The following is a 144,179-nucleotide window of genomic DNA, read 5'->3' on the forward strand; positions in this document are numbered from 1 at the left end:
TCGATAAGTTGGTATTCGTGTAAAATTTTTCGGACCTTACGGTGTAGTTTATCAGGGCTTCGTTCATTAGGACGGGAGGAGTCTAACCTAGGATCCATTGTCCAGTTGAAATCCCCCCCACATATCACTGTGCCGACCAAGTAGGGTTGAGCTAGGTTTAGTACTTTGTCAATAAAGGCTGGTTGGTGTTTGTTGGGGGCATAGATATTTAGTAGGGAGAAATCACAGTTAGATATCTTGCAATTTATCAATAACGCTCTCCCTGGGACTAATGGGCGACATACAGCCTCTGATATAGTCGTCTGGCGAGAGATCAAAATTGCCACTCCCAATGTTTTCCCTAGCGGGTTGTTAGAAAAGAAACTAGTCGGAAAATTTTTATTCCCAAAAGGAGGAGCTTTCCCCTCTTGAAAGTGCGTCTCCTGTATAAACGCAACATCTGCTTTTTCTAGGTATAATTCTTTAAGTGCGCGGGACCTCCTCTCTGGAATGTTTAGGCCTTTGACGTTTACGGAGACAACTTTAAGATTAGCCATCAGGGAGCAGAAAGAGCAGCTCGCTCAGGGAGACCAGGGGGGCACAGCAAAGTAAAGAGGAAGAGAATAAAGGATAGAAACAGAAGAAGAGAAAGTCTTGACATAGCTGGGATAAAGCAATGTAAGGCAATGAAAGAGATTGGGATGGCAAAAACATAATCACTGCTCCTAATCCACTGGGTGGGACTAAAACCAAGACCACCACTGGGCCTAGGAACATGTTGTGCAGTGCACAGGGGGCAACAGGGGGGAGAACGGGGCCTAGCCCCGAAACGACGGTCCGGATGGATGCATCACATATTGTTATAACAATACAAAAATACTAGAAATAAACTGCTAGAGACCAGTATAAAGGGGAAATCAAAAGCGTAATCTAGGAGGTATCAAGGTAACGGGAAGTATGTTTGTGGGTCATATTCCCAATATCTAGTATCAATAGACCATATAAAGAACATATAGCAGTTTTGTCAGTCTAAGCGAGGGTCAAAATAGTGATAAAAATCGTTCCGATAAGATGTATAACTAAGCCAGCTAGTGTAAACTGGGACATACTAACCCAAAAACGCTCTCAGAAAGGCCGTAAGGGACCTTAAAAATGTAATACAAAAAACAACAAAAAACCTTGAAAAACCACAGAGTTAGTGGAATGTAGTTAGCCAACAGCTGTCTCCAGATGATTTTCAAACCGGTATATGTCTAGGAATTTCTATCCATCTTCTCCATGTAAGGGAAACCTGTATTTGAGCAGAAAGTCTATTTTCACGTCTTTGCTTGTGAAGATGCGGCAGAGGGTGATGGAGCAGAAGCACGATTCCGAGAGTTGAGTCTAGGGGACTTTTCCACACGTTGAAATGGGAGGTTAGATGAAGGGGCTTGCGGAGGAAGCAACTGAGATCTGAGAGAATGCCAGTCTGGCGTCTCCACAACTGGAATTCCCAAGGAGGAACAAAAGGAAGGTACGTCTTCTGGGTGACGTAAAGAGGCCGTTTTCCCTCCATGTGTTGCTGTGATGCTAAATGGATAGCCCCATCTATATCTAATATTCTGTTTGCGCAAAACATCTGTTAGGGGTTTAATATGGCGACGAGATTGGAGCGTGAGCCAGGAAAGATCCTGAAATATCTGGATAGAGTGGCCATTAAATTCAAGGCCATCCGAATTTCGTATTTTCCTCAGGATTTCGTCCTTTTGGGTAAAATAGTGGAGTCTGCATATTATGTCTCTCGGGCGCTCTGATTGTAAGCCTCTCGGTCGCAGGGCCCTATGGGCTCTGTCAAGAGTGATTGATTCATTGGGGTCATTTCCTAGAATTTCGTTGAAGATTTTGGCTAGGACATCATGTAGATTTTGTTGGGGGATATCTTCCGGAATCCCTCTGATCCTGAGGTTATTCCTCCGCCCCCTGTTGTCGATATCATCAAGGTGATCCCGAAGGGATTGGATCTCCTCCGCTTGTAATCTAATGGTGTCTGCCAGAGCTTTGTGAAAGGTATTGACCGCCTCACCTGAGCTTTCAAGGTTTTCCACTCGTGCGCCCAGCTGTGTCAAGTCTTCTTTTATCCCGGCAATTTCTGTGTGGACTACATCTCGTAGTTTATTTTCCAAAGAAGCGAAGTCTTCCTTGGTGGGGATATCCGACTTAGTGGGGAGAGTCTGTAGTAGTTTGTATATCTGTTGGATGTCAATCGTATTTGGCTGTATGGACACAGACGTGGGTTCCCTCAATTCCGACGAGTTCTCTGATAAAGAGGAGTGGATCGGGGAGGCAGGAGGTGGCTCTGTTGCCATGTCTGAATTGGTTTGGGAACGCAGATATTTACGAAGATCAGTGTCCACACGGGTGTTCGTAGTGCTTGCTACACCCTTTCTGCTCCTACTTTTCCTATGACTCATGTATATCTAAAGGACAGTAGGTGGACTGTAATGTAATAGGTGGGTCTCAGCGGGCGGAACCCTCTCTGCCGTTGACAGTAGTATCTGGTCTCCCCTTTGTTACAAAGTTAACGCTGCTAAAGAAATCCACATTCTAGACTAACAGAAGAAGTTGCATCTCCATTGGTGCATACATCTAATAAAGGAACCGCCGTGACGGAGGGCAGCCGCCAAACCCCCCCAGGGTGGCCTTAGGAAGGCATTAGTAAGCAGATTGATTCTTCATTTTAGAACCTGGATCACTTGTTTAGAGGGGATAGGAATACACATCGGCACTACCGGACTGCAGGAGGACCGCTCCGTGGGGTACCGAGTTAGGAGTTAAGTCACCGTGAACCTCTAGCAGTTTGTTGAGTAGTTTTCTGGCAGTAGAGAGAAATTCTGGAGTTGCAATTATTTGTTAGGCCCACAAGGTGGCGCCCCAGGCTTACTTATCTCCAGGGCTTATATGCTATTGAAGATATTGTTCTCACTTTCTAATTAGTGCAGGGCAACGTCCTTTAGGTCCTTTATATATTTGTGTAAATGGGAGTTGGTATCTGACCAACCAAATAGATCAGGGTATATCAGTATATTAGGTGAGGGTATATCCACAGATATTTATACAGGCACTGCTCAGGAGAGCCAATCCCAGGGACCCGATATGATGGTATGGAGAGCAGTTTAGGACTATGTCTATAAATACAATATGTCCCAGTGATTTAAGGGGAGCGCTGGGTAGCAGGTCAATGGGCTGTTATAGTAAGGCACACAGTGCCACTTACTGCGCTCCTAGGGTCAGCAGCTCAGAAAAGAGGATCAGAGCCCTGTAGTGACAGTGCTCCGTTTTCAAGATGGCCGCCGCGTCTGTGTGAAAGGAGGCTTTTAAGCCAGAGGAGCTTCAGCCGGCGGTCCCCGCAGCCCCAGAGGCGGTCTTCAGGCAGCAGCCTGCCTTGGGGTATCCAGCAGGATGCCTCACTTATCTGGAAGAGGCGCTGCAGGTTCCGGCGGCCGCCGATCGCCAAATCGGCTCCCTGGAGCGGCACCTCGGGAGGCTGTAAAAATCGAGGCCCCGGCTTCACCTTGGGGAGTAGGCCGCAACCTGCAGGGACTCCTGGAGTGTCCCCCGGCTCCGCAGCTCAACTCCACCGATGTCGGAGGGAGTATACAGGTACCCTGTGATCTCTGGGGTGTATTATAGCTCTCCTGGGGACTTATAGAGGCTATGGATATGGAGAGCTTCAGTGACCCACGTCCATTCGGATCAGCGTCTAGGCCACGCCCCCGCTACTTGCCCTTATGGGCTTTTTATCATAGTGTTGTGGGTGTGACACTGATAGTGATGCCGAATCATACCGAGCTGGCTGCCCTCTACTGGAAAGGTCAGCCGGAATGTCGACAACCCTAAAGTCTGTCCCTGTTTGTATCTGTATGGCTTACAAGGTTGCCTGAGTTTGCATGTGATATACAAATCCAGAAGCAGCACTGAAAACGAAAAAAAAAAAAAAATTAAATAAATAAAAAGAATAAAAAAGACCTGACAGCAACAGTGGCGGCTCTTACAATGTGGGCCCCCACCTCTGCTGCATTCCCCGCCCACCGCCGCACTCCCCGGCCGCTGCGCGGAACCCATTTGGGGGCTGCCGCGCATTTGTGCAGAGAGAGGCATCCCGGAGGGAGGGAACACCTCCCAATGCGACTGGCAGGTCAGACTTCCAATAGGAGATGCGGGGAACGTGAGATGACGTCCGGGGGGGGGGGGGGCAGTGTCGCGGCGGCTTTCACTTGTAGCAAGATACGCTATTTGCCTGGCAGCAGGCGCTGATTGGCTGAGAGAATTCCTTTCAAAATCTGCTTCCCGCCGGGCAAATAGCGGAGCTTGCTTCCAGCTGCCTCTACGCCCGTCCTCGGACCCCGCTGCCCGTCCTTGGACCCCCGCTGCCCGTCCCCGGACCCCCGCTGCCCAGGCCCGACAGTGCCCCCCACATGCAGCGCCCAGTCCGTGTGACCCCCCCAGCCCCCCTAGTTACGGCCCTGATGTTGGCAGTCCTCCTGAGACTAATTAGCAATGTCACAAGGCTGTCGCATTATGATCATGACCAGATGCCACTGATCATAATGCGTCAGTAGTCAGCCACTGAGCTTCCCACAGTGGGTGGCAATGATTTCAATGAGGTATTCCCTTTAAACACTTAACTACAGTAGCGTTCCTTCATCAGATGCTTCTGATGAAGGAACGCTAGTTCCGAAATGCCTTAAGCATACGTGTCCCCAGCAGGAGGAGACACCGCATGACGCACAACGCACTTTATTCATGAGCAAGTATCCCAAACTTAACTGGCTTTTATCCCCTAACTAAGGCAGGTATTCAATGGGCAGAATCGTGTCTGGCAGCGAATCCTGTGTAGGATTCGCTGCACTTTCACCGCAATTCTCCCTTCGGGGAGATTCGCCAGGCAGCCACCCCTCCGCCCTATTCAACGCCTCAGGGGCTCTCTGCCCCTGGCGGCGAATTTTAACCCCCCCGGCGAATGCAGCCGGGGAGCTGGGGGACGGCTGCAGGCAGGGAGATGGAAACCTCCCTGCCTGCGCCGGACACTGTGGGGGTGAAGGAGGGCTGTCGGGGACACAGGGAGAGCCCCCCAAAACTGGCAGGGGGCTGTGTTAGGGAGCCGCTACACTCACTGGTCCCAATCGTGCATATGTAATGATCGGGACCAGTGTGCAGTGAATAAATGAAGCAGATCCCGGCTCCCACCCCCTGCTGGCAAATGTGTAAAAAAATAAAATAATTGTTTGAAAAAATAACATAATAATTAAAAATAATTAAAAATATAATAATAATTTAAAATATATTCATGTGCTGCAAGCACATGAATAAAAATAGCATGCCCCTTCACAGAAAAAAACAAAAACAAATTTGTTTGACACCGAAACCCTTCCCCCCCCCCCCCAAAAAAAACGCTTTATTTTAAAAGATCACATTTCAATTCACCTAAAAAAGATGACAAATGTAAAATGGAGAATCATGGCGAAAATCAATGGAGAAAGCAGTTCTCCATTTGAGCATTGAATACACTCTCGGCGAATCCCAGTGAAAACCCCATTGAAATACACCAGCGAATTGCAGCGAGCATGAAACGGAGAACTGGCCGGCATTCACTGTTCGCTTTCGGCGAACAGTGAACATTGAATACGGTGAATCATATTTTCAGTGAAAAAATTCACCGCAAGGAGTGAAAACAGCCCGATTCGCCAAAAAAAAGGTGAATCGGGAGCATTGAATACTGGCCTAAGTGATGATATGCTTGTTTTTAACCGTGTTATATGAGTGCAATGTATGAATACATTTTTGCCCTTTATTGAAAGGTGTTGCACTACTGGTTATCTTTTTGGGTACTTATGTAATATCTGGGCTCCCGTTTTTCTTATGAGACCGTGTCCCCTCGCGGGGCTCGCTGCGCTCGCCACGCTTCGGGCACGGTGGCTCGCTCCGCTCGCCACACTATATAAAATCAACTCCATGCGTATTTGGATAGTAGGGGTATGAAAAAATGGGGTGCATTTAACATGGGAGTCCAGATAATACATAAGTACCTCTTTTTGTTTTAGACTGACAGTTTCACGACGATCTTGTGGTGGCACCTTTATAAGGATAAAAAGGACACTTGCACTTATAAAAAATCAGTGTAAGTTTTTTGCACTACTTTAAAGTAATTCTGAGCACCAGTGACACTTCACAATCTTTTTTGGTGTGCAATGTATTTGAGAAGCACAGTCTCTGCGAAGTGTGGGCTGCATAGAATCATCCAGCGCATTTAGTGTAAAATTGTATATTTTCTATAATGTGTAAGGGGCATTATGGGGTGTGGCATAATGTGGCCATCCCTCTATTGTCAAGTAGCCACTTCCCCAGTTGCATGTGATCACACCCTCTAATGACACATGGCCACGCCTATTAGGGCTGCTTCCAGACATTTCCCAGGCTGGTTTTCTAACCCAATCCGCCCCTGTATGTCACAGGCTGTGTTTGAAAAATTACAGGTTGGAGCTGATTGGTTGGAGGTTGATCACTCTCCATTTTATCACTTTTCAAGGTTTAGTACATCTCGCCCTTAGACTTCTCCTTCCAGAGGAATGCAGCCCTATTATTATGTCCCTTGTTCCTCTTTTCTCTCCATTCCAATATCGTTTTTTCTTCCTTCACCATGTACCCAGTATCAAGTACCTTCAATGTACCTTCATTGCCCCAGATGCCCACCATGTTATCTCTTGCCCCTACTTCATAATGGCCACTCACCCTCATAGTTTTTATTGAAAAGTGTTTGTATTTTACAGTAAACATATAAGTCCATATTGCATGTCAATTCACTAATAAAGATTAAAGTTGTCCATACACGGAGCATTTTGCCAGTGCGATGTGCGCTAGTGATACCCCATAGAAGCCTTTGGGCTTCTTACCGCACCCCCCCCACCCCCTGCCACATTGCTCCCCCCTCACCTGTGTCCGGTAAGCCTCCTGCTGTGCTGCCTGAACCAGTGACCTCCTCCTCCCCAGCTCCGTACTTCCCCTTACGGGTGCAGGGCGGAGGACGAGGAGGTGAGCCCTGCAGAAGCAGCCCGGCACAGTGGTAGGGTGGACCCACTCACCCCCCGCTGGCTGCCTCGCAAAGGGCAGCTCTTATCAAAAGAGCTGCCCTTTGAGATACTAATTGCATATGTTAGTGCATATGCAATTAGAATCAATGCGGTAGCTGGCGGAGGGGGCGTTAAGAGGCGGCGGGTCTTAGAGCATTCCGCCCTCTGTGAGGTAATTTTCTTGGATGGAGAGCTCTATGCCTTGTGGCCACTGAATTTTTTCTCACCACGGGGCACACTTCTAGAAGCCTAGATGCCAAGAGCAAGCTGACTATTATTACACAACATTAACCTTTGACATTGCCAATAACGGAGTAGATCTATCACAAAAACAAGAAAAAGAAGTATATTATAGGTGCACTGAAAGTCAATAAATGGTATATAAAATTTAACCTTTAATTGTTTCGTCAATAAAATCGGTGAAATATTAAAATATATTTAGAAGAAAATAAAGAGCAGAAATAAGATTTAAAACAAAAATGACCACTGCTCAACTCTGTCCTGTGTTTGCAGGGTTGGATTTTTCCCTGTATGTTCTCTTAGGTGTCCTATATGGATATTTTGTCTCTGGGTATTTCCTCAGGGACAATAGTTACTTTCTGTAATTGTAACAAAAATAGAAAGTTTCTTTAATTTGTGACTCATGTCTTTATAGGCTTAGTAGCCTTCCATTAGGTTTGTATTACACTTTCATGTGTTAAAACTCTATATATTTGTCGTTTTCTGTGTTATATTATATCAATTTATTATGCATGGGTGGTTTTTCGTAGAGTAGTAAAGCCACGTACTTTATAACGTATAAATATCGTATTCATCCACTTATCTGGCCGTGTGTAGGGATACTATCAGTCTTCCAATCCCTGCTGTTTTTGGTACAGCTTTTATTCACAGTCCTCAGTCAAGTGATGCTTACACAGTACTTGGTTTTCACAGAACTGTGTTGGCTAAGGGACATATAGTTTATTAACCGTTTTATATTTCATGGCTTATTGTCCCTATTCCAACAGTGTCTCTGTGTGTATAACAACTTATATCACCACCTATAAGTATTATTTCGTCCAATAATTGGACTGTGTGTAGGGATATTATCAATCATCCAATCACTGCTATTTTTTCGTACAGCTTGGAGTCACTGTCATTAGTTGGATAATGAGAGCATAGTGATTAACTTTGGCATAACTGTGTTGGCTGAGGAAATAATAAATATTAACCGCTTTTAATTTGACGGCTTTTATCCCTGCTCCAACAGTCTGTGTGCATCGCTCACTTCAAGTTTGCACTGATATCTTTATATGATTAATGATTATTATGCCATCCAATTGGTTGGACAGTGTGTGTGGATAGTGCGAATCATCCAATCTCCACTGTATTAAAGATTTAACTTTTTACACATAGTCCCGTTTTTGTTAATAACACTCCCCAATCAGGTTTCATTAATGACTGTGCACATGAGCTACGAGATATAGGGTATTATAGCCGCTTGCGATTTGCCGACTATTAACCCCGCTCAGATGCTTTCTCTTTGTGTCAGCCGGTATTAGCTTTAGCAGCTCTCTGTCCGTTAGTACGGAACTTTGGCAGCTACTGCTAACCGCTCTGACAGTTGTACTCAGCGGCTGTGCTGTGAGCCTTCAGTGCGCTCGGGGACTGCAGCGTGTCTGCACCCCGTGCGTCTGCCGGCTCTGGATAGGATGAATGCGGGGTGCTTCTATCCTCTACCTACATGCATAATTTATATCTGCAGACATACAGTTTTAACATAAGACATTACGACAATATTTTACACCTTAGAGAAACATGAACAGAGGAGCTGTGGTCATTACTCGCCAACGACCGTTTCACCTAAGCTTCCTCTGGGACTCTGAAATATGATGGCACCCAGCATTGCACCGCATCTGAAATTTAACAATAAAAGATAGTTATCAACATCTTGGATAGAGGACGGTTCGGACCAAATCTTTTAGCAGATATATGGAGGGAAATGTAATAAGATGAGAGATTCAGAAAGTGAGAGATTTGGTAAGAAATCTCCAGTTTGATTTTGCAGTGTAAATGATTGCCGCTTTAAAAAACATGGAGATTTCTTACCAAATCTCTCACTTTCTGAATCTCTCATCCTATTAAATTTCACCCATGGTATATATTATTAGCGTCCAACATGTAATCCATATGAATTAGGGCCTTATTCTAGTTCACTCTTTCTGACAAAATCCTTCTTTGATGGACAAAACCATGTGCACTGCAGGTGGGGCAGATGTAACTTGTGCAGAGAGAATTAGATTAGAGATTGCCTTCTCACTCAGTGCTCAGGCAATGCTGCACACAGTATGCCACAGCTATCTTCAGGGAGAGAGCCCTAATATGGTGGTCCCACTCACCTGCTGTTACTCAGCTTGATGTAGACATCACATCAACGGCGGGTTTCAGTGAAGTAGTCCTCCGACATGTAGTGAGGAGTATGACACCTCTGCCGCTCAGAGTAACGGGGGCTGCAGCAGCTGGGTGTGCCAGTGCAGCCGCAGGCTCAACGATGGTGTCCCTCTCTCCTCAGAAGCTACAGGCTAAGGCTATGTGATGCTGGAGCATTCCGCTGCAGGTATGTTAGTTTATGGGTCCATGGGCAGTGTCAGGATAGTGTAGGATAGGCTTCTGGGTGGAGAGCCCAAGCTGAGAGCAGCTACTCCATTTCCGCTGTGGCTGCACCCCCTTATCCCGTTCTTCTTAAACTGTTCTCACATTTGTGTATTGAGTGTAGGATGTCTCCTGGTGCTGTCTAGTGGTCCAAAAGAGGTTTCTGTATCATTTGGAATATTCTCCTCCCAAGCCAAGCCAGTCGGGCTACATTGTGGTTGCTGGGCATAACAGTACTGGTGAGTTGGAGCCTTTTAACTGGAGATTTGGGATCATAGACCTTTGAGGAAGGTTTGAGGAAGGTTTGTATGTTTTACATTCACCATTGTGTGACCATGTGTTGTGTAGTATTTTTATGTCTTGAACAATTTTGTTCTTCCTTACAATGTTACGCAGATATGGGCCCTGTTGGAATGCTGTTTATTTGGACAATTTCTTTATAATGGGTTCAGATGACAGCCCAGTAAGCAGGGAAGAGTTTTTACCAGTTAAAGCATTGATGATAAGACTGATGTCTGTCTGTGTATTTGGAATTAAAATAAACAATGGGGCAGATGTATTAAGCCTTAACATGAGATAAATGCAAGGGTGATAACAAAGGATAAACGTTCAGCCAATCAGCTCCTTACTGACTTTTTTCAAACACAGCCTGTAACATGGCAGTTAGCAGGTGATTGGCTGGACATTTATCTCTCTTTATCACCCTTGCTTTTATCTCTTGTTAAAGCTTAATACATCTGCCCCAATGTGCCTGGTGTTTTTGGTGACCACAGCCAAGATAGTACTCCAGATTTTGGTTTGCTTTGCTTCTGAGAAAGATAAATGATATTGTGATTGTCCTTTCTGTTGTACAGTAATAACTAAGAAAATCTGGCCTTGGTTGCAATTGTTTATAGATGGACTGGAGCGTGTCTGGGCAAGGCTTGGCTCTCTACGATTCTGCTGCCACTGGAGTAGTTCCCAGGTGCAATTGCAGTTAGGCCCTGGGCCTCACGGCTGCGCAACTAAAAAAAACAAAAAAAAAAGCTACTTTGGTGCAGCAACTTTGAGATGACACAGGTCAGAAGTAGACTTCAGTCAATTTTCCTCATTTGCGGTTGGAATACCATCGGGTGCTCTATTTTGTTTTTTTTAGTATGCAGGAAGTAGACAATGGCATAGTAAACATGATGTCTTGTGGTCACTGGGGCTGTTTATTATGCTATTGGGCCTGGAGCACCTCCCTTTAGCTTCCCATGTGCTTCTTACATCAGATGTTAAGGTTAACACCTGAGGCTACAGCTTTGGCAAATCTGCAGTCTTTTTTAGTTGCTTAGTGAGATTTCAAGTTCATTTTGGCATGGCATGGAGGGATGTACAAGGTCAAGGCAGACTATTTAGGTAAGGACATACTTGCCGACTTCTATGCTGCACTCTCCGGGAGAGGGCAGCCAGCTCACTGAAGTAGGGGGCGTGGCCATCGCCGGGAGGGGAAAGGGGCGGTCCAGGGGCGGAGCAATGGACAGGCTGCTCTATTGGGAGTGTGGCTATAGCAAACTCGTAATTTTAGCCCCGCCCCCGGCAGTGCAATGTCTGTATTTCAGTCATTGCCCTGCGGGGGGCGGGGCTAAAATGAGGCGATCGCGGGGGGGCCGGGAGGGGGACCCGATTTCTGGGACCCTCCCGGCCTTTCCGGGAGGGTTGGCAACCCTGGGTAAGGAGCATGGGCTTCTGATCTCTGGTATGCTACATTTGGGACACCTGACGTTTCTGGAAGTCCCACAGACTCTCAGTAGAGTAGATGACTTGCACATCTTGATCCCTTCTTGAAAGTGCTCTGATACCAGTAGAGACTCCTCACAAATAACATCCAGATTACAATATAAGCAGTCAGATTTGGGAGCTTATTTATTATCCGCGTAGAACATACTGGTATGTTTCTAAAACAATTCCTTTTATTATATTAATAGTAATACAATGGTGCATTTTGTGTTATTTGGTCTGAGTTTTCTCTTCCTTGATATCACTATGCATAGAGCAACATTACTTGGACTGTCACTTATTAATTTATGGTAGCACTGAAATTGCACAAGCCTGAGTCATTTATTATCATTTGTTATTGGAGTGTATAAAAATTCAGAACATATTTATCAAGACCACAAATAAGAGTCAAGGTCGTGTTTATTTGCCTGGCAGCATCTCCACAAACACGTGTTACTGGCTGAAACCCACATTCAGCATGAAGCATGGACACCTTCAGTTACCTCAAAAGCTTCACTGCTGGACTAAAATATCTTTTAGAAAAAGTACACAACAATCACACAATACAATAGTAAATAGTAATAGTATACAATTATTACACAATGAAATAATATACCATGATGTTTCACTATATCCACATAATTATCTCGGCATTGAAATTGGACTACAAAGGTTGCATAAATCCATTTTTCAAATCCACCCTTACCAACACAATTCAAATATTCATTATACAGTACAGGTTGAGTATCCCGTATCCAAAATGCTCGGGACCAGGAGAATTTTGGATAACGGATTATTCCGTATTTCGGAATATTTTAATATTTCAATGATGTATTTTGAAGTATCTTGCATTTATGCTGTATAAACACATAATATACACACAAATATATTTTATTACCACATAAAATGCACACAAATATATTTTAATTGTTCAAAAAACAAGGTTTCAAAACGTGAAACAAAATGTGTGTACTATCTCAGCACTGAATTTGAATGCCAAGCAATCATTGTCTTGCACATATATAGTGCCAGTTACATATCATGTCCCCAGTGAGGCTGTTACAAATGTCCCCAGTGAGTTTTTAGCAAAAAAAAAAAAAAATTTCACTTTCTGGAAAGTCCGTATTTCGGAATAATTTGGATAACGGATATTCGGATGCGGGATACTCGACCTGTATTACCTTTTTCACATCGCACCAATAACCTGGATCCTACCCGGGTTATTTTGCGGGTCGACCCGGGTCACTGTGCGGTGTGAAAGGGCCTTTAGAAAAATCCCAGGTCTAGTAAACCAGCAATTCCACCAGGGTTAAAATAAGGCTTTTACTGGGGTCAGACCAATGTGGCTGGATAGTGTGAACGGGTAACCCGGGACGAGCCGGAGGAGGCAGCGTTAGTTCCATGCACTGCCTCCTCCACCGCCCCCGATGATGCGCCTCCGCCACAGATGACTTCAGCAACCCAACTTACTGCCGGGTCACTCCTATGGCAGACCCATTTCCATATCCTGGGTGTGACCTTGCATTTACAGTGTGAAAGGGGTATTCGTCACCCTGTTATAAGCAGAGCTTTCCAGGAGCTCAATAAGCTAGCAGCAAGAATCTGAAGGCCAATCACTTCAAAAAAGATCATGCACTGTAGCATCCTGTAGGAGTGGTATAGGCGGCAGTCTACAGATGCATAGCAACCAAGATTGGAAATAACTGCTGTGTATTTCCGGGTCACTAGACCCTGGTTAACACTTTTACACCGAGCCATGACCGGCAAAATCCAGGTTTTTGCGTTGGTGTGAAAGGGTTAAACGTTCACAATCTCGGTTTATTAAGGTCTCTAATTAGGGGTGGTGAACTGTAATATACTCTCATTTTAGATTCACCATGCTTCAAAAAGTGATAAAGTGGAGAGTGATAAACAACCAGCCAATCAGCTTTTACCTGTCATTTTTGCAAAATATAAAGATAGATTAGATTTGAGGGTGATGTGTCTAATTTTAAACCTAAATTGCACTGTAGTAAAGTTTTCCAGCATTTGTGGACTACATTTGTGGACTTTATACAAAAGCAGACATTATTTACCCTGCATGCAAAAGGGATAAATATACTGTATGTAAACCTCTTACATTAAAACTTGGCTTATCCAGGTGCAAGGTTACTTATACCCCTTTCAGAAATATTACCCAGGATTTTACCTCCGGGTTCGATCCCGGATTTTAGTGATCCGGGTCAATTGTAGGTAATTAGGATCCAGGAGTGAAATCCTGGAAGACCCTTTCAGGAATATGCTAGTCCCGGGTTGATGCGCATTCATGTGAAAAAAAACTGTGATTTTCGCATATGTCTGAAAGGGGTAATACTTGTTTTTGCTTTGGTGTCAACTCAAAATCATCCCCTGTATGTATTATTGTATGCTTAGTATAGGGAATATTGCACCACACTAAGCTGCCCAGCAATGGAGTCTGTGTCCTATGGAACAGAAATGGAGGTTTTGAAGTCTATGTGGCTAATAACCACAAACACTACTCAGAGGCGCAGCTGTGCTCAATCACACAATACCAATTGGGATATATGAATATAGAAAAATGTATTAAAACATAATAATTAACAGAAAATTCATAGTAATCAAAGTGCACTTTGTATTGAAACACAGACAGAAAAGACTAACAACATGTAACAATTAAAAGTCACTGTCTTCAATGGCTATGGCTATGAGGCTAGGAATGGCTCGTATTCTTTTAGGCATATATGTGCAGATTTGCTGAGGTAAGAACACCTTATAGTTACCAGTCCCGCTCTTGATGGATACTCCTAGGCAATATTTGTAATCCTTAGGTGGAAATGGTATTTGCCAAATTAGCAGTTTCCCTGCCTTTACCAAAGTTGCGCTCCAGCAAGCCACACTTGGGTAGATGTACTAGCGGAAAATCTGGGCACAGAATACAGTTCAAAACGCGTTTCTCCTCCTATGTAACACACATCAGCGGCTTCCTATGGAACAGTAGTGAAAGAGAGAAAGGGGAAAAAGTCTAAAGCCCCATACACACTATGGGTCAGATTTTCTGAGCTTCAAAAGTGATAAAATGGAAAGTGATAAACAGCCAGCCAATCAGATCCTACCTGCTATGTTACACGATGGGTTTGAAAAATGTCAAACAGGAGCTGATTGGCTGGCTGTTTATCACTCTCCATTTTATCACTTTTGAAGCTTAGAGAATCTGGCCCTATGAGATAAAGGTAGACTATATGCACAATAACTATAGGGAGTAGCAATCTCCCTGTCTCCCTGAAGAGTCCAGCAATCTCCCTAATTACACCTAAACCACATTATGCAGCTGGTTTTTGTAGGGAAAAAAGAAATCAGAGATATATACATTCAAAATGAATCATCAACTCAATGTTCATGTATTGGTTATACAGCACAATGACCCAGGGGCTACATGCATTTTAAATAAGGTGTCTCATGGCCACATATAGGGAACCACTTGTGAAACACAATAAATGAGCAAGCCCTAACACTTACCAGTCTATTTTCTTGAACAAGTACAGTAGATCTCACTCCTTTGGGGCTCATTTACATTTGGATGTAAATCGTTAAGACATGCCCCACAGATGTATCAGTGCATGTCCATGCTTCTAGTTCTCACCTTCACATTCTCTCAGACATGCTTTTTCAAAAGTAGGCAAGCATGGTTAAATTACACTTGGATTTTATTGCATCAGTGTCACATTTATTATCATATATATTATACCGAGTTAGAAGAAAATAAATCACAACAAATAGTTGCAAACAAATAAATCCAATATTGCAAGAAACAATGTAAGTATCAATACTTGCTAAATTTCCCAAAATATATAGTTAATAATGTTATCTAAAAGTATTTTGCAACAAAAATTTAAGCACATATACACCCATATATGGAGCTAGACATGCCCTTTGGGTGGAGAATGACATGTCCCCTCAACTGGACATCATGCATAATTCTACTACCAACAATAATCTCCCTGAAACTAGTTTTCAAGAGAATGTGATTATGCCCTCCATAGCTTAAGTGCCCATACACAGGTCCAATGTGGCCTGTATTCATTCGATTCGGATGGATTGGCCCAATATATAAGATCAAAACTGGCCAAATTGGACCTGTTTAATATCCAATCTGGCCCGATGCATGTTCCCGTGCACATCGGATCCTGTAAATCATATTTGCAACACATATGATCTATCAGATTGGACCCATCAGTGGCACATCGCGGGTGCTTTTTAGCACAAGTGATGTATCGCATCTGATCAGGGTGGTAGGTGTGTGTGCCAGCGGGGCCATACCACTGGCACACAAGTCCCAAAAATTGCGCATCAAGGGCGGGATGTTATAACATCCGCGGCCCCCCTTCGCCGGACATCGCATTATTAGTAACGGCATATGCTATAACATATGCCGTTATTCATGCAAGGGACAGCTCTTGCGGTAAGAGCTGTCCCTTGCGATGCGGTGCCGGCACTGGACTTCCGGGTCTGTGACCCGGGAGTCCATCTGCGCATGCGCAGACCCCGGCGCCGGCCGCAGGGCACGCTGGGAGGGATCCGTGACGGATCCCTCAAACAGCGCTGCGGTAAGAAGCCCATAGGCTTCTGCAGGGATTCGCCAGCTTTAGCTGGCGATTCCCTCCGCAGCGCTGACACTGCGGAGGCGCCATATAGCATATAGAAATGCGGTAGAAACCCCGAAAACGGGGTTTTTACCGCATTTCTGCTATATAGCATCCCGCCCCAAGTGCCAAATCATATACAACCCTCCCGGGGAGCTGCAGGGAGGGTTGAAGGGAAATCAGGTCCGTCTTGTCCCTCGGACAAGTCGGACCTTTGTATGGGGACCGGTCTTCCCCTTTGTTTCTTCTCCCTCTTTCTCTCTTTCTTTATTGTTCCTTAGGTCGAATACATTTTTGTTGCAGCTGGAGCATAATGATGCCTAACATTGGTCATTTGACCTGTCTTTTTTCTGGTTAACCTACATTGTGTACTTTTCCCCTCAACTTTGCTACTTCTTACTCAATTATGTGTCTTTGTTCCCTTACATTGTGCCAGATACTGTACTTTGGATTAGCGTTTTGCACTGGCTAAGTAGCAGTCAGTTACCTGCTAAACTGATATTTTGGGTAATTTGAGGACAGGTGTACTGTATATGGACACACCTGGAGGAGAGGCACACTAGTAATGTCCCTTTGCTGAATAACTTACCTCTTTTGTTATGACTTATTTGTAATTATATTTGGTACTTATTTCCTAGCAGGACGCCCAGATTTCCTATGTACGCTAACATAGTGAAATCGCATCGCACATTGCATCGCATGGCCCTTTTTTGCGGTGTGAGATGTGAGATGCGATCTCAGTAGTTAATATGGAAAAACACCTAAAACACCACCACTCTCCACATCACCCCGAAGCGTGGCGAGGATCTAAAATAATTTTATTAGCCTTAACTTTTCCCCTCTTTAAAAAAAGGTCTGCCATCCCCGGCAAGGGTTGGCCAATGATTTTTTCTGCGGCCTTAACTATCCTGTCTAGGGATCTCCGATCAGAGCACTTAGAATTCCCATACCATACCGCAATGGCATAAGTCAGCAGACTCTTGATTACACAACAATAGAAAGTATTGGCTTAGATAATCCTGCTGCTCACAATCTACACTGAGCCTTTACAACTGCTATAGTGGTACTGTATGTGCGGACCAAGACAGATCTTCAGTAAACGTAATCCCCAAAAATGTAGTATTGGTAACCCTCTCCACCTCCTCACCATTTAAAACCAGCGGTCTGGTGGTTGATCTTCTGGATCTTCTAAAATCTATGACCAACTCCTTTGTCTTTTTACCATTTAGGAGTAAGTTATTAACATCTCCACATTTAATCAATTGCTGCACCTCCATTCTATAACTCTCTTTGCCCCCCCCCCCCTTCACTGATCAAACCCACTACAAGAAAATTTAACAATGAGGTTGGACTCTGAATTTGAAAAAACCTAGGTAGATGCACTGATGGACAATTGCAGAGTTATAGCATCCAGCTGAAGTTTAGCTGAAATCTGAGCACTGTTTGACTGCTGATTGAACTTTGCACTGGATTTAGCAGACAACAGTGGTTGTTTGCAGGAACATACTAGTGGAGACTGTGCACTGGGAACCAGTAAGTCTGTGGGTTGGTAAGTTCAGGAGATCCCAGGACATATTGGTACAGGTGTTGATACACTTGAAAGGCAACAAGGCTTGCAGTGGGTCTTTGAATAATGCAGGAAGGAACACACTGGTGTATGGCAAGGCTAAGCATCAGAGGAGGGCAATAACCAGGGCCGGATTTGTCACTAGGCCCGTGAGGCACAGGCCTAGGGGCGGCACCTGTCATGGGCGGCAGCCGCCAGGAACTTGCTGCCAATCAGCCTAGCTAGATCAGCTGGCATGTGCAGTAGTGAGGGTAACGGCTAAACCCTCACAACCTGCTCACGTACCTCTGCGGCGTTGCCCATACCTCCCAACTTCCGTCTGGAGGAAATAGGGACACTCGCGCGGCAAAGCCGCGCGAGCGTCCGAAAAGGGGGCGGGGCGTATGCAAATGAGGGCGCGGCTTATGCTAATTAGCCGCAGCCTCATTTTCATACGAGAATAGACGCTGTGCGCACAGCGTCTATTCTACTAGATTGGGGGGTCTCCCAACTGCCGCCCCCCGCAGCGGGAAAATGCCTGCCGCAGGTGGGACGTCGGGACAGGACCCGAAAATCGGGACTGTCCCGACGGAATGGTGACAGTTGGGAGGTATGGTTGCTTCCTGGATGCTCCCTCACATCAGTCTCTTCCGGCGTGGGGCAGCGTCACTTCTTATTTTTGATTAGCAGCTGGCCAGCCACCTCAGTCTGGCACCAAGAGGGAGATGCGGTACTCAGCGTGGCTTCCTAGCTAGCTCTGTGAGCTGGCACATTTACATTTTGGGCAGCCTGAAGCTACAGTCTCATCCCTCCGTCCCTCCCTCCGAGCAGTGCATACAGGCAGTATTTATTGCCTGCTCACACACTTGCACCGGAAACTCTGGAGTCCGTCCGCACAGGCTGTACAAAGCTACTGTGCTACGTATTAGTGTTTTATGTTCCCTACAAGAGGCAAGGAACTTTTCTCCCTGCAGTGCACACAGGTTACTGAGCCCTCCCTCCTCTCATCACACTGCTGTGCGGAAGGGAATGTGTCGGGAGCACAGTTAACTGTTTGAATCCCTTTTATTCAACAAACAGTAAGTGCTAGTCTCCTAGTAAGTGCTAGTGTTCCAGATCTATTTATTGTGCATAATTCCAAACATTTGCCCAGAGCTAGGAGGGACAGTTTGCGCCCCTTTTTTGGGGTGGGGTGTGCACATATGTAAATGGGGGGGAGGGGCGGCCAAATATTTTGTGCCTAGGGGCGGCCTGACCCCTAAATTCACCCCTGGCAATAACACAGTGCTCAGAAATTTGTTCAGGTATGCTGGATACACTCAGAGAGGGACAGGTGGAGAAGCAGATGAAGCTACTGACCAGGAACTAGTGAGAGACAAGTTGTAATGGAAATGTGCTACTGCATCTGTAGAGTTGAAATCATACTTGGAAATTACTTTCCTGGAAAAGCCCAGAGAGGAGACTGTCAGCAGTACTTTGGGGGGGCGGGGCCTGATGTACACATCCCGTACTGCAAATCCTGCATTTAGCGGGTCTCCGAGGAGAGGGCGGGCTAAAATGACGCAATTTGCATCTTTAGCTCCCTCTGAAAAGCCGTGGATCGCAGCAATTTAACACTGCCGTCGGGGAGATGCAGGGGGGTTCAGCGGTATCTGGGAGGGTTGCCCACCTTTTCAGGGGGCCGTGAGGGTGACCTGATTTTCGGGAGCCTCCCGGCCATTCCGGGATGGTAGGCAACCCTGGTTGAAATAGGTTGCCTGACCACTGGATAGGCTAGTGATGACACTTGACACTGCAGCTGTTGTGGAACTACGCATCGCAGCATGCCCTGCATCAGTGTTAGCATGGCCACATAGTAAAACTATAGCAGGGCATGCTGGGATGTGTAGTTTAGCAACAGCTGCAGTGTCAAGGTTACCCATAACTGGGATAGGCTAAAGCAGGGCTGGGCAACACCGGCCCTCCAGATGTTAATGAACTACACATCCCAGGATGCTTTGCATTAGTTTTGCTATGTGGCCATGCTGAAACTGATGCAAGGCATGCTGGGATGTGTAGTTCATCAACATCTGGAGGGCCGGTGTTGCCCAGCCCTGGGCTAAAGTAATGTAGATCAATGATATACAGGATTGCATCAGTAAGGTGTGACACCCACAAGGAGAGTATGCTGAAATTGGGCCTAAATTTAGAGTTGATTGTAAAAGCTAAACCTTTCTCAAATGGACAAAACCATGCTGCACTGCAGGTGGGGCAGATGTATCATGTGCAGAGAGTTGTAACATTTGAGGGAGGTGTGTTCAAACTAAAATATAAGTAGCTCTGTAAAAACAAAGCAGCTAATATTTACCCTGCACAGAAACAAAATAGATCACCCAAGTAAATTGCATAAAATGATAAAATGTTCTGTGATGACCTGCATAGAAAATACCCTTGTCTCATGTCTATGAAGAAAGAATCAGGGAGATGTAAGTGTTGGATAAGAGTGCCCTCCAGTGCTGTCTCATTCTCCTCAGTGTACTTTATCCGAGGCCGGATTGGAGGAGTTCGCCGGGTCCCGCCATCTTCCTGAGTCCGAGTCCAAAACTAGGTTAAGACGTCATCACCCCACGTCGGATTCGATTGCTATATAGGTTCCGGCTCTGGCGCCATCTTCATTTGGATGTGTCCGACACACACATGGGGGCTGCAAGTGGGGGGTGACACACTAAAGGGGGAACTAAACAGGCTATATGGGACCGTATAATTCTATGGGTGCCCCATGTGTCCCGTATCAGTCCAGGGGTGCCCGCACGTGTGCCGTATAATTCCATGTGTGCTGTGTCAGTCCAGGGGTTCCACCATCTGTGCTGTATAATACCATGTGTGCCGTCATGTGTGCTGTATCAGGTCAGGGGTGCCACCATCTGTGCCATATAATTCCTGGGGTAAGCCAAGTCTGCCGTACAATTCATGGGGTGCTGCCAAGTGTGCTGTATTAGTCCAGGGGTGATGCTAAGTGTGCTGTATCAGTCCAGAGGTGATGATAAGTGTGTTGTATCAGTCCAGGGGTGAGCCAAGTCTGCCAAATAATTCCTGGGGTGGGCCAAGTCTGCTGTATAATTGATGGGATGCTGCCAAGTGTGCCATATCAGTCCAGTCCACCTCCCGTGACCAAGCGCAAGTGAAACGTACGTCGGGACCTCCCCGGGACACGTGGTGCACCACGTGACCGGGCATCTCAGGCAAGGAACAGACGCCTAGCGGGGACGCCTAGCACGCCAGCACGCATCCACAGGAACCTGACTCATACAAGCCGGCTGTGAGGTAACCGCTGGACTCGTTCAGCGGATACATTTGTTTCCACCTTACCAACACTTGTATCATTATTCATTGTCTCCTGTTCTGCGAGCAACTCCTTGCTTATTCGTAGCAGCAATTATACATAGGAGAACATACTGTGTAAGGGCGCCCCTGCTCCCTGGCTATTACAAGCACTTGTCATAACAACTATTTTACATAAAACTGTGACCCATGATTATACTCCCACTACCTTCTTTACCTCAATATTGGTAGGAAGGGGGATATATGAGGATCACACTGTGACAAACTGCCGTTCCTTGCCGTTTATAGAAGGCAATACCAGCCTCTCAAATACTCTTTATATTTTCAATGCGCATCATTTTTAATATTTAAAAAAAGGTACACAACCATTTTAGAGCATACCTATTAAAGTTATATAATTTTTAAAACACAGTAACTTGTACATATAGATCTATGATTTAAGGGTGCCCCCACCCAGAGTTTCTTTCTCTCTCTTCCTCTCTTGGAAACCCACTAAATACTACGTGATGCTAAGTGTGCCATATCAGTCCAGGATGATGCTAAGTGTGCCGTATCAGTCCAGTGTTTGTGCCGCCCACTTTGTTTATCATAGTCATCCAGCTACCTCGGTGCAACCTTTTGGCCTAAAAACAATATTGTGAGGTGTTCAGAATAGACTGGAAATGAATGTTCTTGAGGTTAATAATAGCTTAGGAGAAAAAAAAACTCCAAAATGATGCGATTTTAGCAGTTTTTATACTTTAAAAAAAAAATCAGAACCCAAAACCATAAACGTTTAGGGGGTGTTTTGGCAAAACCCATTAGAACCCAAAACCTGAAAGTAATCAGAACCCAAAACCCAAAACGCAAAAAAGTGGCCGGTGCACATCCCTAATGCACATTAGAGCTTAGGTGCTAATACGCATGTGAAGACCCCTGCAGCGAGTGCCTTTGGCGATATTTTCATTCACTGGGGGCACTTGCTGTCTGATTGAAGGCAGGGGCATTTTGGGGTGGACTACCTTTGTTTTATTTGCTACACAGAAGATCACAATGCCTGTATGAGGCAGACTACAATATTCTGAAGAGGCACTATATAACCCCTTACAGACGCAGCATGTTTTTGCCTTCCTGACAGAGGCCTTTTTTTCAAATCTGACAGGTATCACTTAAGTGGGGATAACTTTTTTTTGCTTTTACTTATCCCAGTGATTTTGAGATTGTTTTCCCGTGACACATTGTACTTTAAGTTAGTGATAAATTTTGGTCGATACAGTTTTTTTTTTTTTGTGAAAAATACCAAAATGTCGTAAAAAAATTGAACATTTTGCAATTTGCAAAATGTTACATTTTCTGCTTGTGAGACAAATAATCATACCACTCAAAATAGTTAATAACTAACAAAGACCATATCTATACTTTATTATTACATCATTATTTCAACCTGCTTTTAATTTTGGACACTAGGGGGCAGCAGAGTCAAAATTATTCACATCACACAGTAAACGCTGCTTTTGGCTGTTCACGTTTGAACAGCCAATCGCAGCGATCGCCCATGGCGGGGGGCATCGCTGCCCCCCATGGGCAATGAGGGAAGATGTCTGCTGTCAGGGACAGCAGACATCGTCCCTCTGTCACCGCGTCTCTAGACGCGGTGACACTTTGAAGTCATGACGTACATTTACGTCATGTGTCGGGAAGTACATCCCGACCATGACGTAAATGTACGTCAAATGTCGGGAAGGGGATAAATAACTGGTAGTAATAATAATAATTGTAATTTCTGTGTGAAGAGAAAACTTGTTCCTGGTTGGAAATTGGGCAAAAACAAAGCTCGCATTTCCTAATGTATTAATATCCGACCGCCGTATGACCGCATAGCAGGGTATCGCCACTATAGAAGCCTATGGGCTTCTTTTTGACCGCCTGCCGCCTCTGCCGCAAACCCGCCACCTACGCCGACCCCCCTCTCTCCCTCCCCCTGGTTTACCTTGCTGCAGGTCCTCCTGGACCTGGAAGGTAAACCCCTCCTCCCGCTAGCAAGGCAGCCGGACATCCTTCCGGCTGCAGGGGGGAGGAGGAGGCGCCGGGAATAGCCACGCTGAGCTGTCCCGGCATGAGGGGAGCAGAAGGTGTCAGGGAGGTGATGGAGAACCCCGCACACCACATTGCAGGTATCGCGGGAGGCCTCAGTCACCGCACCGTGATGCCAGCCGCATATGTTAATACATATGCAGTGGCATCGCGGTGGCCGGCTATGTATATTAATACATCCTGCCCATATTCTGTCTGGCAACTCTAGTCTAGTAGCTCTGTGTTTGACTCTAATGAAGTTTTTATCACTTAGCCTGCTGTGTACTTTGTGATCAAGGGGTTCTGGAATTTTGAAGAATCATGGCAGGAACAATATTTGTATCCTTTCTGTTTGGATCATTTTATTTATTATTCAAACTTTAATCTGCGAGTAATAACTGCCGTTATGGCTGTGCCTGTGGGTTGGTTTATGACATTTCAACAGTCATCATGTCGACACTAGAATTTTGGCATTTATCATGTATACACCAATGGAATATTGACATTGTTAGAATGTGAACATATCTGCACCTGTTACATCTGCCCCCCTACAGTGCACATTGTTTTGTCCATTTGAGAAGGAATTTTCCTCTAAGAGTGAATAGAATAAGGCTCATAATTTCACTCTCTGCCCGCAGATGGCCGTGTTTCGGAAACTCACTGACACTAGAAATATATATAGATGATATATTTACATTGATTTATTAAAACTGTAATCTGCTTAATTATATTGTATCACTTATTAATATCTTCTTAGAGCTGCTATTTTATAAATTAATTTCTTGTTGTTTAGGGGACTCACTATCCCATCTATTAGCAGCAGCTCGGAAACACTCACATACTGTATTAGCGCTTGTTGGAAACCTGTTAGTGTTCTTTTTTGTATTTTCAACTGGCCCCATTATCTGTACCACAGTCCATGAGGGTTACGAAGCATGTCGCTTGCAGTGATATATTAACTGAATTGGAGTATAATTTATTTATTTATCACCAGCATATGTCACTGTGCTATGTATGTATGTATGCAAATACATTTCTAAAAACTAGACACTAAAGGGCAGTATTCAATTGTTTTTCACCAGCAATTGAATATCGCCCTATGGTCTCCTGTCATTTTAGATGGGAGATTGGGCGCAAAATAAGAATTGAATAAAACCCTGAGGGGAAATATACTAAGATGGCAGTTCTATTGCTACAGTATTATGTTCTAGAAGGTGCTAATGAATAAGAAGTTGATAAGAATTGGTTGGCCATAGCAACATCCCATGTGAAATAGAACTCCCATCATAGTAATGTTCCCCTAAGGGGAATTAAATTCTTATGCATGCCCCGATAAAATGTTGTCAGATTATACCACCAGTTCATATTATGCCACATCATTTTTCTCCTTACTATTATTATAACATCCACAACACACCTCTCGGTGATAATGTAATATCACACAATTCAGGCTGGGCAATGGATCAGACCCAGTTGCTTAGCAGGTAAATCTTGGAAATTGTTATGCAACTTTATAACCTGGGTCAAGAGCCCCCTAAGCCTCTGGGCCCCATAGCAATGGCACCAATAGTATGTTACACAAACAGACTTGCATTCAAATGTGCATCCAAAGAACTGTGCATCCAAACGGTGGTTTACAGGTATATATTTTATGAAGCAATTGAACATGATTAATAAAATATATACAGGTTTATGGTAATAGTAAAACACTAACATAACCGATCCATCTCTCCACCCATCCAGCTTCTCCTCCACCCAGATCCATCTCTTCACCCAAGGAATTATTAAATGAATCTAATATTTATTATTAAGTGCACCGCACACATATGCTGCAGAGCTTTGCAGAGAATATTTGAACACTCACATCAGTCCCTACCCCAGTGGAGCTTACAATCTATATTCCCTACCACATGTACACGCACACACATTCATGCTAGGGTTAATTTTGTTGGGAGCCAATTAACCTACCAGTATATTTTTGGAGTGTGGGAAACTGGAGTACCCGGAGCAAACTCATGCAAGCAGGGGGAGAATATACAAACTCTGCACAGTTAGGGCCATGGTGGGTATCAAACCCACTGTCAGGCAGTAATACTAACCATTACACTGTCCGTGCTTCCCTAAATATAAAGCATTCAGATATTGCTAAATCATCTTTGTTTTCACTCTGCCTTTCTTGCAGCGTCTGTCATACTTCTCCTCTCTCGCTTGTCTGTAACCTTTCTATTTTCTCATCTTGCTTTGAAAATTCTTCTACTTCCATGCTCTCCTTCTCTCATTCCCTGTCCTCACACTCTCCCCCTTTCTCCTGGCAGTGGGACTAGAGATAGGAGTGGCTTAGAGCCAGTATAAAGTCCACATCTATCTGCCCAGTGCAGTCAATCCTCAGTCCCCCTCATTCTTGCTATGGAGAGCAGTACAGCTAAGACTGCATCATTTCATGTTCCTGTGTGCTAACTCTTTACCAGTGTGCCAGCTCTGCCCCAACTGCAATCTCTCATCCACTTTTATCCTAACAGTATAGCCACACACAATGTCTGGCATCTGCCACCTTGCTTTGCTTGTGATCTCATTGACATCACTTGGAGTAGCAGATGAAGCTATACAATGCCCACCTTGCTCACAGGAGAAACTTGTTCGCTGTCTGGACCCTACTGGGTGCCTGGAGCTGGTGAGAGAACCTGGGTGTGGTTGCTGTGCCACCTGTGCCCTCCAAAAAGGAGAGACATGTGGGGTCTATACTGCCAGATGTGGCTCTGGGCTTCGCTGTTATCCCACCAAGAATTCCGAAAAACCTCTGCACACCCTAATGCATGGACAGGGGATCTGCACTGATATCGGAGAAATAGAAGCCATACAGGCAACTTTCCAGACAGCAGGTGAGAATTGAAAAGACTATCCACAGGGGAATTGTTCCTTCTAATTAAACCTGCTTAATGCAATTACCTTCTTATTTTGTTTTGAGGAACTTGCAATTCTTTTTCTCCCACTTCAAAGACAGGATATGCCTCCAGGATATCACTATACCATTGAATCAAATCTTTAACTGTTTTAGCACCAGATTTGATTGCTCTTAATGTATAATAAGATGAGTGTAAATGGGTCAGTGGTACACTATATACCTTCTTCCTAAAGGGTTAATAATGGAAAGATTGAGTGCACTATGCCAGATAATTATCCCTGCTCCACATCTGCGTATTTAGTTATATGGTAAAGCGTGCCTGGAGGTAGGAAGGAAAATGTGTTAAGGAATGAAGTTAATTGCCTACTTTTTAATGTTCCGTTTTCTCTGCACAATTCAGCATGACATTAAGTAATGTATGCATGAACTTCTTTTGACTGATTTAAAACACTTAAAATGTGCTTACACAAGTGTGTAAGGCTTATGAATTTCTTTTTTTATCTCTAGAAACTTCATTTAATACTGGATCTATATCATCCACAACATTTTAATTCCTTTTTTTTAAACCAGTTTCCCATTTACTACTATCATTTACCAGATAATCATTTTATTAAAATCTATAACGACAGAACTATGAATTGCTGTGCTGCACCATATTCATCAGTTACATAGCATCTCATATCTAAGAAAAGTACTCATCTGTCATTTGTTTTGGTGGATGTTCCCTTTTTTGATCACATATCCCCATATTCCTCTTGATTCTAAATTGTCTGTGTTGTCCATCTGATGTATATCTCTTTGTGAATAAATTCCTTCAATGTCCCCTTATATGGTCAGTATAACAGCATGTATATTATGGAACTGTTAGTGATTAATGGTGTTTATATTTGGATATTGGTTGGTTTGTCATGTGATTTTTCATCTGCACGTCTGCCAAGGTGAGTGTGCTTGCCTAAAAAAATGCATGCAAATATCTGTCTGTTTAGTCTGTATGGTAAAGGCCCATATTTGGCTGTTGTAAGGCCTGCTGACTGTGCTCAGGTCTGAACTTATTCTACTTTTATTGTGAATATGGTCTGTTAAAATGATCTGATTCTGCTCTTAATTACATATTAGCTGCCAGAATGCTCTCCAGACACGGGCCCTTATTCTGGTTCACCCGCAAAGGCAAATTCCTTCTCTCTGCTCAAGTTACATCTGCTCCACCTGCAGTGCACATGGTTTTGTCCATTTGAGAAGGAATTTTCCTTTGCGAGTGAACTTGAATAAGGGCCATGGTACCATCATCCATTTGATAAGGGAAACATTAATCCAGGGAGTTAATGTGGTCTCAGTTAATCACTTTATGTAAATAAAGCGGTTTATGCCTATTAATTAATTGAATGTAAATGAACTTAATTAAAAAGTCAAGTGGCAAATACTGAATCATACACAAGTTGTCATATTGGCTTATTATTCTATATTATGTAGGGCATGCAAGAGAATGTGCTGCACCAATAACATGGCTGTCATAATAACATTTGTTATTGCTTAGTACTTTCTGACATAACATAGCATATCAGCTGATGGAGAAAACATGACCAAGGGATGCCAGAGATGAGTAGAGGACAATATGGCATCTGTTTTCAGTTTTATCCAGTAGCATATCATTATTAATAGCCTTTATTTTTCAAATACCACAAGGGTTCTGTACAGACACAGTACAAACATATCAATATATAAAGTATAAACATGGCAGTTAACAACTATACATTTTTAAAAATACAGACACCATAACCAGAAAATACATTTTGGCTGGATATATACCCTACTGTAGTTGATGGCTGCAGCAGACCGTTTAAGAGCCACAGGGCCTGATTTAAAGGTGTCCACAGTGGCTGTTGCCACAGTGTCTTTCCAGCTGCAGATCTGACAAGATATGCTAATTCTGCAGCTGCTGGGATTAGTACCATCAGCAGACATGGCTACTACTCTTTGCTTATATTTATCAACCTCTCTGCTGCTTTTGAAACTGTGTACCACCCTCTCCTTCTGCAAATCCGTCACCCCCTTGGTCTGTGTGATACTGCCTTCTCCTGGCTGTCCTCCTACCTCTCTGACCATTCAATTTTTGTCTCCTCTCATGACTCCACCTCCCACCCACTTCCACTAAGTGTAGGTGTCCTGTTCATGGTTCTCTCCTTTTCTCTCTCTATATGCCCCCCGTAGGTGAGCTCATTAGCACTTTTGACTTCCAGTATCATCTATATGCTGATGATACTCAAATTTACCTTTCCTCCCCTGACCTCTCCCCTGCTCTCCTCTGATGTCCCAGCACTTTCCTAAATGTAACATGTCTAAGACAGCCGATCATCTTCCCACTTTACTGCACAATCTCTACTCCCATAATCTTATTACCTATTGATGGCACTACTATTTCCTCTAGCTCTCAAGTGCTCTGTATTGAGTAATCCTTGACTCCTCCCTTTCCTTCAAATTACACATTCAGCACCTCTCACAAACCTGCCTTTTTCATCTCAGAAATATTTCCAGGATCAGACCCTTTCTCACCCAGGATTCTACTAAGACCATTATCCACTCTCTGGTCCTCTCCAGACAGGAGTACTGTAATCTCCCCCTATGTGGAATCCCTGTCAAATGTCTTTCTCCTCTCCAATCTATCCTCATTGCTGCAGCGCAGCTCATCTACCTCTCCTAGCGCACTACCTCCACCTTTCCTCTTAAAAAAGCCCTTCTGGCTTCCCTTTGCCTTTCAGAATCAAATTCAAGCATGTCACCCTCACTTACCAAGCTTTCACTCTCTCCTCTCCCAACTGAGAAAAGATATAATGAATATTTACACATGTACAATAAAAATGCAACTTGAGAAAAGTCGCATTTCAGTCTGACTCTGAAACCCTTGTCCTCTGAGATACTGCATTAATGGTGCAGTAACAGAATCAAACATTAGGTGTCACTGTGTATGCTGAATTTAGCCATTCCAGTAATATCATAATAACAACTACCTTCTTTCAGCCAGTAATGAGTGTGCCTGTGCTGTGGCTTTAGCATTCTGCTTCCCATATTTATGAGAGGCAGAATAATATGTTATGTTTTGGTTTGGTCATTGGTTCGCATTATGTGCTTGGACTTGATTATGCTACCTGCCTGTCTTTCATTATGTCATCATTATTTTTGGATCTGTTTTCACTAGCAGTTGCCTGCTTATGACTATTGCTATCAGTCAGTATATTCTTGGTTAATGGACACAGCTGAAATACTTGTATCTCGCTTATAGTGTGTCAAATTTTCTGTTGTGTAACAGGGTTGAATCGTAGATTGGACTCAGTATCAGTGACAATAACTTGATAAAGGGTCAGATGTATCAAGCTTCAATAAAGTGGAGCATACTAAACAAGCCCCCAACACAGCTCCTACCTGCTATGTTACAGACTTGGGGCTAGATTCTCTAAGCTTCAAAAGTGATAAAATGGAGAGTGATAAACAGCCAGCCAATCAGCTCCTACCTGCCATGTCACAGACTGTGTTTGAAAAATGTCAGAAAGGGGCTTATTGGATGGCTGTTTATCGCTCTCCATTTTATCACTTTTGAAGCTTAGAGAATCTGGCCCTTGGTTTAAAAAAATGACAGGTAGGAGCTGCGTGGCTGGCTGTTTATCACTCTCCACTTTATCACTTTTGAAGCTTGATATATCTGGCCCAAAGTGAGCATAACTTGACAGCTAGGAGATGATAAGCTTAACACATCTGCCCCCTGATCCACTAGGTGAACATCACAATAAGCCTTCTATCTGTTGAGGATTGCCCTGTACGAGCTTTAGAGAATCTCTAACATACACCATCAATAAGAATAATGACACAGAGAAACTGTTATATATATTTTTTAAATGAGCTATAAAATTTAAACCTGTAAGAATGAAAGATTAAAGTATAAAGGTTAGAGCATGGTGATGGTGGCAAAGAAAGAATGGTTGAAATCCACAACAACCCCAAAAATAACATCACTATCAATAACAATAAACCAACCATAACTAAAATCACAAAGGTATCTGCACAAACACCTAGGGACCTTTGTACCTTGACTACCCACCCGGAAGGGTGATGATGCTGCCCCCTTCGTAAGGAGGTCAAATTAAGGTGATTGCATCTAAAGCATCAAATCAGTCTAGCTACAGCTGCTAATTGATTCAGAAACAGGTAACCAGCCTTTCTTTCCCACCTACAAACAGCCAACTAAGTAACCCTGGAAATATAACCGCATGTGGACAAGGGGTGGCAGCAGGTACAGATTGGTATTTCATTTTAAAGCCGCGCAGGAGATTTCTAATGTGCTGACGCACCAGAGAAGGCATTTGTGGCAGGGAGAGGGTGACAAACTGATGGTATGGGTGTGTTAAGCGGTAGAGGGTGGCATGTTGGTGTATCTGTGTGTCCGGGCCTAGAAACCCCCAGCCTCCGAGGTTTACCTCACTCCATTCGCGTCCTGTAATTATGTTCTCCTTATCCTAGTTCTAATATACTATTTCAACATAAACCATCCCTGTTGTGCAATGTGAGAGAGTATAATTTCATGCTTATGTCATGTTACACTTTACATGTACTAGTGGAAGTTAATGTATCCCACAATCTATTCCTGTGTGTGGATGCTTCAACAAAGAAGCATATTATACAAAAGGTTACAGGCACACCAGAAGTATATAAGTAATAGTCAAGTGAATTTGCCAAGAATATGTAAGGCAAAATACTTTTTTCAAATGGAGTAATGCGGGTAAACAATAAAGTAGTAAATAAAACTATTTCCATCAATAGACAGTTGTGTGTATGTGTGTATTCACTTTGTGGAGTACTCAACTGTGAGGATTTCCACTTCTTGGTGTTATTTCAACATTTTTTTTAACCTGTACTCCATCCAAAGTGTTGAGTCATTGTACCTGTATACTCATCTTTTTTATGATTAAGCGGACCCCTATGGCCATTTACTTCTAAAGCGTGGCGAGCGTAGTGAGAAAACAGAAAACAAAGGCGGGGAGGCGGAAAACTAAGCAAATAGCTTAGTGGGCGCCCAACTAATATATAAGTACCCAAAACTTTAATTACACGTGGTAATTATTACCAGCTAGTGCTTGATACACTATAGCAGGATGGTGTGGGGTACTTAGACCATAATTCCATCTAGCCCTATGCCGGTAAACATAAACCAATACCTAGCCAATACCTAGGTGAGTTCGGAGTTATTGATTATCAGTGGTTTTGCTTTGTTTCTAATAGATCCTTTAAGATATTATTTGACAAAGAAGCATAATCAGTGTACTTTATCCAATGTCCCAATATCTCCTTGTCATTGTGTTTTAACGCTGCACAAACACCTAGGTTAGGGTTACTTGTCCACCTTCTGGGGAGCCATGAGTGTCACACGATTTTCAGTAGCCTCCCAGCCATTCCGGTTGGGTAGCAGAGGCGTAACTGTAGGTGGCAACAGAGTCATCTGCCAACGTGTTTACTCCCCTGCAAGCAAGCTACCCGCTCAGCATAGCCTGCAAAGCAGGTAGGCGCCGGCCCTTAGAGGCGCTTCTTCCCCTCCTTTAACAATGTAGCTGCCAGCTACAGCCGGTGCCTGTCAAAGTATATGACAGGCAGCCGGGAAGAAGCTGTCCCAGTCCCGCGTTGCTGAGTACCGCTGCTCGTCTCCTGTCCAGCGGACTGTACCTTGTTGAGTCATAGTGCTGGAGGGACATCGAGATTTGTTTCCCCCAGTAAAGCCGGGCAGGTGACATCATGACGCTGTCACCACGCACGCATCCCTGCAGGGGGGAAGAGCCATCGGGCGGTTTTGTTTGGAGCAGCTCAGCAGCATAATTTGGAGAGGCGCAGGAGTCAGGACACACAGCGGGAGCCGGTACACAGTAAAGGAGGAAACGCTGGTAGTTTGTGTGACAGTGTGTAACAAAGGTGTGTGACACTGTAAATAAAAGGGGCAATTACCCAGATCTAGTATGGTGCGCCACTATGAAAGACACACACAGGGCATTCCCCCGACATGAAGTCAGAGGCACATCTGTATTAACACAGGCTTGGCAGTGGCACTCTCAAAATTAAGCGCATGAAGAGACACTTGCATATTATAGGGATGGCATTGTATGGGCACAACTCTGAGCATTATATGCAAACAACACTACAGTATGGTTGAGATTATGGCTAAGTAATGCTACTCTGGGCAGTATGCGTAACTCACTACTCTGGGCATTATGCGTAACTCACTACTCTGGGTAGTATGCGTAACTCATTGCTCTGGCCATTATGCGTAACTCACTACTCCGGGCAGTACGCGTAACTCACTACTCTGGGCAGTATGCGTAACTCACTACTCTGGGCAGTATGCGTAACCCACTACTCTGGGCAGTATGTGTAACTCACTACTCTGGGCAGTATGCGTAACGCACTACTCTGGACAGTATGCGTAACTCACTACTCTGGGCATTATGCGTAACTCACTACGCTGGGCAGTATGTGTAACTCACTAATCTGGGCAGTATGCGTAACTCACTACTCTGGGCATTATGCATAACTCACTACTCTGGGCAGTATGCGTAGCTCACTACTCTGGGCATTATGCATAACTCACTACTCTGGGCATTATTGAAAGCTGTGTTACTGTGGACATTATGCATAAGCACTGCTATTGTTGGCATGATGTGTAGCGGCGCTACTCTTGACATTATGGGTATTATGTGTAAGCAGCACTAGCCTGGGCATTGTATGAAAGTAAAATTCCTGTGCATTATGTGTAGGCGGCACTACTGTGGGCATTAGGTGTAACCTGCATTACTCTGGAAATTATTTATAAGGGGCACTATTGTGTGTAAAGGGTACAAATGCACTACATGTGGTGTAATGTGAATACGATTGTGCTACTGTGTGGTATAATTTGAGAACACATCTCTTTTTTTTATTTTTGTATGGCACATACCTCTAGCATGCGCTCATTTATAAGGTATGGGAGGGCGCAAATTTAGAGTTCGCAGGTAGGCGCCGAACACCCTAGCACCGGCCCTGCCTGCAAGTATGAATAAGTTAATTGAAAGCCGTTGATATCACTTCTGTGGCCGATTCCCCCTCCTAGCAGGACAATAGACATCACACTCTGTTTTTTTTCTAAACATAATATTTGCATATGAAGCACCCTGTATTAGAACCCATGACTTGTTCTACTAGAAGCCAATATCATTACTGATTGAGCTATTTGCAATTGCAAGTGAATTCTACCTGTTTAAAGCTACTACACTACAAAGCTCTGCTTAATAGTAATGGTTTTAACTAACAATTATACGTAGTCAGAATCTGCATACTTACTGTGCAAGAGCAAATACTGTAGCTATCAGTAAGGTGTCTGCCTCCAGTGATACAGTTTACAGGTTCTAATCCTAGGTATGACTGCTAAACAGTGTATTTGTTTAACCCCTTCCTGACACAGCCAGTTTTTGCGTTCCTGACAGAGCCATTTTTTTCAAATCTGACATGTTTCACTTAAGTGGGGATAACTTTTTTTTGCTTTTACTTATCCCAGTGATTTTGAGATTGTTTTCTCGTGACACATTGTACTTCAAATTAGTGGTAAATTTGGGTCGATACAGTCTGTGTTTTTTTGTGAAAAATACCAAAATGTCGTGAAAAAATGGAAAATTTTGCAATTTGCAAAATGTCACATTTTCTGCTTGTGAGACAAATAAACATACCACTCAAAATAGTTAATAACTAACAAAGACCATATGTCTACTTTATGTTGCAATCATTATTTCAACCTCCTTTTCATTTTTTGGACACTAGGAGGCTTCAAATATGAATAGCAAATTCTCAAATTTTCAAGAAAATTTCAAACACTGATTTTTTTAGGGACCAGTTCAGTTCTGATGTGACTTTGAGGGACTTGTATGTGAGACACCCCCATAAATGATGCCATTTCAAAAACTGCACCCCTCACAGTATTCAAAACAGCATTTTGGAAGTTTGTTAACCCTTTATGTGTTTCACAGGAATTAAAACAAAGTGTCGGTGAAATTTCAAAATTTCTTTTTTTTTTGCAGAGTTTCAATTTTAATACATTTTTCTAACGAATACAGTAGATTTTACTAGAGAAATGTGACTAAAAATTGATTCCCCCAATTCTTTTGTTTTCATAAATATCCTATATGTGGCCCTAGTGTGCACGTTGACCAAACCACAGGCTTCATAATAGAAGGAGCACCTACTTGATTTTGGAGCCTCCTTTTTATGAGATTTTTTTTTAGGCACCATGTAGGTTTCTAGGCACCATAAGTGCTAAAAGTTAGGAACCTCCCCCACAAGTCACCCCATTTTGCAAACTACACCCTTCAGGGAATTCATTTAGGGGTATAGTGTACATTTCAAACCCCCAGGGGTTTCACCAATTTTGATACAACTGGGCTGTGAAAATGAAAAAATTTAATTTTTCATTTTCACAGCTCAGTTGTATCAAAATTGGTGAAACCCCTGGGGGTTTGAAATGTACACTATACCCCCTGATGAATTCCCTGAAGGGTGTAGTTTGCAAAATGGGGTCACTTGTGGGGGGGTTCCACTGTATGGGTGCTTCAGGGGTCATTCAACCAGAATCTGTGCTGCAAAATCCAAAAATCACTCCTTCCCTTCTGAGTCCTGCCATGCACCCAACTGGTATTTTTTGGTCACATGTGAGGCATTGCCATACTCGGGAGAAATTGGGGCACAGATTTTGGGGTGCTTTGTCTCCTTCATTCCTTGTGAAAATGAAAAATTTTGAGCCAGATCTGCATTTTTGTGTAAAAAAATGTAATTTTTTACACAAAAATGCAGATCTGGCTCAAAATTTTTCATTTTCACAAGGAATGAAGGAGACAAAGCACCCCAAAATCTGTGCCCCAATTTCTCCCGAGTATGGCAATGCCTCACATGTGACCAAAAAATACCAGTTGGGTGCATGGCAGGACTCAGAAGGGAAGGAGTGATATTTGGTGGTGGAATGAATGGTGGGTGCTATGTCGCATTAGCAAGACCCCCGAAGCACCAATACAGTGGAACCCCCCCACATGTGACCCCATTTTGGTCACCAGCTTTGGGAGGGGGGCTGGCGCTGCGGCTGGTGGGGGGGTGGAAGGGGTGCTGGCGCTGCGGCAGCCGGGTGGGTGGGAGGGAGGGGGGGCTGCCGGGTGGGAGGGGGGGGGGGCTGGCGATCGGTGGTGATCGGTGCTGTACTTAACAGCACCGATCACCACCGATCACTGTGTTACCGAGCGGCTTAGCCGCCGGTAACACAGAAAACGCTGCAATTGGCTGTTCACATTTGAACAGCCAATCGCAGCGATCGCCGCGAGGGGGGGATGTCTGCTGTCAGGGACAGCAGACATCTCCAAACTGTCACCGCGTCTATAGACGCGGTGACAGTTTAAAACCATGACGTATATATACGTCTTCGGTCGGGAAGTACCTCCCGACCATGACGTATATATACGTCATATGTCGGGAATATCTTTCTATATATATATATATATATATATATATATATATATATATATATATATATGTGTGTGTGTATATATATATATATATATATATATCTACACATATATATACACATATATATGTGTATATATATATATACATATATATGTGTATATATATATATATATATACATATATACACATACATATATGTGTGTATATACACATACACACACACATATATATATATATCTTTATATATATATATATATTTCAGTAATTTTTTTTTTTTTAACACATCTCTAACATGCTGCTGCGGCTTGCGGGGTGGGGGGGGGGGGTGGGAGGGGGGAAGCGCTGCGTGCGCTGAGGCTGCCTACTGCTGCTGCTGCCGGGGGAGCTGGGGGAGCTGCCGGGTGAGTGCCGGGTGGGTGGCAGGGGGGTGCTGCTCATCGGTGGTGATCGGTGCTGTACTTAACAGCACCGATCACCACCGATCCCTGTGTTACCGAGCGGCTTAGCCGCCGGTAACACAGGAAACGCTGTGAATGGCTGTTCAGATTTGAACAGCCAATCACAGCGATCGCCGACCGGGGGGGCATCCCTGCCCCCCCTGGGCGGCGAGGGGGGATGTCTGCTGTCAGGGACAGCAGACATCTCCAAACTGTCACCGCGTCTATAGACGCGGTGACAGTTTAAATCCATGACGTACATTTATGCCATGTGTCGGGAAGTACTTCCCGACCATGACGTAAATGTACGTCAAATATTCGGGAAGGGGTTAAAATAAGTGATAATGTAAACAAATGTGATGCCATGTAAATATATATATATATATATATATATATATATATATATACACACACACATGCATACATATATTTATATATGGTGATGTGTGTGTGTGTGGGGGGGGCAACAAAATTAATCTTGCCTCCGGGCAAGTGGGAGGTACTTACGCCACTGGCACTGGGTAGGTACAGATGAAGCGGGTCTGCCGCCATCCCCCGCCACCTGCCATCTGTATCTGCGAAAGGGGATTTCGCACGGTTCCCCCGGGTCCCCGCTGGCTTGTCAGCGGTCACCCGGGGTCCCCACCTCCTCCCCGCACCCCCCCTAAACCTGTCCGTCTCCCTGAAGCGGAGACGGACAGGCCTCCCGTCGCCCTGCCGCCCGGAAACTGAGACGCGCGTGCTGGCGGATCACCAGCGGTGATGTTCTGGCGATTCGCCAGCAAGAGGGAGCACGGCTCCATCTGTATGTATTTCTCTGAGGATGAAGATTGGAAAGTGTTATTATTACTATATTTTACAATTCAGATACAGTTGCAGATGTAATGTACTAAGCCATGGATAGTGATAAAGTAGAGAGAGATAAGGCAGATGTATTAAACCTGGTACAGTCCTAAATGTCATTAAAAAACTGTAACATGCCAGTTATGAGTGGATTGGCAGGTATTTTATCCCTCGCCAGTTACCTAACTCCAAGGATTAGTACATCTGGCCCCAGTTTGTTATTTGCCATGGAAATTGTATTTGCTTTTCTCAATGTGTTCTGCTGTATTTTAGGTTAGGGGTGCCCTTCAAGTGAAAAAATGAGAGAGAGATAATGACAGAAAGAGAGACAACAAATAAATGCTGGAAAAACAGGAAAATCCAACATGTTATGTTTGGACTTCTAGAACTAACAGATTACCTGAAAAGTCCTTGATATTTCAGCCTCTAATATTTCAGGTATAATTGACAGAACAAGGGAAAAAGCGAACATACACTATTACAGAGATAAAAATGAAACACACAATGATAAAGACGTGTGCACATTGACTGGCAGGTGGAGACCTATGCAGAGATAACTGCTATTCTCAGCTAGAGATAGAGACAGACAGTGTAAGGAAAACTTTATAAAACATTTCTATTTAATGCAAAAATCTAATCATATTCTGAATATTATATATAATTCTCACTATAGGGCATATTTGACAATAATGCTAATTTTCTCCCACTAAATAGAGTTTATTTATTATGCCTGGAAATTTAGATACTAAGAAATGATTCTCTTGACAATTCTCTCTTGCTAGGACAGGGGTCCTAATTCAGGCCTGACCGCAGACTGTGCATACTTCTGGGCGGCAAATATGTGTGCATTTTGCTTACGCGCGTCATCTATTCATAGAAGAGAGGGACTAGGGGCCTTTCCCTCACAATGTTGGCACATGGGAGGCGTGGCTTACAATAGTGTTATTCCCTGAAACACACATCCAAATGGTCATGAGGGGAAGCAGTGATCGAAGGGCATAACTAGAACTTTGTGGGCCCCATAGCAAAATCTTAAAAGAGAGAGGAAGAAAGAGAGAGGGTGTGGGAGAGAGAACAGGAGGGAGATTAGGGAGAGGAGAGAAAGAGGAAAGCGAAATGGAGTGAGTGAGAATGTGGTGGTAGAAGGGGGGAGATGGAGTGAGGGTTTGGGTAGAGAGGAGGGAAAGAGTGAGAGAGGAAGGGAGCAAGGGTAGAAGAAAAAAAAGGGGAGAGAGATGGAAAGAGTGAGGGTGGCAGGATAGAGAGGGGAGAGAAAGAGAGAGAGAGAGAGAGAGAAAGAAAGGGAGAACTAGAGGGAGACAGAGGGGAGAGAGAGAGAGGAGCCAGAGAGAAAGAGAGAGCGAGGGGAGTTAGATGGCTACAGAGAAAGAGAGATAGAGCAAGAGAGGGGAGAGTCAGAAAGATGCAGAGAGATAGAAAGAGAGAGACAGACAGAGGAAAGCAAGAGGGAGAGAGAGAGGGGGGGGGGGGCGGCAGAGAGGAAGAGCATGCGAGAGAGATACAATGAGGGGGCACAGAGGGAAGAGAGAGGACGAGGGGCAGAGAGAGCAGTGGGGAGTGGAAGGGAGACAGAGGCAGACAGAGAAAAACAGGGAGGGGTAGAGAGTGCTATCTCATTACAGGAGACAGCCACAGGTCTAATAATACCCCTTTCACACCAGCCTAAATTCCTGGGTTGGGTCCGGGAACAACCTGGGACTAGCTCTGGTGTGAAAGGTTCCAGGGACACATTCCCGGGTTAATTTGCCAGCAATTCAACCCTGCTAGATAGCAGGGTTGCTCCCGGGTCCTTCCAGGGTTACTGGCTGGTGTAAAAGGTGCAGGGACACGTCCCTGCTTCCCGTGTTGCCTCTGCTAGTGCTGATTTGCTAGCAGGGCAACTTCCTGTTGTGGTGGACACTCACAGACATGCCCAGAGACATCATAAAGCATGCAGGGAGACAGTGTGCATGTCCTGTGGCACCACAGACCCCAGAAATGCATTTTAACCCCTGAAAGCCTGCAATGTGTGCATGTCTTGGACAAATGAGGAGGTGAGAGAGCTATTAATCATTAAAGGGGAAGATGCTTTCATATGCCTTTTAATTTGTTTTATACAAGTAAATAGAGGCTGAAACACTACAAATGTTTTGTGTCTCAATTATTAATAATCAATAATTTAATATGAGCCTAAAAAAGGCCATTTTCAATGCTATTCTCATAGAAATTCAGGGTCATCCCGGGTTCAGTGTGAAAGGTGCCGACCCGGGTTGTCCCTGCTTCAAAAGCATGTGTGAATGGGTCCCGACCCGGGAATGTCCCTTCTTGTCCCTGGAATTTAATTCCCGGTTTGTCTCTGCATTTCTGGTGTGAAAGGGTAAAGGGGCAGCAGTTTGTGGCATTAGTCCTCAGCTAAATATCCTCGGATCATGGTAGTGATGGATGGAAACTGGGGAGAACTTTGCCTTAGTGGGGCGGAGGGTGGGTCACCACTGCCTCCTCGGCAGCTTTCAGGGGCCAGGTGGACCTGCTGTGGCATCGGCTGCTCTCACCTCAAGGGCTGAGGTAAGATTTGGGGGTAGATGTTCACTTGGTGCAGGGGGAGCTGTGGGCCCTGGACACAGTTCAGGCCCCATAGCAGCTGCACCCTCTGCTCTGGTCTGGCATGTAATTAGATTTAAACGATGTCTTGTTAACACCATCCTCATATTTTTTCACCCCTTAAAATACTACTGCGGCTGCCTCAATTGCATCCTTGCATAAACAGTGCATGTAGATAAAGCTTTAGAGAAGAGTTTAATTTAATGCATCAATTAGAAAAATAATTATAATAATTATACTAAAACCCCAGAAATGTTTGATTTTTGTCATAAAACTTATTTGTTTTAAGGTGTAGTTTGCAGTCAGTTATAGATTTCAAAATCCTCTTGAGATGTTGGCTAATGTTTCCCAATAGGAACTTTCCAGGTAATTTGTATGTTTTTATTTTGTGACAAGGTAAAGTTCTCTAAAATTCAGGGAATGTGGATGATGTAAAATATTTGCTAGAGAACAGACAGCGTTGCCCTTAACTCCACTCACCTTTGCTATGGATGTCTCTAAAGTTTGTGCATGAGAGCTGCAATCATGTTATGTTAATAGTACTGTTGGGTACAAACACATTGATACTCTCAGCTGGCCTAGGGCATATTCACCACAATTCACATTTAATTGTCGAAATTAATAATTTGTGCCTAAATTTGCAACCTGAATATGTACATTTTTACACACATCTAGTAATAAGCCGGTGCTGGAAGACAGACACTGACAAGAACTTGAAGCAGTGATAGCCTCTGCTTTCTGGTCTGGGTCCTCTCTGTGCACAGTGCGGCCTTTGGCTGGCACATGCATCAGTCTGGACTCTGGAGCGCTGGAGAAGGATCTTACATTGGTGTTTGTTGCCATCTCCAAACTCATTGTGGTGCTTAGTAAATCTGAACTTTTAAAATATAAAGAAAGCTATACTTAAGATCTATTTACAATGAAGAAGATGTTGGCATATTTTCACTTTAGCACAGTCCACCTATACACCCATAACATGCTCTCAGAACATTAAGCCTACCCCATTACTTCTGATTCTGCCACATACATATGTGACTGAGATGGTTATGACCAACTCCAGTGCAGATCAATTTTCTGTCCTGTGCCCACCTGACCTCTGAATATGTTAAATCATGATATCAGGCTGATGGGGCTGGGCAGCCCGCATCCAGGGTCGTCTTAACAGCATTGTGGGCCCTAAGCAAAGTAATGCACTGGGGCCCCTACTTAAGTAAAAAAAAAAAAACATAACTTCCTGCGGTGTGTGTCACCTATCAGTCATCCAGCAATTAGCAACTTAAAGCCATTAACTGTTTGGCGGCAGCCGGTAGAGAATTTTTCCCAGCAGCTCTGATTTTGTGTAATTCACAACCAAAGCAGCCCATCGGCAATCTCTACTAGCCTTGCAAGAAACTCCAGAGGCACCAGCAAACCCCTCTCGAAGACCCTAGAATTGTGGAGCCCTAGGGCAGCTGCCCTGTATGCACATGCATTAAGATGGCCCTGCCCACACCAGGAAGAGCACTAGGTGAAGCATCCTTAGGACACTACAGGCGACTCTACCAGATATACTGTAGAGTGCGTACTGCAGCTCTTTACCTGCTCTGCTCTACCCTTTGCAGTCATTAATCCATTTACCTGGGTGGTGGCACCATTTTTGACCTGTGAGGTACGATGAGATCAATGGCTGGGTCGGCACTGGCTAGTATCAGAGCCAGATTTCAACACACACACATATGAACCCAAGGCTTCAGTTTGGCATTATACAAAGATCAAGGGTGCAGCCATAATTAAATTATAAATATCTGTCTACCCTGACTCCATATGCATGATTTGCACATCCCTAGTTATAGGTCTGCATGTGACTTGCCAGTAGTTGCGCTCTGCCACATAGCTTGCATATTGATGGAAGTCCCAAGATCTATCCAGAAGACATGTCAGCTGTTTTTACCACAATCTTAAAGTATACATTTAAATCATGTGAATTTGTGAAGCTCTGTAGCAGGGATTGGGAACCATTGGCCCTCCAGCTGTTGTTGAACTACACATCCCAGCATGCCCTGCTACAGTTTTGATATTTGGCCATGTTAAATCTGTTGCAGGGCATGCTAGCATATCTAGTTCAACAACAGCTGGAGGGACAAAGTTTACCAATCCCTGCTCTAGGTTAAAGTAGTCAATTTAATTAGCACAAGTCAAATAATTTTTATAGTCTGGTGGAGAGTTTTTATTTTAAAAGGACTGTTAAGCATGGAAGACATCAGACATAGGTTCCCAACCATTATTCAACTTTTTTTTTTTACTTTGTACTTATTTTACTTGTTTTATGTACTTTTCTAAAATTACACTGGATTCAGGGAACATAGTTTAACTGTCTTTTATTACTTTCCCCTGTAGACACAAACTTAAAGATCACTGTGTATAATAAATATGGCTGTAGCGAGCTCTTTTAATGCATGCATGGAAAGGTGAGAGGGACTGGACATTGTCATTTGGACTTGCACGGGAAATTAAATGTTTGAGAAACAGTGCTGGGCTTAGGGAATAACAACATTTTCATCTCTGCTGGCTGATCCTTTTAGTACTTATCAGATTACAAGCAAGAAGCCAGTTCTAATAGCCTCAGGCATATCTACAGGAGCAGGGCTAATGTGAGTATGGTGACATTGAGGGTGTCAGAAATAGGGTGGTTGCTCAACATGTTTCATTCCAACCTTCCAACAATATTGTTGTAGTGTATGGCTAGCAAAACCTACTTGTCTGTCCATCTAAAATAATTCTTTGTTTGCTAAAATGACATCCTTCCCAACTTGTAATGTGGCCAGGGAGGCACCGAAATTAGGGGTCGTGACCTCGTGGCAAAGGGCCGACACTGTGGGGGCATGGCTAACAGCTCTGTAAGCTGCTGGCCAGACCTTAGCCCCTCTGCTTGCAGGAATAGACACTGTGCGCATGCGCACAGCGTCTATTCACCGGGTGAAAGGGGGGGGGGGACTACCAACTGCCCCCCACTCCCGCCACGGGACACTGCCGGGAACGTCCCCAAAAACCGGGATGTTTCCGCGGTATGCGGCATAGTTGGGAGGTATGAAATTATAGTTACTTATTACTTTTAAACTGAGGGTACTGTTAACCATTTAACTGGCTAATATTTTTCAAACAATGCTCCCACATTATGTAAAAACTGCTATTTTAACCTGATTTACTATTTTATATTATACTGCATAATGCCTATATAGCTATCATCTCTCTCTCTCTCTCTCTCTCTCTCTCTCTATATATATATATATATATGCATTGGTACTTGTTTCCTAGCACGGCCACAATCGCGGCCATCGGGGGTAATTTTTAGTGGCCTGCGATGCGGCCGACGCGATGCCCCCAATTTTTCCATTGAAATGCATTGAAAACAGTGAAAATCGTGTCGGTCGGGTCGTATGCGGCCAAAAATGCTTAAATGGTCCACCCGCGATGGCCGCGATTTCCCCATAGGGGAATGGGTCAATTTACCCAAATCATCATAGGGAAGAATGGTAAATGGGCCAGAAACCCCCCAAAACCCCCCTGAACATTGACATGTCCCCCCAAAAGTAGTTCACGCCACCCCGCGATCAACGTGAACCCGAAGCGTGGCGAGCGCAGCGTGCCCGCGAGGGGCGGCGGTACGCGTCCTCCGACCTTTTCATACCCCCACTATCCACGTCGGCGTGGAGTTGAGAATAGAATAGTGTGGCGAGCGCAGCGAGCCACCGAGCCCGAAGCGTGGCGAGCGCAGCGTGCCCCGCGAGGGGACGCGGATACCTTCACAGATAAACGTGTCCCTTCGCGGGCTTCACAGGTGTCCGCGTCGCCATGGACACCTGGGAAGCCCGCGAGGGGACGCGTATAACTGTGAAGGTATCCGCGTACCCTCGCAGGGCTCGCTGCGCTCGCCACGCTTCGGGCTCGGCGGCTCGCTGCGCTCGCCACACTATTCTATTCTCAACTCCACGCCGATGTGGATAGTGGGGGTATGAAAAGGTCGGAGGATGCTCGCCACGCTTCGGGTTCACGTTGATCGCGGGGTGGCGTATAGTACTTTTGGGGGGCCATGTCAATGTTCAGGGGGGTTTTTGGGGGTTTCTGGCCCATTTACCATTCTTCCATATGATGATTTGGGTAAATTGACCCATTTAACATTGTTTCCTATGGGAAATCGCGGTCATCGCGGGTAAATTGAGGCATTTAACATTGTTCTCTATGGGGAAATCGCGGGCATCGCGTCTAGGCCATCGCACCCGATTTTTTAGTGCATGCGATGGCCCCGATTTTACCCCCGATGACCGCGATCATGATCGTTGTGGCCGTGCTAGGAAACAAGTACCATATATATATATATATGTCTAGTGTCCATGAGTCTCTGAAACACTGCCATCTGCTGGCAGAGAGAGAAACTACATCTCTTTCTCACGCATGCACAAACACAGAAGGTAGCAGACTAGCTTTTGGAGCTTTTGCCTCGAGCGGGCTTACTAGTAAATTATAAATAAATGTAAAAAATTGATAATTTAAAAAAAAAAGTCAACAATTTTAGGGGCATTTAAAGGAAAACTTGTTGTATACAGTTAAAAAAAATGTATGGTGATATATGCATTGCTGCCATACAACACTGAGGAATTGAAATTGATTCCAACCATGGCTCTAACTGTGTAGAGTTTGTATGTTCTCACAGTGCTTGCTTGAGTTTCATCCGGATATTCAGAAATCATCCCACACTCCAAAAAAAAAAAAAGCTGTCTCCCAACAAAATGAATCCTAGTGTAAATGTGCGAAATAAAGACTGTAAGCTCCAGGGGCTATTCAGGGACTGATGTGAATGTCTGTAAAGTGCTGCAGAATATCAGTGCTATATGAATAACTGGTAATAAACAATAATAATAACAATAATAAACAATAATAACACACACACGCACATATATAAAATATAGCAGACAGAGGCGGCAGCACTTCAACGTATAACAAATATACTGGCCTGGTGCCTTCAGCAAAACCCCCAAGACAAGGTATAGTACAGCCGAGAAAGCCGCGGCACTCAGTAGGAAGAAGAATCAATAGACGAAAATTCTGTAACGTTTCCATGTTTATTACATCATCATCAGACAATACATTACAACAAACGCTCACCTTATATCCACGCCCATTAGGATGCAGGGAGCAGGGCTCAGGTGCACGGGGAGGTCGCAGTCAGATGACGTACAACCACCCATCCTGTAGCCATGGAAACCGGATGTCTAGTTAAAAACAATCCATGCTAAAATAGAACGGCAGCAGTGAAAAAGCAAAAAATATCAAAAGTAAGTATAATAAAGCAATCAAGCCTATTCTGAGAGGAAGCTTTTTTTCAGCTCCTCAGCTCAACACTTCAAAATAGCCCCAGTCATGCCGATTGTTCACACAGCAACCCCCCTACCTGCAACCTACCCCTTTCCCCCCTGAGTCTAATGCTAACTCCTGTACATACCTTCAGGATCCCATTTAATAAAATAACTGGGATTGGCAACATGTAGGATTTAGGCTCCAAATTGGTGGAATTTCCTTCCCAGAATTAGAATTCCAGGATCCAGGATGTGTGGCGTGATGTTAGAGGTCAAGTTGTGCAGCAATGCCCCTGCTGGCCCCTTCAGCTACATACATTTGCCCAATGATGGACTCCTAAACAGCAGTTCCCAGAGTGGCATGGCAGCGGGGGGTATCCCGGGTATACCTGGAATACAGGATTAAGGGCGGGATGTATTAAAATACATCGCCGCCCTTCGCCGCCCCCCCCGCCGCGATGCTGCCGCATATGTACTAACATATGCGGCTGGCATCGCGGTGCGGTGACGAAGGCCCCCCGCGATACCTGTACACTGGTGTGCAGGGGGTCTCCGTCACCTCCCTGCTGCCACGCTCTCCCCTCACACCGGGGACAGCTATGCATGCTGTCCCCGGCGCTTCCTCCTCCCCCCTGCAGCCGGAAGGATGTCCGGCTGCTTCACTAGGGGGAGGCAGGGCTTACCTTCCGGGGTCCAGGAGGACCCTTCAGGAAGGTAAGCCAGAGGGGGGGTCGGCGAGGCGGCGGGTTTGCGTCGGCGGGCGGCGAAAAGAAGCCCATAGGCTTCTATAGGGTATCGCCACCCAAAGGTGGCGTTACCCTTTTGTGCGGTATCATTTTTGATACATTTGAAAATGCAGTAAAACCGGGGTTTTACCGCATTTTCCATTTGATACATCTTGCCCCAAGAGTATTTCAATCCCAAATCCTATGATTGAAAAAGTAGCCTGGAATTGGCTTTCCTGTTTGTGACTATTTCATGTTTCTATGCAATGAAACTTAGGCGTATCTGCCATCAGCTGTGAGTTTCTACTTACAAAAAATGGTTCTTGTGTCACTATTGCTGTGTTGGAGACATAAAAACATAGCATTTGACAGTAGATAACAACCATTCGGCCCATCTAGTCTGCCCTTTTTTTAACCATATTGCTATACGTAAACCCTATTTGATCCTTATTTCTTTGTAATGATGTCCTTATGTTTATCCCATACTTATTTAATTAGCTCTACTGTCTTTGGGCCAGATGTGATAAACCACCAGCCAATCAGCTGATACCTGCAATGTCACAGGCTGTGTTTGAAAAATGAAAGGTAGGAGCTAATTGGTAAGTGGTTATCACTCTCCATTTTATCACTTTTCAAGGCTTTGTACATCTCGCCCTTAGCCTCTACCACCTCTTATGGGAGGTGCCCTGCACATCGGGTTGGGGTGGGGAGGTCGGATGGGCTGCACATAAGATTTGTTAAATCTTATGTGCAGCCCAAGGCGGGCAGGGGACGCAGCATGTAGGTACCTGCAGTGGAGGGAGCCGGGAGTCGAGCGGAGAGGAGGCTGCAAGCAGGGAGCCGGGCTGGAGAGGCAGTGGGTGCACTGTCCTGGGTGGTAAATGCCGCAAGCAGAGAGCCGGGCAGGGGAGGCAGTGGGTGCACTGGTCCGGGTGGTGAACACCACAAGGGGATCAGACAGAGACCGGGTAGCGTAGGGGAAGCCGGGCACATAGAAAAGAATGGACAGCCAGTGATTGGCTGAGAGCTCTCTGACTAAGAGCGCTCTCAGCCAATCACTGACTGTTCATTCATTTCTATGTATGCCCGGCTTCCCCTAAGCTACCCGGTCTCTGGTCCCCTTGCGGCTTTCACCGCCCAGACCAGTCCGCCCACTGCATCCCCTGCCCGGCTCTCTGCGGCATATACCGCCCAGGACAGTGCGCTCACTGCCTCTCCAGCCCGGCTGCCTGCTTGCAGCCCCCCTGCCCCACTCGGCTCCCGGCTCCCTCTGCCTGCAGCTCCCCAGGGATCAAATCGTGTGTGACCCCCCTAGGGAGTTGTCAGTATCATTAGGTCCTGATGTATGGGGGCCTTAACTCTCTCTGTCCCTTAGATCTTATTCTGGCAAAGAAGGTAATTGCAACTACAGGTACTGCTTAGATATTTCTGAAAAACAAAACTATAATGAATGTAATGAATGCAAAAAATAAAAGCTATTTGAATGTAAAATATTTGTCCAAAATTTTTTAATATTTGTTTAAAGTGGTGGAAGAGAACCCATAAAGTTTCTAGGCATTTTCAAATCCATTGATTTTCATAAATATAAACCTGCCCTAAAGAAAATAGACATTATTAGTAAAGTACAAATGACTGAAGGTAATTATAAAATTTTACAGTACATGTTCCAGTACATGTTATCTGATTATGGGCCTAATTCAGCATGGATCGCTAAACAGAGAATGAAAAGACATCCCATTATTTTAAATGAATACATTTAGTAGTTTTTTTTAAGTTTTTGGAATATTTTATTGGATTGGAAAAACTTCTATTCAAAGAAACCGTGATATGAGTATACACAGCAACGAGTGAGCATCCCCTTGGGTTATCTGTGTGGTGTTTGTTTGGAAAAAGATACCTTTACGGGTTTGGTAATTCTCGAATGAATGTAAGCTTCGTGTAAGCGAATATCTCTCTTCTACACTGTGGTGATCCCATAGAAAGAAGAATTGTCACCACCCATAGTGGAGGGACTGTTAACTACAGCATTGGAAATTATTTGTTATATTTTACTGGACATATTACACTATGGTATCTTACACTATCGTATACAGACCACTAGTAAGATCAAGTGGTAAGAGCGCAATTAGGAGACTATCCTATTTTGTTGTTGTATCTATGATTTAAGAGGTTTGGCGACCTCCTAGTTCAGTGGTTCCCAAACTGTGTGCCGTGGCTCCCTGGGGTGCCTCGGGACACTTGCAGGGGTGCCTCGGGTTGGTGGTACAAGACCATCTAAAATTATTTATGGCCAATTATTTATGGACAAAACCAGTTCTGGTGACTGCCAATCATAAAATATGTGTACAAACAGAACCCTTTACAATATAACTGAACCTAAGGATCACATATAAACACAATTCACTTAATTTTATTTTTCTTTTCTACATTTTTTGGCCTAGGGGTGCCATGAAAAAACTTTTGTATTCAAGGGTGCCGTGATTCAAAAAAGATTGGGAACCCCTGTCCTAGTTGGTAGTCTCTCCATATAGCTGCTCTAGGCGCAGTCATTTTTTGGGTGACTGTGCACAATGCTGCCATTATAGAAAGCCTATGCTTCAGATAAGCTTCATAAAGTCATTAAACAGCGCTTATCTATATGTTATACACTCTAAATATTAGCAAAATACACTACATTATACGGTATTATATATCTATATATGGAGAAGCTTGCTGTTTGCTTCTGAAAAGAATTCAGCTCTTGTTGCGGTTAGCTTGCTGTGAAGTAGAGCTGCAGCCAGACATGCCAGACAAAGCACCTGGACTAATCAACTTTATATGAGGTAGCAGGGAACTGTTATTCTTATGGAAACTAAGGAAATACATGGTTTAATACCAGCCAATTAGAATAGAGCTTGGATGAAGCCTTTAAAAAGCTTCTGGTTATTGGGTGTAGGTAGATTGATGCTGGACCAGCTTACAGAACTGATACATTTTTATAGTGTGTTAGCCTAGTATTAGGGATCAGCAAAAAGAAATAAAGTTTTTGCGTAGATTGTTTGCCATCCTGATTCCTAACAAAACAGAACATTAACACAAATCGATATTATGTTGAAGGTACTCATGTACCAAGAGTTGGCACCTTGGGATACTGAGGTAAGACAGATTCCACTTCTCACCATCTGCATTCTGCATCATTTATTTATTAAGAGTTTCTTATATAGGGCACACATATTCTGCAGTGCTTTACAGAGTATAGTTGAACATTCACATCAGTCCCTGCCCCAGTGGAGCTTACAATCAATATTCCCTACCACATGTACACGCACACACAGGCATTCTAGGCATAGGTGTGCGCAGCACATTTTATTAGGGGGTGCACCATCAAAGGGTTGTGCCTAGTGCCATCTATTGGGCATGTCTAACATTGGCCATTGGGTGTGTCTACCATCATCTATTTGGTCAGCGGTCAGCGACCATCAAATGATTTCTCCTCCGTTCGGGCACATGTGCGGGGTGTGTTTGGGAACACATCCCCTTGCATGCTAGTGACAAGCTTGGCACCGAGGGGAGGGGACCTTCTGCTGCACGGTGTTTACCTGTTCGCTAAGCTGCGAACATATGCAGCCTAGTGAACAGGTCTGAATCAGTCCCAGAGAGAGAAAGAGCGCAGATGGAGAGAGGTGAGTGTAGAGAAGGAGAAGAAGTGGAGATAGCGAGAGAGACAGAGAAGGAGAGCGGGGGGGGGGGGGGGGGGGGGAGAGAGAGAGAGAGATAGTGAGAGAGAGAGGGGCTGCAACAGGCATCACTGTGTATCTCTCCCCACCCCCAGGAGAGGTATTAATGTACTGAACCAAACCTCTCTACCTCCCCTCACAATGCACACAGTGTACCCCTGTCACTAATGCCTTCCGCAGCAGGGGTACCTGTAATTAGCATCAACGGCAGTGGCTCCCATCAGTGCAGCATTAGCGCGGCGGTAGCGGGGGTTCCTTAATAAGCAGTGGCAGGGGTGTAACTAGAACTGTGTGTGCCCCATAGCAAAATTGTGAAAGCAATTGTCACTAGGGAGAGGCAGAGAGTGAGAGAGCCCATACACACCGTGCGTTTTGAACTAGATGCAATGCAATCCAGTTAAAAAAGTACGGGCAGCACATACTTTTTGTATCGCGCTCACGCACATCACCTTGCACAGTACAAAACGTACTTTGTATGGGCGGCATAAGGGAGAGACATGGAGTGAGAGACGGCATGAGCAAGAGACAGGGAGTAAAAGAGGGTGTGAAAGAGAGGTAGGGAGTGAGAGGGTTCAAGGAAGCGACATGGAGTGAAAGAGAGTTTGAGGGAGAGACAGAGAGAGAGAGGGTGTGTGTGTGTGTGTGTGTGGGGGGGGGTTGAAAGAGACACAGGGCAAGAGAAAAAGGTGAAAGAGACAGGAGAAGAGAAAAAGGTGAAAGCGATGGGGTGAGAGAAAAGAGACAGGGGGAAGAAAAAGATAAAATAAATGAGGGGGGGGGGGATGAGAAATGTGGTGGGAAGAAAAGGGGAGAGGTTTGAGACAGGGGAGAAAGAGGCAGTCTGAGAGAGAGGGAGGCAAGGAAGAGGTTATTTAGGGGAGATGGATAGATAACAGGTGTTTAAAAGGGATCACTTTTGCCTCATAATCCACCCCCCCCCCCAGTAAAAGCGGCCTGTGTACATCTGGCTCACCAGCAGTCACTGCCGGGTCACCAATTTCAGGGCAGTGGCGGTCCCGGGGTCTCCTGGGTAGAGGCTGCGCAGTGGTATGCAGGGCAGCGGCGATGCTGGGGTCTTTTGAGCAGCAGCTGCGCCGGCTTCTTCAGGCAATGTCCCCGCTAGTCTTTCATCTTCCGCCGGGTCTTTCATCTTGCGCCGGGTCACCAGTGCACGGTGCAGGCATTTATGCGTCTCGCACCGCATCTGGTCTCCCTGCTTCAAACACGAAACAGGCGCAGCCACTGCCAGTAGCTTGTGGGGGTACCTGTCATTATTAACGGCAGCAGAGGTCTCTGCCATTAGAGCTGGCTGCAGTAGGGCCCTTCCATCAGCGCCAGCAGAACTTTAGTGCCCGAAACTACAATGGAGGCACGTGCCCAGGTGCCCCCCCCCCCCCCCCCCCTAAATCCGCCACTGGCCATGTCTGCCTGATCCATCTGAAGATATATCTGTAGATCAGTTGATCTGCAAATTCATCTTTAAGCGTGTACCTAGTTTATGGTGTTCAAACAATGTACCGGACCTATTTAACCTATAACAGGGTGTTACGGATATTGCTGCTACCTTAACAAATGCAAATGCAAGAGCAACCTTCAGGAGACCATTCCATTATTAATGGCCACAGCTTCTCAATGACATAATTTGTCCCCTCTATGTGAGTTTTGTTAAGCAGAACAGAACAGAAAGTGAACACTGGTGAAAGTGATATAGCAGTGCAAATTACTAGTGCCACTGATTCTAGTGCTACTGAAATAGTTCCAGCACTACCTACAAGTAACAGGAACCGGAGCAGCTTAGAGGATGTATATTCCTTCATTATATTTAATCTGCAGATGCAACTTTGTGCAATACCTTGATCACCTGAGGAGCCAATCACCTACATGTACAGCGAACTGTAGTTATGTGTGATATAATACTGTTACACCAGTTCTAAGATCAGCAGAACTCACAAAATATATACCTACATCTTAGTGGAGACCAGATGGGCTGTTTCTTAGTTTAAGGGGCTTCCTTAAGCAAACAACAACTGCCCTAGGTAGTATGGGATTGGTACGAAATCCTGGCGGTCAAAATCCCGACCGCCGAAATCCCGACAAGGGGGGACATGGATGGCCCCCTCCCCCCCTTGCGGGCTCGCTACACTCGCCATGCAGCTATTTTATTCTCCCTCTATGGGTGTCGTGGACACCCATAGAGGGTGAAAGTGTTGGGATTTCGGCGGTCGGGATTCCGGCGTCGGGATTTTGACCGCCGGGAATCCGACCGCCGGGATTCTAACTGCATCCCCGTAGTACAGCCTGGAATATTAAGCACTTTATTACTACGTAACAGCAGAGATGGTACATCTTTGAAAGCATTGCTGAGAAAATAGGATAGGGAAATAGGACTGCTAAACTCTACAGTATCATCAAGTGCACCAAAGTTTATGGCCAAATGCATGGACTAAAAAGGGTAATTTGGGATATGTGTGAGTCACTGTGCTAAACCTTTAAAGCTTTAAAGTGATTACTTTTCCTATAAAAGGTTGGTGTGGTAAACGTATTTATTTTCAGTGGCGTGCGGTGGGGTGAGGCACAGCCTTTCCTGTCATACTCACGTATATGCCAAAGTTTTGAATTTATAAAGTATGTCAAAAATACAAATAATATATATAAAAAATCTTATTTTTTTTTTATTATTCTAATAATTTTTATAGTCAAAACTGTGGAGTAAAAAGTCTAAGGCAGGTGAGGCAGTGCCTCACCTGGCTACCTTTTCTGCACCTCTCTTATGAAAACTCAGCGAATCTCCAGCAGTGTATACTGCTGTACATGTGTATAATGCTGACATGTACCCCATGGCTCATATATTGTGTGCAAATCTGGATCTGGTACTTACCAGGGACTCCTCAGCCACTTACCTCACTATATATATAAGCATTATCTTGATTTTGTTACTGTGAATTACATCACTTGTAAATGGCTTTACTGGTTAGGTGATATGACAATATCTTTTTAGCCAAAGTGAAGCAGAACAATAAAACAAAGCTTTAACAGGTACTTGTGTATTATCACGGCTCCCACGATTTCCATCTTATGGGATCTTATACAATTTAAAATTGTATACCATTGTATATGGCATACAATGGCATACGATGAGATGAGATGAGATTTTAAATTGTATAAGCACACTAATGGGTGCTTTCAAGGTCAATTGCCCCCCCTATAAGATTTTTAATTGTATAAGCACCCTAATGGGTGCTTACAATGTTAAATGCACCCCCACGTCACCCCCACTATCAACGCCAACCCGAAGCGTGGCGAGCGGCGGCGGTACGCGTCCTCCGACCTTTTCATACCCCCACTATCCATGTCGGCGTGGAGTTGATTTTATATAGTGTGGCGAGCGCAGCGAGCCACCGAGCCCGAAGCGTGGCGAGCGCATGTATTACGTGTCCCCTCGCGGGGCTCGCTGCGCTCGCCACATCTATCTCCTGCGATAACCAGCACCAGTGCTGTGATACACTGACCTTTGCTGATAAGAAGAATGGAATGACTAAATAGGAGAGGAGTGGGTTAAACATCCAAAGTTAAGGCCCATACACACTGGAAGATTTTCAGTTCAAAAGACTTTGCCAAAATCTCTGATAGATATATCTGTCACCAAAGTAGTGCGCACACACTGAGTTATTTTCCCAAAAGAGCAAGAGATTTTCAGGAGGCGAAAGACTTTGCTGAAAATCTTTCATTAGAAAGGCTATTTACATAATGAGCTGGGTAAACATAATGGTTAGTGACCTATAAATACAGGATGTATTAAATATTTCAACAGCCGGGGTACTGCAGCTGGGGCTTGGCTGCAGTGAAGAATGTCCCCCGCGGATCCACCCATTTTGGAAAATTAAGGGCTAGAACCTGAGTATTGAGTAAAAAAACTTGCTATGGCATTTTTTTACGATCACTGTTTATTGCTGTCCACCAATCTCCACCTTATCTCTATGTAAATGCCCTGCCAATTATTGAGTGAGAGCGCATGTGCGGGTCCCCTTGCGAATGCAGTCAGCCATCATTGACTGTTTACAAGTTGATTGTGGGCAGCACGCCTGTATTTTCTGGGACTGCCACGGAAAATGCAGGCAGCGCCCGGCCGTTGGTAGAAAAGGCCACATACTATAACAGTGGCCTCCGTCTCCCCACTGCATTTTCAGTGCCGAGTAAAGTCTAGACTTACTCGGTGGCTGAACACGGGCTAAAACCCTTAGGTGGTGAGTGATTGAGAGTGGGATGTACTAAGACGAAAATGCGGTAAAAGCCCCGTTTAACGCATTTTCAAATGTACTAGTACCCGTCCGCCGCATCATCGCAGGGCAGGGTATCGCCACCTTTGGGGCCCTTTTGAGCGATTTTCAGTTGAAAATCGACTAGTGTGTATGGGCCTTTAGGGATGGCCTTGTGAAGAGCATGTGACTCAGCATCCAATAAGGATGCAGGGTTGGCAGGATAGAGCTGGATTATATGATCTGGTTAGAGGTGGAGTCAGCCTCTTGCTCTGGATATTCCGCCCTCCTTCCCCTTTTTTTTAGCAGTGGTGGGTTGTTTTTGTTTTAGCTGTTTGGCTGGAAAGATCATCAGGCTAACTGGGTTTGAGTCATATTTAAGGGTCTTATTGATTGTTCATGGTTGTTTTTGGTGTTTTGATCACCTGGTTGTGGACAGCAACACCACCTGGACTGGTGTGTAGTCAACTTATAAGGTCGAGTGGATACCTCTTGTTGTCAGGCTGTTGGTTACGTAGCATAGGTTTTATGGGTGGGGTTAGAAGATAGATGCTCTTTCTTGGCTAACATTATTTAATTCCTTTCAATTAAGCATTGAAGTTAGAGTTGTTATATTCAGCTAACATTTTCTGCCAACCCGTCTCCAAGTCTATGTTTTAGGTTAAGTGTTAAGTATTATGCAAGCACAAGGTCATACATCAGTTGCTAGGATGTTTATGGCTAACTAGCAACTATTGCAGCAGTACCTTTTTGATTATTGCCACCATAAGATTTTTTTAAAGCAACTAATATCTGTGAATATATCACAGAGTTTGTTAATACTTACTTGTTCTACTCATAGCACTCAGGAAAGACCATATTTAGGTATTTTCTACAGTGAGCTGCTATTGAGACATTTTTGCAACCTCAGATGAACTATAACAAGGCGTGTTTTAAATCTCATGTGAGACTAGCAAGCCATGTTTACCAACTTTCAGGCGGCCAGGACGGCCTTCCGCATCCTGCAGTGGGGCATTCTAGTGAGTGAATTGAGGTAGAGGGGTCGAGCAGGAGTGTATCCATAAAATCACATCATTGTGTTTCTGCCCCCTGCTACACGGTTGTGGTGTAGGAGATAGACAATGTCTACAGATGGGGCCATTCTTGTTGTACTTGCCAGCATGCCAGCGATGCATTCTTGGCGGCTGGTGTGCTGGCAAATGTGGACGTGCAAGTGTCTCACATGCTCATGCGTCCATTGCCAAGAATGGGGCACACAAGCATGTTTGACATATGCGTGCCACATTCCCTAGTGGAGGCTGGCGATTGGCAGCCGGGAGCCGCTCAGACGAGAGTGGCTCCATCTGTAGGTCGACAATTACTGGGTTGACCACTAATGGTCGACAGTGACTAGGTCCACACCTTGAAATGGTCCACATACCATAGGTCAATTTTGACAGAAGTTTGATGCAAGCTTAATGTCCACATGGGCATGGTCGACAGCCACAAGGTCAACATGCATTTTTCACGTTTGTTTTGGTGTCTGTCAACATATGTCAATATGGACACAATATAAGTGTACCGCGTCCCCTCGCATGGCTCGCTGCGTTTCCAAGCTTTTTGCACGGTGCCTCGCTGTGCTTGGCACACTATTAGATAAGTATGAACCAAGTCGGTCTACATAAAAAAACTGTGAAACACGCATGTCGCCCTTGTGGATGTTGACCATGCTCATGTTGACCTTAAGCTTGTGTTGACATTGCCAATGCCAACTATGGTAGACACGGTCAACCTTTAGGGTCGACCTAGTGACCATCGACCAAAACATGGTCTCTGCAATGCAGAGATTTTCATTGTGGGGTAGGGGGTGAAGCCGCAATGACACGCATCCCATCATCAGCTAGGGCCATCATCATCATCAACAGCATTGTGAGGCCCTGGGCAAACCAAAGCACTGAGGCCCCTAACCGTCCATTCACATGAAATGGGTGCCTTCACCAACATCAGGGGGGCAATGGATGCATGTGGATCATCTCTCCACATGCTTCCATCTAGTGAATGGCTGTAAGCACATTGATTGGTGAATTACCCAGCCATCCACCAATCAGCATTCTGACAGTCATTCAGTCTATTGCAGATTGGGAGGCAGATAGAAAATACTCTGTGTCATTCTCTACCTCCCTCGCAATGTCATCAGCCCCTTCTGACAGGAAGGTTATGTCCAGGTGCATCAGGCATAGTGCCAACCGTCTGGGAGACTTGCCCATTATTCCATGAGTGCCAGGAGGACACACAATTTTCAGTTAGTATGTACAAACAGTGGGTCAGACACACAACCCATAAACAGATAAACAGATAGAAAACAATTGTTTCTTAGTGGGCTGGAGTCCCGAAAAGTTAAGATTTAACACGGCTACTAAGAGTTGTCAGTATATCTAATATGGAAGTCACCTTTACATTAAAAATATATTTATAATGAATTTTGCACATTCTTTTATGGCAATATAACTATATCTTAACTTTATTATGAATTACATTTAACCATTTCCTTTCTATTAATTAACATATTCACAAAAACAATATCTGATGTAAATTATTCTGTCCCAAATTTCACTCAAAGTGGAATGTCAGTGGGGCATTGCTCTTTGATTGACCTTAAATATGAACCTATGCTAGGACAGTTAATTATTAGCCAGACACAAACATTGAGTGGTGTCAGTGCCCACAAATACCAAGAACTGCAATATGTAGGGTGAGGTCAGCCATGTCTTCACAATGGAATTATGACCTCTCCTCCTGACATCCTGTACCCTTCTTCTGTAAATGTCCTTTCTGGGTTTTTTTTTTTGCGTTATTCTGTACCTGTCCTTTCTGCTGATATCAGAAACATTATGGGGTAAATGTACTAAAGTGTGAGTTTTTAGAAGTGATTGATGTTGCCTATGTGCAGCAACCACTCCTAGACAGTGCTAGATAAAAGATATGTAGTTTTTTTTAATAAGATTGGAGTTCTATTGACAATGGAATGTTGCTATTGGCAACCAGTCAGATTCTAGCTATTATCTTCTAGAAGGTGTTATATAAACAAGTAGTAGATTCTGATTGGTTGCCCATAGCAACATCACATCTTCAATAGAACGTAATAAATCTTACTTCATAAACCCTGTATAATCTGATTGGTTGCTATGGCCATATCTCTTACTTCTGAAACCTCCCACTATAGTACATTTTTACATTTCCCACCAGCAACTGGATCTGCCTGATAGTTTTTACTATTAATGAATATATACCTAAAAGCCAGAGATTGGACACTACTGTTAAGGAATGTTGTAGACAGTGGTCGAAGTGGACATTTTGAAGTGGGGGTATGGAAAAGCTAAGAATGTCGTTCAGCGCGCGCCGAAGGCGCACATGCTCCAGAAAAGGATGTGTGGCCATGTACAAGGGGGCTTGGTCACACAAAGCTAGACGAGTGACTTCATCACAATATGGGTGTGGCCATGAATGCCACATACCATAATACCCAATGCACATGATGCCACACACTGTAATGCTCATTACACCTGACGCAACACCATAATAGAATTCCTTTATTCGTCTCACAATGGAGAAATTTTCAATCGCTACAGCAAGGTTCAAGTACAGATAAGAGTAATAGCATAATAATAAGAACACACATAATAAGATAAACTCCAAACAATATAACTCAAGAATCTAGGAACATGCAGGTCTTCTTCAGAACATGACAGTTGTACATTCTAATTGCAGCCGGAAGGAACGATCTGCGATATCTCTCCGTTGAGCATCGAGGGTGAAGCAACCTATCACTAAAAGTGCTACACAGATCCGTCAAACGTTTTTGAGCGGGTGTGATGCATTATCCAATAATGATGTCATCTTGCTGATCATTCTCCTCTCACCCACAATCTCTACAGAAGACTAGAAGTTTATTTCACAATGCCAGGGACTTCATGCTTGATGTCAGGGGCTTCATGCCCGATGCCAAGAGGGTTCCATTCTTGTTACCACGGGGGATTACATGCTGGTTGCCAAGAGGGTTTCATGCTTGTTACTATGAGGTATTACATGCTCATTGCCAAGGGGGTTTATTCTCACGGTGACAGCCGCCACAATGGAAGCGCCGCGGCCGTCTGTCCACCCGGCAGACTGTAGCTGCTGGCACCCGGCGATAGGGATAGGGTAGGGAGATAACAGGCTGGGCCGGGGGTCAGGGTGCATAATATGCCTTGAGTAGCGTGGCTTGGATCCCCATATGATTTTTTTTCTCCCCTCCCTGCAGCAGAGATGGAGGAGATTCCGCAGCCATTCACTGCAGCACACAGGAGACCGGCACCCGGAGATAGCGAAAGGTGGGGAGATGACATGCTGGGCCAGGGGTCAGGGTGCATTGTGCCCCCCGCTGTCATTTATTTATTTAAGCTCTGTCGCGGCCGTACACCCACCAACTGAGAGAATGGCAGCAAGGTGACAGTCAGGTGACAGCCAGCAGAGAGTGCAGAGCGGTGATCTGCCCGTGCCCGGCAGTCTTCAGAGCCAGTTGCGGGTATTTGAAATCTAGCGCAGGAAGAATGTCAGAAAATCAGTGGTCTCGCAACCCGGCGCGAGAGTTCAAATAGCCACAATCTGCTGAAGACTGCCGGGCATAGGTAGTTCACCGCTCTGCACTCTCTGCTCTGAAGACAGCCGGGCAGCACGAGCAGTTCGCCGCTCTCTGCCGGCTGTCACCTCTCTGCCATTCTCTTGGTGAGTGGACGGGTGGGCGGGCGACCACGACGGAATAAAAAAATAAATGACAGTGGGGGTTACAATGCACCCTGACCCCCGGCCCATCCTGTCATCTCCCCACCTTTCCCTATCGCCGGGTGACAGCAGCTACACTTCTCCTGTGTGCTGCAGTGAATGGCCGCGGAATCTCCATCTCTGCAGCAGAGAGGGGAGAATAAAAAAAAAAAGTTCAGTGCTTGAAGTGCCGGTATGTCATACCGTTGCATACCGGCCCACTTCGAGCACTGGTTATAGATATTACCAACATTTACTTTTTTTCCTCCTCTTGCCTGTCATGCTTTGTTTTACTGTCTATCTCTTTCTAAGTCACTTTTGTAGATTCTTTGACTTTTCCATCTAGCTTTTTATTCTTCATTATTTATAGTAGTTTGTTCTCATTTACATTTTTTTTTAAATAAAATAACATTTTCAATTATCATTGTCAGTGCCAGAACAGCAGACGCGGGCAGCTGAGAGTCAGTTCACTCAATTCACTTCACTATGCAGTGAAACTAACTGAGGAGCTCCTTGGCGGCCACTGTTAATGAACTGCTGGGCTGCCAAATGGGGGACTTTGGTGGAAACATCAGTGCGCGGGGGCACCTAATGTGTGGGGGCCCCAAAACAACGGCCTACTTACTGGACCCTGTCGACATTCCCTCTATCATGATGCTGGCAGAATACCGCCGCCATCCCTACCGCCTGTAATCTGTATGTATTCCGTGCTACAGAATTCAGGGGTTTCTATTGTACATTTTGTTCTGGACACTGACAAAGATATGGATAAGCAAATGAAGGTCAGACTTCTTATCTCTTATCCTTTTTCCTTTGACATTTACTCCTGACAGTATGTTCTCCTGGGGTTTGCACTGTCTGACTAGTTTGGAGACTTCACAAATTCTCTAACATCAGTGACTTAACACACCAGTGACCGGGGAGGTTGATGACAATCCAAATTTGACAATTGTGCTATGCAACAGATTAACGAAGAATTCATTTTATTTCACATATCGGGATAATGTATTTTTGGGAACATTTTTAGGAAAGGGGAGCAGGCAGGAAAATGTTCACTTAACATTCTTTGTTATATTTATGCAGTCACAGTACAGTTACAATAGGTCAAAGATTCAAATAGTTTTAGTATAACTTTAAATAGTGTTGATACTGCATAGTCATATAAAATTGTTACAAATCTCAGGTGAATTTGTCAATAATGGACCGGTTGGCTTCTGCATTGGTGCAAACCATGTATAGAAAGGAATTAAATATAAAATTGAGCAAAAATGACAATGAAAAAATCATAAAAATACAGATAAAGAATCAAATAGAGGTTTTTTTTTTTGCAATACTCAGTTGCTGTATTGATTTGTGTGACAACCTCAAAAAAGTTGACTTTTGCAATGACAACAATAAACCTCACAGGTTTGCCAAGAACAATACAGTGCACTTTCATTTAAGGATGTTAATATTGGCAGGTATATCCGTGGCCCTAAGAGGCGGGGGTGGGGGGGATACTAATTACCCAGGCCCAGCTCTGATGGAGGGGCCCAGTACGGGACATGGTCCTCCATCCATTACCTTGAAGCACGAGCTGCAGCAGCTCTTCTCCTCACCCCAGCACATGCTGCTGTGTGCTGGGGTGCAGTGTGGCCAGGGAGGCGCTAAAGTACAATTTTTTCTGTCTTCTACTTTAAGAGTGCATGGCCAAGCCTTCCATGATTAGGACACTCGCCCAGAGAAATACTAGGGCCTGGCCAGGCTCTCTACCACTGTGCGTGGCTCTCCTTCTGTAAATACATACATGCACATAGGGCCTGATTCAGACCTGCTTGCTAGGCTGCGTGTATTCGCTGCCTAGCGAGCAGGTAAACGCCACCCCATTGAAAGGCCTCCTCCACCGCCGAGCGAATCCCTGCACTAGTATGCGAGTGGATGTGTACGCTAACACATACTTGCATGCGGCTGCACAAAGGAGAAATCATCAGATGGTAACTCACCATTAGATTATTTCCCCTCCGCTCTGAAATGTAAGTCTATACTTACTTTTCAGATGCCAGCTATTCGGTGAAGCTGTTATGTGACATCAGCCACCCACCCCGAGGATGCATGAGCACGCCTGCATTTGCATGAATTTCCATGGGCACTTTCATAGTTTTTGAGGTAAAGCCTATAAAACGTTGGGAGGTCCCCTGCATCTGCCCCATGTCCACCCCCTTAGAGCCCACCATGGAGTGAATTCCCTGGCGTTTGGTCCCGGGGTTTGCACATGCGCAGATTTGTGCATGCGCAAAACCCCACCATCGGGACCGGAGGCAAATTTGGACCTGAATCTGAATCGCCCCCATAGTGTCTTTAGGTTAAATTTGCAAAAGTGTGTTGGTTGGAACAATTCGGTTGAATTTAGCTGCTACTTATGAACCCCACACTCTAGAACCCCAGACAGCTGATACAGTATTTGCTACATACTGAGTTACAAATGTTATGGACTTTAATGCAGTCCAGGTTTCAATAATTCATATTTGTGCACAAATGGTATAATCAAACCAACTGATGTGCTAATTAAGTGACCTGTGCTTAGGCATGAATAACATTAAAACCTGGCTGTTAGGCATAATGAGGCATAATTGTGCTCTATGACAAACAAAAATTACCCCTAATTCAAATTACTGCACACAGTAAGGCAACCTTATTAACACTACATTTTCACTTTATGTCACACAATAATGCCCCTTATACACTTTGTGCCACACAGTATTACCCCTTATACATCTTACACCATATAGTTATATCCCTCATTTTCATCACATCTCACGGTAGTGCTTTTTGTACATGTTACTGTTATGCAATATGGTAATACCCATAATTACATTATGTCACATAGCTGTTCCCCTTATAGATGATACACCATAAAGTTATATCCCATATACATGTTAAAACACACAGTAGTACCCTTTATAATTATTAACCTTTATTTATATGTTACCACATAGGATCTGTAGCACCTATTTACAGAGTACATAAAGATATATGCAAAACAGGAAATAGTTACATACAGTTGAAGACAATAAAGGTCAAGTACAGTGTGCATAAACATAACTGCATCAGCAAAGAACATGTTACACCACAAATTAGTACCTTTATACACATTATGCAACATGGAAGTACACCTTAAACACTGTATCCCCACAGTAGTAGCCCTTAAGCTGCCCATACACGGTCCATTTAATGGATCCGTTTGGGACTTAAACAGCACACATCGGATCGGATCGCATCCCTAGTGCATGCAGTGTGCATGCACTGCGTTCCGATACGATTTGTACCTAGTACAAAAAGTATGTGCAGCACATACTTTTTGTACCATACTATGTGATGCGCGGGAGCGTGCACCGCATAGTACAGAACGGATGCTGGCGAACGGCTCCGTGTATGGGCAGCTTTATACTTATTTTGCCTCTTATTGGAAATTGAAAAAAAACTAATAATTGTTGAAACCCCCCCCCCCAAAAAAAAAGACAACAACAAACCACTCCTGAGCTGGCAGGAACCAGGATGACTCCTGAAGAAGATTCAGGTGGTAGGACAAAAGTTGTGGGTGCTCAAAGGCAATGGTGCCCAGCCCCCCTCCCTCCCTGCTGTGAACGACCCGATCGCTCAAAGTCAGCGGTTTGCATATGCACACAAACCCCGACCATTGGGGCAGGGTCCGAATTCAGTTCACTACGAGTGAACTAGAATTAGCCCCTTAATGTGTTTAGAAAATAAGGTGCGCAAATAAACCACTTCTGGAATGTTATGTAACCAAGGGGCCACCTACAGGATAGGTTGCAATAAAGCAGTTGGTGTCTACTGTACAACAATACTTTGTTTAAGAATTTTGGTGGAATTTATTAACATTGACAGCAATACACTATTTTGGATTTTACTTTTTATGCAATCCGGAATGTTGAGACATTTGTTTAAAAAAAAACAGGAGAAAAGTAATTACTGGTTATTTGTATTCATCCATTCATCTTTACATTGCTTGCCAATTACATGTCTCTGATCACTTTATTTCCCCAAAGAAATCTCCTCCCTGACAGATAATCTGCCTTCCGATGTTCTGTCTTTTTACATACACAGTGATTGAAGTGTAAATTTAGAAGTGGCAGCAGAGGCGTAACTAGAACTTTGTGGGCCCCATAGCAAAATTTATAATGGGGCCCCCCTGCAAATGCCCATTGCACATTATGTGACATTGTAATGCCCATCACACATTATTCCGCCATCGCGATGCCCTTAACATACTGTATTATGCTGCATACCATAATGATTATTACACATTATACCAGACACCATAATGCCTATTACACATTATACCACACACCGTTATGTCCATTACATATTATACCACAAACTGTAATGCCTATTACATATTATGCCACATAAATTCTGCTTACCTACATGCTTGTTGCCAGGAGTATACATGCTCGTTGCCAGGGGTTAATTGCTCGATGACAGGGAATATTGATCCTTGCCAAGAGTCACATGCTCCTTTCCAAGGTCATGATCTCTCCGGAAAAGGGGGTTCATGACCCTGGAAAGGGGGGATATATATATACAGTGCCAATAACAGTGCCACTCGGGTCCGCCAATAGAAGAATCAAGCAGAGACCGAATTCTTTAGCAACGTTTCATTTTCTAAACAAAAATTTCATCAGGATACAAATATTACATGAAAATGAGCTCACCTTATACCCCATAAGTGTTGAAGTGATGGCGTCATCCCCGTGCATCGCTGGGCCGTCTGTCCGGCAGCGTCGCCTGTCCGGCGCATCACTGCACATGCGTGGTGGCGTACTGATGTCATCACGCTCGGCCGTCATCGTATGATGTGTCCCGGGATCGCCGCAGGGGGCGGCATCAACTATCACTATGTAAACAAACATAAACAATAAAACATTACATAAAAAGGAAACATTAAATATAGTTACGGCAGGTTTATAACTATATCATTGATTTTAGAGCAAGCCACAGATAATATAATGACTGATCCGCTGTAAACATATACAAAATATGACAATATATATATATATATATATATATATATATATATATATATGCACTGTAGATATATATATATATATATATATCTATAGATATATAGATATATAGATATATACACATACATATATATCTATAGATATATATATATATATATATATATATACATACACTATATATATATATATATATATATATATATATGTGTACAGTAGATGGACAAATACAGCACTAGCTGCTGTAAAGAATAGGAGCTGTAAAAGGACTAGTATACAGTGGCAGTTGCTACTGGCAACAGGAACTGGTCCCTCTTAAAAACAGTCACCGGCCGAAGCAGGGGAGCGGGGTGAGGGGGACCCTGGATGCTGGGGAGGTGAGTACCTGATACAGGGGAGCGGGTGGAGGAGATACGGGCCTGACATAAAATAGGGGTGCGCCAGTGCAGGGAGGACGGGAAGGAGAGAGTGACCTGACATAGAGGAGCCGCGCTTCACTAACCCTGTTCCGGTGCCGCTGACTGCCTTACAGCTTGTCAGGCACAGCGTCACCTGGCAGCAGCTACAGGTTAGAAAATGCAGGGAGAGCGCGTTGGTAGCGCCGTCCCGCGCACTGTGACTGCGCATCACTTGTTCTCTCCCTGTTCGGCTCCTACACGGTGACGTCACCCCCCCCTTCTGGCCCGGCTCCCTCTGCAGGCTGCGCTCCTACTGCACGGCCTGTAACTACCCCCGCCAGGCTCTATAATAAAATAATGAAACTACCGAGGGTGCAGGGGACTGATTGCTCTCCACCGGGCCCCCCCAGCTGCCGGGCCCCATAGCAGCTGCACCCCCTGCACCCACGGTAGTTACGCCACTGAGTGGCAGTATGGAAGACGTAATTATTTTAATTTCAAACCATTATAACTGAGCATTAGAAGAATTACAGTATGTATGACATACTGCATAAAATGAGGGCTGGTAAGATGAAGGGATCAATACTTACAGCAGTCTGTAGTAAGTTCTAAAGTTTGTATTGAAGAATGATGTGAATAACAAATTGTACTGAGGTTATCATTTTTTTGAGAGAAAAAAATATTTGTTGCAAATGATGTCATCAGGTGGCAATGTGACGATACAAGCACTTTAAATGGGGCATACACACGTAGAGATGTGTGCTAAGCAATTTTGCTAAGCTATTTAGGGTAGGCAATACATCCTCTAATCACAAGGGGTGTCTGAGAACTATGCACTATGCACAGGACTGACAAAGTAAACAGAGCACCTGACAGATCCCTATATTGACCCCTGATATATTTTCTCCAGTAAATATACTCTATGTCCTCTAAGTTCTACAATATCCTTTTCATGGTGTGGTGCCTAGAATTGCACACTGAAGGCCAGATGTGGTCTTACAAATTATGGGGCAGATTTATTAAGCTTGGAGAAGAGATAAACTGGAGATAAAGCGGAGAAAAGGTAAAAGGAGATAAAGCACCAGCCAATCAACTCCCAACTGTCTTTTTCAAACACAGCTGATTGGCTGTGCTTTATCTCCTTTTACCTTTTCTCCGCTTTATCTCCGGTTTATCTCTTCTCCAAGCTTAACAAATCTGACCCTCTGTATATAGTTGTAACATCACTGTGTCATCCCTTGACTCCAGCGTCATTTCCTACCAAGATGCCACCCCTTCCATCCTCCGCTACCCCTGCTGCTGGTCCATGCTGGTCCAAGCCAGTCCCTGCCGTGGTTGAGGGATCGGTACATGTGCAGTATCATCCTTGGTGCTGCGCTTGCGCTGGTCCTCAGCTTCTATGGGCTGAATCGGCAGCAGCCCATAGAAGCTAAATCACAGTCCTGGTGCCTGTATACTGCAGATGACAGGCACCAGGACCAGCACATGCCCTGTATCACCCTCGGTACTGCAAATTCTATGGGCTACAGCTCCCAATGGGACTGCCTTGGGTGAATGCCAGTCATAGTGAAGCCATAGTGAAGTCAATCTACCAGACTGCATCTGGCTTCACTTACTCAGAGCACAGTGGAGGATTTTACCTGGGGGGAGCCTAAAATGTGGTGGGATAAAAACCGCCACTGCTTCCCTCTATACCTCTTTTTATGCATGTGAGTATCTTATTTGCCTTTGTTGCTGCCACTTGACAGTGAGCACTACAGCCAAGTTTGTTTCCATTTGTAGTTACTCCTAGTTCTTTCTCCATTAGTGATTCACTGGCTCTACCCCATTTAGTTTATAAGTTACACACTGAATGTTCCCGAGGTGCATGAATTGTCTACATTGGACCTCATTTTCCATTTAACTGTCCAGGCCTCAAACTTGTGTAAGACCCTCTATAAAACCGAGACATCCCAATCTGATTTAAAAACCCTGCACAATTTAGAGTCGTCTACAAAAATGGACACTTTACTTAGTAGTCCTTCCTCAATATCAGCACCAAACGCTGAGGTACACCACTTATTACTGGGACCCAACCGTTCACCAATACTCTCTGTTCCCTTTACCACAGCTATTTACTGACCCAGGTATATATGTTTATGTCAAGTCTCAACTAAGTTTGTGAATATAAAAACTCGATTTAGTTCCCATTGTGAGAGGAGTCTGACTGATCATCTTTTCAAGATGCGTAGACTGGTTCTGAAATGTTCATATTTTCCTTCTTGACTGATGGTGTGTACACACAGTGAGATTCCTTTGCTATTCGACTTAAGATACGTTTTGCTAACTCATGTGCTATTTCCATACAATTCATGCAATCTACATTCAATCTGCACTATATAGTCATTGCTGCCCTGTCTATTTGGCTTTTCGATTTCAGCTGAACGGGAGCGCGCATGGGCATCGATCGGGATCTAAAGCTTAAAAACATGTTCGATCTCCGTTCGATGTCTATGTGATCCCGATTCCATTTTGACTATATAGTCAAAATCAAATGTCAAATTGTACCGTTTGTACACAGTATAACCCCTTAATTTCTTATAGGTTGCTAAATTACAACTAAAAGTTAAAAATGTTTGTTTAACATGGAGAAATCTGTATTGAGAGGGAATTGTTGAAGCCTGGAGAGTAATATTGTGCCGCCTCCATGATGCTCCTATGGGGAGACATCAAGTTCTTTACCAAGATGGCCACCATTAGGTCTTCTGAATATGAGCAGCGCCTTATTGTCATTGTGCTGGAGCACCACAGCAGGACATGGACGTGTTCTACTTAGCTCAGTGAGGCTCTGTGGTATACTGCATTTCACATGCTATTCACCACTTGCATCCTTCATCGCTACCAACATACAGTGGTTAGTGGTGGGCTGTATGCGCCATTCAAGCTTAGTTCCATACGTGTTATATGCATAACTGTGATTACAGCTGTACTGTACATCCACATTGCTGCTAAATAAACTACTGTGTGAGTTGCAGTGTGACATATTGGTCATTATATAAGCGCTGTGTGAGTTGCAGTGTGACATATTGGTCATTATATAAGCGCTGTGTGAGTTGCAGTGTGCGAAAGTGGTCATTTGTTATAAAATGTATTTAAAAACAACAAAATTAAATAAAAAAAACTGTGTGTGTTCAGGGCCATTCTGTGCCACTATGTTATTAATATAAGTAGTGTGTGAAGTTGTAATTAGTAAAAAACAACAACGTAATTTCCTTTTTTTTTATTAAACTTGGGTGTGTTCAGGTCCAGGCAGTGGCACTTAGTTACAAGAACTCAGTAGGTGCTGTGGCAGTGGCACAGTGTATATAATATAAGCATTGCAAGTTTATGTGGATCATGATCAGTCAATAGAAGAACAGCAACATCAACCAACAACCAGTGAAACTAACCATTTTCCGGAGACCAGTTGGTGAGGAGGATAAGTCCACTGAGCACACCTGAGCAACACAACATTTTAACATGTGGTCAGGTCTCAAAGAATTGATCAACATTAGTGACACCTACCATGACTCAATCAGATACGGTAGCCATCTATAGAATAGTGGAGTTTTCAGCTCAGCCCGGACTGAGCGCATAGAAGGCTAGTTCCTTAAAATGTAGAAAAGAAAACATGTGGCCAGCTGGTGATCATCATGCAGTCATGGTGGGACTGTTTTTATGTGGAGGCTCCATCCGCCCCATCGTTAATCTGACCCAGGGAGGGTGGCTCAATAAGGACTACTGAATGCAACAAAGCACATAGGATAGATACGGGAGCTTTCATTTATTGCTGTTGAGAAGCATGCATTAAAAAACACTGTTTTATGATATAACATTGCTGTTAGACAATGGCACCCAAAGGTCATTCAAAAGTTTTAAAAATGTGTTTTATGTTCTCATTAAATAGTGATACAAAATGTCCAGTATTATGGAAAAACATCTAAGTGGTTCCTGGCTCCCTGAGGAGCTTTTTCTTACAGCCAGCTGCTGGTTAGTCCTGTTTCATGCCTGGTCTGACCTAGCAGACCAGTGTTTAAGTCAGATTTCTCCCGTGAGGCCACACTACACTATGCTGCTGTTTCACTGCTGCTCCCAGCTAGCAGCTGGCACCAGGAAGTGTCCACTAACCTAAGCTGCTGACAACTTCCAGTTTGCATTCCGCATCGGAACGCAAATCACAGAAGCTCTGCTAGAGGACTGTGAGCAGAACCAGCCAAGCGCAATCTTTTCCCTTGTCCTGGTGTCCTGCTCTCGCAGAAGTGGCAGATCCGGTGGGATCTTGAGGTTTGCATGCTGTGAAGTCCCAGTCTGCATGTGCATCCTGGTAGTCGCACTGCCTGTTTGCAAGCTGTGTTTTTCAAAGCATCGGTTATGGCAGGGAGAAACTTTGTCACAGTGCTTGACGCAGTCCTGGACACAGCTTCTACAATGACTATTCAGTTTGTAAATGCCATAGGCTACCAGCTCTATCACTCTCTCCAATGCACATTGGTGACACACGGGCCCTCTTGCCTGCTGGGCCCGGGACTCCACTCCCTGCAGTCCCCCCTGATGGTGACCCTGGCTGTGAGATGGTCAAAATTGACTGGAAATTAACCCTTTGAGTGCCAACATTGCTGTGAGAGATGTGTAAAATATCCGCCAGGGACGTAGTAGAGGAATATGAATCTCTTTAGTTATTGTCGGCAAATGATGTGAAGTCAATTCATTGAAGTTTAGTTACCTGATGTTGAAGTTTAGTTACCTGATGTTAGCAGTTTTTAGCAATTTAAAAATAAAATCCATGAGGGTGGGTTGGCAAAATCAAAACCAAAAACCTAGTGATGAATTGGAACAAAAAATAAGAAATAAAATAATGTGGTCCACACACATCTGTTTTTCACCTTATAATCATATTTATATTTTCCCTTCTCTATGTATTAATGATAAATAATAAGTTATGTTGTATTAAAAAATATTTGTGGTAATAGTATAATAGAATAGTTGTCTTCTGTTTTTTTTCTAACAGGGTATAATTACAAAGACAGGGGAAGCTCAGGTTTGGTCCAAAGTCTGGTAACAGGGGGAGATTATATTATAGCAGCACATATCGGTAATGAGGCAAAGCAGAAAGCCACACCAAATATATGTAGTGACATCTCGTCTGCCAGAGCAGGAGAGGGAAAACTCCCCCCTCTGGCAATTCCATTCAGAGCAACCAGCACATCAGCTTAGCGCTGATGCGCTGTGTATACCTGCCCAGCTGACTCCAGTGCACACATGCGAAAAATCACTACTCATGCAAGATCTCACATGCAGTCAAGAGCTGGGGAGAAGCAGTTTCAGTGTGAAGAACATCCGCTGATACCTTGTCACCATAGGCGAATCTAGGGGGTGGTCCGGGGGTGCACAGGATGGGGCTTTCCAACGAGCCTAGCCCCCTGGGAACCAGAGATACTGCCAGGCAAAGCTGGAACATATTCCCTATAGGATAACATGGGACCCGCTAATTCCGACCCCCACCCAGTTCAAAGGCTGCCAGTTCCCCCTTCTGCATCGCTGAAGCTCGAGGTTGATCTCAGTCGAACCCAAATCGCTGGGCCTTCTATCTGATACCAGGCTGGATCCATATGGATTAATTGGATCCAGGGATATTGAGATTAAACCGTTTTTTTCATTTCTTAAATGTAATTTCATGACTGTTTATGCTCTTTGAGGGCAGATTTCTCTGGAACCAAACAGCTCAGTTTCACGGAAATCATTCGAAGCCAACTCAAAAGTTCTTCAATATGATACTGGTCTCATGTAAATGGGTCAGTTGGTTCCGAAGATATAGCTGGTTGGTTAAAGGGGGGTAGGGAGAGCGGAGTGGTTGTCTCTCCCCCTCACACCAGAAAATGCTGGGACCATATTCTCGGGTAAATCCCTGCATTTTCTGTTGTGAAAGGGGTATTATTTCAAACAGCCGTGACCTACAGTGCTCTGAATACAGCCGGGCAGCCCCCTGCTCTCTGCCCGGCTGTCAATGACTGTCACCCCTGCAGCTTCCGCTCCAATTCTTCTCCCCGCTTTCACCTCAGCCCGCCCCTCCTTTAATCATGTGGTGCCGGAGCCTGGCGTGCTCCCCCGACGTCACGCACAACAACAGCGCGCACAATATTTCAAATGTCCACTCGGCTAGAGGGGACACCAGGAGAGGAGTGGTAGCGTGCTCTGCACTGCACTCTGCTCCTCTCCCCATAGAAGCAGCTGGTGCTCTCCATCTCTCCCTGCAGCAGCAGCGAAGGCTCATATAAAAATTTACAGTAAGTGGCACTTTTGGGGGCATTGCTTAAGGGACGCTACAAGTTGCGATATGTGGGGGCATTACGCATAATGTGTGGCTTAATGTATAAGGGGCATTACGGTGTGCAGCATCATGTGTAAGCGGCATTATGTGTGCAGCATCATGTGTAAGGGACATTACAGGGGCGGATTGGGAATGGAATTCAGCCTGGGAAAAAAAATCTAGAAGCAGCCTGGGAGAGGGGCCTGAGCGCTGGGGGGGAGGGGCCTGAGCGCTGTGGGGGGGGGGGGGCTGAGCGCTGGGGGGGGGGGGGGGTAGGGTCGGGGTCGCACTCAGAGCTTGCTATACCTAGCTACACAGCTCACTTATACCCAGCTACACATAATGTATCTCACTATACCCAATTACACTGCTCACTCTACCCAACTACACTTACACACAACTCACTACACCTAGTTGCACCTACGACAGCTCACTATACCCAGCTACACCTACATGCAGCACACTATACCCAGCTACACTGCCGCATATATCTCACTATACCCAACTACACCTCAATATACCAGACACAGCTCAATATACCTAGCTACACCTACACACAGGTCCCAATACCCAACTACACAAACACAGCTCACTATACCCAGGTACACCTACACATAGAGAAAACACAAGAAGAGGTTTAACTGTGCTAAAATAGTGAATAGTCAGGCATGTGGCATATAAAAATAAATATTTAATCTTCTGGAGGAACACCACCTCCTTAAAGGGCATCGGGGGGGCTGCGCGCTCGGGGGGGGGGGGGGGGGGTCCCACTCAGAGACCTTAAAAAAAAGGTCCTGCATGCTCATTCAGGGTCCTGGGCAAGGAGCCCTGCAGTGGGTCAGTGCAGCCCGCTCCACCGCCGCCTTCTCCTCCCCTCCCAATGTCCCCCGTGCACTCACCATATGCTACAGCCCCTTCGAGTCCAGGTGCTGTGCTGGGGGTTAGCTTCCTTGCGCTGCGACATGGTCCATGCCCCGGGAGCCAGCCGCCGCGCTACACGATAATTCACCAGGAGCTACCGCCAGGGCTGCCTGGGAGTTGGGGGCAGCCTCCTGCATACACCATGCTGCTGTGATCTTCCGGGGCAGCAGCGGGGCCCGGTGCAGCATGGGAGATGTAGTCTCCATGTAGACACCATACTGCGGTGCTGTCATCTTCCGTCCAGCAGCTGCCTGCTGCCCTGGCCTGCACGTCTCGCTGACACCACGGCCCGCGGCCTAACCAGCCAGGTGGTAGCACGGCCGGCCCGCTTTAATGAGTTTTGGGGCGGCCCACCGGGAAATGGCCCGGTTTCCCGGTGGGCCAATCCGCCCCTGGGACATTATGTGTGCAGCATCATGTGTAATTGGTACTATGGTGCACGGCATCATGTGTAATGGATACTATGGTGTGCGGCATCATGTGTAATGGGTACTATGGTTTGCGGCATCATGTGTAATGGGTACTATGGTGCCATCAAGCAAGAACCCCCTAGCAATGAGCACGTAGGTAAGCAGCACTTATGTGGCAAATATGTAATGGGCATTACGGTTTGTTATATAGTATGTAATGGGCATCATGATGTGTGGCACAATGTGTAATGGGCATTATGGTGTGTGGTCTTTTGTGTAATTGGCATTACGGCGTGTGGCTTTATGTGTAATGGGTATTACGGAGTTTGCTAAAATGTGTAATGGGCATTACTGTGTATGGTCTAAAGTGTAATACCACACCCCTTTTGTGATGCCACGCCTCCTTCCCATGAGGCCACGCCCCCTTTTGCCATCCGGCTTAGCCGCGCAAAGGTCCCCCTGCTATTATGTCTGGATCTGGGACCACCCATTACCATAATTCTAGATTCACCTATGCTTGTCACCCCTATAAATCTCCTCCAATAAATCTAAATATGCAAAACACTGCTGTCGGGCACAGGAGTTAGTAGACAAGCATTTGTGAGAAGTCTCAGGTGATATGCTCTTAAAAAACTGACCAGCAACTTGAATGCTGCCCTGCACTTCCTCTACTTGGCAGGCACCCACACTTCCAATTGTTACATTCTAACAGATGGAAATAGCAATGACTCTGGGTAAGTGCATGACCTCTATTAATCAGAACTTCCCTGGTGGCAGCTATATGTGAAGCAGGTTGCAGAAGCAGCATCCTGCTTGTGGAGAACAGACCACTCATGCTGAAACAATGGGCCCAATTCAGACCTGATTGCACGGCTGCTAATTTACAGTGGATCAGATAAATGCTGCCACGCTACAGTAAAATCCCACCTTGTGAATTAATGTGCTCGCTGTGCAATTAGATGTGTATGGCTGCTAATCTAGTCGCAGCCAAGCGAATATGTCTAAATCCAGTGTATAATGGGTCCTACACATGCACAGTGTGTCGATAACAGGCTGCTGTGCAAATTTGCATAGCAGCGATAAGGTCTGAATTGGGGCCAGTGGCTATAGACACAGTGGGGGAAATTTACTAAGAATACGAATACTAAAAATCGTATTCGTATTCTTCATACGAATGATTACGACCTCATACGGCTGTTTCAGCCATATGCAAAGTCGTGTTCCGGGGGGGGGGGGGGATTGAGATTGCTGGGGCCAAACACACTTGTCCCCCTTGACCCCCCGTCGCCTGCCCTGGGCAGTCTGCACTGATCAGTCAGATCCGTGCAGGCTGCAGTGTGTAAAAAAAAATTGAATTTTTTTTTTTTAAACGGAGTGGGGTCCCCCCCACAGCCATAACCAGCACCAGGCTGAAAGAGCCGGGACTGGTAATAAAAAATCAGGAAACCCGTCAAATAGGGGTTCTCCGATTTTTTTAAAACCAGCCCCAGGCTCCAGGTCCAGGGCTGGTTCCCTAAATACGAGGGACAAAATGTCCCCGTTTTTTATTTATTTATTTATTTTTCTATTTTTACACACTGAAGCCTGCACGGATCTGACTGATCCATGCAGGCTTCTGACAAATACGACAGGAAAATAATAGGAGCTGATTGGCTGGTGTTTTATCACTTTCCATTTGATCACTTTTTAAGCTTAGTACATCTGGCCCTCAGGATGAAAATACAATACATAACATAATACCAGGGTCGAGACCATGTTTCTAACATTATGTCAACATAGTCACTGCTGGACCTAGACATTGTCAATGCTAACCGCATAATGTTATTCAACCAACCCCAATTGCCAATGGGAACTGTAAACCAAGATCCTGGAATTGCGTCATACTGACTGACTGAAGTCAGGAATTATTATCAAAATAATGTCCAAAATCTGTAGTGGTGGCACAGCTTATATTCACGGATATTAAATACATTCTAGCCCACACAATAGGTTACATGGGTTGGTAATTACTCTGATATTAATAACTGCTTTTGATAAGCCAGTATGTTATGTATATGAAAGTTACAAAATTTGTACATGTTTACCTCCCTATGGAAACAATTACAGAAGGTAGCTGTAACGGAAGCGGTACATCTGTCAGAATGAACTTAGGTCTACAGTCATTAGGTCGACCCCACTAGGTCGACTGGCAGGAAGGTCGACATGACTTAAGGTCGAATTTGCATAAAGGTCGACATGAGGAAGGTCGACTGGTCATAAGGTCGACATGGGTTTTTCACTGTTTTTTGATCCGAATGTCGACACAGTCGACATGGACACAGTTGGCAATGAGAATCGGACCCTCGCATCGCTCGCTTCGCTCGCGATGCTTCGGGCACGGTGCCTCGCTGCGCTCGGCACACTATTTTATTCTCCCACCACGCCCTAGTGGATGGTAGGGCATGAAATACCACCTGTCGGCACATGTCGGCTCAAAAAACAGTGAAAAACCCATGTCAACCTTATGACCAGTCGACCTTCCTCATGTCGACCTTTATGCAAATTCGACCTTAAGTCATGTCGACCTTGGCCCATGTCGACCTTAAGTCAGGTTGACCTTCCTGCCAGTCGACCTAGTGGGGTCGACCTAATGACTGTAGACCTAAGTTCATTCTGACAGATGACCGCTTCCCTCTGTAACAGCACTAGTTATCTATATACTGTATATTGCTATGTAACCAGAGCCAGATTAAGGTCTAAATGGGCCTGGAGCTGAAAATTATCAAGGGCCTATTATGCGCAATAATGCAAACAACAAAGGGTTTGTGGCCAGCACCTAATAATGTGGAAGGCGTGACCAGTGTTCTGGTTGGGTGGTCTGCTCATGGGTGTGTCTCTATTTGTCTATTTGTGTAAATACTTTCAACTAATTATATATGCCTGGAAAAGGCAGGGGGCTGGCATAGGAAAAATGCAGTTAGATATTTTGGCGGATGCCCTCCAAAGCTGCACCCGTAGGATGCCGATGTCCTAAGATACTTGTGGGGTCATCCATAAAAAAATACTGAAAGCCGAAACTTGGACAACATTTCAGCACTTTTTATGTGGTCACCTAAGTTTACCACACCATATACCCCTTATACAAATCAAGCAACACAATAGTAACCCCTTATAATGTACTTGTCTCTTACACATAGGGGGAAATTTACTAAAGGAAATTTGTAAAAAAAAATAGGTGTATTTGTATCCAGAAATACACTTATTTTTGATATTTACTATACCGAAAATACGGCAATTCATATTCGTATTGATAGCACATCAATACGACTACGAATTGCCATATTTTCGGGATAGTAAATGTCAAAAATAAGTGTATTTCTGGATACAAATACACCTATTTTTTTACAAATTTCCTTTAGTAAATTTCCCCCATAATGCCATATGGAATGAGCCAAAATTCACACCGACTGAGCCAAAATTCACACAATGGCACACAGATTGAGTAAAAATTCAGGGATTTACCTGGGAATATGGTCCCAGGATCATGCAGGGACATTCCCGGGCTGGCCCATTTTACACCAGCCTAGTCCCTGCATTTTCTGGTGTGATGGGGAGAGAACCCCCCTCCTAAAACAACCATCTATATCCTCAGAACCAACTGAGCCTTTTACATGTGGGCTTCGAATGATTTTGGTCCCATGAAACTGTGCCATTTGGTTCCAAAAAAATCTGTCCTCAAACAACATGAACAGCCATGAAATTACATTTCAGAAATGAAATGAAATCAGTTTACCCGCAATATCTCTAGAACCAATGAACCCATATGGACCAGCCTGGTATCAGATTGAAGACCCAGCGATTTGGGATTGAGATCAACCTTGAGCTTCTGTGATGCCAGAGGAGGAACTGGCAGCCATTGGAACTGGTTGGGGGTCAGAATTAGCGGGTCCCATGTTATCCTAAGAGGCGAAAACGTTCCAGGTTTACCTAGCAGTATCTCCGGTTCCCGGAGGGCTAGCAATGCGGGGCTGGGCTCATTGGAAAGCTCTGGCCCTCAGCTACAAAATGGGCCTATTTAGAGAGTGGGCCTGGAGCTGTAGCTCCATCAGCCCCATTGTTAATCCGGCCCTGTATGTAACAATGGGGCAGATGTATTAAACCTGTAGAAGAGATACACTGGAGATAAAGTGAAAGGAGATAAAGCACCAGCCAATGAACTGTGTTTTAAAATGACAGTTGGGAGCTGATTGGCTGATGCTTTATCTCTTTGCATGTTATCTCCACTTTATCTCCAGTTTATCTCTTCTCCATGCTTAATACATCTGCCTCAATGATCCAACAGATGGAAACTGGATCTACTAGTTCCTACTGTGGCTAGTGCAGAGGAACCAGAGGATGTCTTCAAGTGCTGCTTAGAAGAACATACTATACCTTTTCTCACTTGATGATAACTGATCTGCTAATATGATGAGACTTGTACAACATAATGTAAAAGCTATATAATGATCAATGTTGAATATCATATTGCTGACAATATTCAAAAATTATTTCTAATTTGCCTACAATTAACAAAGCATGATCCCATATTTCTAGGTACTGGCAGTGAATGTGTTAAAGGAGACAAAACAGAGAAGGGTTTATTTTGGCATTCCATCCCATCCCAAGGTTTCATGAGCTGGGACAAATCTCTTTTCCCGCACCTCCTCACACACTTCAATCACCTCCCAATCTTCCCCCACCTTTTACTTAGAAAGAACAGCAAATTGTTCTCTCTGTAAAGAATTTTAGGGCTCAAAACATCTGCACTTCTGATAGATTTCCTGACCTGGTAGAATATCCAGAGATGTTAGAGATCACTGAGACCAGCACAGGATACTCCCATTGTATTATGTTACCAAAGGAGGATGAGAACAATATGGAGGGGAAAGGTAACAGGGCAACATATGGTGACATGGAGTGACATGGTGTTGGGGCTGTTCCAAGAAGAGGTTATTATTATTATTATATTTGGTACTTGTTTCCTAGCTCGGCCACAACGATCATGATCGTGGGCATCGTAAGGGAAAATCGGGGGCATCGCAGCCATCGCATGCACTAAAAAAATCGGGTGCGATGGCCGCGACGCGATGCCCGCGATTTCCCCATAGGGAACAATGTTAAATGCCTCAATTTAGTCGCGATGCCCCCGATTTCCCATAGGAAACAATGGTAAATGGCCCAGAAACCCCCCAAAACACCCCTGAACAGTGAAATGTCCCCCCAAAAGTATTTTACGCCACCCCACGATCAACGCGAACCCGAAGCGTGGCGAGCGCAGCGAGCCCGCGAGGGGCGGTGGTACGCGTCCTCCGACCTTTTCATACCCCCACTATCCACGTCGGCGTGGAGTTGAGAATAGAATAGTGTGGCGAGCGCAGCGAGCCACCGAGCCCGAAGCGTGGCGAGCGCAGCGAGCCCCGCGAGGGGACCCGGATACCTGTGAAGCCCGCGAAGGGACGCGTTTACCTGTGAAGGTATCCGCGTCCGCTCGCCACGCTTCGGGCTCGGTGGCTCGCTGCGCTCGCCACACTATTCTATTCTCAACTCCACGCCGACGTGGATAGTGGGGGTATGAAAAGGTCGGAGGACGCGTACCGCCGCCGCTCGCCACGCTTCGGGTTCGCGTTGATCGTGGGGTGGCGTAAAAAACTTTTGGGGGTTTCTGGGCCATTTACCATTGGTCCCTATGATGATTTGGTGAAATTGAGTCATTTAACATTGTTCCCTATGGGAAATCGGGGGCATCGCGGGTACATTGAGCCATTTAACATTGTTTCCTATGGGGAAATCGTTTGCATCGCGTCTGCACCATTTAAGCCTCTTTTAGCCGCATACGACGCGACCGACACGATTTTCACTGTTTTCAATGCATTTCAATGGGAAAATCGGGGGCATCGCGTCGGTCGCGTCGTATACCACTAAAAATTACACACGATGCCCGCGATTGTGGCCGTGCTAGGAAACAAGTACCTTATATTTTTATTAATAAGGCGCCACAAGTGTTTTCCAGCGCCGTACAAAGGAATGGAACAAGGAGACAAAACTTAACATTACAGTAAATAAATAACAAAAATAGAGTACAGGTAAAATGAATGCCACAATTAAATACAGAGTACAGCTTAGATGTAAGTAGTGAGGACGTGATCAACGTACTACTAGGGGCTGGTGGCCACAGATGGAGATGAGTATACGGATAAAGATGGTCGCTGAGTGTTTGCGTATGGGACGAGCTGTCAGTGAATGTGGAGAGAAGGGCTTTGACAACAGGAGGGAAGAGTGCCCTGCTCTGAGAAGCATACAATCTATTAGATAGAGGAGACAGACAGATTACATGAGGTGCAAGCAAGCGGAAGGTTGCTTGATAGTAGGATGTACTGTAAGCAGGCATAGATGACCATGCATGGGGCAGGGGGTCGGAGGACCAGCCTACGAAATGGGTTATGCAGGTTATATAGTATAATATGAGGAAGAAGTATAACAGAATTAGGAGAAGTTATAGATTTCATATCCATGGAGTAATAGCAAAAATTATAGGGAGAGGATATATATTTATTTTTTATAACAGTTATTTACATAGCGCACATTCCGTAGAATTTTACAGAGAATAGTTGGCCATTCACATGCCCCTGCCCCAGTGGAGCTTGCAATCTATATTCCCTACACATGTACACACACACACACACACACACACACACACATTCCAGGGTTAATTTCATTGGGAGCCAATTAGCCAACCAGTATATTTTTGGAATGTGGGAGGAAACCGGAGTACCCAGAGTAAACCCACGCAAGTACGTAAAGAATATACAAACTCTGCACAGTTAGGACCATGGTGGGAATCAAACCTATGACCTTAGTGCTGTGGGGTAGTAATACTATCCATTACACTATTCATGCTGCTGAGAATATGATGAATTATTATAACAAATAGGAGAAGCTATAGAAAGGTTACATGGAGTAAAAGGAAGAGTTATAAAAAAGTTTTAGATAGTAATAATATTTAGAGATAAGTTATATGGAGAAATAGGAGGAGTTATAGGTACTTACAGTATATGGATGAAGAGAAAGAGTTCTAGAGAGGTTTTGAGGGTATTGGCAGAAGTTACAGGGAAAGGTAACTGGTACGGCCTCATCTAGAATACCATGTTTAGTTTGGAGGCCATGCTGTATCTCCAGAAGGATATAAATATATTAGAGACACTACAAAGAAGGGCAACTAAAATGATGCATGGCCTACATCACAATACTAAAAGATCTTAATATGCATAGTTTGGGGCAGTGATGAGAAATTACACACTAGACCTGAATGAATGAAATATTCTTATTACGGTAAATACTGTGTTCTTTACATAGTTGAATGTGCTGTCTCAGACCCAGAAGTCCAGCACTGGCGCCACATCGCAAGGGACAGCTTTTTATCGCAAGAGCTGTCCCTTGTGTTAATGATCGCTTATGTTAGAGTATATGCGATCATTAAGAATGCAGTCGGCCAGCGAAGGGGGGAGAAACAAGGCTGCATCTGTTAGAACATCCCGCCCTCTGTCACATCTGTCACGCGCTCATTGAGAACCTGCTTTCATCTGTCAAGAACACAGGGTGCCAGTGACGAATTTGCCAATCTTGGTGTTCTTTGGCAAATGCCAAACATCCTGCACAGAGTTGGACTGTAAGCACAACCGCCACCTCATGGAGTCTGTTTCTGACCGTTTCAGTTGACACATGCACATTTTGTGGCCTGCTGGAGGTCATTTTGCAGGGCTCTGGCAGTGCTCCTCCTGTTACTCCTTGCAGAAAGGCGGAGGCAGTGGTCCTGCTGCTGGGTTGTTGCCCTCCTACAGCCTCCTTCACATCTCCTGATGTATTGGCCTGTCTCCTGGTAGTGCCTCCATTCTCTGGACACTATGCTGACAGACAGCAAACATTCTTGCCGCAGTTCGCATTGATGTGCCATCCTGGATGAGCTGCACTACCTGAGACCCTGAGTGTGGGTTGTAGACTCCATCTCATGCTACCACTAGAGTGAAAGCACCGCCAGCTTTCAAAAGTGACCAAAACATCAGCCAGAAAGCATAGGAGCTGAGAAGTGGTCTGTGGTCACCACCTCCAGAACAACTCCTTTATTGGGGGTGTCTTGCTAATTGCCTATAATTTCCATCTGTTGTCCATTCCACTTGCACAACAGCATGCAAAATTGATTGTGACAACACATTTGTTGACAAGCTGCTCAATCAGATTGTGATGTCACTCAGGTGCCAAAAGGGAGGGGTAATTCTGGTTAGGAAAAAAAAAACATTTTGTATCCCAATTGCACAGTGAGTGAGAAATATCTACATAATAACCAGATAATACAGAGATCTTGGTTGAATATATCTGCAGATATAGGGCTATGCCCCCAGGCCGTACGTCAAGGCGTCTCTGTGTCACTGGGGGTCCCTAATACTGGGTATGGGTCTAAGGTGTGGCCAACATGCCGACACAGGCTGAGTACTCCAGGGCAGCACACAAATTAAAGTTTGTATGGGTTAATAAGAAGCACATAAGTGCTATGTAAGGAAGTGAAGGTGTGATTACAATAATACAAAATATATACAATGTGATAGGAAAAACATAAGTGTTAATAAAGTGTTAAGGTGTGCTAACCTGGAGCAGACCAGCCATACCAACAAAGGGGGAATCACACTCCTAAATTGATTGTCAATCAGTGTTGCTTCCTAAGTGGACAGTTTGATTTCACAGAAGTGTGATTTACATGGTTACATTGCATTGTTTAAGTGTTCCCTTTATTTTTTTGAGCAGTGTATAAACTTTCAGACATACCAATTATTTTTACAAGGTACAGGAGGGAGACCATATTAGAAACTGTTGACATGCACTGATACAGAGAAAAGGAGGGAGAGAAATTTGAGGACAAATGACTTCACAAAAAAGAGTAGTAGAGAAGTGGAATAGCCTTCCATCAGAGGGGTGTGGTGTGAGGGTCCTACATTCGGGATCCCGATTGTCATTGCCGCTACTCCGACAGTGGGGTGTGCGCGAAGAAGCCCCTTGCGGGCTTGCTGCTTTCGCCATGCTGCGGGCTCGGTGGCTTGATCTGGCATAACATCCATCCAAGATGGTAATCTCAGACAGCGCGCTGAAGCTGGGCCAGGTTGGCAAGTGATTTCCCTGCTTTATGAGTAACAACGGAGTATGTAAAGAATTTTAACATCTTGACATCTGGAAAACTGGACAGACAATTGCGCAATAAATTCTGCTCTGCTACAATTGCCATATAAATGTGTGACTGTATAAATCAATGTCACTACAACAAATTAGTTCTCCTCAAACATTTTTCATTATACTTAATTTTCTCATCATCTGCCCAAATTTTTCCTTCCCATATGGGGCCATAGCCGTGCGCAGCACATTTTCTTAGGGGGGGCATGTCCATCACCGCCTACTTGGCGTGTCCATGACCTCCTACTGGACATGTCCATCAGCACCTATTCGGCATCATTACAAACTAAACTGCACAGATCGCTCAGCACACAGCATCCCTTGTGTGCCCCAATATGTGTTTACCGATCTGTGCTTAGCAAGTCGCTCAGCGCAGAGGACAGCATCGCCCCATGTGTGTGGGGCTTTAGAGTTAGACTTTGGGGCAGAGGGTAAGGCACTAATGGGGAGGGTAAGTGTGAGGCTGCAGGGGGGGTGGGGTAGGGGGAGGGTAAGTATATTCACCTCACTTGACCCATTCCTTTTGATGCCAGCATCAGCATTTGACTGCCAGTCATCCATAAGGAAACCCATACACACACATATATAGCATGCTATAATGACTCACTCCCTATTAGCAATGAGATACTGTAGCCATGCTTACTGATGGAAGGCACTAGACTTACTATACCATAAGCCAGGGTGCTCTCCCGGGAGAAGTTTGTAAGCTGCTCCTATGTAAGATGGTCCGGTTTGTGGGCGGCACTCCATATAATAGACAAATATGGGATGTGATACCCTTACGAAAAATGTTATAATACATTTGAAATGTTGGCATCACATCCCCTATTTGTCTATTATTTGGAGTGCCGCCCACAAACCGGACCGTTACAGCTGGTGGGAGGCACTCAAAAAAGAAGAATTACACAAAGCCAATGGAGCATAATCATAATGCTGATCCCGCCTCTTTGATCCCTGCACAACCTGCGGCTCAGCCAATCACTGAGCCTGCAGGCTCCTGCCTAATACCCCAACCCCACTGGACAGCCGAGCCATTGCTTGGCTGTCTTGCTAGGTCTCTCATCTGTCTCTCATCTGTCACTCAAGGAGTCAGGGCAGCGGGGAGCCAGGTGCGTAGTCCCGCAGATCAGATCAGAGGCTCTGGCTGTGGCTGCCGTACTGCTGGTCATGAAGAGGTACTGCAATTGTGCAGACATTAGGAGGTGCCTGTGCACCCCCGGCACCCCCCGTGCGCACGCCTATGTATGGAGTCTACACATGGGGCAATGCTAGAACGCTCAGCAAGATCGCTCAGCACACATTTAAATGATAGCAGGCCGAATGTATGAACTGCCAGCATCGCTGACCGTTCCGCCAACTGCGGCTATCGGCTTCGGCAGCAGCAGGCTGGCGAAGCCCTATCTCAACAGCTCTAGTAAATACAAACACAGGGGCCCAGCACTTATAGTGAGTGCTGGGCCCCCTGTGTTTGTATTTACTAGAGTGTGTGGTCACAGGCCACTGCACCCCATCCTGGGAAGTGGGTTCTGTTTGCCCCCCATTCTTAGGAATGGCGAGTGTGTTGGTACTTCTGTATCTTATATTTGGGTTGATTTTTAATTAACCTATGTTACTGTGATCATAGCTTTCTCATGCACCCTAGATAAGCTCATTTACCTGAAACCTGTGACAGCTGCCCCTTTAATACTTATTCAGGTGCTGGGATTGTCTCTCCTTTAAAAGCCATAAGGTACTTGGCAGTTGAGCTTTAACCCAGAAAAAAACACGTGTTCATTTTAGCAAACAGTTGCCAGGTTCCCATGAAAACCAGTTGGTAGTGTAAGACTTGCAGTGAAATGGGGTCCCTTGGCGATGGGCTGCAAGCTTAAATACATTGATCAATTCATGAACTAAAACCCCATTATTTATTTAATTGATTATTTGATTGTTAAGGTGAGTTAGTTTGTTGTAGTGAATGCTGGGCCCCCTGTGTTTGTATATATATATATATATATATATATATATATATATATATATATATATATATATATATATATATTTATTTATCAAGGGGTCCAGATCCTGAACTCTTTAAAAGTTAGCCAAGCCTCTGTGGCAGCTGGCTACACCCCCTCTGGTGACTGGCCACACCCATAAACATGGGTCTTTACCACTTCATTCCACTGGTGGGCCCTTAATGCTCATACCCTCCAACTGTACTGATTTAGCCGGTACAGTACCGGTTTTTAATGGCTTGTTCTGACTAAATAAAAGTGTACTGAATGTACCATTTTTTGGGTGGCTTGGACTCAGCTACCTTGCGCGACAGCTGAGGCAGCACCAATTGGCGGCAGAGAATGCATCAGTCAATCGCGCAGTGGTCTCGGAGGTAAATGGTGATGTCACTAAAGGCAGCGAGGGGAGAAGAGAGGCTGGCACCAGATCAAGGCTTTAAAACTGACAGCACTGCAGCCAATGGTAGCCGCCTTGGACACACCGGGGCCAATCACACGCAGGGGGTTAGGAGGTGTTTTGAGCATCAGAGGAAAAGAAGCCACAGAGTGGGCGAGTGGCAGTACAGGCTCAGGTAATGGGAACTGGAGGCATAGGTAAGCAGGGTATAATTGCTTGCGTAGGGTAAAATTCACAGTGGGGACCTAGGCTGTGGATGGTTGGTCTACATGCCAGGGTCTATAGAGTCACATGGGGTGTTATCAGTAGATGTTGCAGTGTGATGTTGTACTAAGTAGTCATGGGGTCCATTATTGGTGCTGCAGTGCCATGTGGGAGGTATTATCAGTAGATAGCGTACATAATTGGTGCTGCAGAGCCATGTGGGGGTATTATAAACCCAGCGAGGGCAGTACATTGGGGTAAAAAGCTGTCACAAGGTAGATCTGTTAAGTTAAATACATACTGAATATCGGAAAAAATGCCCAGTACACATTCGGAAAGGTGACGTGGCCACGCCCCATTTTCCCATGGCCACCCCCTATCAGAATGTGTACCGGCTTTGTTCTTCAGATGTTGGAAGGTATGCATGTCCCTTTTTGACACTGCTAGTGTTTAGAGAAGTTACCAGTTACGCAAATATACAGTAACTATATGGAAAATGTGGATAATGCTTATATAAAGCTCAGCTTTGGTTTCTATTACTTTACAAAGTGGATAGGGATGGTGCAGTTTATGGGAGATGTGTACAATTCTACCATACTTGACAACTTTTGAAAACTAGATTCAGGGAGATTATAGTTGGTGGGAGAATTTTGGACAGCGCTAGTTGGTGGGAGAATTTTGGACAGCGCACCCAAAACGGCGTGTCTAGTTCCATATATGAAGAGATTGTGAAAAGACATTGTGAACGTGGCACCTAGAAGTGTGGGTGTGTACTGCAACATCTGAGAGCAATCTTTTAAAATGACTTGTATCCAAATGTAGATGAGCCCCAAAGCATTGAGTAAGAGCTACTATACTTGTTATAGTGCTAGGAAATGGTGCTGATGATTCAATGTAAATGTATCTATAATTTTTCCAAATTTTTTTTACAGTGTAATGTAAGCTAGGTGAAATGAGGGCGATTCGTAGACTAATGAGGGAGAGAGGGAGATTGCTGCTATTTCAGGGAGTCTCCTGCAGAATGCAGGAGGGTAGGCAACTATGAATTCTACAGTAAATGTATCCTAGAAAACAGCCAGCCACATGGGGGAGGAGGAAGAAGGATATTGTCTGTAGCACTTTCAGCAGCTGGATATTGAGCAGCAGAGAGAGCTGGAGACTGGCCACACATTCCTAGAGTTTAAAGCAATAAAGCTTCGGCAGGGAGTAATCTTCAAGGATTTCCTGGATATCAGAAGGAAGCTCTTGTGGGCAGGGCCTGCATCACCTGCAAGTAAAGTGCAGTGCACTGAGTGGGAAGAGAAAGAAGATTAGGAAGCAGAGTTGAGGTAAAAATAAATTAAAAAAATAATAATTAACCCATCTTGATAAAACTGTTTAGTATAAGAATAAGAATGACAGAGATTAGGGGGGTATGTGTTTGAAATTGGGTCTGGAACAGTGGCATATTTTTAATGGGTGCAGTATGCATGGTGCACATGGGTCCTTGAGTCACAGGGGACTTGTGTGCCCTGCATCTAATTTCTAATACCTGGAGTGAGTTGTGGATGAGAGAGAATGGACAGGTGCAAATAAAGTGAGAAAAGAGACAAGTAAACATATGGCCCCTACACACGGGGCAATTTCAGGGCATTTTCTAAGCAATCTTACTAGATCGCTTAGAAAATAATCCTACAGTACATTGCTCTGGGAGTAGGGGCCATGGCGATAGTGATGCGTAGCCCCGTGCATTGCTATCGCCCAGAGATTAATATCCAGCATGCTGGATATATCTAGTTAATCACCGGTCAGGGCCAGGGTTCTCATTGGTGCACCCTGGCCCTGACAGATGGCTCAGCAAACAGCGCTGACACGTCGATGTGTGTTGAGCGATCTTTCTGAGAGTTCTGGGCGATCTAGAATTGCCCCATGTGTAGGCCCCATAAGGGAAGAAGAAATTGGGGAGAAATTGGGGCAGATGATGAGAAAATTAAGTATAATGAAAAATGTTTGAGGAGAACGATGACAACGAATTTGATGTAGTGACATTGATTTATACAGTTACATATTTATATGGCAATTGTAGCAGAGCAGAAATATTGTGCAAATGTCTGTCCAGTTTTCCAGACGTCAAGATGTTAAAATTCTTTACATCCTCCCTTGTTGCTCATAAAGCAGGGAAATCACTTGCCAACCTGGCCCAGCTTCAGCGTGCTCTCTGAGATTACCATCTTGGATGGATGTCACGCCAGCTCTGCTCGAGAGAAATGCACATGGACCAGCCAGCACCTTCTGAAAGGCTTGTCAGACTTTCCATGAGCTCACATGAAACCTGGAGCTACAGAACTGCAAATTGCAGACAGGGGTGGGGGGAGGGTATGGAAGCCAAGGGTGACCCCATTAACACCATGGACCAAACACTGGGATTTACGCTATGGCTTTGATATTGTTTCACTAGTAAATTTGCCTAAAACAGCAACTCCCCAAAGCGGTAACACTTTTCCTGGCTCCTTTCTGTCTGTGTCAGTGTATCAGGCTGTATATATCCCTAAGCTTACTATGATCTCTGCCATCATGCAGAGGGGGAGCAGACTATTATTCTAGGGTGAACATAAGACTCCATAGCTAATGTTTGCAAGTAATGTGTCACCAATTACTGAAAAAACATATGGTATAATGTGCCTGTAGTATAATGTATAAGGACATTTCATGTCACTACGGAGTTCCATGATTAAAGGCCAATGTGCATATACACACAGATAATTTTTATTAAAGATAATAACCTGATTGATTTGATTAATGGTGTTAGAATTGGCCTTATAAATATACAAATGAATAAACTCTGATGTAATCATTGCTAAAGTCACCAAGTATAATGGGCGATATCCATTCCTAACTCACCCTTTGTACAGATATAATAAACAGGCATTTAAACATATGTCAGCATGAGGGCTGGACTAGCCACCAGGGGTAAAGGGGAAACCCCCGGTGGGCCTGCAGCTCATCCTCTAGGTCAGGGGTGGCCAACCGGTCAGAGGTAAAGAGCCGAAAAATATCTGTAGTCTAGCTAAAGAGCCAACAACATGCGCCCGCCGAAGGCACGCCGAAAAAAGGGGCGTGGTCTATTTGGACCCCTTGGATGGGTGTAATACACATATGCCTCCAATAGTGCCAGATACATATGCTCTCACGGTGCCGGGTATTTTACAACATAATGCCGATTACACGTCACACAACCATTACATAGTATATCACATGCCATGCTCATTACATGTTATGCCACATACCGTAATGCCCATTACATGATATACCACACACTGTGATGCCCATTATTCATTATGCCAGGACTCAATTTATTTCTAAGTAGGGATAACATGGACAGTGCGCGCCAAATTCACCGTAATGCTGATTACATGTCACACACCCATTATATAGTATACCACATGCCATAATGCCCATTACATGTTATGCCACACACCGTAATGCCCATTACACGTTATACCAAACACCATAATGCCCATTACACTAAACACCATGATGCCCATTACACATTATGCCACACTTTTTAATGCCCATTATATATAATACCACACCCGTAAAGCCAATTACATATAAGTGCTGCTTACCTAAAGCCCGTTGCTACGGGGTTAATTCTTGATGCCAAGGGTTTCCTATTTCATGCTCGATGTCAGGGATTGCATGCTCAGGGGGAACATGCACTATGCCAGGGGTTATATGGTCTGCCAGGGGTTACATGCTCATTGCAAAGGGGGGAGTGAGAGGTGAGGCCAGGCAGTGGGAGCAGTGAGGCCAGGCAGGGGAGCAGTGAGGCCAGGCAGGGGAGCAGTGAGGCCAGGCACGGGAAGCAGTGAGGCCAGGCACGGGGAGCAGTGAGGCCAGGCATGGGGAGCAGTGAGGCCAGGCACGGGGAGCAGTGAGGCCAGGCAGGGGGATCAGTGAGGCCAGGCAGCTGGGCAGAGAACTATCAGCGGCAGCGCAGCCCACCCCAGCCGCTGTAGCTGTCAGAGGAGAGTAGGTCTGCGCGCTATTTGAAATCTCGCGCCAGCTCTCACAGTCCGACACTGGCAGCCAATCAGGAGCCGCCACTCCGATTAGCTGCGTGAGCCGGCGCGAGATTTAAAATAGCCGCAGAGTCAGACGCACACAGTCCTCTGTGATGTCGGGTCACCGGCAGCGCCAGAGCTTGATCCCCGGCAACGGCAGCGAGGCTGCCCGACCCTCCCTGCTCTGTTCCCGGACAATGTATAGTCCGGGAATGCCATCCCGGACGGGTGGTAACCCAGCAGGAGCCGGCGAGCCACACTGTAGCAGGGGGCTCGAGAGCCGCGGGTTGGCCACCCCTGCTCTAGGTACTGTATCAGGTTCCAGTTTTCTGCACTTGACTATACACATGTTACCTTTATCTAATGGACAATACCACGTGCACTTCAGGTGGGGAAAATGTAATGTTTGCAGAGAGAGTTAGATGTGGGTGAGTTGTTTTGTTTCTGTGCAGGGTAAATACTGGCTGCTTTATTTTTACACTGAAATTTAGAATTCAGTTGAACACACCTCACTCATATCTAACTCCAGGGATTTGCAGTCAGGGGAGGCAGGGGAGGCAGTTCCTCCCCTGTCATTAATAATTAAAATAATACAAAGAAGATACTTATGGCACATATTCTGTCATAAGTATCTTCCTTATATTAATGTGATCATTTTTATTGCTGCATAGCAAGTTTAAATTGATTTTGGATCCACCGAAAGTGGTGCCTCGATCTGCCCATTACAAAAGCTGAAAGCAGGGGGTGGGCAGGGGGCAGGGACATGCAGAGGGCTGCAAAAGCCCATTAAAAAAACTATTCAAAGCAGCACCTTCACGAGTGCCCCTGTCACTGAAGCTGATGTGATTGGACCGGCTAACAAGTGGGTCTGGCCATGACAAGTGTGCCCGTCTTTGGTTACCGGTGTGGGGATACTCCCAGGGCCAGGTGCACACCCTCGGGACCCTGCACCAGGGATGACGGTACCTGCTGCAGCTCCAGGACCTGTATGTGACCTCTACTCCGCACTCCGGTCCCGCAAGGCAGGAGTCTGGCTGCCCGCTGCCTTGTCTGATGAGGCTGTGGCACTACTTGCTATGGTGCTGGACTGGCGGCTCAGCATCGGATGTCAGGGCTGGAGATGGTTCCCTTCCTCTCTGCTCGCGGACTGGCCGCTAGCTGTGGAAGCTGTCTTCGCCTGCCGCTATGTAGTAGTAGTACGTTTATTTATAAGGCGCCACAAAGTGTCCTCAGCACTGTACATAGCAAACAAAAAACAAATTACAATGTCACGTACAGGGTGTGTTGATAAAATGCAGCATAAATAGGGGTATAGCTGGTGGAACTAAAATCAGAATCAGTTCAGAAGTAGGTGTCGAAATTGTCGAGGAGACTGAAGATGAAGTAGAGGAAGGGAAGAACAGGACAGGAGCACAGGTGAGGTAAAGAGGTAGGGTGAGTACATGAGGAAGGAGGGTCCTACTCATAAGAGTTAACATAAGAGTTAACATACTAAAAGGAGGTGGGTGGACGAATGAAAAACAATAGGATAAGAAGGAACGGAGGCAGGATAGGAGGATCAAAAGAGGAGGGATAGGCTAGTCGAAAAAAGTGGGTTTTGAGGGAGCGCTTGAAGGAGGTAAGGGAATCAGAAAGCCTGATGGGTGGCGGGAGGTTGTTCCAGTGCAGGGTGGCAGTGCGAGAGAAGGTGGGAGTGGGAGGAAGTGATTAGGTGAGAGGTCAGTCGGCGGTCAGTGACGGAGCGAAGAGGACGGGAGGGAGTGTGGATAGAGATCAGTGAAGAGAGGTAAGGAGCGGTGGAGGAGGAGAGAGCCTTGTAGGTGTTGGTCAGGAGTTTAAAGAGAACTCGGAAAGGAATAGGGAGCCAGTGAAGAGATAGACAGAGGGGGGAGGCGGCGGTAGAGCGGCGGGTGAGGAAGATGAGCCTAGCAGCAGAGTTAAGAATGGATTGGAGAGGTGCGAGGCGGGTGAGAGGTAGCCCAGAGAGAAGGATTTTGCAGTAGTCAAGGCGGGAGATAACAAGAGAGTGAATGAGAATTTTGGTTGCGTCAGTGGAGAGGAATGGTCTGATGCGCGAGATGTTGCTATCTGCATCCTCCAGGACCTCTGACCTCCTCCGCTTATTGCCTTCTCCAGCCCCCATTCCCTGAGCCTCGCTGCTAATTGCATCCTACAGGACCTGCTCCCTGAGCCCCGCTGCCACAGCCTGTCCCTCCCCTGGGAGTACCTCACCCGCTCCCAGATGATGCCATTTTGTGGTCTCCTGGTTGCCAGCTTCGCTGCCATGACGCTCACCACTTCTGCCAGGATAGGCTTCCTGGTGAGTACCATTACCAGCTGCAACTCCCCTGTTGGAGTGTGATTGCATATAATGATGCTAATGGGACCTGGGCAACACACACACACACTTCCCCCTGAATCTATGATTGCCATAACCTGTGTTGATCAGGTTAATTGATAAGAAAGGTGCTTCAACACAGGTGATGGCAGTCATACAGTAATAGGAAAGTCCAGGAGCAGAGCAATGTGTCCCTGCGCTGACAACCCATGCCAGTACTGCCCGGTGACATTTGCGGATGCCCCTTATTTTTCAATGTGTGCTTATATACGTACTATAAATACTATACAGTTGATAGAATTGGTCAGGTGTATACAATATGTATTAATACATAGTGGAACATTGGGCCAGCGCATGCGCAGTATGTATGGCGTTACTGCGCATGCGCTAGCCTGTGCAGGGACAGGGGTGCGCGCGGTGTCCGGGGATGGCAGCAGTGGCCAGGGACGGCAGCGACCAGGGACGGCAGCGGAGGGGGGGGGGCGCATTGCGACAGCCCTCCCCCTCCATAATGGTAAGAGCCGCCACTGCCTGACACTCAATATCAATACTCACATAGGAGGCTGTGTCCTTTCCACTTGTAGGGTTTTGTATAAGCTCCACACACTATCATAAGAGTCAATGGCATGCGGTGGGGTGAGGCAGGTGAGGCACAGCCTTTCCTGTCATACTAGCGCATATGCCGGCATTTTGAATTGATAAAGTATGTCAAAAATACAAATAATTTATAAAAAAAAATCTTATTTTTATTATTATAATCATTTTTATAGTCAAAACGCTGGAGTAAAAAGTCTATGGCAGGTGAGGCAGTGCCTCACCTGGCTACCTCTTCTGCACATCTCTTATCAAAACTCAGTGAATCTCCAGCAGTACACACTGCTGCACATGTGTATAATGCTGGTATGTACCCCATGGCTCATATATTGTGTGCATATCTGGCTCTGGTACTTGCCAGGGACTCTTGAGCCATTTACCACACCGCACGTCCATGATTAAGGGCCAGATGTATCAAGCTTCAAAAAGTGATAAAATGGAGAGTGATAAACAGCCAGCCAATCAGCTCCAGCCTGTTATTTTTCAAACCCAGCCTGTGACATGGCAGTTAGGAACTGATTGGTTGACTGTTTATCACTCTCCACTCTCCATTTTATCACTTTTGAAGCTTGATACAGTAAATCTGGCCCTAAGAGTTTAATCAAGCTGTGATGCAGTATGAGTTTGTGTTAAATGACTGGCAATGAGGTCTGTGTGAAATGGTTGAAAATTGGGGGATAGATTTAACAACACAAGTGATATTCTCCTTATCACTCATTACGAATGATAAATGGTGCTCCGGCCAATCAGCTCCTAACTGTCATTTTTTTAAAAAAACTGACAGGAGCTGATTGGCTAACATCGTTTATTAATAAGACTGACAACAAATAACTCAGTAGACCTACATTACATGTCTGCTTTGTAACCCAGATCTTAATGTATATATACAATTACTTGTTTTACAGTTATTTCTTTGCTGCTTAAAGCAATCTTAGTGCATTATCGATAAAAATATAACCAATATAAATTTTGTTACCAACATATTTATCTTCAATGTCTGCCACATTCACTTTGCGAAATGATCAAAGGTACTTGTATGTAGGTAGGTTCTTTGCTCGTACATACACATACATACTAATTTATAAATGTGTGGTAAATAGCTAACAATCGATTTGGGTGTGCCTTCTTCTTAGTCAAGAACCAGAGGTACAGTAGTGTTTGAACAGCCAGTTTTTACAGGCAGTGGGTGTCTACTCTAGTAACAGTGGGGGGTTCTGGGTGATAAATCCTTCAGATGTTAAAACTGTTTGGGGAGATTTCCCAAATGTACCTTTTTAAAATTAACCTGCAATTATATTCCAGCCAATCAGCTCACCAATTGCACTGCTTTTTTCTAGAAATGTGCAGGTTCTGATTTACTCTGATTTCAAAGCAGGATCTTATTGGCTATCAACTGTCAACAACTGTCATGTGATTTGGGATAGCCAATAAGATCCTGCTTTGAAATCAGAGTAAATCAGAACCTGCACATATTTTTTCTATTATTATGTTGACATTCTAGTGTCGACATGGACACCAATATGACCGGAACCTATCACTTCTGTGGGCAAAATATTGTAATGAATGTTCTGTTAAGTATGGCTATATCTGTAAATAGAAAGGGTCGTCCATACCCTTCTCATTGTAAATTGGTGTAAAAAAAATACATTTTCCTGTAACGTAAGTCCAAACTGCTGCTTTGTATATTCAGGGGAGCCTTTATTTCTGTAAATGCAATGTACTAATCTTTAAATCGCATACTTTTTTCAGCAGATGATGACCACCCAAATATCAGCTTAAATCCATGTCCTACAAACGATAAGACCTGCATTCAGAAAGAGAATGCAAAAGTAAACCGGAACGCATTGCAAAGTACGAAGAAACTCACCGTGAACCGTCCAACAACCAATAATCAAGCACCAAAAATGGTAGGAGTTGCATGTGATACTGTTATTCTGTGCGTTTTCCAATCTTGCAAAACAACAGTTAACATGTTTTTGGTTGACGTGGTAGTTGATCCTCTACTATAGATTATCTATTACTTTGTCCCCCAGTGACACCGGCAATGTTTTCTTAAGAGTGCATTTGCACCTGGAAAATATTTATCATCTTTTTTGTTTTTATTATCGGAGTTGACTTTTCATTTCATTGTTGATCTATCTAGGGTTCCTGTCACCAGGCTCTAAACGTAGCACTAGAGAGATTGGCATCGCTTAGGACCAAAACACAGGAGGATTTTCTGAATACTCCAATTCCAAATTGTGACCGTGAAGGAAACTACAATCCCAAGCAGGTAACAATGGAAGCTGGAAAATAATGTGCGATGAAGGCTATTGCAATGGATATGAAAAGATGGGTTAATAATAAAGGGAATTTTATTCCCCAAATACAGTATGAGAAATCAATGAGGAACTCCGTTAAGGTGCGTACACACGGGGCAATATGATCGCTGGCAATATATTGCTTGCAATATATTGCTCAGCAATCATATTGCCCCGTGTCCCGTTTTCATCTGCGACCATGGATGGTCGCAGATGAAAATTTAAACACTGCTGGGTGAAGAGGCAGGGGAAGTCGCTGGTCGGAGGAGCATGCTCCTCCGACCAGCGACCATTCAGGGGCTGAAAACGGGAGTGCGCACCCGGCGATTTATCGCTGGTGCACACTCCAATCACTACTAGCCCCTATCGCCCCCGTGTGTACACAGCATTAGCCACCAGGGCAAAAGGTTACCAGATGAATATAATACAGGCCACAAACATCACATTGGTTTCTACAATCCTTGCTAAAACCACTGATCCTTATCTCCAGATGTGTTTTATCTTAACAGTCTGTTATTTATTTATGGAACGCTTCCCAAGCTAGGCAAGTGAATCTCATAAACCAAGTAATGAGCAACATGTTGTGTGGACTGTTAAAGGTTTTAGAATAATTTTGCTTATTTTGTTTTAATAGATTTGGAAATATAAATCTTAATGGAACTCACCAGAACTGACGAAAACATGACATGGTTGCCCATTTTAGATCATTCCTCTTTATTCTGTACAATTTGTGATTTCCACTACAGTAGTAATACCAAGGTGCTCACAACCATAGTCAAACCAATAGGTTTAATAGGGCCTACGCATGGGCGGTTTTAGGGCATTTTCTAAGCGATCTGACTTAATTGAACTAGATCTCTTAGACTAAATCACTCCGTGTGTAGGGGTCATAGCAATAGCGATGTGCAACCCAGTGACAGGGCCAATATACTCACCGGAGAACACTCGCCCTGACACATCACTCAGCACACAGCGCTGGCACAGCGCTGCGCTGAGCGTTCTGAGTGATCTAGTGCTTCAGTTTAATTATGTATGTATTTATTAAGCTACTGTACCTGTAATTCAGTTATTTTATTTTTAAACATGTAATAAATATGAATTTGAAGATTTGTCTACATCTGCATGAGTAAAACATGATGATTAGAAAGCACTAGGCTTGCAAAGAGGGGGATACTGGGGATCTACTCTAAATGGCCCTGCAACCCATGTGTATAATGTTCCCATAATGCACCTTTGTAGCCAGGCTAACAAACCCGCAAATACATACCAAAAGCATAATAAAGACTGCTGTGGGCATGCACGTTGTTATACCTGCAATACATAAATAGAATGTGTTGCATCTCTGCATATTTTGCTGCAGACATTTTCTCTTTACTATCCGGAACCATTTTGTCACTAACGAAACCCTTGAGTCTGGGAGCCACAATCTATATTTCGGTTATATCATGGAAAATAGATGGTAGTACTAGTGCATTTTAACTTCCAAAGGCATTAGAGATCGCTTTTACTGGACGGCTGAACCAATGAGTACACTCCAATCCAGTGGTGCAAGTAAGATTTTTTTCTTGGTGGTACTGATAGCCTCCACCAAAAATGGGCGTGGCCATGTGTCATGAGGGGGCGCGGCCACACAAAGCTAGAGGAGTGACTAAATGACAATAGTAGCATGGCATCAGGAGACAAGGAATGAGAAACAGCAGGGAATGACTGGGGTGGGTTGGCTCTTGCTTGGGGGAGAGCAGGACAGCTTGTCAGGGCCGTCTTTTCGTATGGGCTTAATGGGCACTTGCCCAGGGGCACAAAGTGTATAAGGGCCCTATTCTGATAGCTGAGGATCACCTTTTTCCAGGGATACCAGAATTTTGAAAATCGGCCCTGGGGAACTGGAGATATCCAACTTCAAAGCAGCAGTCCACATCCGACCTTTTAATTGCAATTCACAGTCATATTTCTCAGGTTCTCTCTGACTAGGGCCCCCATTTACCATTGATCGCATTTATAATACGATCTGGGCGGAATATTACCGCTCGGGCAGTGCGATGTGTAGCCATAGGCTACAATGGGCTATCACCATATCAGAATGGTGATAGCCCAGGGGTGCGAAGCCGGGCTGCCCTATGTTGATACATCGGGCAGCTTCGCATCCCCCATAGAAACCTATGGGGGATGCGGCCGGTGACGCTGCAGGGGGGGGATCGCAGCAGGGATCGAAGATTTCTGCTACAGTCTCCTGTGATACATTAGGGGGATACTGTACTTAATATTTGTGGTTAACCCCCCGAAAACAGGTGTTTTGGGGGATTTAGCCGCAAACATTGGTTGATAAATGCGACCCTTAGAGTTTTTCAGAGAGTATATTCCAAAAGCTGGGACTCTCCCCTTTCTGTCGACACTAGCAGCTTGTCTCTTTCATGCCCAGAATCAGAGATATCAGCCTTCCAGCAGCCGGTCCCTGCTCTAGCTCCAAACGTCTGGTGTACAGTTTTATATTTTGAAATAGAGAAATGCCCTGCGCTCACCCTCTAAAGTGCAGAATTTTATCTGTGTAACACTGCATGGATGCAAAGGACACGATAGGTATACTGTAGTGCAAGTGTTTATTTGGTCAAAATGGACTGTGCTGTCAGCCAGGTTGATGGTAAGTCCGGGTGTCCCAGTATTGACCTGGACAGCACAGTGGGAGGTGGGGATGGGGGATGAGGCGCTTATCTGTGGTGGGGCAAATCACAGGTAAGGGATGAAAAAGGCCTGACCACGGCCGAAACGCGTTGGCCAGCACACAGCACTCTCACCTACTTCCAAGTCTCCTCCCAGCCACGGGAGTTGAGCGAACACAGCTCCGGCAGCACCTGAATTCCGGGCGCACGATCACCATCCGAACCCGGAAGTGACGGGGCTAGCCGTCAGAGCAGTGTACACACAACGGCCGGCGGCACGCTGTGCTAACGCCGGTGAAGATCTTCAGAGACTCGGCAACGCACCACAGAAGGACTGGTATCGGGTAAGTGTTGGGATGCACCACCGAGCGGTTAGGGACGCCAGCACCCGGTGACATACACGCTTACCGCGACCGCAGAGACTGAGACCATACCCTGCACCAGCCCCACCTGTGCATCCCTTACCTGTGATTTGCCCCACCACAGATAAGCGCCACATCCCCCATCCCCACCACCCACTGTGCTGTCCAGGTCACCCAGCACCAGCCAATACTGGGACACCCGGAATTACCATCAACCTGGCTGACAGCACAATCCATTTTGACCAAATAAACACTTTGGGCGAAATGTAATGGAAGGCGGTTTTTTTTTTTGCGATTTTTTTTCCGCAAAATATGCCGTTTTCGGGAATTTCCCGAAAATCGCATATTATATAGGGTGTGATTTGCGGCAAAAATCACATTTTTTAAAGGTGCAATTTTTAGTTAGACTAAAAATCGCATCCAGATGTTTTCCCATTAAAAAGTATAGAACTCGCATATTTAATGGGTTGCGATTTTTAGTAAAGGTTACTAAAAATCGCAAAAAAAAATAGACCAGGTTCTGCCTGGCGATTTTATCAGAAACATGCACAGATCATTGAGATCTGTGCATGGTTCTGTTGTAAAAAAATAGTTAAAAGAAAAAAATACGGCGTGCGGTCCCCCCTCCTAAGCATAACCAGCCCCGGGATCAAAAAGCCAGTGCTGGTATCATAAAATCAGAGGGACAAACAAATAGGGGTCCCCTTGATTTAATGAAACCAGCACCAGGCTCAAGGTCCAGCGCTGGTTCCCAAAATATGGGGGACAAAATGACTAGGGGTCCCCCGTATTTTAAGAACCAGCACCAGACCCAACCAGCCAGCAGGGTAATGCTACAGCCGGGGGACACTTATTATATAAGGTCCCGCGGCCAAAGCATTATCCCCGTGGCTGGTCAGCATGGGCAGGGGTCCTGGGGAAGTGGGGACCCCCCCAATGAAGGTGTCCCCCCCCCCCCCTCCAGGACTTACCAGCCCATGCTGAAAGTCCGGGGCTGTCCCATTAAAGGGCCCGCTTGCACTTGTAGTTCCACAGTACAAAAAATAGTTAAATAAAACACACTGACACCCTGAAAAATAAAAGTTTAATACATCCACAGCCCACACATACTGATACTTACCTACCTTGAGCCCGTAGGTCAGTCCCTGGATCCTGGGTCCGGGGCTCCAGGGCTGAAGAGTCCGGTTCCGGGGCCTTGGTCCTGGTTCCGGGGCTGGTCCGGGGCTCCAGGGCTGAAGAGTCCGGTTCCGGGGCCTTGGTCCTGGTTCCGGGGCTGGTCCGGGGTCCTGGGCTCCAGGGCTGATGTCTCTGGGGTCCAGGATCCGAAGTAATCCAAAAGGGGTACCTAAGGAAGGAAATCCTACTTACCTGGTCCCCGGCGACGACCCCGGCATCTTCTCCGGCAGACGCACTGCTCCCGGCTGGTACCCGCTCACGTACTGGAGAGGCGCAGAGATGTTTCATCTTCTGCGCCTCTCCTCAGACTGATTCTATTGGCCGCCTTTTTGTCAATGGATTGCTCTGGCTCCTGATCTCTGATCCCCAAGTCCCCAGCACCTCCTGAAAGTTGGGACTCTAGGCTTTTATACTATTGTAGGCTAAGAAATCTATTTCCAGATAATGACGATATCTGCAGTCAAACATGCTGCCCATCCACCGGAAAATGATGAATATTAAGCCCACTCCATTATCCAACCCTCCCCTGCGTATAAAACACCCCCTACCTCCCTGGAAGTCATTTACAAGGGACCCTTCATTCAGCTCAGTGCCCCCTTCCACACGTTAGTGTTCACCCTCCCACCACCTGTGCAATAAAGGAGTAATTAGCAGAAGTTACTGCTCCAGGTCCTACATGTTGAATGGAATTTAGAGCACCCCCTGCCACCCGTGGGACATTAAAGCTGCTGCTGATAGCACCCCCACCCCAAGGAGGAGAGAATGGGTAAGGGCCCCAGTGCATTGCTTTGCCCAGGGGCCCACACTGCTGTTAAGACGGCCCTGCAGCTTGTGCTTACAATTGTGGAGCCTGCTCTTCATGCTGTCAGCACCGCTGATGATTTAGCCTGTCACACTGACAGGTCAGTGTGACAGGCTAAATCAGCAGTAGCCGATAGCTGCATCCATCACCAATCATAACGCTGGGTGGGCGGGCTGCGGATGCATTATATTTAGACTTAAAATAAAAATAGAATTGACAGTGGGTCAGGGGGTAAGTGGTACTGCGTACCTGCAACATATTTCTTACAGGTACTCCGTACCACGCCGTACCCCCTTACTTGCAGCACTGCTCCAATCCCTCACATTATTTCCTAGAACATATTTTGCGTGCCATTATTATATAGTTTTTATATTCATAGTTTTATGTTATGCTATCATTGTTCCAAATACCGTAGCAGCATGTAGTAGCAAGTGTATGCATATGTGGAACTAGTGTACCCTGCAGTGGTTATTTATGTGTATCTGAGCTTCCAGTACCATTATCTTTCTTCTCATCTGTTTCTCATAGTGTCACCCAGCTCTTGACGGACAACGTGGAAAATGTTGGTGTGTTGATCGGAATAATGGAAGCAAGCTGAATGTGCCTTATGATCCTAATCAAGACCCAGACTGTCAATTAACATCTGAGCTGATCCGAAAATAAGACCCAAGGAAACATTCCACTTGAAATCCTCCACCCATAGTCCACTAATATAAGGGATTCAGCTCTAAAGGAAATCACTGAATATTTGTTAATGACGAACCTACAGGAGAGAGACAGCATCAGATCCTTAACTCTTTCACTGCCAAAGAAGCCTACAATACTCTGAAACATACTGTCCAATCGTGTTGCAGATTGCTCTGGCTGGAAAAGAGTTAACATACAATAGAAAAGCTGTGGTGTGGAGGGAGCCCATGTCTTATGTGTTTCATTTATTCAAGTCATAGGATGCCAGAAATAAGGAGTCAAGAGTGCAGGATAAAATGTAATATATTTGATATGTCAGATCAAGCAACTATAGTAATTGGTGGGTTTGGTGGAGCAATATGAGGTATAGAAACTTGTTGTGTAGGAGCTGTAGGGACATCCCGACTGAAGACTAGAAAGATAAAGGGCCAGATGCACTAAGCTTCAAAAGTGATCAAGTGGAGAGTGATAAACAGCCAGCCAATCAGCTCTCACCTGCTACTGTATGTCACAGGCTGGGTTTGAAAAATGTCAGGCAGGAGCTGATTGGCTCGTTGTTTATCACTCTCCGTTTTATCACTTTTGAAGCTTAGTGCATCTGGTCCAAAATCTGTTGTTTGAGGGGGATTCTATTTGTCTCAATCCATAATTTACCATACTGTATAGTTATTTAGGCACACTTCACTTTAGAAGGCACTTAATATTGCAGTATATAAATTGTCTGAAGAACTGCAAGAGTTAGAGGACAGCAAAAATATGCAGAAGAACTGTGAAGGGTAATTTACTGTAGAACGATCCATATGAGGATCCAATTCAAATTCCCCTTCGGAACATCTCCAGAAACAATGGAATTTACTGGCACATTCTCTATTTACACTGTAATGCACATTAAAGGCCTGATTAGGTGGATTTAGTGCACACTGCACATGAGTCCTGGGGGGGGGGGGGGTGAAACCAGCTACATTCAAAGATGCATAGCCGCTCACACAGGAGGCCTTGCTCAGATGGGGACTCTGCCGCCCCCTGCCATACGGCTGGTACATAGTTCAAGAATGCAACAGATGTTGCTCCAATGGTGCATATAAATCCACACAGTGATGGAAATCTGTTATTAAATACAGCAAGTGAGCATCTCAGTTGTTTGAAAATCAGCCGTGGCATTAGCCTAACATCATAGATGTGACTAGAACCGCAGCTGCATCCACCACATAATTACCCCTAAGGGCTTGATGCTGAGGTGGTTGTATAATAGACAAAATCCCCACAGAAAAATCCTATTTAATAAAAGCCTAATGCCCCTGTGTGCACACACACACACACACACACACACACACACACACACACACACACACACACACACACACCCCCTACACCTACATACCTCGACATGGATGACTGGTATTGTATATATTCCCAGAAGCTCAGGTGTACATTGCTATACATTCACTTGCACACAGGTTTTTAACTCTTTGTTTTGCTCCAAAATAATAATTCAATTTATTACATCTCTCTATTTTGTGGATACAGGACATAATATATGCATGATGAATGAGGAAAGCACACACTCTATAAGCATCACCTATCCAATTCAGAGATTCATTTTTCAACCAGCCAATCATAAGCAGTTGAGATAGCGCTGACAACCTTCATTCTAATCACAGTGTTCCCAAAAATGATATGGTCTTGAAAGGCACATATTCTGTGCTGGCCTGCATCTGTTCATAATTATGTGGGCACATTTAGTCAATGTGTGTGGCCTATTTGCTGCGGATGGGCAGAATCATTTTGCAACTGTTTAACTCTTTATCAGACCCTAAATGTGCAAGGTACTGAGAATTCTGCACACAGGACCCAGCATAGTGTGCTTTATTGTGTGTTACAGTGTGGCGATACTCTCAGATTTTTGTTCCTCTGTGCAGGAGGTCCAACCACAAAACATACACAGTGTAGATACATGCTGACATGTCAATGAGTAAATTCACGAAGATTGTTCTTTCACTGCAAATAAATTACAGAAAATTATGATTACAGTACTTGGTAATTTATTTTACATTTTACTGTTTTAGAATTAAACAATTCTGTGAAATTGTGTTTTTTCTTTAATAACACAAAAGTGTGCAATAAATATATGTAGGGAATATATGCATCAGTTATAATTTTCACTGGCACCTGATAAAAGGAAGATTATTTTGGGATTGAAAATGTACAGCTTCAATTGTAAATTTCGGCAGATTTATACTGATGCAAGCGAATCGATCAGACGTCTTTGATTAAAAATACATTTAGTCCAGTGTTGGAACAAATCCCTGTTGTGTAGCGTGTACCCAGATTTATCCGATTGTTCAGAATTTTATCTTTTACCAAACTTTGATAAATACTGATTTAATCTCTTCTGTGAGCAGGGGGAGGGAAATCATTAGATAGTGAGTGATTTCCCCCTGTGTGCACAGCTGCGAAGGCGGGGGATGCTCGGTGCCGTTAACCTCCTCGCTGGGATCTGAATACTCCCAGCCCAGCAAGCAGGTCTTAATAACAGGCCCATTTCCCGGTCTTTCATTGATTCCTACATATGTATAGAGGGAGCGTTCCTGAATTGTAAATGGCCAGGGAATATAAGCTGGCTCTATATACTGTAGATAAATGTTAGTAGGTAGTACATATAGAGTGAGGGAATGATTGGTGTCTGGCTCTAGGAGAGCAGCAATTTAAACATTTGCCTTGGACTGACTTGCATACTTTTATGTGTCTACAAAGAATGATAGTCATTTTGTTTTTTGCAATGTTTGGTTACCAACTACAAATACTATTAAATAGGAAATACTGATGTTGTTTATTAAGGTTATTGCGGCACGTATATGTGAATCACTAAGCTAAAATAGCATATCTTTCTTAAGTATTAGTTTTTTTTAATGTATAGGTATATTGCCAGGCAGTACTATTCTTCTGTTGTTGTTGTTCTAAGATGACAGTATTGTACCTGTGAATAATTCTCCATGTCATGTGACCAAACAAGGGGTGATGGATTAGTTGTATATGGAAAGGATAAACTTGGTTGAGTAGCCAATAACAAGGATGTCTTCTCAACCAAAGTTGGAGACATTTGCAGAATTTGTCATGACAACGGTTAATGTTGGCCTTTGAATCAATGTAGCACTTGTATTTTTCTTAATGTACATATCTACTTTGTTTGAAATTTAATGTAAGAACAATAAAAACACTGATATTTCCTTAAAGGTGACTGAGAACAGTGAGTAGCTTCACAATAGTAGTATATTTCTTTACTTTATAGTCTGTAATACTTCTCTACTATAACTACAAGTAGCTGTCAGTTAAAATAAAAAGGCGACAACAAAAACAGAAATTAATAAAATCACATATAGTCGAAAAATAAGAAGGTGAGGACACAGACTCGGTGTGCCCTGGGCAACCCCCACCCCTCTTGGCTGCTGTAGGCTTTAATTACAGCTGCAGATGTAGAGCAGGACTGTGCTACAAGTTGAACTTCTGAAAAGGAGAGGGATGTTGTAGACCAAGCAGGGGCTACACGCTACTGTACAGCATAGTGCCTACCCTCTGGCCTTCTGCAGGAGACTAGCTGAAATAGCAGCAATCTCCCTCTCTCCCTGCAGAATCTAGCAATCTCCCTGATTTCACCTAAACCACATTATGCAGCTGTTAAATTTTTTGGGGGGAAAAAAACAGAAAAATATATTGTACATTCAAATGGAATCATCCGTGGCTTCTCCCTGCAGTGGTTATAGTGCACAATGATCCCTATGGCTACATGCATTTTAAAAAAAGATTTCTTGTGGCCGCTTACATGGAACCACTTGTAAAACACAATACACAAGCCCTGACACGTATCATTGTCAAGTACAGTAGCTCTTTCTAACTACTTTTGGGGGCTTATCTGCATTTGATGTAAATAATTTTATGGCACGCCTCTAAGATGTAGCAGTGCACGTCCACACTTGAGGTACATATAGCACCCCAGAATTTAGGATGCCAGTGGTCATAATACTGTCCCCGGCTTCCTGATGGTGAAAATGCAGAGAGGGACCCTATGCCTTTCCCCTACTCCTTTAACCCTAACCCACCCCTGTAGCAGTCTAATCCTAAAAGCACAGATCATGCACTCTCTAATGGTCAGCCAAGCCTTTATGGAGACTGGCCACATCCCTAAGCATGGGCCGTTACCACTGCATTCCCCCGGTGTGTCCTTCATACCCCAGTCTGAGACTGGTCAGCATATTATATGGGTAGCTCAAAACCCACTAATCAGACATGTGCCTTTATTGGTATACTATGAGATGGACAAACCGCAACCTACGGAGCTACTGTACCATGATAAACACTCAACTTTGTGGGCCACACATTTTTTCTTCTCACGGCTACATTAACCCCAGTAATTAGGTAAGTGTTGTTATAAGGGATCTTGCCAAACTATAACACAGACCATAAAGGCATAACATTGAGCTACAATGGCCATGCCCCTCTTATTCACACTCATTCTGGAGGCACCAGCATTAACTGTTGCTATTGATTGATTAGCCATTGTTGCCTGCTTGCTACACAATAATGGAATTTTTTCAGATTGATTTCCAGTAACCTGGTCATTTGCGTTTGCCTCCTGTGTGTCTTCTAGCAGCAAACCATAGCAGAGCTGTAACTAGACATTTTGGTGCCCTGTGACAAAAAGGGCATTGGTGCCACTACATACTTTAATAAGTAATTCCACTTACACATCTTACTATACATTGAGTGTAATTCAGACCTAATTGCACGGCCGCAGATTTACTGCAGCCACCATTCAGGCAGATGCCGCCCCACCATAGTGAAATCCCACCTTGCAAATTAATGTGCACGCCATGCGAATGGATGTGCAAACCTTTTAACCCCTTCCTGACACAGCATGTTTTTGCCTTCCTGACAGAGCCCTTTTTTTCAAATCTGACATGTATCACTTAAGTGGGGATAACTTTTTTTGCTTTTACTTATCCCAGTGATTTTGAGATTGTTTTTTCGTGACACATTGTACTTCAAGTTAGTGGTAAATTTTCGTCGATACAGTCTGTGTTTTTTTGTGAAAAATACCAAAATGTCGGAAAAAAATGGAAAATTTAGCAATTTGCAAAATGTTAAATTTTCTGCTTGTGAGACAAATAATCATACCACTCAAAATAGTTAATAACTAACATAGACCATATGTCTACTTTATGTTTCCATCATTATTTCAACTTCTTTTTTATTTTTTTGGACACTAGGAGGCTTACAATATGAATAGCAAATTTTCAAATTTTCAAGAAAATTTCAAACACTGATTTTTTTAGGGACCAGTTCAGTTCTGATGTGACTTTGAGGGACTTGTATGTGAGACACCCCCATAAATGATGCCATTTCAAAAACTGCACCCCTCACAGTATTCAAAACAGCATTTTGGAAGTTTGTTAAGCCCTTTAGGTGTTTCACAGGAATTAAAACAAAGTGTAGGTGAAATTTCAAAATTTCATTTTTTTTGCAGATTTGCAATTTTAATACATTTTTCTAAGGAACACAGTAGATTTTACTAGAGAAATGTGACTAAAAATTGATTCCCCCAATTCTTTTGTTTTCATAAATATCCTATATGTGGCCCTAGTGTGCACGTTGACCAAACCACAGGCTTCATAATAGAAGGAGCACCTACTTGATTTTGGAGCCTCCTTTTTATGAGATTATTTTTTAGGCACCATGTAGGTTTCTAGGCACCATAAGATGCTAAAAGTTAGGAACCCCCCCACAAGTGACCCCATTTTGCAAACTACACCCCTCAGGGAATTCATCTAGGGGTATAGTGTACATTTCAAACCCCCAGGGGTTTCACCAATTTTGATACAACTGGGCTGTGCAAATGAAAAATTACATTTTTTACACAAAAATGCAGTTCTGGCTCCAAATTTGTCATTTTCACAAGGAATGAAGGAGACAAAGCACCCCAAAATCTGTGCCCCAATTTCTCCCGAGTATGGCAATGCCTCACATGTGACCAAAAAATACCAGTTGGGTGCATGGCAGGACTCAGAAGGGAAGGAGTGATATTTGGATTTTGCAGCACAGATTCTGGTGGAATTTTGGTGGGTGCTATGTCGCATTAGCAAGACCCCCGAAGCACCAATACAGTGGAACCCCCCCACAAGTGACCCCATTTTGCAAACTACACCCCTCAGGGAATTCATCTAGGGGTATAGTGTACATTTCAAACCCCCAGGGGTTTCACCAATTTTGATACAACTGGGCTGTGCAAATGAAAAATTACATTTTTTACACAAAAATGCAGTTCTGGCTAAAAAATTTTCATTTTCACAAGGAATGAAGGAGACAAAGCACCCCAAAATCTGTGCCCCAATTTCTCCCGAGTATGGCAATGCCTCACATGTGACCAAAAAATACCAGTTGGGTGCATGGCAGGACTCAGAAGGGAAGGAGTGATATTTGGATTTTGCAGCACAGATTCTGGTGGAATTTTGGTGGGTGCTATGTCGCATTAACAAGACCCCCGAAGCACCAATACAGTGGAACCCCCCCACAAGTGACCCCATTTTGCAAACTACACCCCTCAGGGAATTCATCTAGGGGTATAGTGTACATTTCAAACCCCCAGGGGTTTCACCAATTTTGATACAACTGGGCTGTGCAAATGAAAAATTAAATTTTTTACACAAAAATGCAGTTCTGGCTAAAAATTTTTCATTTTCACAAGGAATGAAGGAGACAAACCACCCCGAAATCTGTGCCCCAATTTCTCCCGAGTATGGCAATGCCTCACATGTGACCAAAAAATACCAGTTGGGTGCATGGCAGGACTCAGAAGGGAAGGAGTGATATTTGGATTTTGCAGCACAGATTCTGGTGGAATTTTGGTGGGTGCTATGTCGCATTAACAAGACCCCCAAAGCACCAATACAGTGGAACCCCCCACAAGTGACCCCATTTTGCAAACTACACCCCTCAGGGAATTCATCTAGGGGTATAGTGTACATTTCAAACCCCCAGGGGTTTCACCAATTTTGATACAACTGGGCAGTGAAAATGAAAAATTACATTTTTTTACACAAAAATGCAGTTCTGGCTCCAAATTTGTCATTTTCACAAGGAATGAAGGAGACAAAGCACCCCAAAATCTGTGCCCCAATTTCTCCCGAGTACGGCAATGCCTCACATGTGACCAAAAAATACCAGTTGGGTGCATGGCAGGACTCAGAAGGGAAGGAGTGATTTTTGGATTTTGCAGCTCAGATTCTGGTGGAATGAATGGTGGGTGCTATGTCGCATTAGCAAGACCCCCGAAGCACCAATACAGTGGAACCCCCACAAGTGACCCCATTTTGCAAACTACACCCCTCAGGGAATTCATCTAGGGGTATAGTGTACATTTCAAACCCCCAGGGGTTTCACCAATTTTGATACAACTGGGCTGTGCAAATGAAAAATTACATTTTTTACACAAAAATGCTGTTCTGGCTCAAAATTTTTCATTTTCAGAAGGTATGAAGGAGAAAAAGCACCCCAAAATCTGTGCCCCAATTTCTCCCGAGTACGGCAATCCTTCATGTGTGACCAAAAAATGGCAGGACTCAGAAGGGAAGGAGTGATATTTGGATTTTGCAGCTCAGATTCTGGTGGAATTTTGGTGGGTGCTATGTCGCATTAGCAAGACCCCCAAAGCACCAATACAGTGGAACCCCCCCACAAGTGACCCCATTTTGCAAACTACACCCCTCAGGGAATTCATCTAGGGGTATAGTGTACATTACAAACCCCCAGGGGTTTTACCAATTTTGATACAACTGGGCAGTGAAAATGAAAAATTACATTTTTTTACACAAAAATGCAGTTCTGGCTCAAAATTGTTCATTTTGATAAGGTATGAAGGAGAAAAAGCACCCCAAAATCTGTGCCCCAATTTCTCCCGAGTACGGCAATGCCTCACATGTGACCAAAAAATACCAGTTGGGTGCATGGCAGGACTCAGAAGGGAAGGAGTAATTTTTGGATTTTGCGGCTCAGATTCTGGTGGAATGAATGGTGGGTGCTATGTGGCATTAGCAAGACCCCCGAAGCACGGTGAAATTATGAACCTAATAATCCATAGATGTGTGGTATATTTTAAAACACTCCTTTATACATAGGCCGGGTTTGTCGGGGCAAGTGTCACACTGGAAAATAGTTTGCTTTCTTATTCCCTTTTTATAGCAAACTTTGCACCTTTTTTGTGTCCTGCCCTTTTTTCCAGTGGAGGGGATTTCATCAGGAAAATGCTGCCCTGGTACAATACGGGGGCCAGTACTAGAAGTACTGGGGCCCTCTGCCTGCTGGTTCCCAAATATTAGGCCCTTTATGACTTCCTCTTGAAAGTGCATAAATGTCCCCCTCTGGCTGGTAGAACGGAATAGCACATATGCGTTATTCAGTGCCAACTGGATGATATACACGGCCAGCTTCTTGTACCAGATTTTTGTTTTCCGCAGGGGACTGTACGGCTTCAGTACCTGATCTGAAAGATCCACTCCGCCCATGTACCTATTGTAATCCAGGATACAATTAGGTTTTGAGGTGTGGGTACTGGTACCTCGTACAGGGACGGAGGTGGTACTGTCTCCGTGAATTGTTGTCAGTATAAGGACATCCCTTTTGTCCTTATATTTGACCAACAACATATTTTCGGTGCATATTCCCCTGCTTTCACCCCTTCTCATTACTTGGGCAATGTGCGTTTTTGGGAGGCCTCTTTGGTTCTTGCGCACAGTACCGCAAGCTGCTGTACCTCTTGAACCAAGGGCCTTAAACAGGGGGATGCTGGTGTAAAAGTTATCCACATAGAGGTGATAACCTTTATCCAGGAAGGGGTGCACTAAATCCCAGACAATTTTTCCACTAACACCTACGAGGGAGGGGGGGCATTCTGGCGGTTCAATTCTTGAATCCTTCCCTTCATATACCCTAAACCTGTGGGTGTACCCTGAGGTGCTTTCACACAGCTTATACATTTTTATGCCATACCTTGCCCTCTTACTGGGAAGGTACTGGCGGAATTTAACCCTTCCTTTAAAATGTATAAGGGACTCGTCTATGCAAATGAATTTATCTGGGATGTACATCTCTTCAAATTTGGCACTGAAGTGATCAATGACCGGCCTGACTTTGAATAGCCGGTCAAAGGTGGGATCATCTCTGGGTGGGCACTGTGCATTATCGGTGTAATGCAAAAATTTAAGGATTAACTCAAAACGAGTCCGGGTCATGGCCATACGGTAAAGTGGGGTGCTGTACAGAACATCTGTACTCCAATATTGCCTAATTTCTGGCTTTTTTACTATGCCCATATGAAACACCAGACCCCAAAACGTCATCATCTCTACTGCATCTACAGGGGTCCACCTAGCAAATGATGACGTGGGGTTTTGAGCAATAAACTGCTGGGCATATAAATTAGTTTGGTCCACCATTAAATTTATAAAATCATCAGAGAAAAATAATTTGAAAAAGTCAATTTCTCTGAGACCTGTGGAATCAAATTGGATTCCTGGGATGGCCAAAAACTCAGGAACCTGGGGCTCAAAATTGTCTGGTGGTGGGGTCCATACGAGATCAATTATTGGGGGGGGGTCTCAGCTGCTCTACGGGGGCGTCTTTGAGGGGGTCCCTCATCACTAGAGGAGGAAGAGGAGCTTAAGATGAATCCTTCAAATTCCCCGCTTGCCTCACTGGCTGTGTCAGAGTCAGAGGCAAGCATGGCATATGCCTCCTCCGCTGAATACATTCTTCTGGATGACTGGGATGACATTTGGGATGACATTTGGGATGCCATTTTTATTTTTGTGTTTCTGGTAGTGAAATGTTTCAACACGTGTATAGTGTAGGGGGGGTACAAACTTTATTTCAATGTAGTATGTAGTGTGTAGTGTGTAGTGTGTATGTAGTGCAAAAAAAAAAGGTCCTGCGCCAAAAATTGAGCACAGATGTTGGTCAGTAACGTCCGTCACTGAACAGCGCTCAAAGGCAACAGGAATTTGATCAAAAAAATTTGATTAAAAAAAGACCCCACAGCACCCTCAAAAAAAAAAAAAAAAGGTGATCAGTGATGCGACACTGATTACCAGTGAGGGGCAGCAGGTGCACAACCTTTGGTGCAACTGACAGTGCAACTGGCAGGTATATATAAAAAAAACCTCTGCACCCCCAAAAAGTTGCTGATCACCTCAGATATAGTGATCAGCACAAAAGGGGGGGGGGGGCAGCAGACACAAAATATAGCACTCTCTATCACTCTCTGTCACTATCTCTCTATCTCTCTCTATCTCTCTCTATCTCTCTCTATCTCTCACTATCTATCACTCTATGACACTGCAGCAGCAGCACTGACAGTTATATATATAAAAAATAACCCCTGCACCCCCCCCAAAAAGTTGCTGGGGGTGCACAAAAAGGGGGCAGCAGACACAAAATATAGCACTTTCTATCACTATCTCTCTCTATCTCTCTATCTCTCACTATCTACCACTCTATGACACTGCAGCAGCAGCACTGACAAGTATATATATAAAAAAAAACCTGTGCCCCCAAAAAGTTGCTGATCAGTTAATTTATACTGATCAGCACAAAAGGGGGGGCAGCAGTCAGTTGCACACGCAGTACAGCTGTATATATATAAAAAATATATAGCACAATCTGTCACTATCTCTCTATCTCTCTCTATCTCTCTCTATCTCTCTATCTATAACTCTATCACACTGCAGCAGCACAAAATATAGCACTCTCTGTCACTAGCCCTCTCTATCTCTCTCTATCTCTCTCTATCTCTCTCTATCTATAACTGGAACACACTGCAGCAGCACAGCAGCACAACACAGCACAGCACAACACAGGAAGTCACAAGCTCCAGGAACGCTACAAGCTGTGATCAGGTAAGTATTTTGCAAGGATCAGGTCAGTAAAACGGCAGATTGGCACGGTGACCGCACTGCACGCAATTCCAGACCGGAATGGCGTCTGCAGTGCAGTCACCGTTAGTTTAAATCCCCCTCCATGGCTGTGATTGGTCCGTCGGTCCGACGAACCAATCACGGCCTTTGGGGGCGGGTAGGGTGAGGTGGGGTGACACCAGTGTCACCCTTACACCCCGTGGTGATTGGTGCTGTACTTTACAGCACCAATCACCACCGATCCCTGTGTCACCGGCGAACGTTATTCGCCGGTGACACAGAAAACGCTGTAATTGGCTGTTCACACTGAACAGCCAATCACAGCGATCGCCGACGGGGGGGCGGCATCGCAGCCCCCCCTGGGCATGCAGGGACATGTCTGCTGTCAGGGACAGCAGACATGTTTAAACTGTCACCGCGTCTATAGACGCGGGGACAGTTTAAAGCCATGACGTACATTTACGCCATGTGTCGGGAAGTACATCCCGGCCATGACGTAAATGTACGTCAAATGTCGGGAAGGGGTTAAAGACATCATAGCCATTCATATATTATTATTGCATTTTATTTATAATGTGCCACAAGTGTTTTGCAGCGCTGTACATAGGGCATACAATGGAACAGTACATTGAGACAGAATTTAACATTACACTATATGTAAATAACAAAAAATAAGTACAGGTAACAAAGAGCACCACAATACAATATGTAGTGAGGGAGTAGTCAGCATACTACTATGGGCTGGCGGCCAAAGGCAAGAGATGAGAATTTATCAGCAGGAGAGTATGCAGACAAAGTTGGTCGCTGAGTAGGAGAGAGCATTAAGTGAATTGTGAGAAGAAGAGGGCAACTGTTAGGGATCAGGGTGTGTTGCTGATGCCCAATGGTCCTGTTTGCTTCCTGTTTGTGGGGCCTAATTAGGTCCGGCCTCAGACCAGTGCCGCCAGGTCTTATATGGGACAAGGCTGCTTACAGGAGGTTTGAGCACTGCAAGAAATGGGTAAGATTGACAACCCACACACTGACCCCCTTTTCTATACGTGGGAAAATGAACACACGGGTGCAACAATCCAAGGTGATACCTAGGACATAAAACCTCCAAAATACATAAGATGCAACAATGCATACGATAATACCAAATAACAAAGAGAATACTGATGCAAGTACACAAGTGCACAGACCACAACAGGGTATGGTCCCTACAGTTGGGAATGCAATAATTCAAAAAGGTGCAATAAAATATAAAGCACTGCAGGAGAATATCCCCTGACTTATCTGACAAGATGGAATGAAGCAGGTACAGCCAGGGGAGCTCTGGAGCTGGCAGAAAACAGGCAGGCGCATGCTGGAAATTCACAGCTTGAGAAACCAGGCAGGAGACCGGGAGCAGGCGAAGGAGAGCAAACAAGCAAGGCTCTGACAGGACGCTATCACCGGCGTCAGGCTGCCCGGTGAGATGGGCTTTATTCAAAAAGCCCATAGTGTAGTGATGTCAGCCGCCATCCCCTGTTGGCGTCCTTGTTGCCGTGCAGAGGATGGACACCCACACCTTTGCTTAGTAATGGCTCTGGCGCTTCTGCCCTCCATCCTGGCAGACGCTGGAAGAACATGGAGGACCCCGCTGCCGAAGCTCCAGCATGAACGCCATGCCTGGAGCTCCAGGTAAGAGCATCCTAACAACTACAACAAAATGAGGGAAGATGGTCCTGCCCTGAGGAGCTTACAATCTAGTGGGAAATGGGGACAGAAGGAAAACATGCTGTGCAAGCAAGCAGAAGGTAACTTGATCGCAGAATGTAAGCAAATGTAAGCAAATAAAAGCAGAGATGATCAAGGCATGAGGCAGGGGGTTAGAGAAGCAGCCTCAGGACTAGGTTATGTGGCAGAAGGGTATGCTTTGATGAATAGCTGGGTTTTCAGTGACTGAAGCTTTGTAAGGTTGGGGAGTCTAATGGAGTGGAGGAGCATGTTCAACTGAAGGGGTGCAGCAGGGGAAAAATCTTTAGCTCAAGCATGGGAAGTAGTGACCAGGGTAGAGGAGATGGTTATTGGCCAGCCATAGAGAGCGGGAGAGAGTATGAAGGGAGATGAGATTGGAGATGTATGGAGCAGTAAAATTAAAGATGGCCTTGTATGTGAGTGTGAGGAGCTTGAAGAATATTCTGTAGGGGAATGGGAGCCAGTGCAGATTTTGTCGAAGGGGATTGGCAGAAGTGGAGTGGTGGGAGAGGAAGATAATCCTAGCCGCAGAGTAGAGGAAATATTGGAGGGGAGCGAAATGGGAGTGAGCAGGGCCAGTGAGGAGAATGTTGCAGTAGTCGAGCCGTGACATGACCAGTGAGTGGATGATAAGTTTAGTTGCACACTGGGAGAGAAATTAACTGATGCAAGCAATATTGAGTATCTGGAACCTACAAGATTGCGTCAGAGCTTGGGTGTGGGGGGCAAAAGGAATAATCAAGAGTGACACCCAAGCAGCAGGCTTAAGGAAAGATTATGAGTTCAGTTTTATCCATATTGAGCTTGAGAGAGCACTCAGAAATCCAGGAGGAGATAGTGGAGAGGACAGTGGGGGACAGATCCGGAGAGGAGAGGTAGAGTTGTGTGTCATCAGCATAGAGGTGGTATCTTCAAAACCCATCCTTACAGGATCAACATCCAATGAGTTTTCCACTGTGCAATAGTCATCGCAGGCTCAGAGTAGCTAGAGACTTACTCAGTGGCTGCAATGAAAATGAATATATCCGGTCTGTTGCTGACATCCCACGCTCTCCCCTAAAACGCTTAGGCACGCCTACTTTTTCCCATTGTTTTTCTGGCAGGCCTGGCATTTTTCTTGGCAATCCCATGAAATGGCAGTTTACCATCCCCAGATGCCTACTTGCTGTCCATCACCTTGCAAATGGCTTGAAAATAGAAAAAGTAGCCAGACTTCATCCCTGCCCAGCATCATGCACGCGCATTACAGCTTATATGTATGCGCAGTGTATTGATTATCAGCTGCAGAGCGAATATCCACCATACATGGTGCGATAGCCACCGTGCACTTTGAATAAGATTGCATAGCAAAATGCGTGCAATGGGTTAAAGCACTGTGCTTTTTTAAGTACAGGTGCGATGCACTCTAGTTCAAAAAAGTACGTGCAGCACATACTTTTTGTGTTGTGCAATGGGATGCGCGTGGGAACATGCATCTCATCGCACCCGGTAATTGTACAGTGTATCGACAACTGTTGGCAAATCTCATGGTCTCCTATTCCCCTTGTTGCTCAGTAGGGAGTGGGCGGGGCTACAATGATGCAAATCACATAATTTGAGCTGTGCACCTGCTGAGCTCAGTGGGGAGAGAAAACTGGAAGAAAGGGTGTGTGTGAATAAACACACACACATCCAGAGAAATAATTCAAAGTGTTTTAAATTTATTGATACAGTACATACAAATAATATAAAACTATACCCTTGGTACAGACTTATGATAAAAAAGAGATATATAAAAAACATATATGTAAATTGTGCGTAATGCAGGTAGACTCACCAGGCTGTTCCGATTGTATCTCCTGCCAGATAGCCAACCTGTGAGCTATTGCGGTTTTTGTTGTTGGACCGGAGCTCTGCGTGGTGAGCCACCGTGTCCCTTATTTTGAACTTGTGTTTTTTCTAACATTTGTCTTTTAACATAGCCATCTCTTATGTTTCATGTGCTTTTCTCTTCGTTTTTATAATGTAGTAGGAGGCCATTCCTCATTTTTTTTGTCCTTATTGATAAATTCCTTGTTTATTTAATTTTATATAATGTCAACATCATGCAATTAAGTGCTGTGATATTTAGATGTATGTTTTGATATGATGTCACCCTTGGGAAAACTGAGCAGTAGTTTATTTACGAGTAATAAGCGTATATTTTTTTTAACCTAAACCCGGTAGGGTTAATAAATCATCTGGAAGCACTAATCAGTGACTCAATACGATTGGATGCCAGTGTTTTAAAAATCACAGTCTGTGATCTCTGCTCATTTCCTTCTGAAGAAACCGCCACATACTGTTACAGCGGAGAAATGCGTCAAGAACAGAGCTAATCCATACTCCATATGTGAATCCACTCTCAGCAGTTCCTGTATAATCTCCTGAAATGTATTTCCGTCTACTAAGCTGGCTCTCCGTATCACCAATCAAAAGGAGACTCCCCAGTGCTCGGGCACTAACAACGCTAGCCGTGAATCACTGATTATCGGGACTATTAGCTGCTGAAAAAATTCTTAAAGGAGTACATATATGTTTTTTATATATCTCTTTTTTATCATAAGTCTGTACCAAGGGTATAGTTTTATATTATTTGTATGTATCAATAAATTTAAAACACTTTGAATTATTTCCAATTGTGTGGCGCTCTCTGGATGTGTGTGTTTATTCACAAACACCCTTTCTTCCATTGTACTTATTTAGCAAACCATCCAATTTGTTAATTGGGAGCAGCCGTCCACTTTCATGTTTATTAATTCCCTAATTAGAAGGGTGAGTTTTTAGTGCTTGCGCCCGATTGGTTCTACTTTAACCTAAGTCCTCTACTCTGGGAGAGAAAACTGAGAACTTGAATTTTATATGTCCAGGTTTACAAAATAACAGGTGGCACAAGTCCTATTTTGGAAAAGCCACAGGGTGAAATAATAACATACCAACTGGTTAACAGCTTTAACTTTAAATATTTATCTTGACTGAAGCCTTCCTATAAGTCAGACTACTGACAGTTTCAGTTCTCGTTCTACAGGGTGTTCGGAAAGTCACTGTGCACTTATGTATATTTATTAATATATACTACATGATGTAAACACGAATGATAATTATATACAATGTTGGAAATGGCTGCAGTGACGCTCCAACAGGGGGGATACCGACAGTCAGTATCCCAACGTCAGAATCCCGACTGCTGGTGCTCCAACAGGGGGGATCCCGACTCACAGGGGCTATTCTCCCTTGTGGGGATCCATGACCCCCATAGAGGGATAACAGAACCTGTGGTGAGCGCATAGGGTGGCGAGTGTAGCGAGCCCGCATAGGGAAAATAGCCCCCCCCCCCTGTCGGAGCACTGTCAGTCGGGATTCCGACGTCGGGATACTGACCCTCGTGATCCCCCCCTGTCAGGGCGCCATACCACACCTGTTGAAAATGACCACCGTTAGCATAAAGACAGGCCTGGATTCATTTTATTTTGTTTCTAGACACCTCTATCAGTTGCTTGCTTAAAATAAACTGAATAGTTATAGCTGCTTTCAAGTCATCCAGTGTGCGTGGACGATCTTGATGCACTGCAGATTTTTATAAAATCCAGGGGACCCCTATTTGGTTTGCCCCGTGATTTTATGAAACCAGGATCGGCTCCTGATTTTATGAAACCAGGAGCGTTTTTTGCGAGATTTTTTTTTCAACAAAAATCGCAAGCTTTGAACTGTGCACATTTTTATGACTGAAAATGCACACATTTCCATGACTTAAAATCACCAGAAATCGCACCATATCGCAATTTTTCCACGCAAATTCGCATTTCATTAAATATGCGGATTACAAGGGAAAAATGCGAGTTCTAAAAGTGCGATATGCCCCGATATGGTGCGATTTCTAAAAATGCGATAAAATCGCATTCGATTAAATGTCACCCAACATTTTTTTTGTTTTCGTTTATACATTAAATGTGAGCAATGCTGGCATTTTTTGCATATATTTTGCACATCTCTCACAAAGATGTCAGCACTCAAAGGGTTAAACACCTCCCTTGACAAAATGCAGCAGCCATTATACCTGGCTCTGTTCTCTGACTTCTTTGTAGTAACATATTTCACCATGTATGTACATTTCCCAGTGTCCCAAATGAAAGTAATTGCTTATCACAGCTGCAACTTGTATGAAAAAAGTTTTCTTTCCTAACAAGTTTGTGCTTTCAGTATAAATAACTTTTACAGTATATGGCATCAATGTTTTAAGACCTGATAGCAGCATAAATCCAGTAGCAACATGTGGAGGGCACAGTTTCATATACATACTTAACCTACATTTAGCTAAGCTTTAAACCTATAAAGATTACAAATTAAGTTAAAAAATATTTACCCACATTCAGTTAAAAGGTACTTATGTAATATCTGGGCTCCCGTTTTTCTTATGAGACCGCGTCCCCTCGCGGGGCTCGCTGCGCTCGCCACGCTTCGGCACGGTGGCTCGCTGCGCTCGCCACACTATATAAAATCATCTCCATGCGTAGTTGGATAGTAGGGGTATGAAAAAATGGGGTGCATTTAACATGGGAGTCCAGATAATACATAAGTACCACACAATGGCCCTTATTCTGATCGGTGGGGCCAGATCCGAATATGCGGCCAGGACCGTGCGTGCGAAACCCCGCCTTCCATACAGATCACCAACTCCGTCCGTATGCGGTAAGAAGCTGGCCGAACGGACCGCACGTGTATTTTTCACGGAATACGCCTCCTCCATCTCAGGGAACCTCCCCCATCATTCGATGGTCGCAGACCATCGAATGCAGGACCGAATGGTCCACCAGCTCCCGCAACCTCAGACCACACGGACATTTTTCCGTGCAAAAGCAGGGATCTGGGCAGGCAGCTGACATCCGGCGATGTCATATGTCCGCCCCCTACACGTGCGTCACGACCGCATTACCATACGTACGCCCAGCGTTTTCATGGGAACGCCCATGAAACGCGGGGTGTAAACATATGGTAATGAGCCAAAACTGCCCTTCACGCCCCTCTCCACCCCCTGTTCGTAGTGTACACATTTCATGCGGAATGTTGCCGTGCGTCCGGCTCGCACATGCGCAGAGACGCCTCTGCACATGCGCAGACACAAAACATCGGCGGCACGAACGCACGCGGATATTACCGCACCAACCAGAATAAGGGCCAATATATTTGCAGATATATATGACACACACCAGGGCCGTTTCTAGACAATTTAGCTCCCAGGACAAAGAAATAAAAATGCGGCCCCCCCACCATAACATGACATAGAAGAAATTGCGTGCGCCGAAATAGGGGGCGTGGTTTATTTTTAAAAAGGGTGTGGCTTAATATAAGGTGGCGTGGTCTAGCAGGAAAACAATTACCTTACATCTCACTTTTGCAACCTGCATGTCCAGACATTGGTTACCGCAGGAATTTTTATTGTCCTCCCGCACTTAAGTTGGCGGGCTGAAGGCCACACAGTGACATAAAAACATAAAGGTCCACCACACAGTTACCTAGTACGCCTCACAGATCAAGGCCAAACAGTGACAGGCTACTTAAATCATTATACACTTTTTATCCGTGATGCCAATTACACATTACTCCGCACACTGTGATGACAATTACACATTACGCCGCACACTGTGATGACAATTACATATTACACTGCACAGCATGATGACAATTACACTTTACGCCGCACACCATGATGGCAATTACACAATACTCCCCACAACGTAATGCCTATTACACATTATGCCCCACGTGCCGCTGCGGCACAACTGATGCCGTTTACTAATATGCCCCCACAGTGCCAGATATGCCCCCAAAGTGCCATACATATATGCCCCCCCAGTGGCAGATATGCCCCCACAGTGCCACACATATGCCCCCACAGTGCCACACATATGCCCCACAGTGCCACACATATATATGCCCCCACAGTGCCAAATATGCCCCCACAGTGCCACATATATGCCCTCACAGTGCCAGATATGCCCCTACAGTGCCAGATATGCCCCCACAGTGCCACACATATGCCCCCACAGTGCCACACATATGCCCTCACAGTGCCACACATATGCCCTCACAGTGCCACACATATGCCCTCACAGTGCCACACATATGCCCACACAGTGCCACATATATGCCCCCACAGTGCCACACATATGCCCCCCTCAGTGCCAGACCTATATGCCCCCAGAGTGCCAGAATATTATATCCCAGCAGCAGCACAACTGACCATTGCTGCTGCTGGGGAGAGCAGAGTCCGGGTCTCCGAGTCCCACTCCAGTCCCCCCGCCGCTGCTGCTGTTGCTGCTTCCCAGGGGAGGGGAGCGCATAGCGCGTCTCTCCTTCCCCTTTACTATGTCCCGACCCAGACTGTGACTGGGTTGTCAGCCAATCATACCTCACGGGCTGGCTCCTGATTGGCTGCCGGCCCGCGAGCTGATTGGCAAACAGCCCAAACAGAATTATCTGTGGCTGGGGCGGCGGATGGGGAGAGGCAGAGGAAGGTGGGGGCAGCAGCGTGGGGGGAGCTGCCAGGCACCCCGGCTGTTCAACAGAGGCAGACAAGCCGTGCGGCGCCCCGGGCAGCTGCACGGCTTGTCCGCCTCTAGAAACGGCCCTGACACACACATATATACCCACTGGGTATGATCTCAAATACAAAAAGCTTTAAATGTGATGATTAAGGCACCAGTATCCTGCGCGTTTCATCCTATGCTGGACTTCTTCAGGGGTAATCAATATTTTGTATTCACAGAATCTAGGAATCAAGTTCTTTGATATCAAACAACAAAACCAAGCTAGGTGTGATATTTAAGACCATTCAAAAAATCACAGCAGAATTTTAGGATACCTAGAACAAGTTGTTCACCAGTGTTAAAAAGTTTGTAATTTCTCCGCAAAACTCAGGGTCTGACAGCTGCAGCAGTCCCTGTACTTGGTAGTGATATACATTATGATTCTAGGCTCCAGTTGCATTCCAGTTTCAGTCTTCTTCTGGGTCCATTCTGGTTCCAGTTGCCTTCCGATTCCATTTACTTTCCAGCTCCTCCAGTACAATAATGTTTGGTACTTCTGTAGTTTCACGGCGACATGGTTCTACGCTTGCCACGAAATATTTCAAAAAAAGTAACTTAACTCCATGCCAACATGGATAGTTCATACCCCCACTATCCATGTTGGCATGGAGTTGATTTTAAATAGCGTGGCGAGCGTAGCGAGCCACCGAGCCCGCAGCGTGGGCGAGCGAAGCGAGCCCCGCAAGGGGATTTAGACGCAGACGCACGGCGCCGTACTGTCGCCGTGAAACTACAGAAGTACCTAATGTTTATTCCAGTTATGCTTAAACCTTTGAACAATCCAATGGTAAATCACAAACGCCACATACAAGTCCTAGCTAGCAGAACCCACCATAAACCTTTCATCTATAAGCCAACACTCTCAGCTTCAGCACATGCCTTTCCAAGCCAGACCAATCCCTCAGGCATGACAATGGGAATCCCACATTCATTGAAATATATATATGTATATATATATATATATATATATATATATATATTAATAACAATATATGATATATAACACTGTATAATAAAGATTTATATGATTTCTTTTTTCAATGCAACAAGCAACAGACCTAGATTACAAAATTTGGTGGGCAGTGGTTTATCATTATCTAATTTGTCTGTCAGTTTTGAAATCCACCCAATTACTAATGGCCAAAACAATCAAAATGCACAACTTTAGAACACATTACAACAATGGCTTGGTATCAATGCCTTTTTCGTAGGCTAAGGATCAATAATGGATATTAATGTCCCAGTGAGATCAAAGTTGTAAATAGGTCAACGCATTTCCCCAGATAATTTTAGCTTCCGGCTTCCTCAAGTTACTTGCTCCTGAGGAAGCCGGAATCTAAAATTATCCAGGGAAACGCGTTGAGCTATTTACAACTTTGATCTCACATTAATATCCATTATTGATCCTTAGCCTACGATGTGTTTATATATATATATATATATATATATATATATATATATATATATGACCGAATAACCCAACCGCGCCTCACAAAGAGAAGGCAGCACCACTGAGGGGCCCCCTGTTAGACAGGACCCAGGGTTTAGAGATAGAGAAAGTGGGGTATCAGAGTGCGCCAATTCATTTGCATATACAACAATATTGTTGAACAAACAGTAGTTAGAAGCAGAATCATAAAATAATTATTTTTTTTTTTTTTTTTTTTTTTTATATTCAATATATACATTACCCTCTTTCCACTTATAGAGGTCATTTCCATTCCTTGCTATTTTTCCAACTGCTATTTCATCAGTAATCATGTATGTCACTATATGTCATATATATGCTTGAACCATCCCATTGGTAGTGAACAAAGGGCTTCGCACCCTCTTTTACTTATGTTTAAAATTAGCTATGAGACATACTGTATGCACCAGCTCTGTTATGTCCCCTACTGGATGCAGAGTCTGGAATATTTTGTTAATGTGACAGTGACCATACTTGAGAAGTGATTTATCTACTAATTAAGTGCGAACTGATCACCTGACCCAATTGGTCAATGGTGAGTGATTACTCATGGTGAAGGTTTATTCCAATTCTGCAGAGGTTACTCATTACAAATAAAATTGTATTACAGCGCTTCTATTGGTGAGCTATTATATCACTTTAGATACACGTAGGGCACCTATTGTTGCCACACATAGAGGTACTATTAGAGTCCTTTAGCTAAGTACGGCTGTCACTTTTAAAACATTTGTTACCCAGCAGTCTCATAGTAACGTACTGCTGTCACTCTAAGACACATCTTCATTTATTAATATTAAATACAAATGTCTAAGTATGTTATGCACTCTATTATCTATATAGCAGTTCTATAGTCACTTACTGCTTTCACTTTAAGACATTACGTCACCTAGCAGCACAGCTTAGTACCATTATAATATTATGGATTCTAAGCATAATATATAAACTCAATATAAACGTTATCAATAGGTATAATCACCCTAAAGTATTTTTCATATCATAATCACGTTCATTACTACACTTGAGATCAAGCTCCCTTAATTAGGGAAGCGCTATACTTGTTAAGAGAGTAAAATATGGCTGCCATTTGAAACGCATGACATCATAGCCATGCGTTCCAGAGCCACACTGTAAGCCGCAAGTAGACTTAAGTACACTCCACCCCCGTAAAGAGCTGTCTCCATTAGAAGTAGTGATCCGCCCACCTCCTATGACAGAAGGAGACGCTGTTTTCCTTCACACGCGAAAACAAGATGGCCGCCATTTGGAACGCATGATATTGCAGTCATGCGTTCCAAAGCTCAATTAGAGGTTTTAATAGCCTAAACCCTCATTTTTACAAACCTTTCCGAGCCCCTGAGTATAATTATTAGCGGTTTCCACATATATCATGGTTTCAGCGCAGGAATTAAAGCGCTTGTATGATTATTTGGATTGCTGGTTATCCTTACAACAGGAAGTGAAGTAGGCGCTACTCCACTATATAAGACATACATCCCCACTAGTTGTTCATTCAGCATTTTGGATCCCAGGAGTTCACTTCCGGTCTGCTCTGCTATTGTAAGTACACCTTATCACTGCACAAGTCTGCTCACTGCCTCATATTATGTGATTATGTATAGACCAGTGGTTGTGTCATTTCTCTCTTTAGACTGTATATTGGGGATACTTACCCTCCCCCTGAAATTGCGATCTAACTTTGGACACCATTGGATTGCGATGCTTTATCAATGTTGCTGACCCCTAGTGGTATGTTATATTTGATTTATTTCAGTGGAATATTATTCTAGACAAATTTCCATATTTCAAAAAAATTACTATTCCACTTTTTCAGCGTAAACCATTTCCAGTGTTGTCTTTCGCATGAAAACTTCTGCTGTATGTTTTTTAATTAAACAATGAGAATTTTATAGGTATGTCATATCTCGAATTACCCCATTGGGACTCTGATAAACCTTCTCTATTTTTGTGAAAATTCTCACCGTGGTTTTCCTTTTATTACCTCCTATTCAAGCTAAATATTGGTGTTTATGTTGTGAAAATTCGCACCGTTGTTTTCCTCTTATTACCTCCTATTCAAGCTAAAAGTTGGCATATATGTATGATTCACATATTGGGTGCCAAATAAATGTATTTTGGTTACTGAGACTTTTCTTGATATTAAGGGTTTCAAGTGGTTCCCCCGCTATCCTCCTCTCCACGTTATGTCCTCTATCATCATCATGCTCTTCATTTACTCATTTTTTTAATGTTTTATTGTTTTTATGTACAATTGATATCAATCTGTTATAATTTTACAGTGTGAAATTACTTTGTACTGCTCTGCTTCCATTGCCCCTGATGAAGTCAAGCTGTTGACGAAACGCGTTGGGCCTGTATCATCTCTTGGAAGATTCCTGATTAAAAAAAAATTTTTTATGATTCTGCTTCTAACTACTGTTTGTTCAACAATATTGTTGTATATGCAAATGAATTGGCGCACTCTGATACCCCACTTTCTCTATATATATATATATATATATAACTTGAAGAACACAGCGGCGGCACTCGGAGACTTGTAAAAAACAGCTTTATAACATCATCAAATAGGTGCAGACAAAGACCGACGTTTCGGGGAAGAGCCCCGTTTTCAAAGTGCAGGAGTGACGCTGAGTGACGTTGAAAACGGGGCTCTTCTCCGAAACGTCGGTCTTTGTCTGCACCTATTTGATGATGTTATAAAGCTGTTTTTTACAAGTCTCCGAGTGCCGCCGCTGTGTTCTTCAAGTTACCTACTTTGTATTGGAAGGCACCAGAGCAGAGTGTCCATTTGGGATTGAGTGCCGGTCCGCCCCCCCCACGCTATATATATATATATATATATATATATATATATATATATATATATATATATATATATATATATATATATATATATATATATATATATATAGTGTTTTCAATTGCCTTGGTTATATTATATTGCTTTTTGCATATTATATTATTAGAGTTAATAAATATTATTTATCTATGAGAACCATCTAAACTCATTGTATACAGCAAGCGCTGGCACATCTGTCCCCATAAAAACACTGGTCCCCAGGGAACGCAAACTGGTCTATGGTGGGCATCACTGTACCCTCAACTTGGTGAAAAGGATTTCTGGCAGCCATTTACTGCTGTCCTCCTCCATGAGAAAATACGTATGTTGACACCCATATCCTTTGGCAAAACGGCATCATCACCTCTATTGTACACCACTTCAAAGGACACTGGGGTCAATTTATCATGATCGCATTTACAATGCGATCTGGGCGGAATATTACCGCCCAGGATCGCATTGTAAAATGCTATCAAATCGGGCGAATGTATCAATTTTAAGGGACAGGGCTCCGATAGGAGCCCGTCCCTGCGAAGCCCTAACCCAGAAGCAGGGGAGTCAGCGCATGCGCGGTTATGCGCTGACCCCTGCCGACCCCTCTTACCGTATACAAAGGGGGTTAGTGCTCGCGCTGAATACCTCTTGTGGCGAGGGGGCTGCTGGGCTGGAGTGGTCCAAACTCCCAGAAATACAGTATGATCGCAGGTGGGTAGCCTAGCGCTCACCTCTTGTGAAACCCAATAGTGTATGCGGCAGATATATAATGAAGTGAAAGAAACGGAATGTTCCTTTAAGAGGTTTATTATAATGTACAGAAGATAATAAAATATGCAATAAATTATGCAATGAAAACCCGTCTGACCAACCAGGAGCTGCTGCACGGTGGTAATATTGCAGACTGGATGGAAGGAGGGTAGAGATGTGTCCGTGAGGGGGGCGGAGGGGGGTTATCGCCTCTGTGATAATGTCTCACAGGGAGCGGGGTGGGTAAGGGGTGGAAGGCAGCGGTGGAGCCGTTCAAGCATACAAAGTACTGGATGGTGTGTACAGGCTAGCACCGATGGTGGGGGAATATGGGAGACTGAAGTATAAGTAACTGATTCCGTGTCCAGTAACAGCTAAGCAGTCTGTGCGTGAGGTCAAGGTGAGAGGGTGAGTGTCACTGGGTGTTGGCGTCCCAAACCACCCGGTGATACACTACACTCTTACCCGATACCTGGTCTCGTTGGTATGCGGTCCCACGCCGGCGGTCTGTCAGGGTGATGTTCGCGGACTTGTGCAGGCGGCAGTAGTAACACACTGCTCGACGGCGTCTTCCGTCACTTCCGGGTTCAGCTGTTAAGCTTGCGCCCGGAGTGTCAGAGTCAGACGGAGCTGTGTGATCTCAACTCCTGTTATGGAGGAGACTTGAAGATGGAGATGTGGCGAGTGAGGCTGTGTCCAACGCGTTTCGACCGCTAATGGTCTTTTTCAAGGATACAAATGTGCATTCGTGGAATGGGCTAAATAGGGCGGTAGGTCACGCCTCCAATGTTTTGATAGGTGAACTCAGTGGTCACTCAGGTGCATAGTGACGTCATCGAGAATGGGTGTGTTTATGAATCACCGCTTAGAGTGATAAACTGTCTTTGCTCAATGTTTCACAAAAAGCAGGGTACATAATACAAGGGTGTGAAGTATGTGGTTATAGGGATATGCAGCTTTTATCCTAGGTGCCCATTATGAAAACTTTGGAGGCGTGACCTACCGCCCTATTTAGCCCATTCCATATTCCAGTACTTTGTATGCTTGTACGGCTCCACCGCTGCCTTCCACCCCTTACCCACCCCGCGCCCTGTGAGACATTATCACAGAGGCGATAACCCCCCTCCGCCCCCCTCACGGACACATCTCTACCCTCCTTCCATCCAGTCTGCAATATTACCACCGTGCAGCAGCTCCTGGTTGGTCAGACGGGTTTTCATTGCATAATTTATTGCATATTTTATTATCTTCTGTACATTATAATAAACCTCTTAAAGGAACATTCCGTTTCTTTCACTTCATTATATATCTGCCGCATACACTATTGGGTTTCACAAGAGGTGAGCGCTAGGCTACCCACCTGCGACCCCTCTTACCGCACTGCCCTGCTCGGGCAGTGCGATGTGTAACCATAGGCTACACTGCTCGGGCAGTGCGATGTGTAGCCATAGGCTACACTGCTCGGGCAGTGCGATGTGTAGCCATAGGCTACATCCCAGAATGGCGATATCCCAGGGGTGCGATGCATCGGGCAGCTTCGCATCCCCCATAGAAACCTATGGGGGATGCGGCCGGCGGCGCTGCAGGGAGGATCGCAGCAGGGATTGGAGATCCCTGCTGCGGTCCCCCTTTGATACATTTAGGAGATACTTAATATTTGCGCTAAACCCCGAAAACGTGTGTTTTCGGGGATTTAGCCGCAAATATGGTTTGACCCTTTCACACCAAAGAACAAAAAACCTGGGTTTTTCAGCACGTCATCCCAATGTCATTTTTGCTTCACTGAATTTGTATAGAAAATATTGATTACCAAAATGACTGCTCATAAATCCGTATCATAAAATAACAATTATCCATTGGACTTTTATTATGTTACAAGTCCATCTATATCAGGCAAAAGTGACCATTTGCTGCAGTGAATATCTCTTGAGCCATATAGGTTCTGGATATGTGACTACTAGAGGTAAATTTACTAAGAAGGGAATTCTGTTAAAGATGGGATGTTACCATTAGCAGCCAATCAGATTCTACTTCTTATTTATTTAGCATCTGCTAGATTCTAGAAGGTACTAATTAAATAAGTAGTAGATTCTGATTGGTTGCTATGGACAAAATCCCATCTTCAATAAAACGAGAGGGGGGGGGGGGGGGGCAGGTACTAATTACCCAGGCCCAGGCTTGCTGGAGGCACCTGGCAGGGGCCCTGGTCTGACCCTTCCTTAAACATTTTGGGGGCGTGGCCTAATCACACCCCAAATTTTTCCCGGGGTCTGGCATACCTCTGTGCATTAAGCTAAGTTCTACTTTAAGTGGTCTAAAAAATAATTCTGTTTCTATCTGCAGACACTATGTTAATTCTTAGCAGTGCAGTGCTATGTGTGGAGATCTGGTTCTCTCCTAACTCATTATATAAATAGAAAGTGACAAGTCCTGGATCACTTGACATTGGGGCTTGCAATTTTTTTGTACCTGTAAATCGTCAGCATGTATTAAAGCCATGCGTCCATTTCCTTTTGTGCCAATACAGACTAACAGCTTTAGCAACCTTTTTCCACTTATTCTGTTAATCGAAGTTTATCAGAAGTTTGAATTCCAGGAAAAATAAACATTGAAAGTTAAAGGTTGGCAGAGGGAACAATTGGCACGCTCGCATTAATCCAGGAGAAATGGGAAACATTTGACGTCATCTTATAGTGGAAATAAGTACTAAGAGTTCTATGTACATTATATCAACCATTTTTTTTATTTAAAGGCAAAGTTGGATCACACATTCAATGTGCAGATCATCGACACTGGCTGGTGAAGCAGTGAGACTCCTCTCTCTGCTGCCATAAAGCATCACTCAGTTGTCATGTATATCTATACAAGGCTAACTACTCCTCACCTCTGAGGTGAAGTACCGCCAGTGACCACTAGAGGTCACTCAACGGACCAAATTACTCCTTTTGTGTGCCAAAAAAGTTAAAGCAATTTTGCAGGGACACTGATCTGTTCCAAACTTGCTGGATATTGAGAGAGGGAGCCGTGAAGACAGAGATTGAAGTTAGGAACAGATTGGATTGGGGCTGGGGTGGAGAGTTTGTGAGCTAAAAACTGTCACAGCTCAAATTGTGAGTACAAACTGTCACAGCCATTTTTAAGGGCTTTTATCTAGTATTAGTATTAGTATATAGACCCAGCAGATCCTTTACAATATAAAGAGGTGACCAGAGTTAAATTCTAATTAAATATAAAATATCATTAAGGTTTGATTATTGATGTTATTTTAGCCTACATATCATAGTGTTATCATCTTAGTTAACATGTGGTGGAAATGATGTGTGTGTAGGTGTTGATATTGGAGAGTTATATGAGCAAACCCCAGCAGATGACTCAAACTATGAACTGTACAGTTACTTAACCAATGGTGTTGGTTTATTAGTTCATTAATAGGTACCAGATACAGCGTACTCACTGTTACATGTACACTGATAATAGTCTACAGTAGCTTGAGCAAACTGTGATTTCATACAGCTCACCAGCTGGTGGTTGTACATATTCTGAAAATGGGAGTGGTGTATGATTTTGGAACAGATTTATAAGAAGTATTAACAAGGTCAGTCTCTCACGGGATCCATGCCATGTCACTCCACACTGTCACAAGATGGCTACTGCATATGTTTGTAGTAGTGATCTCAGCAGCCATTTCTTTGTTGAACACAGACTGCTTTGCATAGAAGCAGTAATCTTGACAGTTGGGCTCACCCAACTGTCCCCATGCCACCCCCACCTGCTGGACACTCATAAGCAAACACAGGGGGGTTTCTGGTTGCCCGTAAACGCCCTTCCTCTTGGCAAGTGCCTTAAACTACGACAGCAATAGCACTGGTATATAATAAAGATCAGTAGAGCTGCCACCACATCATGCAGTGTAAGGGACAGAGCAGAGCTGCTGCACATGCCTAGTGTAACAGCTTCTTCTACTACATTTACTTTATGTTTGGATCTGAGCCCTCAAACATCACAATGGATCAGAGAGTAGCTGTCATCAGGAAAAGACAGGAGCCTATGATGAAGTGGGAGATTGTGAGACGATGAAGTGGAAGATTGTGAGATTGGTGCAGTACTGGTTCTATTATGTTTGTGTATTTATTTATTATATGTTTAACCTTTTCCTTACGGGTGCCGGATGGGTTCCCGACAGTCGGTATCCCGACAGTCATTTACCCGACGTCGGCATCCCGACTGTCAAAACGCCGGCAGCCGGGTGACCGACGGCCACCCGCTATTTTCCCTTGTGGGGGTCCACATGGGACTGCCTTGAGTGACTGGCAGGTCCAATAGGGGGGGGGGGGGGGCTGCAGCCACTGGGTGTGTGTGTATGTATGTATGTGTGCATACCTTCCAACCTATATCTGAATTTGACACCCAAAAAAGGGACGTGGCCTAGCTGCACTCTTGCTTTAGTCACTTTATTTTGTATTTCCTGCTTCCAGATTCTTCTTTATTTATATTTTAATTGTGGCATATGCTGTGGTTTTAAGGTTGTCTGGAATTAATATTTGGGATATGTAGTGATACCGCCATATCTTTTGATACCGCCACTATCCACATCGGCGTGGAGTTGATTTTATATAGTGTGGCGAGCCACCGAGCCCGAAGCGTGGTGAGCAGACGAGGAATACGAGCCCGAAGCGTGGCGAGCAGACGAGGAATACGAGCCCGAAACGTGGCGAGGGGCCGCGAAATACATGTTATACTCGCGGGGCATGCTGCGCTCGCCACGCTTCGGGCTCGTATTCTGCATCCCCTCATGGGGCTCGCTCCACTCGCCACGCTTCGGGCTCGGTGGCTCGCTGCGCTCGCCACACTATATAAAGTCAACTCCACGCCGACGTGGATAGTGGGGGTATCAAAAGGTCGGAGGACGCGTACCGCCACCCCTTGCGGGCTCGCTGCGCTCGCCACGTTTCGGGTTGGCGTTGATGGTGGGGTGGCGTTAATAATGATGGGGCATTTGGCCTAATACACCTAATGGGGGGTCCTGGGGGCATTTAACAGTGCCCCTAATGGGAAATCGGGTCTCAGGGACCATTTGGGACCATTTAACATTGATTCCTATGGAAAAATCACGTCAGTCGTATCGCATTGGATGCCTTAAGTTAAGGCATGCAATTAACCATATCGGGCGCCCGGATAATACACAAGTACCGGGGCGTAACTAGAACTTGTTGGGCCCCATAGAAAAAGTTTTGGAAGCCCCCGCCTCCCCCCCCCCCCCCAGGGAGGGAGAGAGTGTGTCAGAGAGAGAGAGCATCTTGGAGAGTGTCACAGAGAGGCTCTACCTGATCAGTGGTAAATACAGGCATCTGTCCCAGTGCCAGGGATTCCAGGAGTGAGAGCGCCCACCCTGCTGCAGGGGTTCTCCGTCATCCGCCGGGTCCACACCCACACCTCAGCGCTCGGCACGGAGGAGGAGACTGCAGGGATGACTGCCACCATGGAGCGCTCAGCTAATACAGAGGAGAGGCGCTGTAGGCAGCTGTGACAGCCGGGCAGAGAGCTGTGTGCTGCCCGGCTGTATACTGAACTGAAAGCAGGTCCGCGGCTATTTTAAGTTCTCCCGCTGGACCGAGAGACAGTAGGAGCTTGCGGCCGGCTGCCAATAAGAAGCCCCCATAGCCGCTCCTTTTTGGCTGCCGGACCGCAAGCTCCTATTGGCTCACGGTCCAGCAGCTGCAGTAGCATTCAAAATAGCCACGGACGGTGGTGGACCTGCTTTCAGTATACAGCTGGGCAGAACACAGCTCTCTTTCCGACTGTCACAGCTACTTCAAGTACCTTGTCAGCGCTCCTTAGCCATCGGTTCTGCAGAACCGATCATATATTAGGTATTGGTTCTGCAGAACCGGTGCGAACCGGCTGAATCCCACCTCTGGCTTCAAGGTTATGGTTCTGTGAGCTGCTGTCCATGCCCACAGCCCCTCTGCCTGCTGAACGATCTCTAAAACCACTGGGATGGTCATCCGAGAATGGGGTTAAAGTTAATCAAATGATCCTGGGAGTCCCAGGGTTGAGCGTTTTTCAATCATGATCCAGGGATTGAAAAAACAACCCAGGAAAAAAAAACAATTTTTTTTTTTTAGATCATAAAAATATGGGGCCTAGTAATAAGGATTATGGGGGAAATTTACTAAAGGAAATTTGTAAAAAATAGGTGTATTTGTATCCAGATAGCACATCAATACGAATACGAATTGCCGTATTTTCGGGTTAGTAAATGTCAAAAATAAGTGTATTTCTGAATACAAATACACCTATTTTTTTTACAAATTTCCTTTAGTAAATTTCCCCCTATATGTCTGACACACATACAGGGGTAATGTATGAAGCAGTGATAAGGGAGGAGAAGTGAGCCAGAGGAAAAGTGACCCATGGCAACCAATAAGCACTAAAGTATTATAATATAAAATTATACAAAGCAGCTGATTGGTTGCCATGGGCCACTTCTGCATTATCACTGCTTCATACATCTACCCCACAGTCATTTATTTTAACAACATATATTAACCCCTTGAGTGGTGGGTTTTGCTGGGGCAGGACAAACCTACCAGGGCAGGTTTGTTCTGCCCCAGCAAAACCCACCACAGATCGCAGGAGACCCCCCCCCCCCTTACCTTTGGTCCGGTGTTTGTACGCCGGAGGCTGAGCTCCCCTGATCTAGAGGTGGTGCGCCAGTGGTGCACACCTGGACATCACTGGCGCGCACCAACTGTATATTAATGGTTTGCCCGAAATTTTCCGTGACAGCCCACTGTGGCAGTGAAGATGAGCCCGGAACATTTCTGGGCATATTACCCAAGGGGTTAAATACATGATCAAGTTGTGGTCAGCATTGCTATTTGTGCAGTCTAGATAATATTCTTCCCTAGTGACTCCGTAGCTACATGTTGTGTGGAGCCCTGAGGAAAAGGCTTAAATCCAGTTAGACTGTTTTCTTCCCTCCCCATGTGATGTCTCACATGCTAATGGAGCTGCAAGCTGAGCCTGCTGGCATCTAAAACATTTAAAAACAATAAACATTGACATATTTGTTTCCTTTATCTGGAGCTGTCGGCTTTACTGCAAAGTGAATACAATTACGATTGCAAGACTTTTCTCTTAAATTCTATGCCTTCTGCACACTGTGTTTCGTATATGAAGTATCTATTTTGTAAACTGTCAGTTTAAATCAATAGCAATTTTACCAGCATTACTAATTATGTCTTCAACAGATATTGATTGTGAATTGACTCCTCCTCTCTCCTTTATGAGGGGGTCAGTGCAGTGTGGTACCTGATGCCCTGCAGTTGTAGCTAGACCTCTTACCTGGTGCCGCACCCTCTCATCTTTCTGCCTTGACAAAGGAACAGTCCTGGTAACCTGACTGGACCCATTCTTCCTAGACGCAGACCAAAGTGCCCACCACCCAGCGACGTGTCTCCAATTTAGGCCTCCACAGAAATCTCTGTGTAAACGGATTGTTTGCCTCTTGCAGACAATCGTTTTCTTTTTTGAGTATTCTATTATTTGATATCTTGGGGCACCTCCAACATTGGTAATTACAAGTCTCACTCCATGAGAATATTACATTAAACTGTTGGTTCCTAATAAATTATACTGTGATTTTTCCCTTTTTTTCCGGTGCAGGATATCCTCCCTTTGCCTTATCATACATCCCAACATGACTCTCTCCAGGAGGGACACAATGCTCTGCTCCTTGACTTCCCTCTTGATCATAGGCGAATCTAAGGGGTGGTCCGGGGATGCACCGGACCACCCATTAGACCGCCATCGCATAAAATTTTAAGAAATGACAGCTGGGCAGAGAGAGCTGTGCGCTGCCCGGCTGTTTAGTCTATGGCAGTGGCCGCCAACCCGATCAACCACTCTGAGGCTGCCCGGCCGCCCTCCCTCTAACGCCGGCACCTAGCCATCCCTCCATATCCTGCCGGCAGCTACCTGTCCCTCCGTCTCCCGCCGCTGCCCGCCTGTCCCTCAATCTTCCGCCGCTGCTGCAGCCTTCCCCTGAGAGACAGACACTAGAAGTCATATTTCACCTCTAGCATCTGACAGGGAGCACAGTGCTAAGCGCTGTAGCGCTGTGCTTCCTGTCAGATGCTAGAGGTGAAATATGACCTCTAGTGTCTGTCTCCTCAGAGGAGGAAGAAGCATGTGTCATTTCAAGGCCACATTGAGAACCACAGCCACAGCCTCCTCCTCCATGGAAGCCACATCTTCCATGGGACTACCATCTCACCCTCCTCCTCCACAGAACCCACCTCAGCCTCCTCCATGGGACCGCTGCTGCCTGACACTGACCATCGGAACCCCTGCTGCTGTCATAGGTACAACTCTTGTATACTGTATTCTTATATTCTATATATCTTTCCCCCACTCTTCGCTACTGTATCTCTCTTTCTCTCCCTCTCTCCCCCCCACTCTCTCTCTTTGCACTCTGCTGTCTCTCTCTCTCTGTGTTTCTCCCCTCTCTCTCTCTCTCTCCATCTCCCCTCTCTCTCTCTGTCTCTCCTCTCTCTCTCTCTCTCGCTCTCTCTGTCTCTCCCTTCTCTATCTCTGTCTCTCCCCCCTCTCTCTGTCTCTCCCCACTCTCTCTCTCTCTCTGTCTCTCCTTCTCTGTCTCTCCTCTCTCTCTCTCTCTCCATCTCCCTGTCTCCATCTCTCTGCACTGTCACTATTCCTGTACTACGTCTTTTCTAGTATATGTGTATCTTGTTTTATGTGAGTGGGCCAAATGATACTCCCAGCCCTCGGCCCAGGGTATATGCCGTATGGAGAGAGGAGGAGGTTTCAGTATGTGCAATGCTGGTATTGCGGAGTTTGCTAAAATGTGTAATGGGCATTACGGTGTATGGTCTAAAGTGTAATACCATGCCAAGCCTCCTTCCCATGAGACCACGCCCCCTTTTTGGTGCGCGGCTTTTCAGCGCAAAAGTCCGCCCTGCTTGTGTATTTGTATTTGGGACCTCCCATTACCATAATTCTAGATTCGCCTATGCTCTCGATGTACTTTATGAGTACCATCACCTGTATTGAAACACCTTTCTCATCCATTACCTGTTCAACACAGGTGATGGGAATCATACATTAAGAGGACAGTCCAGGAGCAGAGCAATGTGTCCCTCCTGGACAGGGCCATGTTGGGAGGTATGTATTATGCTTATTGTGCACTAAATGTTTTCTTTTTATGTCTGTGTGGCTTGTCTACGGCTGGATTACTTAAATCCTCTGTATTGTGTGCATTGTTTTTGAGATGTCTATACACAGTAGCACTTTGTGGGTATTCAATTGTTGTTTTTTCCATTTTGCATGCCTATTCTCCCTTTTTTTCACAACTTTTATATGTTGTGATTAGGGTGGCCAATCCCGGGATCATGATCATCAGGATCCCGGGATACGGCCCCCAAATTGCTGGGATTTCAATCCCGGGATTTGAGTTTCCAATCCTGGGATTGGTCTAATTCTGGACAGCGTCTGAGCACTCGCTCAGATGTTGCCCGGCTTCTCCCATACCCGGCAGTGCTGTAATGCGCAGCGTGACGAGGTCAGAGGTCACGCTGCGCACGGCACAGCCCGCCCACCCAACCTTCGCGGCTTCCTGCCACCCCACCTACCAACCCGGCGGCAACCCAGCAAGCAGCCCTCCCACCCGCCCACTCAGCATACCCGGCTCCCGGCTGCACACGGCTCCCACTGTAAGTAAATAGTGGGCATTTTAATGTCTAATACGAAATGGACAATTTTTGGTGAGTGACATCAGGACATAGAGTGGATCAGTATCAGTTATAGCCAAAAAAACGTATCCTCTTACATTGGATAAAAGAGTGCGCCATCACTATCTGCAGTTAAAATATTGTACTTAAGATTTTGAATTTTGAAGGTAGAGCTACATTGCCAGATGTGGAACAGGGGATTCAGAAATTTGCAAAAAAATGGGAAAAATACATTGATAGTCTAGATCAGGGGTTCCCAATCTTTTTTGAATCACGGCACCCTAGAGTATCAGATTTTTTTTTCACGGCACCCCTAGGCCAAAACAAAATTAATTCGATTGGGTTTATATACGATTCCTAGGGTCAGTTATGTGGTAAAGGGCAGGATTTGCTTCTGTTTGCACATATTTTATGATTGGCAGCCACCAGCACTGGTTTTGCTCATAAATAATTAACCATTAATAATTTGAGTTGGTCCTGGACCACCAACCCAGGGCACCCCTGCATGTGTCCCGAGGCACCCCAGGGAGCCACGGCACACAGTTTGGGAACCACTGGTCTAGATGAAGATACACAAAGATATATATATATATATATATATATATATATATAAACTTTTTGAGTCAACTGCATGGTTTTCGATTCGTCAACTGTCAAGAACCTAAGATTTCAATCAGAATGTATTTTAAATAATTTAATAATAATAAATATTGAATGGGGTGGGGGGAGTGGCTTGGCGTAGGATGGAGTAGGCTGCGTGCTCCTGTAGCTCCCGCTTCCATTCTGCTAAATTATCCTATATACCATAAGGCAGTGGCGGTTTTCACCCCTCTATGTTACCCCGGACTCCCGGTGGCTTTGTGGGGAGAAGGGCGATACGGAGCTGAGATAGCGGAGAGAAGATTGCGGAATACTTACTGCTCCCCCCTGAACTGAGGCGCTGGTATCGTCCTGACCGGAAGGAGCGCTGGCTGCGTTCTGACGCTGACGGCGCTGGATCCTGCTCTGCCAGCTGGCGTCTCTCTCCTGCTGTGCCCGGGGCTCTGAAGGTCCCCTAGGAGTGTGTTCAGCGTGACCTGCAGACAGATTGCTGTCCCTCCAAAGCGCTTGCCGGTGTGTCCCGACATCTGAGACTCCCGGCGTTATCCTGAACTGGGGACTGCCACACTGGTGTCTCCATAGTGTTCCCAAGTAGAAAACCTTTTCCAACTGTGAGAGGGTTGGAAGTGGAGCCCGCAGAGGGGACATCTATTGGCGAGATTCTCTATTACAGAAATGCAGTAAAAACCCCGTTATCGGGGTTTTTACCGCATTTCTGTATTCTCTAATGTCCCTCCGCAGTGTCACCGCTGCGGAGGGAATCGCCAGCAAAAGCTGGCGGTTCCCTGCAGAAGCCTATGGGCTTCTTACCGCAGCGGTGTGTGAGGGATCCATCACGGATCCCTCCCAGCATGCCCTGCGGCCGGCGCGTCAGTCTGCGCATGCGCAGACGGACTCCCGGGTCATAGACCCGGAAGTCCAGCAACGGCGCCGCATCGCAAGGGACAGCTCTTACCGCAAGAGCTGTCCCTTGCGTTAATGACCGCATATTTTAGAGAATATGCGGTCATTAGAAATGCGGTGGCCGGCGATACTGGGCTGCGGATTTTAGAGAATTAGTCTGTGGGAAGCCTGGGAAGCACTGGATGCTGGAAGCTGCAGCCACCTCCTGACTGAAAGAGCGAGTATCCTTCCCTGCTATCAAGTGAAGTCAGCAGATGATGCCAGAAGAGGAGAGGTATATTTATTATACTCATTACTGACTGTCAGTGCTGATTGGGGTGAAGTTGAGGAGTCTCTTTTGCTTACTGAGGCTACAAGCTGAGTGGACACCACATATTGTGATTTAAACATCGGCTGTGAGCAGATAAATATTTAAATATAATAACAAGGAGAGGGGAGGAGAGGAGAGAGGTGAGGGAAGGAGAGAGAAGGGGGAGAAGAAAGGAAAGAAGTGCTGGTTGCTGGTGCCGCTTTATTGTTCCTTTCTGGAAGAGATGATTGCATCACTCCCCGCTGAATGAACCCAATATATGATCAAACAACTAAAAGTGCTGGACGTTGGTGCTGCTTTAATCTATATTTGGAAGAGATAATTAAATCATTTTTTGCTGAATGAACCCAGCATATGATGCTAAAAGAAGAGGGATACATTTGCCATTGATTATTGCCTGTTTTTTTAATTGGGGCAAAGTTGATGAGTCTCCTTCTCTTTGTGGCTACATTCTGAGAGGATCCCATATATCGTGACCTCTATTTAAATTCATTGTCATATGGAACCAACGATAAAGACAATATAGCTTGTCCAGGTGATATTTGTTGAGTACAGATAAATATTGACATACAGCAAGGGGCCTTTTCCTCTCCTTTTCTCTTTTTTTCCCCCTTCATTAAATAATTAAGTAAATAACAGGTCAGGCAGCTGTTGCAACTCAACGCTTGGCAAAATATGCCAGAAATTCTCAGTCAAATACATTGACACAGCAGGACACGTCCTCATTAGCTCCTCCCTCTACCACTTCTGAAGATCTTAATGACGCCACGCAATCTACTCAACAAATCCTTCAGGCTATTGCCAAATCTGAAACCAGGGTCACTGAGTTAATAGGTCAAGTTCAGGCTGATGTATCACTCATCCGACACGATATGCAGAAGTTGCGGGATAAATTGGGTGAAGCCGAACAGAGGTTCAGTAACCTTGAAGACGCTACAGCCCCTTTAAAAATTACTATCGCAGAGTTATCCTCTCAAATGACTGTGGTCAAATCAAAGCTGTCTGATATGGAGGGCCGCCTGAGGAGAAATAATAACAGATTCGTTGGTATTCCTGAGCGAGCAGAAGGTTCACTCCCGGAAAAATTCTTGGAAGAATGGCTCTTAAAATCATTTGGCAGAGAGAACTTTAGTGCCCAATTTGCAGTAGACAGGGCACACCGATTACCATCTAGAGCACTGCCCCCTGGTGCACCTGCCCGTACATTTATAGCTCGAATGCTTCACTATAGAGATCGGGACACAGTGCTGCGATTGACACGCACAAAAGGTCCATTGATGCTTGAATCGCATCAAGTATCAGCATATTCGGACATCGCTATGGACATACAAAAATCGAGGTCAAAATTTCTATCTGTAAAAAAGAAATTACGCGAAACACAGATTCAATATTCCATGCTTTTTCCAGCTCGTCTTCGGGTGATTCATGATAATATGACCCATTTCTTCAATTCACCCGGGGAGGCGGAAAAATGGTTGGAGGGGTTACCATAACCTACAGTATTTTCGCTAAAATTATATGCCTAAATTAGCTATTGTATCAACCTCAGCTTATATGGCCTTATTACTTGTTTTCATTGAAAATGCTTTGTAAATATGTATGACTTTCATTTTCGCTAAACCAGATATGTATTTTTTTTTCTTGCTATCGGGGGAGGGAGAGGGGGGGGATTGTATGTGAGATAGTGTATTTATTTTATTTTTTCTCAGTCCTGCTTTAGGTGTTACCAATAATAAAGGGAGCTACCACTAAGATATAGCTATCAGGAAAAGTTTAGGAACTTCCCTGATATTCCCCGTACTGTTCTTCTAATACCCTAACTCGTTAGGGGTTCTTTGGGGTTTATTTTTTTTTTCTCTTTTCTTTGCAAAAGTTTGGGTAAAGGTATATCTTAGTCTATTATGGATATACAGGGAGGGAAGGGATGGTTTCTTTGTTAGTCTGTTTGTTGTTGCTATATATTTATTACTTACACTTGATGTACAAAAAAGCTTCGGTACTTGTGTAGTTTCACGGCGCCACAAACTATGTTAAAAAAAGTAACTTAACTCTATGCCAACATGGATAGTTCATACCCCCACTATCCATGTTGGCATGGAGATGATTTTAAATAGCGTGGCGAGTGTAGCGAGCCACCGAGCCCGCAGCGTGGGCGAGCGAAGCCGTGAAACTACACAAGTACCAAAGCCGTGAAACTACACAAGTACCAAAGCTTCATATGTTATTATGTGATACAACGAGCTTTTAGCTCTCCTATGGAGTTTGTACCCCATATGCTGCAATTTAGACATATTAGATTGATAATTGTGTTTTTCTCAGAAATAATGGATTTTTTTATTCCCTTGTTCCATATCCTTAAACCTCATATATCTGAGCTCATAGATGATGAGTAGATGTGAGGGTCTTAAATTGATGGGCTGGAACGTAAGAGGACTAAATAACAAGATTAAGAGAGCTTTGGTTCTCACGCAAGTCAAACTGAATAAAGTAGATATTGTATGTCTATCTGAGACCCATCTCACAGGAAGTAAAGTATTGTCTCTAAAGAAAACATAGGTGGGATGGCAGTTTCATTCTACATTTTCCCAGAATGCAAGAGGTGTCTCAGTTTTGATAAAGAAGACCGTTCCTTTTTGTTTAGATCATAGCCAGATAGATCAATATGGCATTTATCAACTCTATTTTAGTACACATACTAACCATATATATTCCCCCTCCTTATAATAATGATATTCTGAAACAAGCAATGGTTTTTATAGCCTTGTCGCCTACAACACCGACTATTTGTCTTGGAGATTACAATAATATTATGGATGCGGTACTAGATAGATGGAGACCTAAGTCACAAGTTGTTGATAAATTAGCTTCTCCAACATCTTTCTCGAGACTTATCTCAGAACTGGGCCTTATAGATATTTGGAGATTTCAATTTCCACAAGAAATTCAATATTCTTGCTATTCAACTTCATTTAATGCATTTTCCCATATTGACATGGCCCTTATATCCCCCGATTTGATCCCCAAAGTTATAAAAGTCAATTATCTAGGGAAAGGAATCTCTGATCATTCCCCACTACTGTTAATCCTGGAAAGTTTAATCCCTCAAGGGGTTAGATTCTGGAAATTGAACCCCTTTTGGTTGTCTCTAATGGGGGAGGGGGATGATTTAATATCTGAATGGGATAAGTTTCAAGATCACAATGCTCTCTACCTCGATCCTGCGATAAAACATGATGCCTTTAAGGCTACGATCCGAGGTACATTATTAAGGAAAGTTGCCCAGATTAAGGGAGAGGGTAGAAGGGAGGAGCTTAATCTGGAGAAAGACTGTCTTCAACTGGAAACAACATATATGATGTCCAGATCCCCCTCAGATCAAGAACGGTGGATTGCCTCTCGGAAAAAGTGGACCGACTATCTCATGGATAAATCCAGGAGAAGGTTGTTATTTACTAGGCACAATTTATGCTCACAAAATGATGTGGGGGGGGGGATATTTGGCCTTCCTCTCAAGGGAAGATAGAAATAATACAACGGTAAAACAGATCCGCAACTTAGAGGGAGATCTATGTTATACAACTACTGATATCCTGACAGTGTTCGTTACATATTATAAAAATCTATATGCCTCAAGGGCAACATATATGGAAGAACAATTGGATAATTATCTCCAACTGATTACGCTCCCTACCCTATCTATGGATTCAGTAGCAATACTGGATTCTCCATTTACGTTAAAAGAGGTAGAAAATGCTATAGCATCTATCCCCAATAATAAGGCTCCAGGATGCGACGGATTACCCATAGAATTATATAAAAAATTTAAAGATTTTTTTGGCCCATATTTAATGGACCTGTTTAATACACAATTTGAACATAGTGCAATTTCAGCATCTATGTCAGAAGCCATTATTGTTGTAATCTTAAAACCAGATAAGGATCCCACTTTCACTGAATCTTATAGACCTATTTCACTAAGATCTTAGCGACTAGATTAAATTCAGTGATTACATCAATTATACATAGAGACCAAACTGGTTTTATACCAGGAAGAGGTACATTACAAAATTTAAGGAGGTTGTTTTGTCACCTGCAGGGTGGGGAGATTGCCGGATCAGATGCAGTGGTGGTGTCTTTGGACGCCACCAAAGCATTTGATTCCGTAGAGTGGGAATATCTAGGAAAGGCGCTTGATAAATTCACCTTCGGTCCGAGATTCAGGCAATGGGTTAAGATATTATACTCAGTACCAGTTGCACGAGTCTCAGTCAATGGTTGTACGTCCGAACCCTGCCCTCTTTCCCCTGCCCTGTTCGCTCTTGCAATTGAACCATTAGCGAGTTACATGCGAACATCCCCTAATATCAAGGGATTACTAATGGGCGATACTCCAGACACCATATCACTATATGCAGATGATATACTGTTATTTCTCCAAGACGCAGGCACAACATTACCCTCAATGTTAAGTATAATATATTTATTTGGGTCATATTCAGGATTAAGTATAAACTGGTCCAGGGGGGCGTGGCCTGGAGCGCGAGGAAGAAGGAAGCAGGAGACCTGAGCTCCGTAGCAGAAACTGCAGAGAACGCAAAAATCAGCTGTCTTCCTTGCCTCCCCCTGCCGCAAAATTCCACCATAAGACCCCACTAGCACCAAGAACAAGGTGAGGGCATTCTTTCAAAACCTGCCTTTCCCTGCTCGCAGCAGCCTCACGGAGACGCCATAGAAGCTTGGTCGCCGCCATCTTCCACACGAGTCACGGAAGCAGCGTCTCCCGCTCGGCACAGGTACAACAGCAGAACAGTGCCTAGAGCGGAGGGGAAAAGCTATTATCACCGGCGCCCAGCACTGAACTACTCACGCAGAACGGAGGAGCTGCAGAGAGAGAGAAACGCTGACTCGCTACAAAGTGCAGCATCTCCATCACAGACGCCATCTTGCAGGGTAAGCAGCCTTACAAGCAGCCTTATACGCTGGAACGCTAGCCTCCATTAAGCTTGGTGCTTATCTCAAAAAGTCCTAACACGCATTTTGATACAGCCACCAAACCACCCTACCTAAAGCTACCAATAATCTTTGGTTATTCTTTCCCACTCACGCAGTTGAACTCATTATTCTATGTAACCCCCCTGGAGAGACTCCATGACTGATGGATGGACCTATACATGCTAACAGATCCACATATCGCTTAGATGAGCTAGAATAATTATCTCTCCCAAACACCTCAGTCACCTACTCCTCCTCAATAATTTTGCAAACTGTCTGCCCGAAGGAAATCCCGTTCTAGATCCCCCAGACACCAGCCCAGCATTATGGACAAGTTCAAAACCCCTCCACCGCCGGCTAAACCACAAACACAAAACCTGCAATCTCCTCAAAAGCAGAGACAAGAAAAAAGAAGGGGAGAACACTCCCTAGTCCCAAACCCAGATAACACCCAGGGTACCCCGCTTGCTAAAAAAGCAATAGGAGAACAGGCTACAGACATGTCCTCTTTACCATCTAAAATAGACTCTCCTGCGCTCTCATATTCTGATTTAGTGGAAGCTATCCATACTACTATGGCCCCACTACTACAGAAAGCTGTAACTGATATCACAGAACAGATACATATTCTTAACTGCCGTGTCAATACAGCAGAAACCAGAATAAGTGACAATACAGACCAAATTGTTTCATTACAACGCTCTGTAAAAACTCTCCAAGCTGAAAATAGAAGACTCACTGAATCAGTGGAAAATATAGAAAACAGAGCAAGGAGATGTAACTTAAGGATAACTGGATTGCCCGAAACTTTAGAAGGTACTCAATTAGAGCACTTTGTGAGAAACACCTTGCCAAAACTCCTAAAAGTGGAAAACGAGTGCGCAGATCTAGTTGTGGAGAGAGTCCACAGAATGGGGAACTTACAGCCCCAACCTACAGCAAAGCCGAGAGTGGTGATCTTTAAAGTTTTGAACTTTTTACATAAACAGCTAATGTGGGCGGCTTCAAGAAAGATCAACCCTATTACCTGGGACTCTCATACCATTCGACTTTATCAAGATTTTTCGCTAGAACTATCCAAAACCGCAGATCCTTCAATCCAATTTGTTCTGAGCTGGTAAAGACCAATACAAAATTTTACATGATGTACCCGGCGCGCCTAAGAATCTTCACACCTTTGGGCTTCAAAGATTTCACCTCGCCACAAGAAGCCAAGAACTTCGTAGACAGAATCCAAACTGAACAAGACGCCAATGACATCACAGATATACCAACACCGGACTGAACCGTAATCGTATCACCTTTTCTTGATTTCATTCTCATTTCAGGATTATTTCAATCCAGGCACAGTGAGAAACCCCAATATGGGCCCTAGAATGTTTAGAATGTTTAAAATGTCTAAAAATGTTTAAAACGTTTTGAAAATGTTTAAAAATAGTTTAAATTGCTTACACACCAGACTCCTTCTGTAGGAGCATAGTAAGGAGGATTATGGCTGACGGAGGCAAAATACGTTAGCCGGTATAGAGTTATATTAGTCAAGGGCTCTAGTTTAAAACCACATTTTAGATCCTAAGAGTTTTATAACTACACTAAATTCGCTTAACAAATACTTAAGCTAGTATTAATATGCTGTTTTGTTTTTTTGTCTTTTATGTTCTTTTTGTATTGTTAGTCCTCTCTATCCTATATATCCTTATTGTCTTTCCCCTCTCCCTCTCCCCCTTTGTACTCCTACCTGTCCTAGTCCAAACCAATCCCATATTTCATTGTAGAATAATTGAATTCCAATCAATATGTCTCTAGTCATAGGCTCTTTAAATATAAGAGGCATACACACTCCAGCGAAGAGGCGCAAACTTCTAACCTACTTGGGCAAACAAAAAGTAGACTTGATCTGCTTGCAGGAAACGCACCTTCTCCCTCCAGAGATCAAAAAATTGGGAATAATGAAGTGGGAAGTTTTAGGCTCAGCCTATCTAAATTCTAAATCATCTGGGGTAGTTATCCTTGCAAGAAAACAACTAAATATAAAAGTTCTGAGGGAGAAGTCGGACCCTGCAGGCAGATATACCATAATATCTATAGAAGTGTTTAATAAACTGATTACGATATGTAATATGTATGCGCCAACACAGTATAAGAGATCCTTTTTCACAAATATTATTTCTATACTATATAATTATGACCCTAAATCTCTCATACTGTGTGGCGATTTAAACTTACTATCATCTGTGGCTTTGGACCGCACTCCCCCTCCAAAAACCCCAATTACTCTACCAAAAATCGGAGTACCATATCTTGCTAAATGTTTCAACTTGGCGGACTCTTGGAGGACACTTAATCCTATTGAACTAGATTATACCTGTTTATCCCTGACTCATAAAACATGGTCGAGATTAGACTACATACTAATCCCTGAACCGTACCTCCCAAACCTTACTACAGCCCAGATCTTTCCCCCAACACTTTCAGATCATGGTCTAATTACAATTGATTTAAACCTATCTCAAAAGGAAAAATCCTCACCCCAGTGGAGATTCCCCTCCCATCTTGCTCAATCTAAGGCACTTAGAGAGAAACTGACCAAAACATGGTCAAATTATGTTAATGATAACTCACAACACGAACTCGACAACCCAAAAATTTTTTGGCAAGCAGCAAAGGCTGTAATAAGAGGAGAAGTTCTAGCACATGTTTCGAGACTAAAGAAAAAACAAAACGCAGAATCTAAAGATTTACAAACGAATTTAACACTAGATTTCCAAAATTTTAAACTTTCCCCCACATTAGAAAACAAATCTAAATACCAATTATCTAAAGCTAAATACGATGAATACCTCCAACTACAGGCTGATAACTATCTGTTCAATGTAAATGCAAAATTCTACAAGTTTGGAAACAGAGTGAGCAAGCTTATGACTAACTTACTTCAGGGTTCAAGATCCCAAAATACCGTCCAACCTATTTTAAAACCCGATGGCTCACTTACAAAAAATAATATTCAAATAGTCGAGAGATTTCGAGATTATTACCTCGAATTATATTCCCCACCTACAGAGACACCGAAGGAGCAAATGCTAACAGACCCTCACACACTGCAATCTAATTTAAACCCACCAGTAAATTACTGGGACTCGATCCCAATGCCACAAGTCCCGAATCATTTGATAGAAAACCTGACACATCCAATAACAAAAGAAGAAGTTCTAAAGACAATCGGGAAATTGAAACTAGCTAAGGCCCCAGGACCCGATGGGTTTACGAACGAGTTTTATAAAGCCTTGTCCCATTCAATCGCTGAACCACTTACAAAGTGTTTCAATGACATTATTTTAAGCGGAACTTTACCCGACCACTTTTCTGACGCAATAATAAAGGTAATCCCAAAACCAGGACATCCCCTAAATCTAACAAGTTCATATAGGCCAATATCGTTACTCAACGTTGACTACAAAATTTTTACTAAAATCATAGCAGAAAGACTTACCCCTATCCTGCCTTTTATAATTCACGAAAACCAAACAGGCTTCATTGCAGGACGACATTCAGTTGTAAATGTCAGAAGAGTCTTGGCTGCTATACAGCAGCTAGGTCCCGGATCGGTAGCCTCCTCGGCGTCGGGTGCAGTTTTGACGCTCGACGCCGAGAAGGCTTTTGATATGGTGTTATGGCCGCATCTTTTCAATACCCTGTCTAGATTTGGTTTTCCAGTTCTATTTATTAACTTAATTCGTACTTTATATTCTACTCCAGCATCTACAATAGCTTGTAACGGAACTACCTCAACTCCTTTCATTCTCGCCAGAGGAACCAGACAGGGGTGTCCCCTTTCCCCCCTTCTATTTGCAATCGCTATTGAGCCCTTCGCGGTAGCAGTAAGAACATCCCCTCTGATTAAAGGAATACAAGTAGGTAAAGAAGAATTAAAAATAGCATTATTCGCCGACGACACTCTTATTTTTTTAACCAAACCCTCCCAATCCCTACCCGCTCTCCTACACCTCATCCGCTCCTTCGGTGTACTCTCGGGGTATAAAGTGAATCTAAGTAAGTCAGAAATCTTGCCCTTAGGTACTGTTGACCCATATTTATATAACAATCCAGACATACCATTCTTAATAAACACCTCACACTTCAAATACCTTGGAGTCCAAATCCCTGCAGATCTTTCCAAGCTATATGTCTTAAACTTTGCTCCGGTTATTACGAAAATAACTACCAAATTAGAAACTTGGAAAGATTTACCAATTTCCTTTCTAGGGAGACTAGCTGTTATAAAATCAATAATATTCCCTAAAATTTTCTATAATATGCAAATGTTGCCAATTACCCTATCAGCATCAGATATCGTGAAATTAGACTCACTATTTTTAAAATTTATCTGGCAAAACAAAAGAGCCAGAATAGCGAAAAGTAAGCTTAAAACACTAAAAGCCCAAGGAGGACTAGGTCACCCAGATTTACAGGCATACTCATTAGCTATACACTATAGATATCTTGCTGACTGGATCTTAACACGCTCTGTATACATTGACTGTAAGCTAGAAACCGCGATATTTGCCCCCTATGCTCCTAGTGCTCTTATCCAGATGAACACCTCTTTGATACCAAAAAAAATAAAATCCCACATACTTTTCTACAACACCTATACGGCTTGGTTAAAAATCAATAAAAAAGTTCGTAGGAAACCCCTTCTTACATCACATATCCCATTATGGGGAAATCCTCTATTCCCCCCTTCTCTCTCAACCCCGGCATACATAAACTGGAGAGAAAAGGGACTAGACAATTCCTCAAAATTGTTTGACCTAGGAGGTAACATTCACTCTTTTGAATACTTAGCCTCTAAATACACACTACCAAAATCCCATTTATTCATGTTTTTGCAAACAAGACATTACCTAACATCCTTAGACCTACAAACGAAGACATCTAATCCCATTGCCCTAATTACCCAAATCACAAATCTAGACTCCTTATTCAACTATATTATAGCAAAACCTTATAAAGTGAAATATCTATATAATATACTTATGACCAAAGAATTAGACTCCGACCCGCAATGGAATGTACTTAAAACAAAGTGGAATTTAGATATTCCAGAAATATCCCAAGTTAGTACAATGATAGAAGCACATGAAATGAATCTTAGGTCCCTAAAATCTGTATATTTACAGGAGGTGTATGTAAGAACATTACATAGGGCATACATCACACCGTCTAGACGAAAATACATGGTCCCGGAAGAAACTGGGCAATGTACTAAATGTGGAAAAAGAAATGCC

At 44.5% G+C, this 144,179-nt stretch overlaps 1 protein-coding gene across 2 annotated transcripts; it reads left to right on the top strand.

Annotated features, from left to right (window-relative positions):
* Nucleotides 1-25,374: 25,374 nt before the first annotated feature.
* Nucleotides 25,375-100,002, top strand: IGFBP4 (insulin like growth factor binding protein 4). Of its 2 annotated transcripts, none has more exons than XM_083147266.1 (4): nt 25,375-25,894; nt 91,749-91,903; nt 92,140-92,268; nt 97,822-100,002. In XM_083147266.1, exons 1-4 carry the CDS (start codon nt 25,549-25,551, stop codon nt 97,954-97,956), a joined length of 765 nt encoding a protein of 254 aa, XP_083003392.1. In that variant the 5' UTR covers nt 25,375-25,548; the 3' UTR covers nt 97,957-100,002. The 2 variants fall into 2 exon arrangements, with proteins under 2 accessions (XP_083003392.1, XP_083003391.1); XM_083147265.1 differs by having other exon boundaries at nt 25,376-25,894; nt 91,746-91,903.
* Nucleotides 100,003-144,179: the final 44,177 nt, after the last annotated feature.

The sequence above is a fragment of the Crinia signifera genome, chromosome 6, assembly GCF_055691185.1.
Source record: "Crinia signifera chromosome 6, ASM5569118v1, whole genome shotgun sequence".
NCBI lineage: Eukaryota > Metazoa > Chordata > Amphibia > Anura > Myobatrachidae > Crinia > Crinia signifera.

Excerpts from the sequence above, each read along its gene's own strand:
- IGFBP4 (XM_083147265.1), top strand. The coding sequence starts at position 25,549 with ATGTCTGGCATCTGCCACCTTGCTTTGCTTGTGATCTCATTGACATCA. Across the intron at positions 25,895-91,745 it reads GGCAACTTTCCAGACAGCAG|CAGATGATGACCACCCAAAT; the intron begins GTGAGAATTGAA and ends TACTTTTTTCAG. Across the intron at positions 92,269-97,821 it reads GAAACTACAATCCCAAGCAG|TGTCACCCAGCTCTTGACGG; the intron begins GTAACAATGGAA and ends TGTTTCTCATAG.